The sequence below is a fragment of the Taudactylus pleione genome, unplaced genomic scaffold, assembly GCF_031769625.1.
Source record: "Taudactylus pleione unplaced genomic scaffold, aTauple2 ptg000760l, whole genome shotgun sequence".
NCBI classification, from domain to species: Eukaryota; Metazoa; Chordata; class Amphibia; order Anura; family Myobatrachidae; genus Taudactylus; species Taudactylus pleione.
In genome coordinates, this window is record NW_028285162.1 from 2925001 (window position 1) to 3056359 (window position 131359).

At 44.1% G+C, this 131359-nt stretch overlaps 1 protein-coding gene across 1 annotated transcript; it reads left to right on the top strand.

Moving 5' to 3' along the window:
• Nucleotides 1–38558: 38558 nt before the first annotated feature.
• On the top strand, nucleotides 38559–92111 carry PDCD2 (programmed cell death 2). The gene is made up of 6 exons (XM_088457408.1): nucleotides 38559–38913; nucleotides 40428–40673; nucleotides 43318–43485; nucleotides 53706–53827; nucleotides 80185–80298; nucleotides 91222–92111. Exons 1-6 carry the CDS (start codon nucleotides 38589–38591, stop codon nucleotides 91381–91383), a joined length of 1137 nt encoding a protein of 378 aa, XP_088313534.1. The 5' UTR covers nucleotides 38559–38588; the 3' UTR covers nucleotides 91384–92111.
• Nucleotides 92112–131359: the final 39248 nt, after the last annotated feature.

Below are 131359 nucleotides of genomic sequence, written 5' to 3' on the forward strand. Positions count from 1 at the left end.
GTTATTCTGGGTTGCCATCTCATGAAGGGTCTTTACCAACAGACAGAGACTACCTACATCTCAGGCATAGACACTTCCTGAGCAACAGAGCTATGTTCTCTGGAGGGAAGCCAAATAGGTGGGAGCCCCTGTTCCAACATCTGAAGCTCTTATCTCTCCACATCATCTATGATAGAAGAAAAAAAATGTCATTGGGGACATCTAGCTCCTCTTTCTGTACCCTGCTTACCCTTTATGGACAGGAAGTCCAGGATGGATGGTTTGGAAGAAGAAGGCCTAGCAACAGATGGGGATGGTCATTATCAAGACCTGGTCCCCCGAGTGGGTGTAGTCTGGGAGGTATTGGTTGGCATGCAGGCAGCGGAATAACAAAGGCCTCCATGTTGTCTGTGCTTACTATTCCGTATTTCAGTTTGCGATTCAGGTAGGAATAAAGTCGGCTACAGAACACAGTGACAGAATCACTGGATGTCTTAGTGCATTCAGGCCAAATACGATCCATGAATTCCCAGACAGAATCCGGACAGATGAATCCTTTGCTTGTAATAATCTTTGGTAATTCCTGGCAAAGGTGGGTGTTATAGCCAGACACTTTGAAGGCTGTAACTTTGAACTGCTTTATAGAAAACATATGAATGAAACCTTTCCACACTGCAGAACATGATGGAGAAATCCCTTGAAGTTCAGCACCTAGAGGATCTTTTTTTCATGTTCTCTGAGGCCTCTCAGAAAGATTCTCCACACTGTAGTCTTCCATTGTGAATTTTTAATGGTGATTTCAATGCTGTCCATTGGCTGAGATCCATCTCATCTGAGGGTTGGGTTTTCCCCATGTAAATGAGACAATTCACATCCAGAAGGTGACTCTTATGTTTAGCTGTGGTGTCAGTCTCTTTTTTGGCAGAATTAGGCTTCAGTTTTTTACAAATATAGGATTTAGTTTTTTAGAGCATATAACTTTTTAACCTGTTAGGATAACATTTCTGTTATGTTTAAGATTAAAAAAAAAACTTTTTGTAACCCAATAGCTTAACAAAAAAAGTTTTCATTGCAATATTCATGCAGCCCCTTGACAGACAGCATCACAGCACCCCTGCGCAGCTATGCCGATGACAGGTGTGGCTGACACGCACACAAAAAAAATTGTTTATTTATTATTTTGGGCAGCAGCCCCTCGACAGACAGGAGTACAGCACCCCTGTGCAGCTACGCTGATGACAGTGACAGCCAGGTGTAAAATTGATAATAACTTAATTAAAAAACAATTCATTCGGTGCAGCCCCAGGCTTTTAAATTGATCATAAATTAATTTAAAATAAATCATTGGTTCCTTAACCAACCATATCATTAATTTAAAATGTCAGGCAGCGACTTCCGGTGGGCGGGGCACCCAGAGTAGCCACATTTTACATGGGCTCCAGACTTTGATCATCAAATTTGCTTTGTAACTGGTTCTTATCCCTCAGACTTACCCTACATTATGGGATACAGCTGCCTCAACATCTTGGTGGGGTTTTGGATCTGCACACTGGAGACCCTTTATCTACCCCGGAGTCAAGCTTGTAACGGTCCAGGCGTTTATGACTGCCCCATGCTCTTAGGGTGTGAAAACTGGGAGAGAGCTTCTCTTGTTGTAAATCTGCCCTTTCCCTAATGGACTAATCTTGGAGAGGTCTGCCATTGAGACTCCCTTGTTCTATTAGCGCTGCTGGACTTATCTCCTGAGATGTTGATCCTTTTTGGAGTGTCCTTTGTAACCAGCAAGCGTCAGATGTGGCTTTGGTGTGACTGCTGAGTTGAGTCTTGCCTGGGGTTCCCTGCCTTTCACCGAGCCATCTGGAAGTTATCTCTGAAGGTGCTCCCATGGAATACCCACAGCGATGCTGATCTCCTGCTCTGAGAGTGGTCTCCGGGAGCTGAGGGGAGACTGGGTCCCTTCCTGTGGATGGTCCTGCTATCCATTTTATACATACCTGTTCCTCTGTGCCAGCCTTTGAAGTAACCACTCGCTACACTTTCCAACACACTGTTTGTCTGCATCATCTTCATCGCTGCTTTGGTCGAGACATCTCTTCTGTGGCTGCTTTGGCTGGGTCTGCTGCTGCACAAGACTGCTGCACTACATATGTCTGGACTGGGCATAAGCTGCTTCAATTATCGCTGAGACAGTCTGCGGTAGCTGAGGTTCCAGGACCACAGTGAGGAAATCGAGTAATTCCCCTAGCAAGAACTTTGCTTATCTTATTACTGTTATTTGTTTATATCATTATTATATATTGTTGCCTTTTTTTTTACTGATATTCTGCTCTTTTACAATTTACTGCATGAGTCTGTTTAGTTTAATTTACAGGTAAGGCTTCATATTGCCATCTAGTGGAGAAACCTTTACTTGCAGTCTGTAGAATATTGAGTGTTCTATAATACTGTATTTGGTATTTTGTGAGATCTATTTTTCCACCTCACTCCACTACCTTCCTATTTTGACAACAATGGAGGGCAAATATTCCATATCAGACACTAAAGTCTTTGCTACTCAATTGGCAATGGAGTTATCGAAGATCCTGATTCCCTACCTAGATGACCAGTTTAATCGCTTGTTGTCTCTTTTAGACCCTGACTCAGTCCCTTTGAATGCCCAAGAACCAAGCCCAATTATACAAACTCAGTTGCAGAGTGACTCTGAGATTAATGTACCAGCACAAATTAGTCTTAACTTTGAGTCTGTTATTTCCTTACCCACACATCTCTCTGAAGATGCCATCACTATTTCTATCCCTACAACTTCCCAATATTTTGCACATTTTAGTTTTGAGAGGAGCCCTGCTTCCCATTCTTTTGCATTTTCAGACTTAGATTGTGCGCTGGGAACATCACCAATGTATGATGCACACTCTTTGTCCCAGGGGAATGGAGACAGTGGATATAATCCAAACTTTACTGCTCTCTGCTCTCTAATGTTTAATTAACCTGACAAGCTGTTGCATTTGTTTATTAGGAAGAAAACTGTTCAAAAGCCACAATTATTTGCTTGGAATCTAAGATTACCCCCTGCTGTCTATATACCAACGCTGTTTCAAGGCCCCCTAGGTGATGTTACATAAATGACATGTTATTTACTCATGCCTTTTTGTCCTCTTAATATTACACCGCTCACCTATACTAGCTAGTCTGACAATTGATTACTAATATTTTTACTGGTATTAGCTTTTTTCATGTTTGTCCCCTACTCCCCGTTTCCTGTGTTGTTGTTTTTTTAAACTCTGTCTAGTTTGTCCTTGTGAACTATCAGTCCTATTCTCACATCAGTTATTCTGTATGCACAACTACAGCTACTTTTGATGGGTAAAGCTTAGCAATAATGGACTCTGCCCATATTACTTTTATTTTATTTTTATCAGTGATTGTTATACCCCTATATTTCCCTTTTAGGGTCATATTATAGTTAAATCCAAGTCATATTCCAGACGGGGGCTGCACTAAAGTGGTGGCTCACGTCTCCCCCATTAACGGTTTGGAAAATTGGGAAACTGAGGCGTTTGAAGTATTGCATCACAATATGTCTCTATGCTAACCATTTGTTAAATCTTTGTTTTCCCTCTTGTTACTTATGTGGGTATCTATTATTGTATGTTGCACGTTATGCATCTTTCTTGTGTCAAACTGTTTGAGAGATTGCACCATTATTATAACTGATGTACACCTTTCTACATGTTGTTTGCATTATTTTTTATCAAACTTGATGATTATTCTGATGTATGCTTCAATAAAAAAATAAAAAAATGTAAAAAAAAATAAAATGTCAGGCAGCAATGCCCCAACCAGCACATAATGAAAAGGAAAAAGGTGCATGATGTTGTATACGAAACAGGACAGTTTAACAAACCAATCATTTCAGCGACAAGGACTGCCAATTGTGGCTGAAATGATTGGTTTGTTTTTACCCCCCATAAAACAAGCTGATCCCATAACACAAACTGGCTTTACATTACAAGTTGTCCTCGTCATCCCGACCAGTATGTATATCCTCTCCTTCACACAATATTAATTTGTCCCCGCTGGAATCCACCATAGGCGCCTCTGTAATTTTTTGATGTAATTCTTGGTAGAGGTCTTCCTCGTGGAATTTGTAATTTAGTTTAATGAACATTATCTTTTCCACATTTTGAAGAAGTAACCTCCTACGCCAATCACTGACAAGGTTGCCAGCTGCACTGAAAACTCTTTCAGAGTACACACTGGAGGGTGAGCAACTTAAGTAACGCAAAGCCAGTTTGTGTATGGGCCTCCAAATTGCCTCTTTTTCCTGCCAGTACTGAAAGGGACTGTCTAACATGCCTATCACACATAGGACCTCATTCAGAGTGGGTCGAAGTGGCCGCTCAGTCGTACGGGAAAAGGGGCCGGATATGCAAATGATTCCCTCGCAAGTTGCGTCCTTAAGTTCGGATCGGTAGCTGGCCGACCAAGGGGAGGAAGCGGCCGGAAGACAAAAAAATACGCCCCCTTCTCGTACGCATTACATGTCACCTCCGGGCATATAAGGATTAATCGAGACCATCGGGAACCATCGGAACAGCTTAAGGTTGACCATACCCTCTCTTAAGCTCTACGATCATGTCAGTGTAAAAACCTCCAATGTCACATGTGCCATGATGCTACTTTGTTAATTATGCACTCCCATAAACCGTATGCACTCCCATAAAATGCCGTTCGCATAATTAGGCACGCCTGCGTTCGGATCTCCACTCCCCCATTTTCAAGCACCTTCCCCTGTTACCACCCACAAACGCCTCAATATGTCACTCAAACTACCGACCTGGCTGTGTTCACGGAGAGAGAAATTTCTGATCATAGCGGCTAGTTTGCGCACACGCATTGCGAACTTTCCACATGCGCAGTATAGCGAACATCGGTGGCGTATGACCGTGCAGCCACTTCGACCGGCTCTGAATGAGGTCCATAGTCACTGTAGAACACATGTCACTAGTAGGCAGTTCTCTCAGGCCCAACCAGATGTAATTTTTTGGTGAACGATCTGCATGACCAGCAGGCATTCCGTAAGGAAAATTGAGTTTTATCCTGGCAGCTGTTGAAACTGAAGGAGGAGATGATGGCGTTTCTCATGCAGCTGCAGCTGACAATTTTTTGACCAACAGCTCTTTGCATAGTTTTGGATTTTGGTCTGTTGGAAAAAAAACTCACAAGGTAGGACTTAAACCTAGGATCCAAAATGGTGGCCAAAATATATTTTTCAGATTTCAACAGATTGATGACTCTTGGATCCTGGTGAAGTGAATTAAGGGCTTGATCCACCAGTCCGACATGCTTTGCGCAATCGCTCCATTTCAGCTCCTCCTTCAGTTTCTGCAGCTGTTTTTGCAAAAGTTTGATGAGGGGAATGACCTGACTCAAGCTGGCAGTGTCTGAACTAACTTCACGTGTGGCAAGTTCAAAGGGTTTGAGAACCTTGCACAATATGGAAATTATTCTCCACTGCGCTTGAGTAAGGTGCATTTCCCCTCCACGGCCTATGTCATAGTCCGTTTTACAGGCCTGGATGGCCTTTTGCTGTTCCTCCATCCACTGAAGCATATAGAGGGTAGAATTCCACCGAGTTACTACCTCTTGCTTCAGCTGATGGAAGGGCAAATTTAACAGTACCTGCTGGTTATGCAATCTTCAACAGGTGGTCGCCGAATGTCTAAAATGTCCAGATATTTTGCGGGTCACCGAGAGCATCTCCTGCATGACCGTGTCACATTTTAAAAAACATTGCACCACCAAATGAATTGTGTGAGCAAAACATGGGACGTGTTGGAATTCGCCCACATGTAATGCTCTAACAATATTGGTGGCATTGTCCGAAATCACAAATCCCGAGGAGAGTCCAAGTGGGGTAAGCCATTTAGCAAAGATTTCCCTGAGTTTTTCTAAGAGGTTCTCAGCAGTATGCCTCTTAGTGAAACCAGTTATACAAAGAGTAGCCTGTCTCTGTATCAGTGTCTTTTGGGAGATGTTGCTGCTGCTGTTGTAGGCAATACACCTACCCAGTGGGCTGTCACAGTCATGTAATCCTTAGTTTGCCCTGTCCCACTTGTCCACATATCAGCGGTCAAGTGGACAGTGGCTACATTGGCATTTCTGAGGACATTAATAAGGTTTTTTTACCATATCGATGGCGTGACTTCAGCCCTGGGGCATGGGCCTTGCACTGCTGGCGGCAGCTACAACATGTGGTTATTGGCCTTGCTCTCCTGTCATGTGACAGCCCTCCATATTTCTACAGTTTTGAAGCAGTATCACAATCACCAATAGTGTAGCCAAGGTGCTGTTACAAAATTCATACACGTGCAGTCGTGCGCACACACAAAAATATTAGAAAAAAAGACAAATGATGATTTTTATTATTTGTCAGCTCCAGAAGAACTTGGGTCCAGAGCACCGATTGATCACGACTGGAGTCGGGCAGCACTAGGTTGCAACTTGCGTTGCTGGCTGGATCTTGTGTGCTACTGCGGTTAAGCCTAACATGCATGCATACACAGAAGAAAAAAATATAAGACACTTTTATTGGTTTTTTTTGGAGCACAACTGGAGTCGGGCAGCACAAGGTTGCAACTTACGTTGCTGGCTGGATCTTGTGTGGTACTGCAGTTAAGCTTAACACGCACGAGAACACACAGAAGAAAAATATAAAAGACACTTTGATTTTTTTTTTTTTTTTTTAGCATGACTGGAGTTGGGCTGGAACTTGTGCGGTACTGCGGTTAAGCCTAACACGCATGCGCACACACAGAAGAAAAATATAAAAGACACTTTGATTTTTTTTGGGAGTCCAGAAGTTGGGCCCAGAGTTGGACACAGCACAAGCCCAGGACACAGCAGACAGCCTAGATGGATCAGCAGACAGCACAGTGACAGTGATAGCACTGTGACCAGAGAGCAGAATGGTTCAGCAGTCACCAGCCCAGGACACAGCAGACAGCCTAGATGGATCAGCAGACAGCACAGTGACAGTGATAGCACCATGACCAGAGACCAGAATAGATCAGCAGTCACCAGCCCAGGTCACAGCAGACATCCCAGATGGATCAGCAGACAGCACAGTGACAGTGATAGCACCATGACCAGAGACCAGAATAGATCAGCAGTCACCAGCCCAGGACACAGCAGACAGCCCAGATGGATCAGCAGACAGCACAGTGACAGTGACAGCACCGTGACCAGAGACCAGAATGGATCAGCACCAGCCCAGGACACAGCAGATAGCACTAGCACCTCTCCCAGCCCTACAATACCCACCCTCCCTGTTCAGTCCTCACAGCCGGAGTGAAATGGCGTCCGTCACGTGGTCCCTTATATACTACATTGATCATAGAGACGAAAGCTCACGAACCGCGAGATTTCAGACTCTATCGTTTTGCCTCGATTTCGAGAACCGAGTCAGGCAGGAAACTCCGAGCCTGCTTGGATCTGACTCGGTTATGCTAAATTCAGGTGGGTTTGGATCTCTGGGAACCGAACCCGTTCATCTCTAATTATTATCCTAATACATTTTACAATACAAACAAAGAGTGATTTACAAATATGGTACTGTGATATAAGGGCCTGTTCAGGTTGGTTCGCAAAGCTGCGTTTGCACGCAGCCGGCCGATGTTTGCATTCTGCGCATGCATATGTATTGCAGTGCACGTGCGCAAACCGACCGCTGTGATTGGGAATTGATCGCAGTAAGCACGCAGTCCCATGACACAGTGATTGACAGGAAGTGACCGTTTGGGGGTGGAGATGGGGGTGGTCGGGTGAATGCAGCCGTGCCTGTGCATTTGAACGCCGTTACAAGGGCATGCATAATTAAACCCCTGCGATTGTATACGAAGCCAGAGATCTAGCTGGCGACAGGAAGTTCAGCAGTTTGTGCAGCAGGTCATGGTCCACCACAACTGTGCGTATGGGTTTTATGTTACTCGATGTTACCGATGTTTTCACTGACTTGTAGATGCATGTCATGGGAAGTGGGTGGCTTTTTACAGTGGTGGGTGTCTTAGTACAGTGCTGCGGTTGCCGTGCGATTACATTCATTAGCATATTTTCACAGCGAGCAATTGCGTGCGAACGCTGCCTTGCGAAACCAACCTGAATCAGGTCCTAAATTCTGTTAATTTCTGTATGCAATTTTATGTGCCTCTTTCTGCATGTTTGCATCCATTTCTACAGGCACTCATAAGTTAGCACAACCAGATGGTGGTGACTGCACAGGAGTAAATATTGCTGCTGATGATGATCAGGCTGTATCTTGATGAATGCAGGATAGCCACAATACAGTGATCAAGCTGAACTAAAAAATTTGTGGGTCCCAGGGACCCCTTACTTTGGAAATATGGGGTCCTAATCCACTGTTTCTGGGTTCCATCACATATTATGGGGGTGAGGGCAGACAGCAGATGTGACAGTGCTGGGGGCAAGGAGGAGACTAGAGACAGGCAGTGCTAGAGGTAGGGAGAGGACAAGGGTAGATCGCAGCTGGCACAGTACTGGGGTGGCAAGGAGGGGGTTAGGGGCAAGCAGAACTGGGAGTAGGAAGGGGGGCAAGGGTAAATAGCAGCTAGGGTAGTACATGGGGGGCAAGGAGTGTGTTAGGGGCAGTGCTGGGGGTAGGGAGGGGGTCAGGATAGCAGCTGTGACAGCACTGGGGGTAGGGAGGGGGCAAGTGAAGATAGCAGCTTGGGCAGGGAGGGGGCATGGATATGGCATAACCAGGGCAGGGCAGGTGGGGCACATGCCCTGGGCACCAATTTGAACCCTGTTATCTGACACGCCCATTTTTTAAGTGAACACGCCCAAGGCGAAGGCACGCTCATGGGGGGCTCCATTTTTAAATTTGCCCTGGGCTCCAAATAACCTAGTTACGCCTCTGGGGCATGGCTAGATAGAAGCTGGGGCAGTACTGGGGGCATGAAAGAGGTTAGAGGCAGGCAGTACTGGGGGTAGGGAGGGGGTAAGGATAGATAGCAGCCAGGGCAGTACTGTGGGGCAATGAGTTGTTAGGGACAGGCAATACTCGGGGCAGTGCTGGTGGTAGGGAGAAGGTCAGGATAGCAGCTGGGGCAGTACTGGGGGTAGGGACGGGGTAAGGGTAGCTAGCACTTTACCTCCTATGCTTATTCTGGGAGCCCTTGGCCTGGTTACTGTTGTCCCCATGCAGAATGGATGCATGACAGTGCAGACTCTGGAAAGAGGAAGCGGCGAGGGCGATTGGCTGGGGAGACACCACTGCACGGCGATTTGCTGGGGAGATACCACCGCATGGCGTTTGACGTGGTGATTGACTATTGCGGCACACAGCGCCAGCGCATCCTGCAGGACCTGATCAGTTTTAAAAACTGGGTCCCCAGCTTCCGGTAGCGCGTAAAAACGCACTATAAAGCATATTTTGCAGATACTGACAATCAGAAAGTAGTCATTTACCACATTGCGGCAGATTCACTTAACTGTGGCTGCAGCTCTGCTCAGTGCTGTTCAATTACTGGGCCTGATTCATTATGGATCGCAACTACAGCAGTGTACGCAGATCGGCCGATGATGCATACATGTGTATGCATCGCACTGCAGTTGTGTGGGCTGGCATTGCGATTGCACTGCAGTCACCTAAGCAGATACAAAGCCATATCCGATCAAGGGATGGGACATCAGCGTTTGGGGGTGGTGACGGGGGAGTGGTAGGTTAAACACAGGCATGCCTTTCCATTTGAACGCGTTGCATGGGCATACATAAATTAGATGCAACGGCATATGCAGCTTGTGTACTCACTGTTAGCAATTTCTGAGTAAGAACAGGACCCGATGTTCCAGATGTATGCACAGGACTGCACTTTATCTCTCTCCCAGATTCGCTGGGTCTGTGGGCGTTTTTAATTTTTTTTATTTTTTTTTCTCCGGCCGCTTGCAAAGCTGTGGGAGACCACCCACAGCTTGTGCGAGCGGCCAGGAGACCATCGCGATTATCGCGACCATCGGCCTTGCGACAAGACCCTGCAGTAGGGTCTAGGTTGCCGCAAGGCCGAGTGGACTCCCTTCTGTAATAGAGCAGGAAGTCCACTACTGACATCACTAGTGATGTCAGTATGAAAGGGGGATTTAAAGTCTTTGGCGCTGAAATGGATCACAGTATAATATAAATGGATCACAGTATAATATATTATTTGTATAAAATATCGAATGATAGATATATTAGAAACTACAAATTACTTTTTTTGTCTTGTTAGTTTATAAGTTACTTGTCAATTTATATTTGTAATGAGCAGCAGTTATATTGATGGTGGCAAACTAATATACATACAAAACAAAAAGAACTAATAACCGCGCTCTATTGTGGTTAAATCAGCAGTATCATGTAAAGATTAGGTAAATATTTAATACAGATAAAAATAAACATATAAATAAGTACACATTATATACACTTTAAAACTTAAATGAATATAAAGAAAAAATTGGTAATATAATATATTAATAGAAATCACATCTAATTATATAATATCAGCTGGTTGTTAAATATTTATATACTTTAAATCCATATATCTTACATTGTCTTGACCACTTAGCTGCGTCCGGCTGAATGAATTGTTTTTATCAGGTAGTTCACCAAATGTTGTTGTATAGTGACAATTCTCAAGCAAAGATTATTAGCCAGTAATCACCTTGCTTGCAGTTTGTAAAAATGTATCAAGCAAAAATAAATGTCTCTTTCAGTGTTACTCTTTGTTATTATATCTGTGTGCACAACACAAATATAGGGCCTGATTCAGACCCGGTCGCAAGCGCTGTGGACGGAGTCGGCTCCCTCGTGCGCATGCGCGAGACCCGGATAGCGACGGGCACTCCGTCACTCCAGGTCTCGCAACAAAGGGGGCGAGCTGTCGATGTTGAGTGACAGCTCGCCCCCTTTGGTGGGCGGGCCGGGGGAGTGGCTGCCCAAACGGAGGCGTCCACATGTGAACGCCTCCGTTTGGGGGCGGCCCCACTGACATCACGAGTGATGTCAGTGGGAGAGATTTCAGCTCTGTTAGAGCTGAAATCTCTCTGGGGCTTGCGGCAACGAGACCCTATCACAAATGTCTCGTCGCAAGCCCGATGGTCGAGATGGTCACCCACAGCTATGCGAGCGGCCAGGAGGCCATTGTAAAAAAAAAATAGCCCGGCTCTGATTCAGAGCGAGCGCTGTCAGAGCGAGCGCTCTGAATCAGGGACATAGTTTTGTCCTCTCTTGCAAGGATATTTTATCACTCACCCAGTCCTGAGATATCAGATTTGAGGAGGTAAGTAGGGGTGAAAAATAAGTTTAGAATTGGTGGCAGCGCTGTGAGCAGGGCTCATTAGCTGCGAGGTTCCACTAGCAATTGCCGCTCTCCCTCATATGCAAACACCAGTCTAGGCGCTGGTGTGTGGGGCTCACTGGCCACGGGATCCTGTTAACAGACACCGCTCTCCTCCATACAAGGATGCCGATCTCAGCGCAGGTAAGCTGAAGTGGAGACGGATTTGAAGTTGCTGAAAGTGCTGTATTCAAGGCTCATTAGCCACAGGATCTTTGCTGACAAGCGCCGCTCTCTCGTCTCCTTTGTGTATAAACACTGTTCTCAGTGTGTAAATCCCGGTATGGGAGGGTGGTGAGTTTGTATCCGACAACAGCTCCGGAACAGAGATTATCTATAGTGTGCAGCGCTCACCATAAAGGAAATTCTGGAGACAATTTATCCAAGGCTATACCTGGTAGTGGTGTATATTCAGCTGAGTATTGGATAGTGAATATCTTAATCTCTCTAACGCGTTTCTTCCCCGGCTGGGGATTTCTGCAACCACTCCCCCGTCACCACCCCCAAATGCTCACAGCCTGTCACTCACAATTGGCAGATCTGCGTACGCTGTTGCAATTGCGATACAGGCCCTAAGTCCAAGTTTTTACTATACATTTTAATATACAGTAGTCTTCAAATATCTGCATTGAGGGTTACAAATAATAAATTAATCTCCTAAAAACAACCTTAAGTAAAGCAATGAACCAAAAAAATATCATCCAAAATATATCATCCATAAGTACAGTAAATGTAGCTTTAAAATGCACTTCAAATAAGCAAAATTAAACATGTCCCGCAAAACAACTTTCATAACAATCCTTAAAATATTAGTACTTTAATTTATTGTCCACATAATTTTATCCAAACACAAAGATCCCCTGATTCTGCAGCCATATTGTCATGACCAGAGTTTCTCGGCATGGTGGTCGACGGGTATTACCCGTGATGTCACTATGGCGGGGGGCATCTGGCGTTGGCGCTGGTGTTTGGCGAGGGGAATTGTCTGTGCGTGGTTCTGTGCGGGCATGTTGTCACTTTGAGCTGGTGAGGCCTGGTGGTGCTCCGTTCCGCTCCGGCATTGGCGCCGCCATCTTGCCTCCGGTCATGTGACCTAATCGCCCAATCCTGGTTTGTCACATGCTTTCTCTGGCCAGTCACGGCACAGCACTTGGTATTTAGGGAGATTCAGAGCCTCACTTCATTGCCAGTGCAACGTGTTTCTCAGTTTAGCTGAAAGAGAGTTGCCTGTGCTCATCACCTGTTTTCCTGTGATACGCTACCTGCCTGCCTGCTTGTCTGCTCCAACCCCGCTGGACTACCCTGCATCCTCCATTACCTTCCCCTTGCCTGGGTACCTGTTTCAGCTGTACCCTGCACCCTGCCTCCTCTCATATATCCTCTGGACAATTCACCTCAGCCAGCAATTCACCTCTTCTACCTGCAAATCACTTCAACCTGCAAATTCATTGCAGCTTCACAAGACCCGGATTACTGGACTGCTCCTATCTGCCACTACCTGGACTTTTACTCATTGCTTCACCTCAGTTCCCATTTGCACTTTAGTGCCATCCCTGGACTTTATTTTCTCCCATTGTTCATGTCTGCCAAACCACTCATTAAAAGTTCCATGTTTTGTTTTAAATCTTCTTCTGTGTCAGCTCCTGTCACCACCCTGGGCCCACAACAAAACCAGAACCTCACACATAGTATCAACAAGATTTTGTTTAGTTACTTGAACGACAACTTGTGTGTTTGTCGGGGACGGGATGGGGACTACTACTGGGTGCACTGCACCGGGCTATCAGCCTAGGCCAGGGGTGCCCTGGAGAGGGGGACCCCTTTATTGGAGGGGTCCCCAACTCCCTAGGGATCCCTGGCCTGGGCTGGTTAGTGGTCAGGGCTGATGCTGTGGCTGGGGGGCCCGGCTGTGGCATCAGTCCCCCGCTAGAAAGGGTCCAGAGCTGGTTTTAAATATAGGGGTAACCTCACGCCATTTTTTTTCTCCCTATATTTAAAACCAGCTCTGTCCCTGCTGCCTGGTGCTGCTTCTTAAATTATTGTGGAACCCTACACATTTTGTTCCCTGTAATTTTAAGAACCAGGACTGGCTGGCAAGTCCGGGGCTGGTTAGTCTTTTGGGATGGGACCTCACGTCATTTTTTTTTAAAACATTAACCCGTTTTTTACAGGTACAACACAAGCAGCTTACACATATCTCACTGATATGTGAAGGTTGCTTGCTAGGGACAGTTGTGCAGAGAGAAATCACTGCAATCTCAGGTAACATAACTCACTCAAGCTTGCTTACAAATCACCCGTGAATTTCAACCTACATCACCATCGGCAAACTCGTTTAACCTCAAATCGCCGGTATATTTTGATAAAAAAATAAATAAAAAAATCACCCGAGTTCCGGCGATTTATACCGAGATGAATCAATTTGCAAATCGGGACAATCCCGATTCTTAGTAAATTACCCTTAATACTCATGTTGGCACCTACTTTCTCAAAACATTTTAGCATGTTGTGGAATAATTCATGATAGTTGTCTGCCTTGTGATTGCCAAAATTTTTTGACTGACAGACACATATCTCAGCCATGCTTCAGATTTGGTTTCAGTCATAGATGTGTCAAAATTTTGATCCTTCTCCAGTTTCCATACTTTGGGCCATCAAAAATTCCTGCTTTTAATTTTTCAATACAATGAGACAAATATACGTAAAACAATCGCCTGGCTTGTGCAATGCTTTTACAAATTGTTTAATTAAACCCAGTTTGATATGGAGAGGTGGCAGTATGATTTTTTCCCTGTCAATTAAGGGCTCATGAATGATTTGGCTTCTTCTACAGTTATAACTTTTCTCAGAGGCCACACGGTTTGTTGCCAGTGCCTTAGTTTTGCACGACTATCCCATAAGCATATGTGACAAGGATACTTGGTATATCCACTTTGCTGCCCAAGAACAAAGTTTACCATTTTTAAATTGACACAAACAGACCACTGATGCTGAGAATAAGCAATTTTTTCTAAGACTAACTTGATATTTCCAAACTGTACTTTAAGTTTTGTTGAATGACCAATAGGAATCAATGCAAATTTATTCCCATTGTGCAGTAATACGCATTTTAAGATCCTTTTAGAACTATCCAAAAAGAGCTGCCAGTCTTCTTCTCGATATTCTGGTAAACCAATCACCTGGAGAAGTTCCAGAATATTGTTTCAATACACAAGATTGTTATCTTGGCTAAAGAACGGCAGTATGGCTTGCTCTCTATTTCGATACGACGTTATAGTAAAATTCGGCTCAAGACACTGCTTTTCTTGAAGTCTGGATGCTAAAAGCTCAGCTCCTTTTTTCGATAAATTCAAGTCACGAATTAAATAGTTCAGTTCCTTTTGAGAAAATTTGTTTGGAGTAGAGGAACTTTCTTAAAACTCAATTTCATCTGTGTTCTCACTAGCACTGGAAGAAATTAACATTTCCACATCATCATATTCAACTTCGCACAAAGAACTGAATGATGGTACAGGTAAATCTTCGCTATGTGGTATCGGTTGTTTTGCAGAATTCATACTTATAATACATACAATACTGGGTATTGCAATTTGCATTTCTTAAATCGATTCATACCCTTCACATTTACAGCACAAAAATAGCAGTTATTCAAGTGATCTTTTGGCTCACACCACATCACAGGTATGCCGAAATTAAGTCCTTTTCGATCACCTTTAGTCCAGTTGTGGAGTGATTCCACGCAGGTTTTACAAACTTGTCTTGCTGGCTTATGTAACATCCAAAATAAGCCTGATATGCTTGTATTAAGAATAGTTATATTTTTTCTTTCTTTTGCAACACTATATTTGCCACAAATATAGTGTTACATCAGGGTTGCTAGTACACCGTATCGAAGAAAAACTCAAGTTTACGGCAAAAACGGTTTGTTTCACACATTCAGTGCTAACTCCAAACAAAAGCCGAGGACGTACTGAACAAAACAAGCCCAAACGGCGGGAAATTGGTTGTGGTGGGACAAAGAGAGGGTCGAACAAAGGAACAGGAGGTGTGCTAACTGCGTCACTCTGTCCTCTCCATTACCCCTCTCTGTATGCTGGGAGGAGGTGTGGCTGTGGTCTGAGGATGTCCCAGCAGGCTCAGCAGTGCACTGCCACGCTTCCTCCCAGCATTAGTGAGGAGATTTGAATGTGTTACAGTCAGGTGCATAAATATTGGGACATTGACAGAATCTTCATATTTTGGCCTCTATTCACCACCACAATGGCTTCGAAATGAAACACACAAGATGTGCTTTAACTGCAGACTTTCAGATTTAATTTGAGGGTAATTACATCCAAATCAGGTGAACGGTGTAGGAATTACATCGGTTTCTATATGTGCCTCCCATTTTTTATCACATATAAAACAAATTCTTGCTATTGTTGAAAGAGGGTAGTTGTTAAAAAAGCAAAACTAATCTGATTCTGTTAAGTAAAGCAGGCCTAGACTAGTAAGGTACATCAAATTGAGAAAATAATTTAATTTTATAAGTTTTCATTAATTTGAAAACTGGAGCCAATTCAGCTATAGTGAAGATCTAATGTGAAAACAGGACCTGCAAGTACTCTCAAAGCGATCTTAAATCCTTGGCAAGAAAAAATATATATATATTTGTTACCCAGTGTTATATATTTGATAGGGGCCTCATATATTGTTTTTTAATTGACGGAGACCACATACATTACTTATTATTTGATAGGGGCCTCGTCTATTATTTTTCAATTGATGGAGACCACATACAGTCAGGTGCATAAATATTGGGACATTGACAGAATTTTTATATTTTGGCCTCTATTCACCACCACAATGGCTTTGAAATGAAACAACCAAGATGTGCTTTAACTGCAGACTTTCAGATTTAATTTGAGGGTAATTACATCCAAATCAGGTGAACGGTGAATGCCTCCCACTTTTTAAGGGGCCAAAAGTAATGGGACAAACTAAACAATACTAAATCTAAGGGCCTGATTCAGAGCTGAACGCTCTGACCAGAGCGCTCGCTCTGAATCAGGGCCCTCCTACCTTTTTTTGGAGCGTCCTCATGGACGCTCGCATAGCTGAACTCACAGCTATAGCGAGCATCCATGATGATGGTCGCGATGGTCTTGACCATCGCGACCATCGGGCTTGCGACAGAGACCCTGCAGTAGGGTCTCGCTGCCGCAAGCCCTGGAGTGATTTTGGCTCTATCAGAGCCAAAATCACTCCCACTGACATCACTAGTGATGTCAGTGGGGCCGGCTTGAGACGGTAGGCGTTCCCATGGGAACGCCTCTGTCTGGCAGGCACACCCCCAGCACGCCTACCAAAGGGGGCGTGCTGTCAATCAACATCGACAGCACGTCCCCTTTGGTGCGAGACCCGGAGCAATGGAGAGCCCGTCGCTCTCCGGGTCTCATGCATGCGCACGACGGAGCTCCCTCCGTCGTGCGCATGCACAGTGGGGGACATCGACCCGCTTGCGAGCGTACTGCCGCTCACGAGCGGGTCTGAATGACCCCCTAACTTTCACTTTTTAATATTTTGTTGCAAATCCTTTGCAAGCAATTACAGCTTGAAGTCTGGAACGCATAGACATCACCAGACGCTGGGTTTCATCCCTGGTGATGCTCTGCCAGGACTCTACTGCAAATGTCTTCAGTTCCTGCTTGTTCTTGGGGCATTTTCCCTTCAGTTTTGTCTTCAAGTGAAATGCATGCTCAATCGGATATAGGTCAGCGGATTAACTTGGCCATTGCAGAACATTCCACTTTTTAGCCTTAAAAAACTCTTTGGTTGCTTTTGCAGTATGCTTCGGGTCATTGTCCATCTGCACTGTGAAGCGCCGTCCAATGAGTTCTGAAGCATTTGACTTAATATGAGCATATAATATTGCCCAAAACACGTCAGAATTCATTCTGCTGCTTTTGTCAGCAGTCACATCAATAAATACACGCCATGACATTACCACCACCATGCTTCACTGATGAGGTTGTATGTTTTGGATCATGAGCAGTTCCTTCTCCATACTCTTCTCTTCCCATCACTCTGGTACAAGTTGGTCTTTGTCTCATCTGTCCATAGGATGTTGTTCCAGAACTGTAATGGCTTTTTTAGATGTTGTTTGGCAAACTCTAATCTGGTCTTCCTGTTTTTGTGGCTCACCAATGGTTTACATGTTGTGGTGAACCCTCTATATTCACTCTTGTGAAGTCTTCTCTTGATTGTTGACTTTGACACATATACACCTACCTCCTGGAGAGTGTTCTTGATTTGGCCAACTGTTGTGAAAGGGTTTTCTTCACCAGGGAAATAATTCTTCTGTCATCCACCACAGTTGTTTTCCGTGGTCTTCCGGGTCTTTTGGTGTTGCTGAGCTCTCCGGTGCATTCTTTCTTTTTAAGAATGTTCCAAAAAGTTGATTTGGCCACATCTAATGTTTTTGCTATCTATCTGATGGGCTTGTTTTGATTTTTCAGCCTAACGATGGCTTGCTTCACTGATAATGACAGCTCTTTGGATCTCATATTGAGAGTCGGCAGCAACTGATTCCAAATGCAAATGTCACACCTAGAATCAACTCCAGACCTTTTACCTGCTTAATTGATAATGAAATATTGAGGGAATAGCCCACACCTGTCCATGAAATAGCTTTTGAGTTGAAAAGTGGGAGGCACATATAGAAACCGTTGTAATTCCTACACCGTTCACCTGATTTGTATGTAATTACCCTCAAATTAAATCTGAAAGTCTGCAGTTAAAGCACCTCTTGTTTGTTTCATTTCAAAGCCATTGTGGTGGTGAATAGAGGCAAAAATATGAAAATTCTGTCAATGTCCCAATATTTATGCACCTGACTGTATATTATTTGCTTGTGATCCCATATATCAGTGGTCAGGGAACAGGGGTAAATTACCCCACATGGGGTAAAAATGAAATTCCCGGGGGTAATGGACAGACAGCCAGGCATGCATATGAATCATTCTATAATATAGAATGATTCATATGCATGCCTGGCTGTGCCGCAGGGAGGCTCTAAGCCGGACGCCCGCTGAGATGTTATTACCAGCGGGCGCCCAACTCCTCCCCTGCAGCGCCGCGTTAGCTGAAGACTGGAGTTCTCTTCTGAACTCCAGCTTCCATGCGCACTATGTGAGACGTCTCTCCCATAGTACCGAGGAGCAGCCAGGCGGACAGGATGGCGGCGGATGCAGGAACGAGGATTAAGGTGTCTTTTTTTTTTATGTACAAGCGGCACTACAGGGCATTATATGGGGGCACTACTAAAGGGGCATTATATGGGAGCACTACTACAGGGGCATTATATGGGGACACTACTGTATGATTTCCTTCCTTTCAAATCAAGTGGGTAACGTCGTCATATCTAAATATATTTTGGGGTAAAAGGTAAAAAAGTTCCCTGACCCCTGCCATATGTCATTTATACATTGAAAGGGACACAGATTTTAATTATACTTTCAAAAAGATAATGAGCTTTTTTTTGGACTCGGATTGCAAATGCTGCAAATAACAATACATATTAAATTTCTTGTACTAAATTAACACATACTTACCTACTCTCCTGGAAGTTGCAGGAGATGAGTTTTTAGGTCGTTTCCCGGACCCTGGCAGAGTGGATAGATCTCCCGCAACCTGGCAACTTCCTAGTGAGGCTCAGCTGTTCTTGTTTTTTTTTTTTTAAAAACAATTTTTTATTGGTATACAAAACAGAAATAACAGTGAAAACAAAGTTACATTCGTATAGCAGAATAGCAAAATATAGTCGCTACAATACAAATGAAAACAGCAGCAACATAATATAATACACATATGGACTGAAACATTGATAGTAACTGCTAAAATTAACAATACAGATGTACAACCAATAAAATGGTAGCCTCAAAAACAAATTTCAAATACCAAAAAATGTTTTGTTTTATTGAACAAAGAAAGGAGCAAAAAAAAAAAAGTAAAAGTAAAACGTAGGATAGAGACTATAAAAAAATAAAAAGAGAGTCCTTTCCTAGGATAATGTATCTTCTGCAATCCCTTCCTCTCCTGCTGTCTTTAGAGGATACTAAAAAGATAAATACAGAGTTCGTCAATTTTATTTGGAATAAGGGACGTCGTAGAATAGGTCTTGTTCGCTTACAACAATTGAAATCAAATGGAGGAATAAACTTCCCTAATGTCACGCAATATAACCACGCGGCCATTTTACGTCACCTCCGTGATTGGCTACATGGCACAGACATATATACTAACTCTGATTTGGAGGGGGGCTTCCTTCCTGAGTGTAATTTGATATCTTTCTTACACATGTCAGACCATGATATCCCTCTTAATTTGAAGAAAAACCCTCTTTTATGGAGTACACGTAAATTGTGGTGTATATTGAGACACAAATCAAATTTACACACTAATAGATCAATTTTTAGCTCTTTTGAGCTCAACCCTGAGTTTCAACGGGGTCAGGCTGGCCAACCCTTTACATCATGGGCATCAAATGGAATTAGATCAGTGGGATGTCTTTTGGACTATAATATGAAACGGCCTCTCACATTCAAACAGGTGGTGGGGAAATATAGTTTTCTATCATCCTTCCCATTTGCATACTATCAAGCCCAACATTATGTTGGTGAAATCATTAAAATTTTCTCTGCACAAGATTGGTCCAACACTTTAGACCCCTTTTTGGCTAATCCCCCGCCCATATCTAAGGCCATTTCTACTCATTACAATTTTCTTAGAGTAAAGCTTGATTATGAGTGTATACAAACAGGACTATCTCGTTGGCTGTGCCATTTTCCAGAACTGACAATAAACGACTTACTTAAAGCATTAGAAAAATCCTGTCATCTCATACCAGTTAGTTCCTATAAAGAACTATTTTTAAATATATTCCATAGGACATATATAAGCCCTCACAGAGGTTTCTTGATGGGATCCTCCCCTTCGCACAAATGTTATAGATGCCAGGAAGAAAATGCAGATATATTTCACTGTCTTTGGGCATGCCCCTTAGTGAGAATCTTTTGGTTGGGTGTAAGAAATTTTGCAATTGAACACCTAGTGAACCATTTACCCTTTAATGCAGAGTGGGCCATATTGGGTATATTACCAGCAAATCAAAGGGTATCTAGGGGAGGACGGAAACTTCTTTTGGCAATTAGTGCTGCAGCACGGAAAACTATTCTTCAGATGTGGACCCAGAGGGGTACCCCTCCTTTATCTCTGTTTCATGAGAAGTTGTTCTATCTTTTCAGGATGGATTGGATAGAGGCATCCTTGGAGAGAGAGACCAGGGTTGGTAGGTTTTTTGAGATGTGGGAGAGTTATTCGACAACTTTGCCACTGAATACAAGACAGTTGCTCCACAAATGTTTTTCTCCCACATCGTGGTTTGAACTTAGAATGGTGGATAATGATCCACCGATATTGCTCTAGAGGGGAGGGGCCACTATCCGCGTGACGGCAAGATTCAATTATTGAGATCTGATAGTTAATTTTTTTTTTCTTCTTTTAGTTTCTATAATATTAGATATATATGTAATGGTATATTGTTGTAACTTGTATGATATCAAAACTATGTTATGTGTTGTATAGTGATATCTGTTATACATAACTATACAAAATCACATTAAATTGTTATTTTTGTGCTAAAGAGTCATAATAAAAATATTTTAGAAAAAAAAAAAAATAAATAAAAAGAGAGGGAAAAAGGAAAGATAGGAAAGGTCAAGGAGAGGCATTATCGTAAATAGTCATATTTATAGAAATTATTATTTGAGCGATAGTTCAAGTAATATTGCGCAGTAATGACCATGAAGTATTTTCTTTTTTGTATCTTATAATTTTATTTGAAAAATCAGAACCAGTAATACAGAAATAGCAAAGATCAATCACTGATAAAAATTAGATAACAAATTAGATCATAAAAAATCTAATCAGACAAAAGAAAACATACTTAACTAGAAAACATAACATGCAATAGCTTGTCAACATTAATAACAAATTTTACTAGGGTGAAAGTGAAAAATAAAATTAAAAAAGGAAAATTAATCAAAGGATATTGATACATAAGAGCTTATGGGTAGTTATGGCAGGTCTTCGAAAAACCCGATGGAGAGAGTAATTGTAAAAAGAAATAGGAATGGAAATAAAAAGAAAATATGCTGTATATAATAGAGAGAGTAATAAGCTGGGGAGCTGGGGAAAATAAAAAAAATATATATAAAAAGGAGAAAAGAAGAAGAGAGTTGGGAAGGGACAGTGGATTAAACAGAGAGCAGGTGATTAGGAAAGGCCAGGAGGAGATACACTCTGAGACCCATACCATGGAGACCATACTGCAATAAATGTATCCACCTTGTTGTTCTGGAGACTTATTATGTACTCCATTTTGGCCACATGACAGATACGGCTGAGAAGCTGCTGGTGGGTTGGAGGATATAATTGCTTCCAAGACCTGTCAATTTGATATTTAGCAGCACAGGAGATATGTGGGCCATTTTATTCTCGTGTTTGGATAATTGGGGGGGGTGAGGTTCTGGTTTTGTTGTGGGCCCGAGGTGGTGATAGGAGGAGACACTGAAGCAGGTTTAAATGAAAAGGTGGAACTTTTAATGAGTGGTTTGATAGACATGAATATGACAAAAACTAAAGTCCAGACATAGCACTAAGTGCACTTGGGAGCTGTGGTGAAGTAATGGGAAAAAGTCCAGTTAGTGACAGGCAATAAAAAATGTCCAGGGAGTGACTGGTTAAATAGAAAATGTTCAGGTAGTGGCAGACAATGGAAACTGTCCAGGTAGTGACTGGTTAATAGGCAAATGTCCAGTTGATGACAGGCTGGAGAAATCAGGTGTGGTAGCTGAAAAGAAGAATGCAGACTGAGGAAGAATTATCCAGCAGAGTGTCAGTGGAGGCAAGGTGCAGGGTGAACAGCAGACTCAGGTACTCAGGCAAGGGGAAGGTAATGGAGGATGCAGGGTAGTCCAGCGGGGTTGGAGCAGATAAGCAGGCAGGCAGGTAGCGTATCACGGAAGCACCACCAGGCCTCACCAGCCGAGTGACAATATGCCCACACAGAACCACGCACAGCCAATGCCCCTCGCCGAACACCAGCGCCACCGCCAGATGCCCCCACCACAGTGACCTCACAGGTATTACCTGTCGACCACTATGCCGAGAAACCCTGGACGTGACAGTACCCCCCCCCTTATGGGTGGCCTCAGGACACTCGCCAGGTCTTTCGGGATGAGTGGAGTAGAATTTCTTGACGAGTGCGGGAGCATGGATGTCTCGAGCATCGGTCCAACAGCGCTCTTCCGGACCGTAACCCCTCCAATCCAGGATATACTGCAATCATCCTCTGTGGATGTGAGAATCCAGGACCTGAGAGACCTCGAACTCCATGCCTCTTTCAGTCTGGATGCGAGGGGGAACTGGAAGGACCTTGCGGAATCTGTTCCATATTAGGGGTTTTAGGAGGGAGATATGGAATGAGTTTGGAATTTTTAGATAAGCAGGCAGCTGAAGGAGAGAAGCCACAGGGTTGATTATTTCTGTGATGGAAAAGGGTCCGATGAATCGGGGAGCAAACTTCATCGAAGGTACTCTGAGACGGATGTTCCGGGTGGACAACCAGACTTGGTCTCCAACTTTTATGCAAGGTACCTTCCTACGTCTCCTATCTGCCTGAAGTTTGTAACAGGAGGACGCCTTCTCCAAATCAGAACGTACTTGAGCCCAATTAGATGCAAATCTCTGTACAGTATCCTCCACGGCTGGCACATCAAAGGCAGGCAGGCTCAGGAATACGAGGGTGAAAACCGTAGATGATTTGAAATGGGGTTTGATTTGTCAAGGAATGATACTAAGGATTATGTGCAAATTCTGCCTATGGTAACAAATCAGACCAATTGTCTTGGGATGATGTCATGAAGATCCTTAGGAAGGTCTCAAGATCTTGATTGACCCTCTCTGTGGATCTATTGCTTTGAGGGTGATAGGCCGTGGAAAAGTTTAACTTTACTTGTAGAACAGAGCATAAGGCTCTCCAGAACTTTGCCACAAATTGAATGCCACAATCAGAAACTATTTCGGTAGGAAGTCCATGGAGGTGAAATATGTGCTGGACGAACAGATGAGCCAAGTCAGGAGGAGTAGGCAGTTTGTTTAGAGGTATATAATGAACCACCTTCGAAAATCGATCTACCACAACCCAGATGGTGGTTTAACCCTGAGAGCTAGGTAAATCCGTTACGAAGTCCATGGAGAGATGTGTCCATGGACGTGATGGAATAGGGAGGGGTAACAATTCACCAGCTGGGGCTTGACGCAAAGTCTTATGCTGAGCACATGAGGTACAAGAGGAAATAAACTCCAATACATCAGTTTTCATGGACGGCCACCAATAACTTCTCTTTAAAAGTTCCAGAGTCTTCCGAGTACTTGAGTGACCTGCAAAACGAGAGGAGTGAGCCCAGGTGAGGAGCTGCTTCCTTAACTCCAGGGCCACAAAAGTTTTTCCAGTAGGGGGCTGTATCTGTACGGTGGCAAACACACTTGACTCCAGGACAGGGGCACTATGCAGGGTCTCCGAATTGTCACTACAGAGGAGAGATCTAGACAGAGCATCTGCTTTCTGATTTAGAGCTCCAGATCAGAAGGTCAGGGTGAATTGAAAGCGAGCAAAGAAAATTGCCAATCGGGCCAGATGAGGGCTCACACACTGGATGTTTTTGAGGAAGAGGAGGTTCCAATGGTCAGTGAAGACAGTAAAGGGAAATTTAGCCCCTTCCAGTAGGCATCTCCACTCCTTCAGTGCCAACTTCACTGCCAACAGTTCTTGTTCACCTATAGCATAGTTCCTTTTGGCAGGAGAGAACAGCTCCTACTGCTTCAGATGAGGCATCAACCTCTAACAAGAAAGGTCTATTCAGGTCTGGTTGTCTTAAGACTGGAGCTGAGATAAAGGCTTGTTTCAAAAGCTGGAAGGCTGTCTGCCTCGGGTGACTATAGGGCAGGATTAGCGCCTTTACGGGTCAGGGCCGTAATGGGAGCCATCAGTGACGAGAATCCCTTGATAAAGCGTCTATAATAGTTGGCAAATCCGAGTAGTCTCTGGATGGCTTTCAAGGTTTGAGGTCGGGAATAATCCAGGATTGCCTGTACTTTTTTGGGATCCATTTCTAGGCTGAAGCCAGAGATGACGTAACCAATAAATGGCACACTGGATACACTAAAGACACACTTTTCCAGTTTACAGTAGAGGTGGTTCCTCCTCAGACGAGACAGCACTTCCTTCACATGGTGATGATGTTCCGCTAGAGAAGACGAGAAAATCAATATGTCGTCCAGATAGACAATGACTGACACATATAATAGATCCCGGAAAATTTCATTAGCGAAGCCCTGAAAGACAGTGGTGGCATTGCGCAAGCCGAAAGGCATCACAAGGTATTCAAAATGTCCATCCCTAGTATTAAAAGCGGTCTTCCACTTGTCACCTGAGCGAATACGAATGAGATTGTAGGACCCTCTCAGATCTAACTTGGAGAATATGATGGACCCCTTGACCCTGTCAAATAACTCCATGATTAGTGGAAGCGGATATCGATTTTTGACCATTATATCATTCAGGGCTCAGTAGTCTATACAAGGTCTTAAGCCACCATCCTTTTTGGCAATGAAAAAGAACCCAGCTTCGGCAGGAGAGGTGGAGGGGCGAATAAATCCTTTTTCCAAATTCTCCTGGATGTACTCAGACATTGCTTTGGTCTCTGGTAAGGACAGAGGATAGGTGCGACCATGAGGTGGCATCTTATCAGGCAGCAGGTCAATTGGACAATCCCATTTGCTGTGAGGAGGTAAGACATTCGCTTGTTGTTTGGAGAAGACATCAGTGAACATTTGATACGCCTTAGCAATTGCTGGAGATATTAAAGAAGCTGTTTTCCTTACAGGTCATATCTTGGGAAGACAGGATTTCTGACAGTCTGTCCCCCATGAAAGAATTTGCATAGAACACCAGTCTATCCTAGGATTGTGCAGGTATAACCAGGGTAGTCCTAAAATAATGTCTTGGGACGCCTCAGGTATCACTAAAAACTTCAAAGACTCAGAATGGAGTGCTCCAATACGGACTAGCACTGGTAGAGTTTCCTTGCTGACAACTCCATTAGCCAGAGGCCGACCATCCATGGCAGTCAAGGAAATCGCATGAGTGAGGGATGAACAAGAAATTTGTAGTTTGTCAACTAAGAAGGAGGTTATGAAAATCCGGCTGCTCCAGAATCTAATAGAGCAGAAACAAAGGCAGGTTTAGGCTTTAGATCTATAGATAAGGTTATTACAAAATCTTTATTATTTGAGGACGGACTCATTACTCCTAATTTGATGTCCCCAGTGTCAGTTAGGAATGAGCGTTTCCCGATTTGCGGGAACAGGAGGCCACCAGTTGTCCCGAATCTCCACAATATAGACAAAGGTTTTTTAACATTCTTCTCTGATGTTCCTCTTTGGAGAGATGGGTATGGTTCACCTGCATAGGCTCTTCATCCATAGGAGTAGGGGATGGACGGGTAGGTAAGGGAAGGGTAAATTACCTTTGCCTGTCAGACCTGTGCTTTTCAGCCTGATGTTCTCTGAAGCGTAGGTCGATTTTATTACAGAGTGAAATCAGTTTTTGCAGTGGGAAAGTTATCAGGCTGTAAGGTGATATGTATATTGCACTGACCCGGCAGATTTAGGGTTGCTGTCAAATTTGCTGGGCATAGGAAGATGTAAGCGAGATGTTCTGTTACCAGTAAATTTGATGTAAACGCTCTAGGATAAGGTACCAATGAGTGTATACCTTATAAGAATTTTCCTTAATAGAAACACTAATAGAGCATTTCGATATGTTGAGGCGTATTGCCTCCCATGTGTCTTCGCCCAGTACCTAATTCCGTTTCCCAACAATGTTCATGAGTCTCCAGGAGTGATAAATTTGGGATATGATGCCCTTGTCTAGGTACCTATAAATACTAGTGTTTCATTGCTGTTGGGTTTTGTAAAGAATCTGGAGAAGAAAGAGATGAAGTGATAAAATGACGAATCTGGAGATAATGATTAAAACAGGACTGCAATAGAGAGTGTTTCTCCTGTAGTTCCGAGAAAGATTGTGGAGCAAATCCACCCAGAATATGGTGAAAATGGGTGATGCCAGCTGCTGTCCAAGTAGAGACCATGCGGGGAGAGTGACCAGGGGGAAAGGAGCGGTGAAACCATATAGACCACCGTCTGCAGTACTCTTGAAGAGGATATCTCTGCGAATACAAGGTCTTCTATTGTTCCAAATAAATTTACCATAAAGTGTTTGTAAGGAAAAAAGAACACTGGGGGAGCTGACACTGGAAGAGTCTGGAATAAGGAGTTTGGGAAGCACATACATTTTAATTACATTAATGTGACCAATGCGACCAATCCAGGAGATAAACAAGGTCCGCCAAGAGAGGTCTTGTTCTATAGCTCTGAACAGGGGGGCATAATTTGCTTTGTAGAGACTATGGTAAGATTTCATAAGATAGATACCTAAGTATATGATGGATTCTGTGCGCCAAGTAAAATTGAAGTTAAGACGGAGGAGGTCTAAGGACGGTTTTGGGATATGAAGGGGTAAAGCTTCTGATTTTTCTTTATTAATTTTATAACCAGAGAGTTGCCCGTAGAGGGAAAGCTCTTGAAAAAGATTTGGGGGAGAAAGCAATGGGTTGGTGAGCGTAAGAAGGACATCATCAGCATAAAGAGAGATTTTGTAGGAAGCATCACCAACAGAGTCGCCCGAGATGCCCGGACTCACTTGAATCCTGCAGGCCAGGAGTTCAATAATTAGAGCAAAGATTAGCAGGGAGAGAGGACACCCTTGCCTGGTGCCATTAGAGATGGGGAAGGTTTCTGAAGGTCCCCTGCAAGGACTGTAGTAGATTATAATAGAAGACCTAAATGGCCTGAATAAATTTGCCTTCAAAGCCACAATTCAGGAGAGTAGTACTCATGAAAGGCCAAGAGATCCAATCAAAGGCCTTCTCAGCATTGAGGGAAAGAAGAAGGGAGGGGAGCCTAATAGAATTTACATGGTGAATAAGGTCTATTGTTTATCTGGTATTATCGAGTGTTTGGCAGGAAGGAACAAAGCCAACCTGATCGGGTTGGATCAGAAAGGGGAGGATGGGGTTTGGCCTATTTGCCAAAATTTGGGCAAAAAGTTTGAGGTCAGTATTTAAAAGGGAAATTGGCCGGTTGTTAGTTACCAAGTGAGGATCCTTACCCGGTTTCGGAATTACCATTATTTTGTCTCGAGTGGTGTCCGGGGGGGAAAGCTGCCCTTAAGGATTTGATTAAAAGAGCTACTAAGATGGGGAATAAGTGAGCTCTGAAAGGTTTTATAATAAGAGAAAGGAAGACCGTCTGGACCAGGTGCCTTAGAAGGTTTCTGTAGTTTAAGAGCATTAGAGACCTCTTCCTCAGTTATAGGGAGGTTAAGTTAAGTGGAGGAGTTGATCCTGGGAAGGGCACAGGATGACAGGTAATTGAAATGGGGGGGATTGAGGGGGGACATGATCCTTTAGATTATAGAGATAAGAATAATAATCTTTAAAGATAGAGTTGATTTTGGAGGGATTGTAACGAAGAGAGCCAGAGTGATCCTTAAGCAAAGGTATTGCTATATTAGCATTACAAGTCTTCAAATGTTTGCCGAGAAGAGTGTCTGCTTTGTTGCTCTTTTCGTAAAAGCTCTGGTTTAGTCATCTGAGGGATTTTTTTAATTTTGTTTTAAAAAGAATGGAGTTAAGTGCGGATTTTGCAGAGGTGAGTTGCTTGTAAAGGGTTTCAGTGGGTGTACATTTATAGAGGAATTCTAAAAGGTGGACCCATGAGGGAGCAAAGATTTTTATGTTCTTTGTTTCTGCGTGAAGCAAAACTAATGATATGTCCTTGAAGGACGAACTTATGAGCTACCCAAACAAGAGGAAAGCAACCAGAGTCGGAGTCATTAAGAGAGAATTAATCTTTTAAGACTTCTTTAATTTTAGTCTGAAATTGAGGAAGTTTCAAAGGGTCTCATTAAGCCGCCAAGAAGGTCTGTTGATCGGAGTGTCTATAAGGTCAAAGGAGGAGGTCACAATGGAATGGTCAGACCAGATATTAGGAATAATATTCATATCTATGAGGTGCCTGGAAATAGGAAGACTACATAGGATGAAATCAATCCTGGAGTATGTGTGGTGAGGGTTAGAATAGAAAATGTAATCCCTACAAGTGGGATTTAGAGAGCACCATGTATTGAAAAGACCAGCAGTTTTCATATGTTTGTTGAGAGTTCTGGAAATAGGACATATAGAATGATGGTTACGGGGGTAGAATTGTCTAGAGTCCGGTCTAGAATGGAGTTTAAATCACCAAACAGGTGACCTATATGACATTTGTGCAAAATCTTAAAAAAAGAGATATAGAAACTGTGTTGGCCTGCATTAAAGGCATATGCTCTGGCAATAGTGACCTCTGTGTGCCCGAGCCTACCAGTTACGATTAATATATCGACCATCTGCGTCAGTATATACAGAACTTGAGTAAAGGGTAATTTGTTATTAATGAGTATGGCTACTCTGTTGTGTTTAGTTGTGCTGGAGGAGTAGAACATAGTGGAGTATCGTAGGGTGACCAGGTGCGCGAAAATGGGTTTCCTGCAAAGGGACTATATTGGCTTTCATTGATTGAATAGTACAGAATAAATGCGACCGTTTTTGAGGAGTATTAAGGCCTTGGACATTCATTGAAGCTATTGTGAGAGGCGTGACAGGAGAAAGCTGGACGGATTGAGGGGCAGTAATGAGATAGAAATATAAAACCCAGCTAACAGGGAGGAAAAATAAAAAAGAAAGAAGAGAAGAAGGGGGAAAAAAGGGGAAGAAATGGGGGCTGGGTACAAAAACCCTACCTACAAAAAAAGGAAGGAAATGTACACAGAAATTAGGAGTTAGTAGTCTGGAGAGGTGTAAGTTACAAAGCTTAAGGAACCTCTAAGAAAAATAAAAAAAAATAATGAAGTTAACAGCAAAACAGATTAAGAGATGGATTAAGTATCTCAGTAGAGTGAAAGAAAAGGTGAGAGTATGGAGTTGTATGGGAGCAAAAGCATCCCCTGATTGCGGGGGTGGGCTAAGAAAGTTATGTAAAGGAAAGATAAAATTAAAAATGAAAGATTAGGTGTTAGGTGAAAAGAATTAAAAGGTGAAAATGGAGGAAAGGGGAACGGGAGAATATATTGAATCAGAAATAATATATTAAATATAAGAGTTACAGTCATAGAATTCTAGTCAAGAAAAGAGTACAATTTAAGGTGGTATGCAAAGGACTGACTCCTAGACATCTTAAAAAATATACAATCCAAAGTGTGGCTGAAAAGAAAAAAGGAAGGGGAGAGGGAGAAAGTAAAAATGGTGTGAGGGTTTAGATTTACAATTGAGGGTAATAGGGAGAAGAAAAAAGCATTATTATTATATTTTGGTACTACAGGTCTTACAGAAAACCAAGATGACAAGTAACATCATAACGACAATTAGCAATATTGCAAATGTAATAAGTGGAAATTAAATAAGAAGCAGCAGTGTCTAAATGATAATATCGTTAACGTCTAAAACTAAGAGAATATACACTCTGCAAATCAAATGTGTAGAGGAGGGACAAGAGGGGGAGAGGGAAGGTAGGGGGTGAAAGGTAGACAGGTGGAACAACAATAATCAGTTTATGACTGTAAATAAATGAGCAAATATTAAACTTGGAGTATACTATTACGATCCTTTAGGAATTGCTAGGGCCGAGATGGAGGTATTGGAGATACGAGGCACATCGAAGAACAGTCACAAACAGAATATTAAAATCATGGCAGTGTACACCTTGCTAGGTGAATCAAGCCCTATATGTAGTTGAAAGCAGCCGCTGTCAGAATGCAGGTGATGTGACCATACATGGGAGGCTGATTGCTGGGTTACTGTGCAGGAGTTCCTGTGTAGTAGCCATGGCCTATGTCAAGTATGGCTGGCTCAAACTAAATATGAGAACATGGGCTGTAGCCTGGACCTGTAGGCAGGAATCTGGGGATAAGTAAAGATGTAATAGTATTTTATTACATAAGCATCCTGAATGCAGAATAACATTTCTGTTCCTCTATGCTCTTCTTTACTCAGCCCCTGGGGGCTGCACATTTTTCTACCAGCTACAGTAAGTTGATTTTGATCGCACCTCCATAGGCTGGCTCTAGAATCAGCCTTCTGTGGGTTAACGCAATTAATTGAATTTGAAGCCATTCATTTCAATTATAGTAAAAATGTGTATATGAACACACAATACAGATATATACTGAGTAGAGAGGGCTCCTACGTTTTCATGGCAGGGGCTGTCTGTGCAGCAGCCTGTTCAGTGGCCCGGTTGGATCCTGTTCTCTCTTTGCTTATCGGGCAGGGCCTGCATCTGCTGCAGCCTCTAGAAGCTGGATAGGGCTCACGGCAAGGCAGGAACGTGACTTCCCATTGGAAGTGATCTCTCTGCTAATCACAGTCCAGACTGGCAGTCCCAGGGAAAGAAAACACCTCCCATGGGACTGCCTCTTTGCCGGAGATTTCTATGGAATAAAAGTCAAAGTGCTAATTAGTGAGAGAGAGAGAGAGACAGAGAGATTATTATTCTATAATTTTTCTCACTGGTGTAATTGTGTAATACTCCCTGTGGGCAGGGAAACATCATTCCCTAATCCCAGAAGTCTCCCCTCAAGGGCTCGCTTCTCTCGCCATGCTTCAGGTATGCTGGCTCTCCACAGGTTTGTATTCCCCTTCTATGCCCACGTGGGTAGCAACAATGGTAGCTGACTGGGCCTACTGTAGCGGTTAGTGGCGGTTCTAGGGGCAGGCTAACAGGGCCGTCGCCCAGAGTGCCGGACCCTAGAGGGTACCACTGAGTCCCCAGGAGGAAGAGAAAAAAAAAATCCTAGAAAAAAAAAAGCGCCGGTATCCCCCCCACACTATCCGCCACAGGGGGGCACCCGGTCCCCTCCCTGCACCGGCAGCCGAAAGACGGAGCTCACTCCTGAGCTCCAGCTTCCGGCAGAGAGCACTATGGGACGGATGTCGTGACGTGATGACGTCCCTCCCATAGCTCCATGGTGGAGCCGCGGTCAGACCGGACGGCAGCGGACGGAGGAGCGAGGCTTAAGGTAAGTATTGTGTTTGCTTTTTAATTACATTTTTTTTTCAGAAGCACCAGCACTGGGGGCATGGCAATAGGAGGGATTTCTATAGGGGGATTACTACTGGGGGCATGGCTATAGGGGGGAATTACTACTAGGGGCACGACTATAGGGGGCATGACTAATGGGGGCATTACTACAGGAGGCACTACAATAGGGGGCATTACTACAGTGGCCACTACTAATGGGGGCATTAATATAGGGGGCATTACTACTGGAGGTACTACTATAGGGGGTCATTACTATAGTGGACACTACTATAGGGGGCATTACTACAGTGGACACTACTAACGGGGGCATTACTACTGGAGGCACTACTATAGGGGTCATTACTACAGTGGACACTACTAATGGGGGCATTACAGGTGTGAGCATTACTACTTTGGGCACTACTATAGGAGGCATTCTTACTGTGGGCACTACTATAGGGGACATTACTGGTGGCACTACTAATGTGGGCATTACAACTGTGGGCACTACTATAGGGGACATTACCAATGGGGGCACTACTATAGGGGACATTACCAATGGGGGCACTACTACTGGGGGCCTTAACACTGTGGGCATTACCACTATGGGCACTACTAATGAGGGCACTGTATGGGGGGCACCACTTGTTGGGCCATTGTGTAAGGGGCACCACTGCTGTGGGCATTGTATAAGGGGCACTACTACTGTGGGCATTGTATTAGGGGCACTACTACTGTGGGCCTTGTGTTTAAGGGGCACTAATTTGGGCATTGTGTAAAAGGGGCACCACTGTGTGTCATAACATGAATAAGGGACTACTGTGTGGCGTAACTTGAATTGAGGATAATGTATTAAAAAGGGAATTACTGTGTGTGGCACAATATATTATACAGGGCATTACTGGGTGTGTACCAAATCGATATTCCAAAAGAATTGGAAAAACAGAATGTCCTCTATAGGCGCACAAATACAATTAGACAATAAAATATAACCTTTATTGGTATGTATTAAAACCTTATCCTGTGAAATATGGTTAAAATAATATAGAATGAAGAAATAATGAACAAAGAAAGAAAGTGAAATTAAAATACTAAGACACTTGACTCACTGAATGCTGCTTATTATGCAATTAAATCAATTATTGAGTATCCATGTCTCTTATTTCTAGTAATTGATCGGTCACAAGTCTTATTTATGCATAAAAATTAAATATATATTGAATGCAATGTTCTAAATGTCTTAATGAGGACAAATAGTTAATCCTATGAACCCAAAACCTCCTTATTAAACAATATAAAAAGTGGCAGTAACAATGTCTCTAAATTATTGCAATCTTTATTATGCCTGGAGACAATTGCTGCTGTCCTTACCCAATATGTTCTGCACCTTCATATACACTCTAAAACGCACCGTGTTGCATATATTAATTGGGTATAAGTTACTTATGTAGATTTAATCGTTATGCTAACACAATTTACTCCCATAGGTCGGGTTCATACAATAGGTGAATTCCCTATCTCAATACGAGGGATAATAGCAACAGTATTCCTATATGTTGCAGTTTGGTAACTAAAGATAATTGTTGCTATTTCTGCATAATATATACTACACCTTCTTATACATAATAATACGCACTGTATTAATATCTAGTTATTGTGTATGCAGTTAAACTGTTGTTTTAACTTGGTTCACTCCCATATATTATTATAGTACAGTGCACACCATAGTGTATATTTATGATATGATTCAAATACGACTAACACGTGTGCGATTATGATATTAACACATATCACTCCCATATATCCAGATAATAACTGGCCATTTTAATATGGTAAGCTCCTTATTTAATAATATATTAATAGGCAGTTTTAGGATCTGGAGTGATCGTCTTGGAATACTTAACTGAATATCTGAAAATATGGGGTGAATTACACAAGATACAGTAGGTCAAAGCAAATGCTGACCATACTGTATACCATATAATTCACTGGTACTCACTGTTAGGAGCTAGCTCGTAACCGATGTACATATAACAGGCATTAATCTCCAACTAGTCACAGTGCATATAGCGGCCCATTTGTGATTGTAAAACGGCGTGCAATCACGCGTCACCCCTAAACATTTGGTGGATTCAGTGGATATATAGTAGCATTCAAATATACTGTAGCAGGCACTGATCTCCGACTAGTCAACAAATTGAATAATACGATGGAGATGCCTGATGGTAACTATAAAGCAGCGTGTAATCTCAGGTGAACTGACATTAAATGAGTAATACGGGGAGGTGCCTGGTGGTAACTATAGAGCAGCGTGTAATCTCAAGTGAACCACAACACATTCGGTGGGTATAGTCACAGCAGATATAGCGGCAAAGTGCCCAGTTGTAATTATAGAGCGGCGTGCAATCACACGTCACCCACAAACATTCAGTGGATTCAGTGGATATATAGTAGCATTCACATATACTGTAGCAGGCACTAATCTCCGACTAGTCACAAAATTAATAATACGGGGAGGTGCCTGATGGTAACTATAGAGCAGCGTGTAATCTCAGATGAACAGAACATTAAATGAGTAATTCGGGGAGGTACCCGGTGATAACTATAGAGCAGCGTGTAATCTCAAGTAAACCACAACACATTCGGTGTGTATAGAATTCAAGTACCGATCATAATTCCTACTTGTATTTCATATTAATTATAGCGCAGGATCAGTCGTCAGTGTCTGAGAACACCGACGTACGTTTCACAATAAGTTCTTTCAAGGCAAAACAGAGTGTGCTGTTTGCCCGGGTTAAGTAGATTTTAGCATCCAATCAATTCAAATCTCAAGGTCAACTGTCACAGGCTTCCAACAGAAAAATCTCCATTGTGAGGAGTCCGGACATAATTACTCAAACTGGAATTATTATTATAATCATAATTACCCTATTTACTTAATATATAAAAATAATTAAATCTTATACGTATAAATAATTAAAGTACGTGTGCATGTCTAGAATAGGCCCTGGTAGCGTTCATGTGGTTGTGATGTCAGAGGTCCTCTCTTCAACTTGGATCTAACAACAACCATGGTGGTGATAACTTGGCTCTAGTGAATGTTCACTACTACTGCCTTAAGTTAAAATTTGGCCATCGCAACAGTAAAATAGTCTGTTATTATCTGACATCAGAACTTTGCTGGCGTCAGTGTGGACATAAAAGCTCCTGCTTTCACATATGGTGGGACTGTCCACTGATTTCTACGTTTTGTGATGAAGTCTCATCACTGATAGGCAGTATCCTCAGCTCTACAACTATTAAAGATCCATTACATGTCTTGTTATGTAAACAATTTCCCTATACTACTAAACCCTATAACAGACTAAGGGCCTGATTCAGCAAGGATCGCAGTAGCAAAGACGCACGCAATCGGTCGATTAATTTGCATTGCGCATGTGTATGCATCGCAGTGCGCATGTGTGAACTAGCAATTGCGATGGGAAATGCATTTGCAGAGGTTACGCAGACCCAGAGCACATTGAGTGACAAGAAGTGCCATTTGTGGGTGGTGACAGGGGGAGGTCGGGCGAACGCAGGCATGCCAGTGTGTTGCAACGCCGTTGCAGGGGTGTGCATAAATTATCCGCTGCAATAACATACGCAGCATGAGGGCTCATAGCGTGTACTGAAGTTAGTAATTCCTGAGTGAGGTCTGACCTGCCTTAACTGTGCGTATGGGTCAGATGTTACTGATTATTTCCCTATATTGCCCAAGTATATGGATGTGTGTAAGGGGAAGTGGGCGTCCTTATGTTAGGCTATGATCGCAATGCGATTGCAAACACTTGCATTTCACAGCTAATATTAGCAACTGCGGTGCGGGCGTTCTAGCAGAATAGCGATCCTTGCTAAATCAGGCCCTATGTGTCATGTGTTTAACGCTGCTAAACTCTGAATTGCCACTAATTGGAGAAAAACGAATTTGCCCACTATTCCTGCACTAATCAATAGAATTTGGTATATGGCTTCCATGGAATAAATCACTGCCCTCTTCCATAACAAATTGCCAAAATTTGGACACCTTGGTATTCTAGGATCCTTCCAGATTTGGTTTGACCCTCATTTTGAATTAATAGAACTGTTTATGTATTTATTTTTTCTTTGCTCTGTTAAACCTAGTTTTATTATTCTTTTCTGATACCCTATTGACTCTTGGGGGTAAATTTATTAAGATTCGAGATAGGTCGAGATAACCATCTCGGGTAATTATTCATTATTTTCCTGCTTGCAAATTTACTAAAGGCAAAAGTCGGGTGCATTAGAGAGAGATTTCTCTCATCTCACTCGCAAAACTCGGGTGAGATAGCAATCTCGAATCAAATCACCATCGGGCCAAATCGGAAGTACTTTTCACCTAAAACATACATCTCTCATCTGAAGCGTGTTGTTACAGTGTGTCCGTGGCCCTTATTGCATTTCTGCGGAGAACATTGTGGTACAAAAGGTGAGTATTTGATCTTTTTTCAGATACGTCCATAGGATACTTTACGTTGAGAAGGGGACATGAACATCTGGCAGCAGGTGAGTATGTGGGAGTGTGTATGGATGTAATAAATCTTTATTTTCACAGTGTGTCTCTTGTGTTTTATACACATTTCTGTACAGGTGAACTACACGTGCCAGTGAGCCCTTAATGCCCCGCATGCTTTCACTTGTGGTTCTCCAAGTACCAGCATAAGGGGAAGGCTTGCTGGGACCTGTAGTTCCACTGTAAAGACAATGTTGATAATTCTATTTTCAACACTACATACACTATCAACCCACTACCCACACTCAGGGGCTGGCGGGGATAGACCCGGGCTATTAGCCTAGGCCAGGGGTGCCCTGGAGAGGCGGACCCCTTTATTGGAGGGCTAGAGGTCAGGGCTGATGCTGCAGCTGGGGGGCCCAGTGAAAGGGCTCCCCTGGCTGTGGCATCAGTCCCCCGCTAGAAAGGGTCCGGAGCTGGTTTTAAATATATGGGGAACCTCACACCAATTTTTTTGCCCTAAAATCACCCGAGAAAAATCGATCTACATCACCATCGGCAAACTCGTTTAGCCTCAAATCGCCTGTTGGTAAATTTGAGAGATAAAAAGAGATTAAATCACCCGAGTTCAGGCAAATTACACCGAGATTAATCACTTTGGGTACAATCCCGATTCTTAGTAAACTTACCCCTTACTGTTTTGTATCCCTTTCCTTTCCCATCCATTTTTTCTTATTCTATATTCACTTCTGTATTTGCTAGTTGTTGCTGGTTTTTACACCCTAACTTTTGAAAACAAAAATCATGAAAACAATGTACAGTAGTTTGATGTTCCTTTATTATTTTTTTTATAGCTGTATGTCACTTTTTTTCTTATATACCTGCTTATCTAGCTTTAATAAATAAAGAAATGAAATAAAAAATAGTCTGTGATTATGAGCGCAAAGAATGCGGTAATGGCGCTGGAGCCCTGTAAGGGGGAGGGGGGCGAGGCCGCGGCGCGAAAGCTGTGGGGACGGGCAAACTGACCAGGGGAACAGTGCGGCCAGGCTAGGGGGAGCCGCCTGGGGGCAATATAAGGGTAGGCAGGAAGGGGGGGGGGGACAGGTAGTCACAGACAGAAGTTCCCCACCCACCCAGCCCGGAGCTGAATTTGCGGGGTGCACACTTGTATTACTGATGTTGTGTACTGGCTTTTTGTATGTTAAATTCCAGGGTTGTTGGTGTGCCATTTATTTAAAAAAAAATTTAATTAAATTAAATAAAGAGAAAAATGATAAATAAAATAATTGAAAAAAAAATGTTTTGCAGTAGAAAGTATAGCCTCAAGGCTGAGACGGGGGCGGACAGGGGGGGGGGGGGGTAGCCATTTTAGCGTTATCACAGTCAATGTAAGGTTGTGAGGTGGGAGGAAATGGTGAGCAAGGTATGTAGGGGGATTTCAGAGGGCCAGTTATATTTGCCTGTAAATAGGCCGCACACCTGACGCCAGCTTGAGGTGGCTGGGTCATGATAGCTGGTCCCCAGGTTTAGATAGGGTGTGTGGCTTGCTGTGACCTTTAACTGTGGGGACGAGCACGTCCCCCGTGCAAACAGAGAGAAGGGGGTGCAGCTTGTTGCGGCTTACAAGGTTGGGCTGAACATGTCCCGCATGTGGTTGAAAAGGGATGCGGCTTGTTGCGGCTTACAAGGTTGGGCCGGACACCCACCCCACGCACATATGTACGTGCATTTTAACAAATGGTGCAAATGCCTTGCTTACCAGTACTCTCCATGCCCAGCGATCTCTGTTGTGTGTTTTAAGTGTGCTGCGGTTTAATAAAACTGTTACCGTTTGCCCAAACAAATGCTTGGACTCAGTTATTGCATAGTGCATGGAAAAAGTGGGGCCGCCGGATAGTTGGCCTCTCCCCCTTATTGGACTCGGAACGACCTAATGTTATACTGGGTACACACTGACAGATACATTGGCCGATCAATTGATTGGCCAATATATCTACTGCACGTCAGCCAGTGTGTACCCGCGATATGTCGGTGAACGTCGTCGTTCATCGACATATTGCATTGGCTCTGCTGCACAGCCGATGGACAGACATATCTGTCCATCGGCATATCTGTCCATCCACAGCGGCAGCTGTCAGGAGGGGATGGCGGGACATGCGAGGCCGCCGGGATCCTAGGGCACAAGCAGTTGATGATGGCCATTCAGTGTGTATGTACGACCATCATCTGCAGCTATACCTGCAGATCAGGCGATCTGCAGATATATCTGTCAGGTCTATACCCACCTTTACTTACACGCGCAGAAAAGAATACATCTAATTAAAGTTCCTCCATCAAATGCCAACAGTAAATATGGCCGCCAACAAGCACTCTGATTAACGCGCATGCATCAGCGTGATCGCGCTTACCATGGGCTGGAAGCCCGAATGTCACACACGTGTTGTCCGCCCGTGACGTCGCATACAATGGCCGCTAACGTAACTGTAGTAGAGCTGGGGTTCCTGCAGGAGAGTGAGCCGTGGCGGCTGCTTAGCCCGCAGTTCCCCAGTAAGGCAGGTGGCCGGCCAGCTTGGCTGGGTGAGGTGGGTGTGCCTGGTCCAGAGGTGCTGCAGTGCGGTGTGTGCGGGAAGCCTCTCGCCTTCCTGCTACAGGTATACGCGCCGTGCACCGGGAGCTTCCACAGGACTGTCTTCATCTTCTGCTGCCGCGATCCCAAATGTCACCAGGTGGCAGAAAATCGCTGCTTTAAAGGTATCGCTACACGAGGCTGGCACTGCCAGGTGCATCACCCTAGCTAGCACACGTGTATATGCCTCGCAGAGTTGCTCTGGTGATCACATCACTGACCAATTATTAAAGAAAGATTATGGTTACAGCCAAATGTAGGAATTATTTTAAACTTAAAGAAAGTGAAATAAAATAATAAAAAAATAAATTAATAATTAGAATGTAAATTGGGACCGTGGGCTCAGCAAGTTATTTCTCTTCCATAACCATAAATATCCCTGACTCTAGTGGTCACTGACGTCAAAGTTTTTTTTTTTTTTTTTTTCAAAGAAACAATTTGAAATGTAAAAGTTTTTCTTTTGTATTTTGGTGGGGAAGCTTGTACCAACATCTCTCCTAAGTCTTTTTTTCTTTATGGTACTTCCTCATCTTTGCGGCCCTCTGCTGGAGCCTGTGGTTACGCTACTTACGTATCTTTACTAGTCAGTGAAGATACGTAAGTAGCGTAAACATGAAGAAATACCATTCGGCCCCTTGTGGGCTCGCTTTGCTCGCCACGCTGCGGGCATGGTGGCTCGCTTCGCTCGCCACATGGATATATTCCCCCTCCATGCCCACTCGGATGGTAGGGAATGACGTTGGACACTGGCTGATCTTTACGCTACTTATGTATCTTCAGATACGATCAGCCAGAGTCCAACTTCATTCCCTACCATCCAAGTGGGCATGGAGGGGGAATATATCCACTTGGCGAGCGAAGCGAGCCACCATGCCTGCAGCGTGGCGAGCGAAGCGAGCCTGCAAGGGGCTGAATGGTATTGGCTGATCTTTACGCTACTTACGTATCTTAACTTTCGTCATATTGCTGAAATTCTTTTTTTTTTTTTTTATTATTATGGAGCTACAAATTCCAGAATGCTTTGCTATAGTTGTAGCAAGCCATAACAGCAAAACTGTGCAAGGCATGTTGGGATGTGTAGTTCCACAGCATTTGGAGTGCCACAGGTTTTCTTCCCCTGTTATAGATTGTACTTGATAAATGCTTGCTTGAAGCTGTTTGGTTGTTAAGGGCAACTTCTTCACTCTCTAGAAGGCTTAATACATTTCCATGTCATTCAACATGAAATGTGGTATGAAATGATACAGGGAAGATGACCAGGACATTAGGTGGATTTTAGTATTCATTCCCTATAGGTTAGGACTATGCTTGAGCAATACAAGTCTGTTGTCATTTAGAAATCCAGTTAACCTCTTTCCTGTGTGTGATGTTTTTAAGAACGTACACTGAATTATGAGATATATAATCTCTCTCTTTATCAGAGACACTTAGGCGGCACTCCGGAGACTCTCAGAACTGGTGTAAACAAATGTTTATTCAACGCTTGGGGTTCTGTGACCCCTTCTTCAGGAACACACATGTTCCTGAAGAAGGGGTCACAGAACCCGAAAACGTTGAATAAACACAGTTGTTTACACCAGTTCTGAGTGTCTCCGGAGTGCCGTTTTTATACACACTTATTGTGAGCATTTATTCTCAGTTTTTAGAAATCAGCTTCCTCGGAAAAATGACACTTATTCTTATGGCCCACCACCGGATTCGCCCCCATGTGAAGGAGAAAGCTCTACAAGATTTCAATTGAAATGTGGCCTTCGTCTCTGTAGAGTTTGTGGCTGTCTGGGGCCAAAATCATGCTCAAAGTGTCATAAAGTGAATTTCTGTAGCAAATTGCATCAGGTGATGGACTGGAAGCTACAACATAAGCAGTTATGCAGTGAAGAATTTGGTAAGAATAATATTTATACTTGTTAAAGGTCTCCATTTATTTCCTTTTCCTCCCCTGCCATAGTAACCATTAGACAGTAACCTTACTTACCGTGTAACTGCTGGCTTGCACTGATTGCTACCGTATTTCTAATCTCAGGGGGTCCTGTACGTAAAATGTTTTATTTACAGTATCTAATGAAATTCAGTTTCCATCATCCCTGTGTTTCCTTGCCAGCTCTAGCTAAATATGTTAATATATTGAGATCTGATTAGAATAAAATACAATACTGTGTGACCGATGTTCCTTGCGTGAAACTTAAAGAATAGTTCCCACTAAAATAGAAAATATAGTTTTAGGAAGAATATCCTAAGTTACCTCACTCCTGAATGGAAGGTTACTTTCCTAGGATCTGTCGTTCAGGTCCTCTGGAAAGTTCCTCCATGTTCTGCATGCTTCTGCCACATAGCCCACAATCAAAATGTTCTGATCAAAGACCAAGTCAGGTGGAGCTAAGGGGGTCATTCAGACCCGCTCATGAGCGTCAGGTCGCTCGCAAGCGGGTCGATGTTCCCCACTGCGCATGCGCACGACGGAGGGAGCTCCGGCGTGCACATGCGCGAGACCCGGGGAGTGACGGGCTTTCGATCACTCCGGGTCTCGCACCAAAGGGGGCGTGCTGTCGATGTTGATTGACAGCACGCCCCCTTTGGTGGGCGTGCCGGGGGCGTGCCTGCCAGACGGAGGCGTTCCCATGGGAACGCCTACCGTCTGAAGCCGGCCCCACTGACATCACTGACATCACTAGTGATGTCAGTGGGAGTGATTTTGGCTCTGATAGAGCCAAAATCACTCCAGGGCTTGTGGCAGGGAGACCCTACCGCAGGGTCTCCGTCGCAAGTCCGATGGTCAAGACCATCGCGACCATCTTTTTGGCCGCTAGCATATGCTGTGGGTGGTCACCCACAGCTATACGAGCGTCCAGAAGGGCCGCTCCATTTTCATGGAGGAGGGCCCTGATTCAGAGCGAGCGCTCTGGTCAGAGCGTTCAGCTCTGAATCAGGCCCTAAGTGCGTTTGGCAGACATTACTGGACCTCTTATTTTCAAGCTGCGTGTGGACTATATACAACATAGGAGCACATGATGCAGTGGTGGCAGGCACAGCTTGTTGGGAGACCAGCCTGAGCAGCTACCCTAACCTTTAGGGACCAAGTTTTACTTTGGTTATTACGCCTGAATGCTCAGTTTTGGGCAACCTTATCCCTACAGTATGCGTGTTATTTAAACCCTGGAAAAAGGTAAAATATTCTCTACTTAAATTTAAACATGAAAACTGTTCTGCCAGAGGAAGGTAATGAATTAACAGAGCGCCCCTCACTGCTTCCTAATATCCAATGTAAAGCTGCTGCTGTTTCAAGCTTTCATTGCTTGCCTTCCCTGCCTAATTTAAATACATATACAGTACAGTAGAGAGGAAAACCAGCGGCTGAACAGCCGCCGTTTCAAATCCCGACTCCCAAAGCCTGATAGATGAAAATCCCAACGGTGGGTGGTAAGTACCCAAACTCTCCCATGGTGGTGCCTAACCCTAACCTCCCTGTGGTGGTGCCTCACCCCCCACTTCCCGCACCCTAAACCTATCCGCCCTGGGCTTGGGGGGGGGGGTACTTTGCCTAACCCTACTTCTCCCTTGGAGTGCCTATACCTGTTCTCCTTATGGGATATCTGCATTATGAAAAAGAAGGGAAAGTAATTTTAGCCTGCTAAGAGAGGTTGGCCAATGGGTCAATAGTTTCTCTACGAGGTAAAGGTGAATAGCAGGAAAGTAACGGTTTAGTCTTACCACCTAGTAAACTTATTTCAATGTGAAAGTGTCAAAGTAGGGGATGTGTTAGCCAAATGGATGTAAGAAAGTTTTTGCCACTACAATATTATGCAAACTGCGGGTCATGTCCACCATAAGCTGTGGGTGGAAACCTGACCATATGCTGTCCAGACCTTCCTTGCAGTGTTATTTGCCAGTACAATTTTCAGTAATGCTTTTCGAATGTTTCAAGACGGCAAGTATTTGATCAACTGAGGCTTAGCAGCTTTTTTGAAGCAGTTATACATTATTTCCTACAATTAAATGTCATATATTTCACTGAATATTTGCAGACAGAGTTTAAGTATTTAAAAATTTGCATATTTTCTATGCATGTATACAATTTTAAAGGGCATTTTATAGTAATGGATAATTCAACATTTTAGGGGGAGTACGTTTTGTTGGAGAAGGGACTACAGGATCAATTTCACGGGCGCTTCATCCAGCATTTGGTTTTAAATGCTCTTGCATTACTGTGACAGGCACAGTAACGGAGATCCCTCCCCGTCTTTAAGAGGCAGAGCATGGTTTGGACTGCAGGAACATTGTAGGGAGGGTAGAGGGAGAGTGCAGTCTGTTTCTCAGCACAATTATATCTGTGTTCAGCCAACAAGTGGGCAATACCTGCAAGATTTTTAAAAAATATCTGCTTCTAGCCAGATTACACTGACTCCACCTGGCTACTTCTTAATGTCACCCTGGTGGCAATATTTTCTGGAGAGAACACTGAACTAGAATAGGAAAAGTGTAAGTTCATGAAATATTGCAGCAATCTAATTATCATTTGGCTTAATTTTCAGATGTGAACCATGTTGAAGTCCCAGATCACAATTTTCTGTTTCCAGAATATGAACTTGTCACAGAACCTGAGGATCTGGTTTCTAATACATATCTGGATGACGAAGATAACATAGTGGCAGGGATGGATGTGGAAATATTGCCATCCGAAGTGACATTGCCAAATATTGGTAAAATACCAGTGAGGGAGACTTCTTTTGTTCTATATTTGCTTTGTTTGGTGTTGAACTACTTTTGTGGCTCTTTTCTGCAATTAAGAAAGCATTAAACATACATGGATAGGTGGGCAAAAGGCATTACTGAAAATCCTTCTACAGCTAACCGTGTAGGAAAGGAGGTGTTGTCCATGGCATTTCATTAGATTGTAACTGGTAATTTTTTTTTTTTACTACAATTGTTATTCCCCTCTAGGTGAGTGTAGTCAGATCAGAAATAAAGGACGTAAGGCGATGTGTTTATACCATAAAGTTGACCATCTGTTTAAATGCTACTGTGCAGTACTAAAACAGCATGTGTATATACACAATGAGTATATATGGGACGCTTTCCACTTATAATAGAAACACAGTAACAGAATAACTGTTTTTTTCTGTTGAAAATAGAACTACTGTATATACTCGAGTATAAGCTCGAGTGAAGTGTAGCGCGGTCAGCGCTACACAGCACAAACGCCGGAGCCGGCAGCTGTGTGCTTGCTGTAATCAGCAGCCGCTGAGAGTCTGTCAGACTCTCAGCGGCTGCTGCTGCTCCCACTGCGGGAGCCATCTTCCGGCTCCCGCAGTGGGTAATGGGAGAGACGTCATGAGTAATGACGTCTCTCCCATGCAAAGCCGCCGGAGGACCTGTTAGCGGTGGGACCAGGAGTGGGAGTTTCAGGTAAGTGATATTTTTTTAAAATTCTTATTAGGTCTCGGACTACTGGGGGCACTAACAGGGGGGCGATTACTACAGGGGGCACTACCAGGGGGCGATTACTACAGGGGGCACTAAAAGGGGGGATTACCACTGGGGGCACTACCAGGGGGGGATTACTACAGGGGGCACTAAAAGGGGGGATTACCACTGGGGGTACTACCAGGGGGGGATTACTACAGGGGGTGCTAAAAGGGGGAATACCACTGGGGGTACTACCGGGGGGATTACTATAGGGGGCACTAAAAGGGATTACCACTGGGGGTACTACCAGGGGGGGATTACTACAGGGGGCACTAAAAGGGGGGGATTACCACTGGGGGTACTACCAGGGGGGGATTACCACTGGGGGTACTACCAGGGGGCATTACTACTGGAGGCACTGAAAGGGGGGATTACTACTGGGAGCACTACCAGGGGGGATTACTACTGGGGGCACTACCAACTGCTGCCATTTCCCACCCTAACTTATACTCGAGTCAATAAGTTTTCCCAGTTTTTTGTGGTAAAAGTAGGTACCTCGGCTTATATTCGGGTCGACTTATACTCGAGTATATACGGTACCTTTAACTAGTGTTAATGTCAACATGTAGACATTTAGAATGTTGACATGTTTCAACTGTTGGTAGGTAACATGTTGACACATGTGGATAGGGTTAGGTTACAATTAGGGCTAGTTTTAAACTAAAATAGTACTGTAGACACTCACTGACATTCTAATAATGTTGATGTTAGGACAGTGCCGACATTGTTGAAGTTGGCATGTTATCTGTTGATATTGTTAACATGAATGTCCACATTCCGAACATATCAACATTATTATCTCAACATATCATACCCAATCCTTCAACTTGGTAAAGTACGTTAGTTGAAAGTAATTTATTTTGTGTTTTTCTCTTACAACCTCTTGTGGTACACTTAGGCTGGGGTATTGGGGATTCATATGAGTTTGGCACCTTAAGAAATCTGTTCAAAGTCTTCAACTTCTCCCCTTCTATATTCCCTCCCTGTATGGAAATATTTTTTTTCCCGATTGCCCACAGGAGCAAGTTACTCTTCAGGAAAGTGAACTCTCGTCTCTTGACTGGGAGAGTGGAGCCCATAGTTACAATCTGTGTAAGCAGGGCACTTGAACACAGGACTGGCTTCAGGACAGGGTGGCTGGGCATGTTTTGTACTGGGCCTTTGATAGACATGGTAATTTCAGATTGCCTGGCATCTCCTGTTTGCTGGGCTTCCTAACGGATGGATGCCTAGCAGAGTTCATACAGGTAAAGGCACATGCAGCTTTAGGAGCATCTGTAATAATAAATACTGAGTAAAAAGCAGTTTGTGAAACTAGCAGTGGCTTTGGGGAGCTGTCACCCACCCAAATGAGAATTGTAACACAAATAAACAATTATCAACGCTCAGTAACACACTTAGATATTTTTAATGATCATAAAAAAATTAACCTCTGAACACTGGCTGACAAAATTGTCTCTGCATAGAAACACATTACAACCAGCTGCTGCTGGGTACACTTCTGCTCTCTCCCATTAGATCTTTCATGTTGGGACTTTCTTTTCTCTTTCACTGTGTGCCGATCATCACATGGAGCTCCACCTGCTTTGTAGACCACTCTTTGGACCCCTATTTTATGTAATTGAATAACTTCCATTGTTGTGTTTATTTTTTTTCTATCAGTCTAACTTAAGATATGGCATCTTTGCTTTTTCACACTTCTTCTGAGTATATCTCAAAATTACCCAATGTGCACTTTGTGTGACGGAGATTAGAGTGCCCACCGCGTTTAAGAGTGCTTCCACAAGTCTGGCAGAACCAGGTTCAACTAAATATTTGGTCCAGTCTATGGGCCATATTCAATTAGCCGCGATAAGTCAGAATCCGCAAAAAAGTATTCGCGGGTGATTTCATTTCGCCAGGCGGAAACTTTTCGTCCTATTCAATTGCAAAGACTTTTCGCGTTCCTCGGAAAGTCAATGCAGTGTATTAGGCGGACAAGTTTAATCTATGAATAGCAGGCGGAAAAAAGTGCAGAATTTCGGTTTTGGGGTGCAAAGGTGGGGAAACCCCCCCTGCACCCTTGGGACAGGTCCCCAAAGGTTAACCAAGTCAAAAAAATCCAAAAAACTGAGGAACACCCCAAAAAATGACTGAAAAAGGGGGCAAAATGAAACAAAGTTGGGGTACAAACTTAAAAATGAGCGAAATAAGCTTATGGGGGGGTCTGCAAGTATTGGGGAGGTGTGTGGTTTTTTTTTTTATTATTATTATTGAAGGTAAGTTTTTCACGTTTTTTTTAAACTTCTCTTTTGCGAATTTTAACCATGCTTGCACCCATTTTCATGTACCCCAAATTTGCTGGGACTAATTATTCTCTCAAAAAAAACCTGCTAAATGCTATTCCTCACCACTTCTGCAAATATGCTAATTAGCAGCTATTGACAGCATTTAAGTACCCCAGATAGCTTCAGTAGGGCTATTCGGGGGCAACTACATTTATCCCCAATGTTAGTGCATCTTTTGGGGGTGGGGTCAGGCTGATTTCCTCAAATCTGACAGCATTTTTCACATGTTTGCGTTTTGCCAGGTCCTGTTTTCTCGTCCTTTGGAATTGAATAGCGCGAAAAGCACAAAGTGAATACTCCACAAACACGATGTAGGCGAAAAGTAAATTTTGCCAACTGCGGCAAAAGTATCGCGGCTAATTGAATACGGGCGTAAGTATACGTTCTGTACCAAATGGTAAAAAAAACCCAGGTTTTAGAACATCAGCGCTAGAACCCGTGCCACTTGGACTCTATGAAAAATCACATCCCTTATGAAGCAGTCAATGGTTAATCATAGTCCATCCTGTCCTCCAGGAGCTGTATGTGAAATTCAATTCTTGTGTGTTCTCCTTCTCACTGTATGTATTTCAGCCTCCCAATGTTTTTACAATGGATAATATGGGGGATAAAACACATGAAGAGTAATAATACCGTTTAATACAAGAATACATAAAATACAAATGTGCAAAAACATTCTCTATGTTCCATAATTAAACATGTGGCATGTATTCCCCAAGATTCTTATAATTAAAGGCTATTACCAGCAGAGCTTTCAGAACTGGATGGTGTCAGTTCTGCAAAAGCATGGGAGGAGTCCTTAGGAGTGCAGGTTACACCCCTCTGGATCTACACAGTCTTTCTGCTGGAAGCAATCCTCCGAACCATCGGGAAAAAAACACATTTAGTTCGACCCTTACTAGGGTCTATTTCAAGACAGAATGAGTGAATAAATTGGAAATCTCCCTTCCTCCTTAAATACAGCTGATAGCCAATCAGCAATGTCCCTACTTCAACCTAACTACATAGGAGGAAGTGTAGGATTAGGTAGTAGTCTATAGTTAGGTTGAAGTAGGGACATAGCTGATTGGCTGTCAGCGGTATTTAAGGAGGAAGGGAGATATCCAATTCACTCATTCTGCCTTGAAAAAGACCCTCATAAGGGTCGAAACACGTCGGGCAGGTGTGGTTTTTTTCCCCTGATGGTTCGGAGGATTGCAACAGGTGGTGGGGATCACCTTTTACAGGGTGTTTTTTCTATTAGCAGCTGATTTTGTGTGCGCATGGTAAACCTCACATTATACACCATTTTCTAAGTACAAGTTCACCTCAGTGGTTATGGAGTGCCATACATTCTGACTTAAGGTCTGGGAAACAGACGCTAGGTACACGATATACAATTATCTGGCCGATCTGCCAATTATCTGGTGTCTGATCTGTTTTTTGCTGTAGTTTGTAAGCATGTTTTGGCCAAGCGGTCTAAAAACAGTCAAACACTCTGTTTTGATTATCTGATCATTCAAACTTTCCAAAAGATGTTGGCAAAAAGGTCCCAATATTGTGTTATTGTGTGTGGGGGCTTTCTCAATTATCAGGCCATACTGTATTTCCTGTGATGTTTACTGAAAAGTCTCTCTAGTGTGTCGCTAGCTTTAGAAGAGACTCAAGGCCCCTACATTTTTCAGGTAATATCTTGGTCCACAGCTGAATAAGAGTGTTTGCCATGCCAAGGGGTCAGAATTATATTCTAATTATATCCTTTAATGCTCCAAAGCATTATGGTTCCACTTTTCATTATGCAGAGAAGACCATCTTAGTAAATTTTCCCCCAGGGGTTCAATATCCAGAGGATCATACTCCTTTACTCATGGAGGACAAAATAGAGGAAAACAGATTTGTCCAGCTATGGACAATTTTCCCATACGGTAACTCTTGTGGTTGGATCATTCTTGGTTGTCTCTGTTGAGTGTTGTTTTTCAGGGCCTTTGGACTCTGGAAAGTGATATTAAAAGGACATTAAAATTCAGTAAAGACAATGTCAAAATGTTTTGTTAAAATACTTTGGGCCTCATTTACTAACGAATTTTATCACCAAAACGAGTGATAAATTTCACTAAGTATGATAAATGGTGCTCCAGCCAATCAGCTCCCAACTGTCAACTGTTCGAAAAATGACAGTTGGCAGCTGATTGGCTGGAGCACCATTTATCATACACAGTGAAATGTATCCCTCGTTTTGGTGATAAAATTCGTTAGTAAATGGGGGCCTTAAGGTGCCCACAGACATAGTGATCTGCACACGATCAGCCGATATGTACGATTTTCCTTGAAACTCTCCCCGGCAGCTCTGCACACGATCTGCACATGATTTGGTGTCCAATTTTCGTATGATCTCTCCTGCATCCAGACTTTTTACAGTGCATCGCTTCCTAGATTGTCAGATCTGCTCTACTGCACGGCAGATCTGACGATGCGATGTGCGACCAGCGGGGACGTGCATCGCGATCGTGAGTGGGGACTCACGATTTGGCCATATTTTACACGATCTGTCGTTCCAATGTGTCGGAATCTGCCAGATTTAGTAAAATATCGCTGTGTGTGTGGGCATCTTAAATTAGCAATTAGTTATAATGGCATCTACAGATGTTTCCTCATACGGTAGTGTTGTAGTCACAACAAACAACTCCTCTTGGCACGCCAGGTCCTGTGTAACTCTGCTTGCGCCGAGCATCTTATTTGCCTCTTATTCACACAAAAATATATCTAAGTCTCAAAGCGACTAAGATGCACCAGGAGACTGCACTGATTAATTTGATATGTGACACTTGCATATCTGTTGGCGAGCGATTGTGAATCTGTATATGATGAGCTACGATGCCGTGGGTTTTTCCTACGCTAAGTTTTGTTGTGCCTAATTTACAGATTCTGTTGCACACAGATATACATATGATGTAGGGATGTGCAGGCTCGGATAGGTTCGAGTTTGCACGTTGAGTTCGGATTTTTCCCTCCAAAAAAACGGAACTCAGAAAGAGGCTAAACGTCATCTTACATGGACGAACATCATCATTCCTGGACTTTTGTCCAGGAATGATGATGTTCGTCCATGTAAGATGACGTTTAGCCTCTTTCTGAGTTCCGTTTTTTTGGAGGGAAAAATCCGAACTCAACGTGCAAACTCGAACCTATCCGAGCCTGCACATCCCTAATATAATGCATTTCAAATTAATCCGTGCTGTTTCCTGGTGCGTCTTAGACGTATGTTCGGGAAAAAAGGCGCAAAAAAGACATGGGTGGCTCGTCTCGTGCCGCATGGTGTATTGAGGCTAGGTGTATGAGGGCACATCTGTAGGTTAAATCACAAAGCGGACTCTGATTTTGAGAAGACATTTAGTGGACGTACATTGGTCCCATGGAATTATCTAATTTGCCTGTGTCCAAGAATAGAAGTTCATGCTGAAGAAAAGCAGAAGTATTACATTGACAAGTTTTCCAGGCGGTTTTCAGCATCTGGATTTAGTGAGACTAGCTTTAACAGCATGGCAATTTTAATATTGATAACACCTGGTGAGAGAAGTGAGAGTTTCCAGACACTACTTTTAGTTTTTCCCATTTGCTTCTATTTATTACAGCAGCGTCTAGAAAGTGGATTGAGGCTTAGGTCATTGAAGGAACAGAGCACTCGTTACGGATGCATGTGCAGTCTCCATACATTCCTCCTATAGTTCCTTTGGATTCTACCTTTGGGCCTGATTCAGAGCCACATGTAATGCCGATGTTCACATACAGTGCTTTGCAAAAGTATTCATCCCCCTTTGCATTTTTCATGTTTTGTTGCCTCGAGTCACAACCTGGAATTAAAATGGATTGTTTGAAGATGTGCATCATTTCATTCACAGAACATGCCTACAACTGTGAAGTTGTGGGGTTTTTTATATTGTGAATCAAACAGCATTTAGGACAGCATAACAGAAAACTTCAGTGTGCATAACTATTCATCCCCCTGAAGTCAGTACTTTGTCGAGCCACATTTTGCGGCAATTACAGCTGCAAGTCGCTTTGGATAAGTCTCTTGCCACATCTTGCCCCTGGGATTTTTGCCCATTCCTCAAGGCAAAACTGCTCCAGCTCCTTCATGTTGAATGGTTTCCGCTTGTGAACCGCAATCTTCAAGTCTGACCACAGATTCTCAATTGGTTTGAGATCTGGGCTTTGACTAGGCCATTCCAACACAGTTAAATGTTTCCCCTTAAACCACTCGAGTGTTGTTTTAGCAGTATGTTTCGGGTCATTGTCCTGCTGGAAGGTGAACCTCTGTCCCAGTCTCAAATCATAGGCAGACTGAAACAGGTTTTTCTCAAGAATATCACTGTATTTAGCACCATCCATTTTTCACTCAACTCGAATCGGTTTCCCAGTCCCTGCTGCTGAAAAACATCCCCACAGCATGATGCTGCCATCACCATGTTTCACTGTAGGGATGGTGTTCTTGGGGTGATGGGATGTGTTGGGTTTGCGCCAGACATAGCGTTTTCCTTGGTGGCCGAAAAATAAAGTTTTAGTCTCATCTGACCAGACCACCTTCTTCCATACATTTGGGGAGTCGCCCACATGCATTTTGTCAAACTCAAATTGCGTCTTATTTTTATCACTAAGTAATGGCTTTTTTTCTCCATAAAGCCCAGCTATATGGAGTAAACGGCTTATTGTGGTCACATGCACAGATACACCAGTCTCTGCTGTGGAACTCTGCAGCTCCTTCACAGGGTAACCTTTGGTCTCTGTACTGCCTCTCTGATGCCCTCCTTGCCCGGTATGTGAGTTTTGTTGGGCGGCCCTCTCTTGGCAGGTTTGTTGTGGTACCATGTTCTTTCCATTTGATGATGATGGATTGCGGATCATCAAAAATTTGGATATTTTTTTTTTTATAACCCAATCCAGAATTGTACTTCTCAACAACTTTGTCCTTGACCTTGTTTGGAGAGCTCCTTGGTCTTCATGGTGTGTTGCCTCTTGCTTAGTGGTGTTGCAGCCCCTGGTGCCTTTCAGAAAAGGTGTGTTTATACGGACAGATCATGTAACCCTTAGATTTCACACAGGTGGACTTCATTTCACTAAGTATGTGACTGAAGGTAATTGGTTGCACCAGAACTTTTGACGGGCTTCACAGCAAAGGGGGTGATTACATATGCACATGCCCATTTTCTGAATTTTATTTATAAAGATATATATATATATATATATATAATTATAATTTCAATTTCTCATTTCACCAAATTAGACTATTTTGTGCAGATCCATCACATAAAATTCAGATTAAAATAAATAAATAAATTACAGATTGTAATGTAACAAAAAAGGTAAAAAGCCATCGGGGTGAATACTTTTGCAAGGCACTGTAGTTGAGCAATTATTTGCAAAAACTTCTGAAAAACCCATATGACGCATGTGTTAGAGTCTGTGCACAACAGTGCTGTTGTGATTGAATCAGATGGTATCAAAAAAGGGCAGTCCTGGGAGGTGGCTACTAGAGCACCCAAAAATGGTGTGTTAAATAGACGCTGATGCGTGCGTTTCTACGTGTGACTCTGAACCGGGCCCTTGCTTAGTAAATAAATCTCCCGGAGTCAATTGGGTTTGATAATTAAGGGAAAACCGCTCTCTCACAGCTGTGTTGGAAGTGGAACTCTGCCTTACAGATCTGCATTTTGTATGGCAATAACGTTCTTAAGAGACAGCCTAAGGTGATTCACAAATTTAATTTAAACCAGAACATTGCGATCCTGTCAGTGTACTGAGAATATACTACAGAGGAATCATGATCTCCTAATTTGTTGGGCGATGTTGGAGCCTTATCTACATAGGACTCTTCACTTTAAGAAACCTGATCTTTTGGTCTTTTACGATGCCTCCAAGAAAGGTTGGCCTGTGTAAAATTCAATGGTTTGTGAGGTGGCTCACCTCTGTCAAATTATTATCTGCCTCTCTCTTAGGGGTAAATTTAATAAAGTGGAGATGTTGCCCATAGCAACCAATAAGATTCTAGCTATTATCTACTAGAAGGTACTAGTTAAATGTTGAGTAGAATCTGGTTGCTATGGGCAACATATCCACTTCTAAAACCTCACTTTTAGTAAATATATCCCTCAATCCTCGGTGCACAAGTTTCTATAATTTACAAGTTTTTGCATTTAAATTTTATTTTTATATTTTTTTTGGAAAGTGGTACTGGGCCTACCCTTAAAGCCATCTTTGGGAACTCCTCTAGCATCATTATCCAAAGAGGTTGTAACAGAATATAGGATTTTTAGACTTCTACTTATACCTATCTCATCAATAGGACATTTTCTTTGGATGTTTATAAATATCCATTGATTGCTTAGTTACAATTGTACTACCATTGTTGGATCGGTTAATGACCTGTTAGCAGTCCATCATTATACTTGGATCTGATTATCCTTGTTCACTGCACACAGCATTCAAACTGATTGCTCTGTGTTTCGTATGCTGGGTACGCACTATGCGATGTCGTTCAATCAGCCCAGTAATGACCTATCACATAGTACATCTGTACGTGTGAACAAAGTCATTCAGACATCGGCCCTGCAACATGGCCAATGGCGATATACAGGTAGCTGCACATCCAGCTGTGTACAGGCGACCCGCTGACTGCCTGTACAGTTGCTGCAGGGACTTGCCGACGCTGAGCTCTCAACTGGGTGGGCAAATTTAAATGTTAATTTGTAAAACAGTGTAATCTTCTTATACTGATTGTATTGTTATCTGTGATAACTGCCATATTGAAAACATTAATATGATGTCCCAGTGATATCTTACTGGCTGCATAGTATCTATTAGAATTGCAACACCTCATGATAGTATTGGTTTCACATTGGCCATTAAATTAACAAGAAAGTGCTGGGACTCTGTATTTAATATGATGAAATTATAGCTTTATTTTTCATTAGTGTGGTGAGTTTATATCTTCGTTTTTCAGATGGCAAAATAAAAAGTAAGATTAACAATCAAGACGCACTTTACATTTTTACTTTCTGAAGCTTCAGCTCATAATATGCATGAAATTGCCATTCCTCGTTTTCATCTAGCGTGTAGCGTGATGTCCACTTTACAGAGTACTCTTGTTTCAGAATCGTCCATTGATGACCTGTCGTTAAATGAGAGTGAATTGGCAGCTATGGCAAAGCACGAGACCGAAGAAGAAACGTTTTTTAATAAATTCAAGAAACTTATTTCAACTGAACCTGAACAGGTAAAACATTTTTTATCATTACATTACACCACTAAAGCATGATTTGGAAATATTTATATTCCAGTACAGTAGTTTCTCCTTCATCTACTAGGGAACACTGGAGCTTTAGATGGTGGCAGAGTGGAGCCTGGCACTTTAAATTTAGAAGTCTGACTGGCTCCTCCCCCTCTATGCCCCAGTTTTAGAGCTGTGCCAGAGGGAGTTGGATGCACTCGGGTTGTCTGTACAGCTTTATTATTTCTTTTTTTTATTTGATTTACAAGATTCATTGCGAGCCACCCGGATGATACCACCATGGCTTGCTGCTGGGGCCATGCAGGCCGTCAGATCTGGGGATCGCCATCAGCTTACTGTGGCTTGTGTCTGGGTCCCCACGCCCCCACCAAAATCCGGGTTGGCATGGCAGAAGTGATTATAAAATACCGCAGATGGTGCAGAATATATTTCTCCTTCATCCACCGGGGGACACTTGAGTGCAAGACACTGGAGTATAGATGAGTGGAGCTGGCACTTTAAATTTATAAGTGTGAATGACTCCTCCCCCTCTATCCCCCAGAAGCTTCAGTTTTAGATTTGTCCATGAGAGAGTTGGTCACTTGGGGCTGAGCTCAGCCCAAACTTAGTATTTTACTTTCTACTTCAGGGTCCATAGGGTATCCACAAAATACCTTGGGGTATAGGTGATGGCGTCAGGCATCGGGCACCATAGAGATAAGTTTTCAGCCTCCCAGGATGCACTAGGGTCCCCCTCCTATACCCCGCCCCCGCGCCAAGGCATCCCAGTTTAGTTTGGTGCCCGACCGGAGTCAGATGCACCTGCTAGAGGGGGGCTTAGAAGAGCCCCTGAAGTTTTCTTCATTGCAGCTGTGGATGCACATCTGGAAGTACAGCATGGACAGTCAATACTGACGTCCATGCTGTCTTCCCTACACTTCGCCGGTACCAGAACGCCGGTACCGATCCGGGGATGCTGGTAAGCATCTGGGGTCACAGCTAGCGGTGACCCCAGATGTTTTGGGCCATGGCTGGATCTAAGGGAGGCAACAGGTAAGCAGCAGGGGTCCCGCAGTGGGACCCTGCTGAACATGGTCCAAAGTCCCCAGGCAGGGGGCTCCCTGGGGACTGGCTGCAGCGTGGAGCCAGGTATTAACCTGCGCTTCCACTACCCCTCTGCTACAGCGGCAGAGCGGTATCGCTGCGGCGTCCCAGGGGTTAAATGCATGCCAGGGGAGCGCGCCTTCCCTGTCTCACAGCCGGCGCGTCCCCCGCTGCACACAGCACTCTCTGCACACGCCGACTGGCCCTGTGGCAGCGCTCCTCCCCCAGGCCAGCCTCCTCTATGCTCCTCGGTGGCCATCTTCAGTAACGCATGGTGAACGCTGCTGGAAGCCTAAGATCGGAGGCATCGTGGTCTGGGTCCCCCCCGCATACCTCTCCTCCGCTTGGTCAGGTCTGTGTATGCAGCGCTGTGTCCTACCAGACTCTGTCTGTGTAGTTGAGTATCAGCACTGATAGTGCAGGATTTATTTTTATGTGCATTGTATGTGAGACTGTGCTAGCGCTGCTGCCTGTACTTTTAATTTCTTACTGTCAGCCTTATCACTGTCCCTGTTCTTTCTGCTAAAGCCCGTGCGGTGCGGCGCTTGCAGGGTGGTCTCTCGCTATACTAACAAGTATTGGTGAGATGGGTCACATACTTACCATCATGTCTGAGAGTGACTTTCCTCTCCAGCTTCAGTGTACTACGTGTAAAGTACCTATAGCGGAGGGGGAGGGTAGCGCGGAGGGGCTATGCCGGCAGTGTTATTTATTGGCGCGGCCAATTACTGTCACAGCACCGGTACAGGAGCCGCCCTGGGCTTGTTTCGCCAAAGCGCTTACTACCCTGGTGGGTCAGTTAGCTCCGCAGCCTGCGTTGCGTTCTCACAGATGGGATTGTCCCAGCAATCAGTGGTGTCGTCACCCATGCAGGGTTTCCCGAGGCAATTGATGGTACCCCACAGTCTCCCTATTTCCCCTCCCCAGTCTCTCAGGAGCCTGCGTGGGTTAATTCCCTGACTAGTTCTGTACAGCACTTGTCTGATGTGTTACAAGGGGAGTGTGTGTTGCGGCCACATAAGCGGCCGGTGGCGTCTGTCTGCTCCTTATGAGGATGACAACGTGACGTATGATGATGGGGAGATTCTGGATCTTTCGGACCAGGAACCTCTCCGTACTAAGGAGGCGGACGCTAGGGCCAAGGTGTATATTCCTGGACTTATTCGGGCAGTCCGCACAGCTTTGGTGATTGAGGACGAAGATACTCCGGTGTCCAAATCTAAATATGCCTTTTTTAAGGATATTAAGGGTGACGCCACAGTGTTTCCTCTTTCGGGTCAATTGGTGGACCATTTAGACGAGGCGTGGAAACAGCCTGGCAAACGGTACCAGCCGCAGAGGCGTTTGGCGGTGGCTTATCCGTTTGCGGATAATTATTTTTCTAAGTGGGAATCCCCTTCACAGGTGGATTCTCATGTGACACGCCTAGTCCGTAGTGCCACATTACCCATGCCATCCATGTCTTCCCTAAAGGATGCTACGGACCGCAAGGTGGAAGTCATGCCTAAAGTCCGTTTATTCCCTTCTGGGGGGGGGGGGGGGGCAGCTAGGCCGGCTATGGCCATTTGTTGGGTTGCCAGAGCTATGGAGCACTGGGCTGACACTTTGGAGGCGTCCTTCGATTCCGACTGTTCAGCTGAACAGACTGAGTTGATCGGCAATCTCCGGGATTCGGCCACTTATATCAACGAAGCAGCCTTGGATATCAGTACCCTGGCGTCTCGGATTTCTTCGGCAGCTGTAGCTGCTCGTCGCACCTTTATGGTTGCGATCTTGGTGGGCGGACGCTGATTCCAAAAAGGGCTTGGAAGCGTTGCCTTTTAACGGAGAAGTTCTATTTGGTCCGGACCTGGACAAAATTGTAGCCACACTGGCGGCAGCCAAATCGGCATGTCCGGTTCAGGTACGTCGTCCTTTCGGCCTTATAGGGCCCAGGGTAGGCCTAAAGCACAGTCCTTTCCCCGACAGGCTGGCCCCAAAAAATCGGCCAAGCCCCGGAAGCAGGCCTGGAGTACCAGGCGTCCGGCCCCTAAGCCAGATGACAAGCCTGTGGCCTGACGGTCCGGGCCTCCCTTTGGGGGATCCCAAAGTGGGAGGCCGCCTGCTGCAGTTCGCCCGGTGTTGGGTTCTCGAGGTGGTTTCTCACGGGTACGCCCTCTCCTTCCGGCACAGACCCCCATCTCGATTCTTCACCACGGGTCTGCCATCAGACCGGAACAAAGCCTTGGAACTGCGGAAGGTCTTGCACACTATGCTCCAAGCTGGAGTTATAGTGCCTGTTCCATTCTCCCAGAGGGGCCAGGGTTTCTATTCCAGTCTCTTTTTGGTGCAGAAACCCAATGGGTCGTATCGTCCGATACTCAACCTCAAAGCTCTCAAGTCTTTGCGGGTGCCGAAGTTTCGGATGGAGACCCTACAGTCCATCATTCTGGCGCTTGAACCTGGGGACTACATGGTGTCGTTGGACATACAGGACGCTTACCTTCATGTCCCTATTCTTTTACGCCATCAACAGTTCCTCAGGTTTGCAATCCGCAGCGACCACTTTCAGTTCCGGGCGTTACCTTTTGGCCTGGCGACAGCACCACGTGTTTTCACCAAGGTGATGGCGGTCATGGCGGCTTCCCGGAGTCCGCATGTTACCGTACTTGGACGACCTTCTCTTGGTGGCAGGATCTCCAGAGCTCCTTCTACGCCACTTGGACCTGACCATTGCGGTACTGCAACGGCACGGCTGGTTAGTAAACTGGCAGAAGTCCACCCTGATCACGTCTCAGCGGATTCTGCACCTCGGAGCCTTATTGGACTCCGGACAGCAAAGGATCTTTGTGACGGGGGAAAAGATCTCTACCTTGCAGTTGAGGGTGCGCAGTTGTCTGCAGTGCCGCCGGGTGTTTCTGCACTCGGCGATGAGGTTACTGTACTCTATGGTGTCGGTATTCGACATGGTGGAATATGCCCAGTTTCACTCCAAACCTCTGTAGCACCTGATCCTGTCCAAATGGAATGGACTGCCTCAGACCCTAAAATCCCAGACGATGGTGCTCACTCCGGAGGTTCGCCTGTCCCTAGCCTGGTGGTTGCAGACGACCCATCTCAACAAGGGTCGTCCGTTCTGGGTGGCGAATTGGACGCCAGTCTTCGGGGCTGGGGAGCAGTCTCGGGTCCACACTTGTTCCAGGGCAGGTGGACTCAGGCAGAAACAGAGCTTCCAATAAACATTTTGGAGCTCCGCGCGGTGTTCAATGCTCTCCAGCAGGCACATCGGGTTCTCCAAGGTCGCCCAGTGCAGGTCCAGTCGGACAACGCTACCACCGTGGCCTTCATAAATCGGCAGGGAGGAACCCGAAGTCGGACGGCTCTCGTAGAGGTGTCCCGAATCCTGGTATGGGCGGAGCGCAATCTCCCGGCCATATCAGCAGTATTCATCTCGGAAGTGCTAAACTGAGAGGCGGACTTTCTCAGTCGACAGGACGTTCATACGGGGGAATGGTCCCTGCACCCGGACGTTTTTCAACTGCTGGTGGACAGGTGGGGTCTTCCAGAGATCGACCTCATGGCGTCCCGGCACAACAACAAGTTGCCGATGTACGGGTCTCGCACAAGAGACGAAAAGGCGTCTCTGGTGGATGCTCTGTCCGTCCGGTGGACGTTCCGGTTCGCTTATCTGTTTCCTCCGTTTTCCATTCTTCCGCGGCTAATCCGGAAATTCAAACAGGAAGGAGGGACGGGACGCTTCTGTTGATAGCTCCCGCATGGCCCAGACGGCACTGGTTCTCAGTCCTTCAGGGTCTGTCCGTGGACAGTCCTCTGCGGTTGCCGCTACGACCGGACCTTCTGTCACAGGGTCCCTGTCTTCACCCGGACCTGACTCGGCTGTCTTTGACGGCGTGGCTGTTGAGACGGCCATGTTAAGGTCCAGGGGGTTTTCCAGCTCTATAGTGCGAACCATGCTAAGAGCTCGGAAACAGTCTTCCGCGAGAATATACCATCGTGTGTGGCATACGTTCTTCCAGTGGTGTCGACCAAGAGGTTATGCACCTCGGGAATTTCGTCTGTCTAGAGTGCTAGCCTTCCTACAAGCGGGACTGGACCATGGGCTTCGCCTTGCTTCTTTGAAGGTGCAGGTTTCTGCCCTGTCTGTCTGGTTCCATCGTAGGATTGCTACAATCCCTGATGTGCGCACCTTTATGCAAGGTGTTCTGCTAATTCAGCCGCCTTTTGTTCCACCTGTGGCGCCTTGGGACTTGGCTGTGGTCCTGAGGGCTCTCCAGGGACCGCTGTTTGAACCACTGGGCTCAGTGGATCTTAAATGGCTAACAGCTAAGACTGTTTTCCTTCTGGCCACAGCTTCGGCCAGTCGTATTTCTGATTTAGGGCTCTCTCTTGTGGACGCCCTTTCTTGATTTTTCATGGGAACAGGGCAGTGCTGCGCACTCGTCCTGAATTTCTTCCCAAAGTTGTTTCCCAGTTTCATATTAACGAAGAAATCGTTGTGCCGGCTTTTAACTTACCTCGCCTTTCAGTGGGTGAGGCCACTTTGGATGTTGTGCGGACCTTAAGGACTTTTATGTTGACCGCACTTCTTCATTTAGGAAGTCGGATGCCTTGTTTGTCCTCTATGGCTTCCGTAAAAAGGGTTGGCCTGCTTCACAGCAAACTTTGGCAGCTTGGATCCGTATGGCGATTTCAGAAGCTTATCTTCATGAAGGCCTGCCGGTTCCACCTTCTGTGAGGGCTCATTACACTAGGTCTGTGGGTCCTTCGTGGGCAGCTCGACGTGGTGCTTCTGCAGTCCAGATCTGCAAGGCGGCCACGTGGTCTTCTGTCCATACTTTTGTGAGGTATTACGCGTTTGACACCTTTGCCTCTCAGGATGCTTCCTTCGGGCGGCGGATTCTCCTTTCAGCACAGGAGCGTCCCCACCCTTAAAGGATACTGCTTTGGGACATCCCCAAGGTATCCTGTGGATACCGTATGGACCCTGAAGTAGAAAATATGAGATATGGTAAGAACTTACCTTTGTTATCTCTATTTCTACGAAGTCCATAGGGTTCCACAGGACTCCCGCCCTGTCGCACCTGTGCTGCAGATGGGCTTTGCTCTGGTCACCGGTTTTTCTGTCTCCCTCTGGTGAGAATGTGATTCTTGTGTGTGTCCTGATCTTTTTTCTCTCTCTTCCTTCTCCTCCTCCGGCCTATGGCTTGGTACGTAACTGAGATGCCTTGGCTCGGGGGCGGGGTATAGGAGGGGGACCCTAGTGCATCCTGGGAGGCTGAAAACTTATCTCTATGGTGCCCAATGCCTGACGTCATCACCTATACCCCAAGGTATCCTGTGGAACCCTATGGACTTCGTAGAAGTAGAGATAACAAAGGTAAGTTCTTACCATATCTCATATTTTTTATTATTAATTTTAATTTATTTATAGCTTCCCCCAAGCTTAAAGCAGATGCAGATGGCTGCATCTGTCAGCCTGCTACATGAATGCATCAGGAGACCCGCCACCACTATTATAGAGTGAGTGTCCTGGTCCCAGGCACCCTGACACTGGTTTAGGGAAGGGACATGCCGCAGCCTAATATAGAGGCTCTGTCAATGTCACCTTGACCACCGCAGACTTGATGCTGGCAGCAGGTAAGTACGGCCTCTTCCTCTGAGTAGCAAGGGACTAAGATGAATAATACCTGCGGTACCTCAACCTCCTCTCCCTCAGCTCTTCCCAAACTCTCTAAGGGAGACTTGAAAGTGTTGCTATTGCTGAGCTTGCAGACTGTACGGAGCCTCCTGTGCAGTGTGTGTGTGAGAGGCTTTTCCGGGGCAGCGTTTTACAGCGGGGGAGAGAGAAGCTGATGGCAGCGCTGCTCGTAACAGCGCTCAGCTAACCATCAGCGGCGCTTATACAGTGCAGTTTTACTGGCCGGCAGCCAGGGAAGCCATTGTAAATGGCGCGGGACGCCGATACCAGCGGAGGAAGAATGGGGCGGAGCTTCCATAGCATGCCTCGGCAGTGTACAGACACCGAGGCAGCCTTTAGGGGTTAATGCCGGGGCTCTGTTCGCGGCGCTAAGGGGGCGGGGCTTAGGTCCGGCAGCTATTTCCTCTCCGGGGAGTAGGAGCAGGCGCTGCCTTTTTCATAGCTTCTCCCTCAGTTAGCGCACACTACAGCACCCTTTGAGTCACATCACTCCTTATAGCATGCATGCCCTCCCACTATGTAGGCGCTCATTGCTTGCTGTAATTACCTTTTTTTTTATTTGGAGCCAGGTCTATTCAGCATTATTAGGAGTCCTGCTGACTCTGCACCCACTATGTATAGAAATTAGTGCTACAGCTTCACTGCAATTCTGTCACAGGGTCTCCTTCCTGTGACAGGTGGCTAATTGTCTATATATGTATACCTATACAGTGCGTCCGGAAAGTATTCACAACGCTTCACTTTTTCCACATTTTGTTATGTTACAGCCATATTTCAAAATGGAATAAATTAATTTTTGCCCTCAAAATTTTACACACTATACCCCATAATGACAGCGTGTAAAAAAATAAATAAAAAAATTTAGATTTTTGCAAATTTAATAAAAAACAAAACAAAACAAAAAAAACACTAGAGCTGGCCACACACTAGACCAGTCATTCCCAACCTCTGTCCTCAAGGCACACTAACAGTCCTGGTTTTAGTGATAGTCATGCTGCAGCACAGATGGTTAAATCAAATTAACTGGGATACTAATTAAGTCACCTGTGCTTAAGTATGGCTATCCTTAAAAACAGGACTGTTAGTGTGCCTTGAGGACCGTGGTTGGGAACCCCTGCACTAGACCAACTTACAGCCAACTAGTTTTTTGGAATGAAAATCTGGTAAGGTATGAAGGCATATGACAATCAGCAATTTACTCCCAAACCCTGGAAAATGGACAAAAACTGTTGTTTGAACAAATTGTTTAGATCAAACATTTAACAAACTTTTCTGACCGACCATTTTCATCTGTTTTCTGGCATTTAGGAGAAAATTGCTAATCATCATTTACTCCCATACGTTACCAGATTTTCATTCCAACCAGACAACTTGTTGGATGGTTGGATGAAAGTTGGTCTAGTGTGTGGCCAGCTTTAGAAATCACATGTACATAAGTATTCACGACCTTTGCCATGAAGCTCAAAATTGAACTCAGGTGCATCCTGTTTCCACTGATCATCCTTCAGATGTTCCTACAGCTTAATTGGAGTCCACCTGTGGTAAAATCAGTTGATTGGTCATGATTTTGAAAGGCATACACCTGTCTATATAAGGTCCAACACTTGACAGTGCATGTCAGAGCACAAACCAAGCATGTAGTCCAAGGAATTGTCTGTAGACCTCCGAGACAGGATTGTCTTGAGGCACAAATCTAGGGAAGGGTACAGAAATATATCTGCTGCTTTGAAGGTCCCAATGAGCACAGAGTCCTCAATCATCCGTAAATGGAAGAAGTTCGGAACCACCAGGACTCCTCCTAGAGTTGGCCGGCCGTCTAAACTGAGCGTCGGGGGGAGAAAGGCCCTAGTCAGGGAGGTGACCAAGAACCCGATGTTCACTCTGTCAGAGCTACAGCATTCCTCTGTGGAGAGAGAAGAACCTTCCAGAAGGACAACCATCTCTGCAGCAATTCACCAATCAGGCCTGTATGGTAGAGTGGCCAGACGGAAACCACATCTTAGTAAAAAGCACATGGCACCCCGCCTGGAGTTTTCCAAAATGCACCTGAAGGACTCTCAGACAATGAGAGACAAAGATGGAACTCTCTGGTGTGAATGTCAGGTGTTATGTTTGGAGCAAACCAGGCACCGCTCATCACCAGGCCAATACCATCCCTACAACAAAGCATGGTGGTGGCAGCATCATGCTGTGGGGATGTTTTTCAGCGGCAGGAACTAAGAGACTAGTCAGGATAGAGCAAAAGATGAATGCAGCAATGTACAGACACATCCTGGATGAAAACCTGATCCAGAGAGATCTTGACCTCAGACTGGGGCGACTGTTCATCTTTCAGCAGGACAATGACCTAAGCACACAGCCAAGATATCAAAGGAGTGGCTTCAGGAAAACTCTGTGAATGTCCTTGAGTGGCCCAGCAAGAGTCCAGACTTGAATCCAATTGAACATCTCTGGAGAGATCTGAAAATGGCTGTGCACTGCCGCTTCCCATCCAACCTGATGGAGCTTGAGAGGTGCTGCAAAGAGTAATGGGCGAAACTGCCCAAAGATGGGTGTGCCAAGCTTGTGGCATCATATTCAAAAAGACTTGATTCTGTAATTGCTGCCAAAGGAGCATCAACAAGTATTGAGCAAAGGTTGTGAATACTTGCATCCATGTGATTTTAGTTTTGTTTATATTTTTTTATTCAATTAGCAAAAATTGCTAAAAAATTTTTTACACGTTGTCATTATGGGGTATTGTGTGTATAATTTTGATGACAAAAATGAATTTATTCCATTTTGAAATAAGGCTGTAACATAACAAAATGTGGAAAAAGTGAAACGTTGCCAATACTTTCCAGATGCAGTGTATATTATAGTCTGTAGCCTGTTTTAATTATCTGCTGCTACCCATGGATAACCCTGCTCACTCTGCTGTAGCAGTCTACCTGCTTACTTAGTTAGACCATCATGGCCCGAACTGTGTAGAGTTTGTATTTTTCAGATGCAGAAGTCTTTATAGAAATTGGCTCTGCCTCATCTCTGTTATACTGTAGTTAGTATAGTATATGCTAAGATAGCTCAGTCTATATTTCGGTAGTTCCTATATGGAGATGGAGTCTGTGGTTCAGTCCCACAGCTAACTTGTTTACAACGTTATATAGCAGAAAAGTACTTATTTTCTGCCTGTTAATAAACTGTTATATTGTGACAACTTAATCTGACAATTGACTATCTCAAGTTTCTGCAGGAGTCAGTTTGATTAGATCACAGGTTCTCAAACACGGTCCTCAGGACCCCAAACAGTGCATGTTTTCCATGTCTCCTCACAGAATCACAAGTGAATTAATTAGCTCCACCTGTTGATCTTTAAAATGTGTCAGTGAGTAATGAACACACCTGCTGGGTGACCTGCAAAACGTGACCTGTGTGGGGTCCTGAGGACCGAGTTTGAGAACCATTGGATTAGATAATTAATCAGTACTCACTAATGTTATTGAAGAGGCAACGCAGTTGGTGAGGTGGTTGGCGGTGCTGCCTTGCAGCACTGAGGTTGTGGATTCAGTTCTCACTGTGACCCCCCCTGTACACATCAAGGGACCCGCTCCCACTATGCCGCAGCCTAATACAGAGGCTGTGTCCATGTCACTTTGCCCTCCGTATGCTCTGCAGATTGTTGCGTAATCTTATCGGTTTGGCCTTGAATGTCTGTGTCTAATATGCTTGTATAAGTTACAACATAATACAGCATGTTCATGCATATGATGGGGTGGGTTCTCGTACCACCTCTGTATGTGATGTGTTTGTGTATATATGTGTGTGTATATATGTGTGTGTGTGTGTATGTATATATATATATATATATATATATATATATATATATATATATATATATATATATATATATATATATAAATAATCTCTAAGTAATTGTTCTTGGCTTATCAGTTAAATATCTGATATGCTTTCTATCACAGGCATTGTGGCCCTTTGACCAGCTCACAGTAAACACGAACAGATCCCCGATCAATAAGTAGGCATTGCTGGGGTTGTCATTCACAAGCAGGAGCAAATGACTCTGCGGTTAAGGTGTCTGACTTCAATACAACAAACCATGGGTTCATCCCAGCTATGACACTGTTTTCGGGTTAACAATAATAATAACTCAGCTTTACAATCTACGGTAACCTGACAACCTCAACAGGTCCCATTTGGGGTGGTCCTCAAGGCTCCCCAACAGTTCAGGTTTTAGAGAGATCCATGGTTGAGCACAGTTGACTTAATTAGTACCTCAGTCAATTTGATTTAACCACCTGTGCTCAACCATGGATATCTCTAAAACCTGAACTGTTGGGGTAATACAGTAATATCAAGTTTGGGAACCTCTGCACTAGAGGTAATTTTTACCAAGCTTTCGCTTGGCAGATATTTAAAAAATAAAAAAATCATAGATGTATCTATTCTTTCATCCTCGTTTGGTTGGGATCCCTAGTACCCAAGTTTTTCAGGTCATTCCAGACATTTGATTGTCTGAAATATTGGTATAACAATGCTTTGCTTCTAGTGAGTAAATACATCATTAGGTTTCTACTATGATTGGCCTACCTCTCCTAACACACAGCATATGTCAGGGACCATTCTCCTGTATATCATTTTTGTTTATATCCATCCCAATACTAAACAATATGGTCTGGTTTCTCCCCTGAACCAGTTCCTTAGACTGAGTTGTTCTTCTCCACCCACGTGAGTAATTCTAGTTTTGCGCTGTTATCATTCTGGGAGTCATAGACTGCGGTTTCTTGGTGTGACCACAAATGTCTCCATTGACAACTCTGCTAGTTTTTTTTTTACACAGGGCCAGGCCTTTACTGACGCAGCTCCAGTCTAAAGCCCAGGTTGTAAACGTATGGTATCAGACGTCCTACAGAAACTGCTGGTACTCTATCTGCGGGTCAGTGAAAGTCCACAAAGAGACCAGGTGTTCCCTGGTCGCTCACCTATAAAGGGCTTCCTCCAAATAGCCCCGTGGGTCAGAGGTTAAGGTGACTGCTTACCAGAGCCGCCACCTTGGGTTCGATTCCCATTAAGGCAAGGGGCAATAAGCAAGGTGATTTAATAATCCATATTCTTTTCTAGGCAGGCGCTTTGGTCTCATATGCAATTATAAGAATGACAAGCTCACTGTGCATCTGCACGTTCTGACATAATGTCTGTACTGGCAGCCATCTGTCCTTATAGGGTACTTCCTATATTCACTGTTTCCTTCTATGTGGACCGCTGCTAGACGTACCTGAGTGAAAGCCTTACCTCTGCTTCGCACTGGCCTAGTATACATAAACTTCTAAATTAGTTTATTTGTTTTTGTCTAAGGCTGGTGCTCTGTCTAGGTCAGATAGACCTGGTCTGCCAATCCTTATTGTACTAATTGCTTTCTGAAATGCACATATGTCCATGGTTTTCACTAATCCGTTTCCCTACGGCTAGAGCGATACGTCTTGGCTAACATACTCTAGAGCACAGGTTCTCAAACTCGGTCCTCAGGATCCCAAAGAGTGCATGTTTTGCAGGTATCCTCACAGAATCACTAGAAACAATTAGCTCCACCTGTGGATCTTTTAAATGTGTAGAGTAGTGACTACACCTGTGCCCAGCTAGGTAACCTGGAAAATATGAACTGTGTGGGGTCTTGAGGACCGAGTTTGAGACCACTGCTCTAGAGGTTATGGGTTGTTCTGGCGAATCATTTTATAGTCGATGGTTGCATCACGATGCAACGCTACTGGAACTCAGTTAAAATTTTTCAAGTTTTTCTGTACGCTTTCCTTCTCCAAGGTCGGTTTATTCGAATCCAGTCGGACTACGCCACTGCCGTCGGGTACATAATTTTCCAATGGAGGACGAGCAATCGCAGGGCCTTGCGTGAGGCGAGGCAGGGAGCATTATATGGTCGACAGAATTCCCAGTTGTTGGCAATCTAGAGGTATCTTCCAGGAGTGGAAGCCTAGGAGGACCTTCATCGTGGAGACTGAGACCCTCTGCTGGGGGTGGGTGTGGGGTGTGGTTCCGTTCCCAACCACTTCTCAGCAGGCGGGGCAGGTCATCATATGGAATCCATGAGGGGAGGGGGGGGGGAGGAAGCCATTCACACTTCTGAGTTTAAAGTGCCAGGCTCCACTCTACCACTGTCTATACCCCCAGCGTCTTAAGCTCCAGTGTCCCCTGTGGACTTGGAGAAATGTATTTGACTGTAAGTACCAAAATCCTGTTTTTCCAGAGCGGGTGAATATAAACAATAGAAAAACTGGACACATCTCAAAGACAATTGCAAACTTCTCTATTTGTGACTTGCACAAACCTTGTATCAAACCTTTCTAAATGTATCAAACCTTTCTAAAGAGAGCAAATGCCCATAGCAAACCAATCCGCTTTTAGCTATCATTTATCTAGTACATTCTGTAACATGATAGCTAGGAAATGATTGAACATAACATTGCTGAAAATGAGTGGTCCCTATCCAACACTTTGATGTTCAACATGGGCTATGTACCAGGAGGAGAATCTTACAGGGAACAGCTTTATATTATCTTTTGGATTATGTGCAAGCATTTAAACAAGCCCTAAAGTGTATATGGATTATGGCATGAGCCTCCATTGTGATAAAAAGCCATTCTTATGCTGCTGCAGTGTGAGACAGTATGATATAGTAGATAGACAGTGGATTATATTTCACCCCTGGAGGGGGAGGATGAAAAATATAAATGTGATTTATCTGCATTGTGGAAAATACATCTTTAGGACTATTCCCAACATGCAGAAACATGGGTTACTGGAAGGGATGGAAAGGTGCTGGCACTTATACAAACTATAACTTTAAGACGGATGTTCTTCCCCTCTGCAATCCCTGATCTTCAGGGTTTAAATGCCCATGAGAGCTGGGCTCCCTTCTTTACTTAGATTTTGTTTTATTTGTACTTTTTCTGTTTATTTTTTGTGAGGGATTTTTGCTGAAACTAGCAGCACACATCAGGCAGCTGAGTGGTGCAAGAAGGGAGTTTTCAGCCTATACACTGCATGGCTGCCGGGCTTGCTATAGATTGCACTCTAGACCTGATTCAGAGCCGCACGCTCTGACAGAGCGCTCGCTCTGAATCAGGGCCGTCCCTCTAAATTTAAGAGCGGCCTCCTGGCCGCTCGCATAGCTGTGGGTGACCACTCACAACTAGAGCGAGCGGCCAAAATGATGGTCGCGATGGTCAAGACCATCGCGACCATCGGGCTTGCGACGAGACCCTTGCGTTAGGGTCTCGTTGCCGCAAGCCCTGGAGTGCTTTTGACTCTGTCAGAGCCAAAAGCACTCCTACTGATATCACTTGTGATGTCATGGGAACGCCTCCGTCTGGGCAGCCACGACCCCGACACGCCTACCAAAGGGGGCATGCTGTCACTCACCATCGACAGCATGCCCCCTTTGGTGCGAGACCCGGAGCGACGGCTTGGCCGTCGTTATTCGGGTCTCGCGCATGCGCACGACGGAGCCGCCTCTGTCGTGCGCATGTGCACTTGGCCAACATCGATCGCTTGCGAGCACTCAGCGCTCGCGAGTGGGTCTGAATTAGGCCCTCTGTTCACTGTCCCAGTTCTCCTGTTTGTGTCCCTTCCTGGACCCGCAGCCGGCTGATGCTGCGGCCCTTTTAGAGGGTGTCGGTGACTGTGCCGACCAAGTATGGCAGACTGCATTTTGCTGGGTTTTTCCCATGGCTAACCTCTTCGAGGAGGAGCTTGCTTGTGGACAGGCAGCCTGGGAAGCGAAGTTCACAGTGGTGTTTGTGCCAGGAGTGGGGGGAGAGAGCCCTGGGGGAGGAGAGGAGCTGGCTGCATTGTTCTGGTTTCCCTGCTGTATGTTATGCAGAGCAATACCAGTATCTGTGGTGTTGCAATGTTTTCTGCATACCAGCAACTGTCTGTGTTGTTGCAGTGTACTCTGCATAACAGCACCTGCCTGTATTATTGTACCTGTCTGTGTTATTGCACGGACATCCCACATTCTCTGGGACTCGTTCCCGACAGAGTGTTTATAATCAGTCTTGTCTGGTGTGGTTTTTCTGCGCTCTTAACCTTCCATAAACCAGGTGGAAAAAAAAATCAACATGGCGAACCATGTGGGGTATCTCATACCCTATGCTTTACTTCACCATTAGTACAGGTTGAATCTCCCATATCCAAATATTCTGAAATACGGAATATTCCGAAATGCGGAACTTTTTTAGCATGACTGAGAAAATTAAACCTTTTGATTTTTGATGGTTCAATGTACACAAACTTTGTCTAAGGCACAAATTATTGAAAATATTGTATAAAATTACATTTAGGCTGTGTGTATAGGAAACATAAAATGTATTTCATGTATGTAGACAAAATTTGTTTGAGCCACAAAATTATTGAAAATATTATATAAAATTACCTGCGGGCTGTGTGTATAAGGTGTATATAACACATAAATGCATTCTGTGTGTATGTTTGGGTCCTATTCCCAAGATATTTCATGATGGTATACATTTATTCCAAAATACGAAATATTCCGTTATCCAAAATACCTCTGGTCCCAAGCATTTTGGATATCGGAGACTCAACCTGTATACTAATTAATTCCGACTGTCATAAAATTTGATTCTTGTCCCTTTAAGCAATAAAAATAAAACAAAAATAATAGAAAGGGAATAAACTCTTTAAGAATCTTCTTTTAAAACAAGAAAACAAAAATAAAACTTAAGTTTAGTTCGTAAAAAAAAAAAAAAGTCTTCTAGTAACCACTTTTTGCAAAAGATCTTTGGAACACGTTTGAATCTCAATTGTTAGTAAAAATTAAACTTATGAACAATAAGAAATAATCAAAATAAACTTGGTCAACTCAGTCTTTAATGAGATCACTCTTGGCCGACATCAAGGCAGGTGCTGAACCAGGTGGGGTATGAGATCCCCACACGCTCTTTACGCAAATATACTTGCTGCGCTAGTGGTCATCGCACTAAACCGCTGACATCTCCACAAACTGGCAACATCTCAACTCCAGCTACATGAAACAGCAACTTGCGCGCAGTATTTTTTACAAACTTATAGGGGTTTAAATCTTGCTGGGGCATGTCACAACCCCACCTAGTTCTCCAGAGGTTAATAAGGCAGGATTTAGTTTGTGTCACAACTGTATACAGTGATCCTTTCTTCCACTCTGAGTTCACTCACGTGCAGAGGATATAAATAATCTGACTGAATTGAGCCACTGCTATTCCTCCTTAGTGAGTGTGTAGCCATTTTGCTTTGGTCACAGTTCTGTACCTTTTACTGAGGGATTTTTAAAAGATGATGTAGTCTCTTAGGATGTCACGGGCTGTCTCTCTAATTGTGCTTTTACCTTTCTCCTATGTAGGCATGTGTTATCCTCTACCCGCGGGTAATCTGATGGCCAGTGTTATCCTAAAGAACTTGTTGAACGGCATTCTCTGCCTGCTGTACTCTGTCAGTACAAGTGGGGAAATTATTCAAGTGATCATGGTGGATTCCGCCATGCTTCCTTAGAGAGTTGTCTTTAACATTGCCACAGAAGTCCCAAGTAAATACATTTTCATGGATACCATTTAGATGTCCTTCTGTTTGGACAGTCTCTATCACCTATTGGGCATGTTTTTATTTGTAACTTTCACTCCATTGCTGGAAGTCCATGTTTCAAATTCTCAAATGAAAGGACAAGCATGGGTGAGGCTTTCTTTAATTTTTTTGGGGCCTACCTGGGTGTGACTGTAGGTGTCTTATGTGGAGGAACCTGGTGGAACAGGACCCTGGGTTCAGGTGCCCCGAGGTTTGGCCCGCTTTTTTCCTGACAGGTCAGCGATTCCTGCTTCAGCATTGCTTCATAGGGTTCTACTCAGCCCACTGTTTGTCTTGGGGCAGGAAGACTAGCCGTCCCCAGAGCTGTACTTCAGTTCGGCTTTTCTCTGTGCCCCTGAGATGGTGTTTCAAGGCTTATAGTACCTATGCAGTTTCTGCAGCTGGGGCCAGCACTGCAGTTGGGTTTGCCTTGGACATGCCATGGATCATTTTCAAAGTGGCCTATTTTACTGTGGACTGGTTTGATCCATGTCCACATCTTTTGTGCTGTAGCCCAAACTGTTCACTATTGTCTTCCTTAGGGGATCATTGTTCCTGGGCTATGCATACTTTAGCACTTTTCCCTAGGCCTAGGCAGACTTATCTTGGTTGTCATATCTGAACCTTGGTTTGGGAGTTTCCTCCTAAGTTGGGTGGGGGGGGGGCTAGGTTAGGGTTCTGTATGGTAATCCCTGTGGTGGTCTTGAGTTTTCAGTGGCAGTCGGGATGCCACAATACTTCTGCTGTTGTGGTCTACCTCCTGCATAGTGGATCCGATTTGGCTGTGGCAGGGCGACTGCATCTCAGTCGTCCCTGTTTGCAGGAATCTAAGGATTGTAATTGTGTTCTTTAGGGACTCTAACCTGTTTGCTGCTGCTCTGTTCATTGTGGATTTTTCCAGGAGACCCATGGGTTTTGACATGAGGGCCCTGGGACGTCTCTTGCATCAAGGCTTCTGGGTGGCCTTTCAGCAGGGCTGCTCAACAGAGAGTTAGGGTCTATCACTGTTGGAATGGCAGTTTCTTCATTGGGCCATGTCAGTGCCGTTCATTCTGGGCTTCCTCTGCATACTTGTTCCCTTTTGTGACCTTGCTTTTTTGTGGCACACCCTGTTGGCTCCACTCTTCTTACAATGGTTGGATTTCTGGGGGTTTTCATCAGCTACAGGGATGGTAGCTGTCCTTCTGGTGTCCTTTCTCCTAGTTCAGTCTACGGGCTGCTATTTGTTGAGACTGGTAGCGCTAGCCTTTGTTTAGCTGGTCATCCAGGACGGCTGGTTGTCCCTGATTTTGTTCTGGAGCCCACAATGTGGTCTGGCAGGCCCGTTTTGTATTCGTTCATCACTTTCTCTGCCACTCTCTAGGTTGCCTTAGTACAGAGCCAGATCCAAGTGTGGTGTGTGTTTCTGGAGTGGGAGTCTCTGCTACTTTTTAAGATTTGCTTCCAACTTTGGGTGTATTGGTGGTCTAGATGGCACTTTTGACCAGGTACTCTCTTTTATTAGAGTTTGGATTTTTCTCTTTTCCCTTTTTGGAGGGAGTCCATGTCCTCTGACTGCAATATGTTGTCCAATAGGAGCCGCTGACATTTGTCGACTGAGAGGAATGGGAGATTTGATTAGTCTGTTTGCTTTCCCACTATCCGGCTAATAGTACTGGAGGCGGCACACTATCTGTTTCTTCCGTTGCCGGATCCCGTTGCAGTCATTGTGCTTGCTGGAAACTCAAGGAGCCACTCTGTCTCCAAGCTATTTGGCTGCTGAAATCCGAGACAATACCGGTCTCCTCTATTGCCAGGTCCCCCTGCAGTCAGTGTGCAACATGGAGAACTTCAAGAGCCGCTCTGTTGCCTACCCTTATGCTGGGTGACTTCAGCAGTCGAGGTCCAGACACTGACACCATCTGCCACCACATTCCTCTTTGCATGCAGAGGATACTCTAGCCAGGCGGTGAGTTTTCAGTAGTGACACTAATACCAGTCCCAGGTGGGAAACCTTGTAACACTTTGAGACATTGCGATAAACACTGTTCTGAGGCATCTCTACCAGGCATATATTGTACTGATTTTTACTATTGAGAACAGTTATCCAATCAATTTTTAAAGCATCTGGAATATACTGTATCAGTGGCAAATATATATATATTTTTTCCTAATACCAGAACTGATTTTAGTATTCCTCTCATGATATCCTACAGTATGTATAACAACTGTGGAATTCTCTACTAAGACCACAAACCTATTATTAATTTTACTAATTATAGAGTGTTTTGTTATTGTGGCATAAGACAGCAGAATATAATTTAATTTATTTTATTTAGTCACTGTGGACCTATGTTTTATGTATTGAAAAAAGCTCTAAAAAAGTGTCTTAGTGTCATTTCTCCCTGTGTGTGTTATTGTTATTTGTGATAAATTGTTTGTTATAAGAGAAGCCTTTTCTGTGGACTATATCTATGAATGGATTGTATTTTGCTTATGGTGATCCTCACAGGTGCAATCTAATATAGTTTGCATATTGGTTCTTCCTTTTTGTATGACCAACTGGCAAGTGGTCTTTGAGATTGCTGCAGGTGAGATCTTACCTTTAATAAATTTATTCTGTTATAAGCACCTGTACTAAGGGTATTTTCTAATACCCTTATTGTGTGTCAATAGGAGCCAGTTGTCCAATAGAGGATCCTTGACGGCTCAGTGTGTGTGTATCATCAGCTTATGCTGTACATGGTCTGGGTCCAAGTCACATTAGATTGCATGCGTGTGCAGCTTTTGGGACTCCCTGATTTCTCATTCTCAGGGAGCATATTCTGACCTGTCGGTTTATGTTCCTTGCTCTTAGCAGTGGACTGCTTGCAACCCATTTCTTTTATTTCTTTGTAGAGATGGTAGTTTGGGCTTGTTCAAGGTACTGTTTGCTTTGCCATTGCGTTAGATGCGGAGTGCTGAATCTGGGGGGAGGGGGGTGGGTTTCTAGCTTCTCAGATTGGTTAACTCCTTTTTAGAGCTTTTTCAGTCAAGGGACTGCACTGTTTTCTTAGGCATTTTGTGTGGTGGTTACTGGTTTGGTTCATTGATCTTGATTCACCGACGGGGGATTTCTGGGCTCTCAACCGTATTTCTTCTATGGTTGTGTCGAGTGCCTTTTCCTGCTGGGTTTTTGGTGGTAGTGCAAGCTTTGTGGCTGATCCTTCATTCATAATTTGTCTATGCATATGTGTCTGGCATCCATATTTTCTTTCGTGTCTGGGATCAGACTGGTTTGTTTTCCGCTTCTATTAGGCTCCCTCTATGCAATGCGTATTTTTTTTTTTCTTTTTTGCTTGGGAGCAGCTGTGCAGGTAGCGGACTCTGTCCATATGATCACCACCTTTTCTTGGTTTCCGGTGTTCTCATCCAAGGATGCTAGCTTCAGCTGGACTATTGTTGCGTTTAGGTTGACTGAGCTAATCCTCCCCTCAGGACGACTTTTGAGCATCCTATGGTGAGCAATGTCCCCCAGATTGGATGAATGAAAAAATTAGATTTTTGTACTTATCACTTAAATCCGTATTTCTGAATCCATCTGGGGGACACTGCATTCCCAACATTCTTGTTTTTTGACTGTTTTGCTATTTACATTCATTCTGTTGTTGGTTTAGGGCTTCTTTTAAAGTTGAACTAAAGGGGGTTGCAGAGGGGAGGAGCTTTTGTCTTTAAGTGATTGTATTATGTGCCAGCTCCTTTCAGCCTCTTCCAGGGAATCGGTATGAAATATTCCCGGCAGCACCTGGCCGACAACAGCAGAGTTCCCGGCAGCGGAAGCCCAACAGCACTGGAAATCCCAATCGTGGAAAGGTAAGTACTAACTAACCTAACCTAACCCTCCTTAGGGATGCCTAACCCTAACCTCCCCCCCAAGTGCCTAACCCTAACCTCCCCTTCCCCGCTGCCTCAACCTAAGTCCGCCGGGGGGAGGCCTAACTCTAAGTCCCCCCCGGGGGTGCCTAACCCTAACTCCCCCATGTCTGCTTGCGGCGCCCAGTATCCCTTCAATCGGGATGCCGGGCGCCAGTCTCCCGGCGTCGGGGAAATGTCAGGCGTCTACATCTACACGCCCGGCATTTCATCCCTCGCCGGGATATGACAGTCGGGAAGCCAGCTGCCGGTATTAAGGCAGCCGGCTTCCCGATTGTATACCTCTTCCAGCAGCTCATGGTGAGCAGCGTCCTCCAGATAGATTCGGAGAAAAGGGTTTATCGGTAAGTACTAAAAATTCAATTTTCATATGTGTAGCCTGGGTGGCTATGCTTAAGTCTCATGTCGGGAGAGGGGTTATACTATAAAGTACTCGGGGTATTTAAATGATCATTAAACCCCCAGATTTATAGTTTCATATGTAAGACATGAAGGTTATATGGCTGATTTATAGAGTTGGTATCAAGTCAGAAAAAGCAAGTAACTTTGCACCTGGAATAAACCATGTTGCAATTCAAGCTGTGCAAATAATTATTATTATTTTTTATTTTTTTTATTTATGTATGCAGGTTAAATATTGGTTGCAGGGCAAATTTTATTTTTACACTGCAATATAGATTTGAGTGTAGTCAAGTCTATATATCTCTGTACATTTTACATCTGCCGCACCTGCAGTGCAATATGGTTTTGCCAAGGTGCAAAGAAACGTGCTTGTTTTTGTCTTAATTCCAACTCTGAATCAGCCCTTATATGCACTGCTCGTCTTGTATTTCTACTGCATCTCTGATAAAATGGAAATCAGGATTAAGCAGATGCTCCTTCTTTATAGTCAACTATACGAACATTTTACATATTTAAGGCACTGGCTAATAGGATTTGATACAGCCAGAGATGTTTGAATAAGACTATTGTATATCAGTACTATGCTTGCTGTGGCATTACTGGTTTATTTATGAATCTGAAAAGCTGCAGGTTGTATGCATGCATTACTATTCACTTAAAAACTAGCCAGCCCTCCTAGTCTGTCCCGAAGAATACAAAAGGCAGCACCATGGACAGCTATATGGGGTGTGCGAGTTAGTACACAGGTTTTAGAAGTCAACAGTTTTCACTGTAGCATTTATAACAATAAAAATAAGCACTTACCACTCTGTGTAAGGGGTCCCTGTCTTGCTCTTGTGTTTAACCCCTTTGATGGGGAGGATGACTGGGGCTCGTCATCCGCGTATACTATTAAAACTGTGAATTGCTAGTCCCACCTGTCATCTACAAAGTTCACAGCAAGTTACCTTCTCCTTAACAGCACTAATCAACGGTGGAGAGTACCGAGCATCAGCAGGGCCGCCCTGGAGAAGTGACATCTTTCAAACGATGTGCCCCCACATCGGTGCCATCACCAGGCAATACCACTGCACTACAAAAAAAATCATGAAGTCCAGAAATGGGGGAAGATCCCCCCCCCAACCTGCCATCCTTAAAATTAGGGGTACTCATTTTAGAAAGAGGTGAGTCCCCTCTTTCAAATGATATGTACCCTAAGTACTTATGATCACTGGACAATGTTACCTTGCGCTATAGAAAACTTATATTTCTTTTTCCTGCACTAGGGGGCACGGGGATGACATTTGTATAGCCTGGAGAGGAGAGTCTGGGCACTAAATAGTTAATGATATTACCCACAAGCCCATGCTCCTCTCCTCTATTCCCCGACCCCAGCTTAGAGGCCATCAGCTTGAGTTTGGTACTGGCAGGAGCTGGGCACCATTTTCATTGGGGACTGTGTTAGATGGTTACCCCCGCATTTTAGCCCCTCCCCGAACCCTGGGGTGCGCTTTTCCTTCACTGCCAGTAAGCCCCAGGCAGATCCTCCCCTCCCCCTCCTAGATGCTGGTCGACTGTTTTACCACAATGCCTGCCTCAGCGTTGGAGATGGAAGCAGGACTCCAGTCTCCCCTCATAGCTTGCTCCCAGCAACTAGATTATTTGCTCCTTCCTGCTACTTTAGGCTGGTTTGTTGAGCTCCTTAGCCCACATTCTGCATACAGTGGTCTGTGTGTTACCTTTGTCCCTGTACCTGCTAGTATATGACACTACCTAAAGACCCCTTTTTACTTTACACCTCACTTATTATTTTGGAGTGTAGAGATTTCTGCGACTCTCAGGATGTCCAGAAATAAGACTACTAAGGTAGGCACTACAGTATCGCGCACTTGTAAAAAGTTTGTCGTTTTTCCTCAGGATCCGGAGTACGACTGCCTGTGTGTTAGTTGCTTTGGGGCCCTACAACAGCTGAATTTGCCCATGGATTCTAGCCAAGAACTGGCATGGGTGTCAAAGATAATTCGGGTAATGTCACAGTTTGTAGACTGCGTGACAGTTCCAGTGCCACCTGTCACTGTGCCACAGCTTCCAATGGCAGAGCCACCCTGGATGCAGACTTTTGCTCAGTCCAGGGGTTGGCTCAGCTGTCCATGTCTTTTCAGCAAATGCTTGATATGGATAGGGCTCCTAGACGTTGGCCTGCTCCACGCGAAAGCTCCACTTTATCACGGCGGTTTGGAATCAGAGGGTGAGGCTAGTGCTACTATTACCTCAGATGTGGAGACGTCTTCTGTCCCAGAGGAGGCTGTCTTCCCAGTAGAGGCTCCCATCAATACAGTAAATTATTTTCTACTAGTGGAGGAACTTCCTAGATCCAAGGCACCTGTTTTTAAGAGACAGAAAAAGACAGTGGCGGAATTTCCGTCTTCAGCAAAGCTAGAAGACCTCCTGGCGGAGGCGTGGAACCTAGTAGACACTTTCAGGTTTCCAAGCCTATTGCTACTTTCTTCTTCAGGGTCCAAAGGATCTACCTTGGGGTATGTAGTTGGAGTGATCCATTGCACCAAACTGCTTACAGCTTTGAAGCTCCCAGCATGCACAGGTCCTCCTCCCTATATACCCCGCCCCCAGCCACAGGCATTTAGTTTTTTGGTTTGGTGCGTAGCAAGTATCGTCTGTCGCCGGGGACGGGTAGTAGACGCACTAGGAGCGTCTACTACTGTGAAGCCAGCGTACCCGTGCTGTCAAAATCCCCTGGCCGCTCCTCCCCCAACCCAGACGAAACTTCCTGTTGCGGATTTCCGCGTCTGGTTTGTTACCACCTCATGTGTGAGACGCTCACAGTCCACCTTGGGTGCGCTGCTGAAAGCTGTTGGTTTCAGAGGTTAGGTCTGTCTCCCTGTATACCTCTACCTTGGGTCAGGTATATAGCACTCTATCCTACCAATACCCCTGAGGGGACTGGTCAGTTGATTCAGAGTCTATTTGCATTAGCATTTGATTATATTTATGCATTGTTTGTGACTGTGATACTAGCTGCTGTATTTATACTGCCTTTTTGTTTTCAAAACTGTCGGTGTATATCCCGTACATCATAGGGATATATATCTAAGAGGTATCTCGGGCTGGTGCCCATTTACTATCATTCAAGTACAAATGGAGGATATCTTGATCGGACTAGTGGGTAACAGACATAATAGAAAAGGGTTACTGTCAGTCTTGCGGTTACACCACTGGAAAAGATTTTTTGCAAAAAAGATGGCCAAACGACAGACAAAAATTTCTCAAGTTAGGTCAGGCAATAAAGGTTCTTCAAGATTCAAAGGTAATCCTCCCAGTACCAAAATATCAAAGAAAAATTGGGTTTTAGTCCAATTTGTTTTTAAACCAGATGACCATTTTAAAATTGAAGTATTTAAACACAAAACTGAGGATAGACAAACTCAGAATGGAGTCCATAAGGTCAGCCATGAATGGAAAAGGAGATGAGGAGGATGGGACTAAAGATGATTCCTTATTTAGATTATATAGTGTTCAAAGCAGATTCAGAGTTTACATTTCAGGCGAACCTTTTAAGGGCACTATAAATCTTACAGCGACACAGCTGGGTTATCAATTGCAAAAAATCCAAGTTGGTTCCCAGTCTTCAGATGGAATTTTGGGCCTCAGGTTCAATACAGAATTGGCGAGTTTTTCTACCAGAATAAAACCTCAGAGATATTCAAAATCTAGTTAAAAAGATTTTAGAGCTCAGAAACTCATCAGTTCTCTGTTCTATGAAACTACTAGGGAAGATCGTTTTTTACATTCAAAGCAATCCAGTTTGCAAGCTTGCATTTCAGGATGTTTCAGTTTAACATTCTAAGCAGTTGGTCAGGGTCCAATCATCAACTATCAAATCAATTACCATTCCCCCAGAGACAAGAAAACCTAGACCAATGCACCTTGGGAGGGCATACACCATACTCTGCTGTGGATACATTTTGTGGATAGAAAGGAGAGACAGTCAGTTGTGATATAAATGTATGTTTTATGATGATAAAATAAACATTTCCCAAGTCACAATCTTGCTCCACGGGAGGTTTCTGTCCTCCCTCAGCTCGCCTTAAGACACCTGCGTTACGGTTTGACAGGTAAGAAACATTACTAGTGACCCCTTGCTTGGCCATTACTTGCTGACAATTGCCATCAGTGATGTCACCAACTTCCCCACAGTCGCATGTGATAGAAGAGCTAGCCATCCACCGTGCAAACTAGGGGCCTGATTCAGAGATGGACGCAATTCCGATTTTTACGCAGATCGAGCGATTGTTTGCCATTGCGTATGCGTGAAAGCCGCACTGTGCATGTGTAGGGATTGGTTTGCATTTATGGTTGCATAGAGGACCCATTTGTAAAGTATTGACAGTCAGTATTTAGGGGAGGTAACTGGGGATGACTAGGCAAACGCAGGTGTATCTGATCGTTTGAACGCCGTTTTATGGGCCTGCATAAATTAGGCATTGCGATCTTTTTGCAGCATGAGAGCTCTGTGTGTCAGGAAAGCTGCCGAGTCTGTGGCTGGTCAGACTTTCCGCATATGAAGCATGGCTGCCTGCTGTGCGTCGATGGTACTGATGTTTACACTGTTGTACGGATATGAGAAGGCAACAGTGGGCTTCCCTATGCTTGACTGTGCTTTGGAAAGCATTAACATATTTTAGCAACTGCCAACCATGAGACATGCAGTTGCGTTTGCATTACCGTCCGTCTCTGAATCAAGCCCAAAATGAGGAATCAGCTGTTAGTGAAATTCAGTGGTACACTACTGTGATTTACAGTTCTGCCGTTGGTGACAATTGGCTGTTAGTGAAATTCAGTGGTACACTACTGTGATGCATAGTTCTGCCGTGGGTGACTATTGCCTGTTAGTGAAATTTAGTGGTACACTACTGTGATTTATAGTTCTGCCGTGGGTGACTATTGGCTGGTAGTGAAATGTAGTGCTACACTATTGTAGTTTATAGCTCTGCCATGGGTGACTATTGGCTGGTAGTGAAATGTAGTGGTACACTACTGTGATGCATAGTTCTGCCGTGGGTGACTATTGCCTGTTAGTGAAATGTAGTGGTACACTACTGTGATTTATAGTTCTGCCGTGGGTGACTATTGGCTGGTAGTGAAATGTAGTGCTACACTATTGTAGTTTATAGCTCTGCCGTGGGTGACTATTGCCTGTTAGTGAAATGCAGTGGTACACTAGTGTGATTTATAGTTCTGCCGTGGGTGACTATTGGCTGGTAGTGAAATGTAATGCTACACTATTGTGATGCATAGTTGGCAGTATCTCACAACTTAAAATGTAACTACAACTTTAGTTACAGCTGCATGAATTCCTGCTACTGTAGCAACAGAATGGGTCAAGTTTTTAAGTGGTTGGAATGGAAGTTATATTTTATTGGCTGTTTGGATTGATTTTTGTTTAATTGGCATTCATTTCTTTGTTTGTTTGGTTTTTTTTTTTTTTCTGCGATCAGTTTTTTTTAATTATTTTTATATTGATCAACATAGTTAATCTGTTATATTCACACTCATCTGCGCTTTGTTTCGATACATGTTTCAAAATGTGCCTGTGATATTATGTAGCGAACAGACGGTTGGTTATGTAATATATGTTTTTCTTTAGGTATTGAGATATTGCCGAGGTGGGGATCCTTTGTGGATTTCACTCCAAAATGTCCCAGAAAAAGATGATATCCCTAACTGTACCTGTGGAGTCAAAAGGCTATTTGAATTCCAGGTAATAAAGCAAAACTCACCTTGTGTTTGGATATTTGTATATATTACACAGCTCTTTTATAGAAAATATTTCAGTCATTCACATCAGTGGAGCTTATAAGCTATATTCCCTACCATATATACAGACTAGGGTTAATTATTCTGTCAGAAGCTAATTAATATACGTATGTTTTTGGAGTGTTAGAGGAAATCCACTGTCGAAGTCGAATAATTGCATGCGACCGCAATTCAGCTGTTATCGGATGATTTGGTCGTCTGCTGTCTGATTTATGTTGGTACAATCCATGACGCACCATTGCGTGCGCACGCACCCAGTGTGCGCACGTATCCACACATTCGCACAACACTAAATAGCAAATAATATACAACACTCACACTGACAAACACAATATTCATGCAGGGTTTAGTTAGTAATGAGAAACAGCTTCTGTATACATGTCTGAGAAAAGTAATTGAAAAAAAAAATACACCAGTATACTTTGAGCGTTTTACATATAAATTGAGAAGCCCGCAATACAGACAAGTATGGCTGTGGCAATTGAAATATAACCCAGACACTGATATGCACAATTGAATTTGTCTGAATGAGAAGTTAGAAACAATGGTTGGAGGTTTGCTTAAGAAGTACTGACAAGTGTATTCTAAATAGGCAGAGGAAAACCTTTGAATTAGCCATCAGACGAAGTGGCAATGGCAGTCAGCTGGGGGTCTCCACCCTGCTTGAAAGTGAACCTCACTGCTTGTAACACCTTGCACTGTAGTTTTAAAATATGTTAGAAAGGCATAATATATATATTAAATCCATCATAAATACACTGAATTGCATAACACACACACATAGACATACATGCATACACACATTAAATAAAACATATAAATATATCAAAACACAAACGCACCACACATATTAGCGAAACTATGCAATATTCTTACACTTACACATTGCACACTTACATAAAAAGGTTACCTAGCATTAAAGTTAATATTCAAGGTTTATTCATTATTAATTATGTAATGAAGCGACTGTATTTAAGGTCTCAGGTTTAGTACATGATAAGCAGACCGTGTTTGGTGCTATTGTAAACCACTGTTTATTTGCAGACTTCCGGTTCCATCGGCAAGGAGATCGCAGCAGGCATTCGCAAGATATGAATTATAGGTTAGAATGTATCTCTGTATGTAGTGTCTATTGATTAGTTAAAACGGACACAAAGAAGATATTGGAGGTTGAACTATTACAATAGAAACTGACCTATGAACTGCATTGTAACAGGAGAACCAGGAAGAAGAACCAATGGGATTATGCCAACTTGTTCTATTGTATTGCCTAGCTCTGCAAGGGTTTATATGCAAGCTCCCTGAACCTGCTAGTCAGTCCTTTCTGTTGACGGAGGCTTTACCTTTGATGCCGGAAATCTGGATCCAGAACGCCTGCGTAATGTATTGATTGTACCTTGTTTATGTATAATCTTTTGCACTAATTGTATTTAGATCACATCGTGTAACTATCTGCTTTTTGGTGAATAATATCTTTTGGTGCTTCAGAACCACAATCCAAGTCTGGAAAACAATTATTTCTTGTGCGACCTATAATGCTATTTAGCGACATTTAGAGTGTATAGATAGGTAGGAATCAATAGATGGGGGCTCATAGTGAAATCACGCTACCATTCACACGGTAACACGGTTATCGATCTCGGCAAAAGGGTGGAGGCGCCATATGCAGAAAAGAACGCATTGTGCCTTCGAATACCTGCCACTTTGTTGCTGAGAGACCGCTATCCGTTATTGTGTGAGTTCAAGGAGCGCTGATTAGAATCCAGGGACAAGGGAGAAAAAACTTTGTTTTCCTTCATTGATAAAATTTAATGTTAAAAGGGGAAGTCGCACAATAGTGTAAGGGTAATAATACGTTTTGTGTAGAGGTCGCATTATTGTGTATGTGACTAGTCGCACAATATTGTATATGTATTTCCTGGATTGCTGCCGTGTGTTTAAACTAAGCCGTTGAGATTGCATTGTGATATTGATAGCGCGATAGCATTGTTTTAAAGATTTTAATCGGTGCTGCCATATCTGGGAAAACTTATTTTTCTGTGCAGGAAAAGGTGTGCAACAGTGAACGTGTGTTGGTAGGGGTAACATGTTCCCTAGCTAGGGGTATCATAGGACCCTTAGGGGCTAGGCGCCTGGTGTCTGCTTAGTGGCTCGGTAGTAGATACCGAAGTCTATACACACAGCAGGTGTAGTTGTTGTTTTGTGTTAGGCATCGGCTCTCAGTGTGATCGCAGCATCCAGTGATCAATTAGGGTTATTGGGCATTGTGATTGAACCACACAGTTGTGGTATATTGTGATTGTGAACTGGGTAGTGGTGGACGAAATCACTGAAAAGGGTAAGTGTTATTGGAATGCTTAAATTCTAGCAGTGCAAAGTACTCAAAAAGGGCTTAGGTGCGTGGAAGCAGCCTGGTTGTTCTTCCATAGTTGTGTGGGCGCAACCTGTTAATATCGTACACAGGTAAGTGGAAGTAGCCTTGGCATTCTTTCACCGATTTAAATCTCTATTGAAAAGTTTAGTGTAATTTTCCCAAGATGGGAGCCAAGTAAACCGTAGAGATGTTAGCTGATGGCTGATGTACTGCTCTTGGAAGCGCCGATTGGTTCGGCACGACATATTATGCATACTAAGTACGGTGCGTATGCAACTATGTACTGTGATGTAGTGTTCCCTCTAACTCCGGCGGCAGGCAGGGTGCCGGAGCTAGAGAGGGCAATCTTGTGCCCGCGCCAAAGGTGCGCCCGAGAAGGGGGAGTGGTTATGAAAAGGGGGCGTGTCTATAAGACGCGTCCCCTTTTCGTCCTACTTGGGGGCGTGCCCGGCGCTTACGGACATGCCGGGCAGCCCTCAAGCGCTGCAGAAAGGGAGAATAGATTCCGGGCGCATGCGCCCGGCGTCTATTGCCCGGTGGTGACCGGATCACCGCATGTTTGTCCACCCGCTGCGTCCTGCGGGTGAGAACGGCTCCCGTAGGCTGTTAGGGCAGGGTGCTTTTTGCCCTCCTCCTGGAGGGCAGGGTGCTTTTTGCCCTCCAGAAGGAGGGCAGGGTGCTTTTTGCCCTCCAGAAGGAGGGCAGGGCGCCGCGCCCCACTAAAACAGCCTCGCGGGAACGCTAGTGATGTATGGTTTAAAATGACAAGAATGAGTGTGAAACAGTTTCCCAGAATTGGCAGCTTTGATAAGGAGGTATTGAACAATGTCCGAGATAGCATCTGTATGGTGCACTCTCGAAAGAAAAAGATAAAGTATAACGATTGTTTAAAGTGGTAGCACGAGTGGGATACGTGGCTTAGGGGTGTGCATGCGACACAAACCAGCATTGCGTGCACGATGCAGGACAGTGCGCACACAGTGCTAAGCAACGTTGTGTGCGCACCGCGAAATAGCACACACAGCAAGATAGCGTAACGGAAGGTAATGTCAGTAGTTCACGCGCATCACCTCCGACCTATGCGGATGGAGGGTAAAGGTAGTCAATCTCAAAAATCATTGCTAAAAAATTCGTAATAAGTAACTTCTACCCTGATTTAAGTCACCCACAGGAAAATGTAATTATAGATGATGATGAATCCACCGTAAATTCAGCCATTGCCCAAGATGTTAATCTGCAACCAGCAGGGGCAGCAGTGGAGAGTGTGGCAGGAGGGGGAATATTATTAGCACTTAAAGAGTAAGTCCACCAATAAATAAAAAAAAAAAGTTTTAAGTCACCTCTAGGACATTGGAATTATAATAAGCGTATGTAAGCCTCAAGTCGTTGTACATGTTGGTAAAATCAAGTGTCCTTGTTTACAGTAAACTTTGAGATTAAGAACTGAAGCACACTAATCCCTGTAGTATATCTGCACTGAAACTATACAGGGCATGTTTTTAAAGCAATGGATCTGATATGTAGATGATTTATTGTTGTGGTCTGATTTTGTTTGTCATGTTTAATGATACTAAACTGTCGTACTTCATTTCTCATAAACAGGGCACAAGATTGCAAAGGACAAGCTACGGCCATGCCAGATGTGGGTCAAATACTTGGGACTTTGTCTAAACCCAGGGGCTACAACATTACTGTTAACAGCTGTTCCAATAACAGGGCAAACAAAGCTGCAAAAAGGGGCAGCAGGTTTAAGAATAGGATTACGGTTGATCAAAGGGTGGTTTTTCAAACTGGTGATATGCAGAAATTAATTGAGATGCAAAATTTGTGTTCCATTCAGGAAAAGGCAGTCTGGAGATCAAAGGGATGTGAGCCAGAGTCCTCTGGACTCTGGAGAGATGGACAAGGTAAGCCAGTGGCTCCCAAGGCATATTACCAAGCTTGTCTGAGGCGGTCTGACATTGGGAAAACAATACTGTAAGAGTCATCACACATCCCTCCGACAGATGGACCTTTTCAGGTAATACAAATTGATTTAATCCAGTTACCACCCTGCAGGAATCTTAAGTATGTATTAGTTTGTGCAGATGTGTTTTCTAATTGGATAAGAGGCGTATCCAGCTGCCACTAATACTGCTGTATTCACTGACAAAAAGGCTGTACAGGAGTTTGTATGCAGATATCCCTAGAATTATTGAAAGTGATAGGGGTACTCATTTCACAGGTGATGTCTTCCAGAACATGTGTAGGTTGATGAGTAATAATAGTAGACTGCATACCCCCTACCGAAAGCAAGCCAGTGCCAAGGTGGAGAGGATGAACGGGACTATTAAAAATAAATAAGTAAAATCATGGCGGAAACTGGACTGGGTTGGCCAAAAGCACTACCACTTGTCCTTCATAGTATCAGGACAACTCCTAGACCCCCTCTCAATCTGTCCCCCTTTGAAATACTGTTTGGTAGACAAACTCATTTGATTATAAGTCCGCAGGAGGATTTGAAAAGTAACAATGAGGTAACTGTAAAGTATCTTATAACAATGAGTAAGCAATTGAAAATATTGTCACCTGATATGCCTGAGACAAACTGTCATGATGTTGAACCTGGAGAGTATGTAATGATCCGTAATTTCTTGCGTTCAGGTTGTTTGACCGGTGGAAAGGACCGTATCAGGTGCTGCTGACAAGTACGACATCTGAGAAAGTAGCCGAGAGAGATACCTGGGTCCATTCCAGCCACTGCAGAAAGGTTAATCACACGGAGGAGATACAAGGCGGAATCAAGGCAGATAACGTGGACCTGTCGATTGCGAGCCTGTTCCGGAAGAGTTGGTGACTGCAGTGGAACACCTGAGCTAGAGAAATATACAGACCACTATTGCAGCAATGGAGTGGCAGGCTGTGATTATGGGAGGGGGTCTTCCTGGGTTTATCTAATTTTAATTTGTCTGGAGATGTCTCATTTCTGTGGCTGAGACATAGGATGGAGAGGGGAGCTGATGGTGATATCAATGGAGTGCAGTTGGGAGAAGGGGCAATACAGTCACAAGGGCGGTACCTGACCAAACCCAGTACAGTAATTGTTAAGAGATCTGTTATTCTGGAAACTCGGAGACAGTGTGAGGGTCTATCGTCTGAGGATTATTGTATGTGTGAATTTTGTGGATCCGTATTCGATGAGAGATGCATCCAACAGTACCAACCTAAGTATAGCCAGTATTGGGGTTGGTATCCTTTAGAGGATTATCATACTATGGTGGGCAAAGTTTTAAACCAGACTGACTGTTGGGTGTGTTCTCATGTGCCTCAGGGACAGCATAATGTAGGGTTAGTGCCATTCCCATTAAATGTCTCTGAGGTCTTAGAACTGCAAAGAGGGGATGCACTGGATGTAAAATTCTTAAGTCCAAACCACCTCATTTTAAACTCCACCAGTACCAAGTAGATAAATCACTTTTATGTTTGAACATCACCAACTCCAATAAACCAGGAAGTTGGGAGGTGACTAGGAATAACCAGACGATGACCTTCTCACTAAGATCTGATTATGAGCCTATAAATTTTGAACTGTTACACAATTAGGTTAAATGGGAGACACTTCCAGTATCGGTATACATTAAGTAACATCAAAGAAATGGTTGGCAGAGTACCAGAAGGGTACTGTGCCAGGGTTATACAACCAGAAACTTGTGTTAGCCAGATGGGAGAACCTGAGATAGGATAATTTGTTAAGGAAATGTGTTGGATGATCATGTTGCATTCTATTCCTTTATGTTCTCCCCGATCATGTATATTTTATATGTGGTAGAAAAGCGTATAAGTGGCTCTCTGAGTTCCGAAGGTTTGTGTTATCTGGGAAGAGTACTCCCAGAGGTTATGACCCTTGGTGAAATGCTTGGTATTCATAAGAACACACCATCACCATATCTTCACACACAGTATGAACATAGAGACAAAAGAAATATGATACCTGGTGATGTACATAAAGCCACACAGTTAATTGGTGAAACAACTGGCTTTCAAGTTTGTCTCATTGGATCCCACCAGGATCGCTCGGGGTGCACTAAATTTCAGATATATTCAAGATCTTGCTAAATTAAGAGATAATATCACCGAGATATATGATGACACGTTTAAGTATACAGGTAGGGAGTTTCAAGCTTATAAGAAAGAACTTGTGCAACATAGACTAGTGTTAAATTATTTAACAGCTGTCACTGGAGGGTATTGTGTAACTTTGGCCACCCAATTTGGTGTAAAGTGTTGCACCTACATCACAAACGATTCTGGCGACCCCAAGGAGGTGATAGACCGGAAGATGGATGAAATTTTGCAGTTAAAATGGGAATTTCGGAAGAACCATAATGCTTCAGTGGCTGAAGTAGAGGAATGGGTTTCTTGGTTGAACCCAGTGAAATGGTTCTCCGGTCTAGGAGAGTGGGTCCAGGAAATAGTTGCTAGCATAGGTAAACTCCTGATCCTCATACTGGTTGTCATCTTAGTAATTGGCTTATGTGTCAGGTGTGTTCCTACTGTGATGAAGTGTGGAAAAGGTACTTCTAAAACTAACGGAGAATGAAATCATGATGGTGGTTCGTAGCAATAATATGGATACGAAGGTAAATGACACACTATATTACAATCCTGAACTAGAGTGTACAATCAGGTGATTGCTTAGGATTGGTCATGTATGATAAAATATTGCAAGTGTTCCTTTAAACATACTAGTTGAAGTAGTCTCCATTTTCCCCACTCCACTCTTATAGGTTCAATGAGATCCCACATCCTGCCCATGGTCCCGTATAGATCCGCTGAGTGCGTATAAGGGTTGTTTTACCCCTTCCCGAGGCGCATTACTAACGGTTCAATGACCTAACTGTGTCATACCGTATAGGACATTAGATAATTTTATTATGCATGACTAACTAGGATAAAATTGTGATAGCGTCTTGTTTGCTATCAAAGTGTGCACTGTCGAATAATTGCATGTGACCGCAATTCAACTGTTATCGCACGTTTTGGTCGTCCGCTGTCCGATTTATGTTGGTATAATCCATGACGCACCATTGTGTGCGCACTCACCCAGTGTTCGCACAACACTAAATAGCGAATAATATACAACACTCACACTGACAAACACAATATTCATGCAGGGTTTAGTTAATAATATACAACACTCTCACACTGACAAACACAATGTTCATGCAGGGTTTAGTTAATAATATACAACACTCACACTGACAAACACAATGTTCATGCAGGGTTTACTTAGTAATGAGAAACCGCTTCTGTATACATGTCTGAGAAAAGTAATTAAAAAAAAAAAAAAAAATACACCAGTATACTGTGAGAGTTTTACATATAAATTGAGAAGCCCTGCATACAGACAAGTATGGCTGTGGCAATTGAAATATAACCCAGACACTGATATGCACAATTGAATTTGTCTGAATGAGAAGTTAGAAATAATGGTCGGAGGTTTGCTTAAGAAGTACTGACAAGTGTATTCTAAATAGGCAGAGGAAAACCTTTGAATTAGCTATCAGATGAAGTGGCAACGGCAGTTAGCTGGGGGTCTCCACCCTGCTTGAAAGTGAACCTCACTGCTTGTAACACCTTGCACTGTAGTTTTAAAATATGTTAAAAAGGCATAATATATATATTAAATCCATCATAAATACACTGAATTGCATAACACACACGCATAGACATACATGCATACACACATTAAATAAAAAATAAATATCCAAACACAAACGCACCACACATATTAGCGAAACTGCACAATATTCTTACACTTACACACTTACTTAAAAAGGTTCCCTAGCATTAAAGTTAATATTCAAGGTTTATTCATTATTAATTATGTAATGAAGCAACTGTATTTAAAATCTCAGGTTTAGTACATGATAAGCAGATCGTGTTTGGTGCTATTGTAAACCACTGTTTATTTGCAGACTTCCGGTTCCATCGGCAAGGAGATCGCAGCAGGCATTCGCAAGATATGAATTATAGGTTAGAATGTATCTCTGTAGTGTCTATTGATTAGTTAAAACAGACACAAAGAAGCTGTTGGAGGTTGAACTATTACAAAACAAACTGACCTATGAACTGCATTGTAACAGGAGAACCAGGAAGAAGAACCAATGGGATTATGCCAACTTGTTCTATTGTATTGCCTATCTCTGCAAGGGTTTATATGCAAGCTCCCTGAACCTGCTAGTCAGTCATCATATTTTTTCTGTTGACAGAGGCTTCACCTTTGATGCCGGAAATCTGGATCCAGAGCGCTTGCATAATGTATTAACTGTACCATGTTTATGTATAATCTTTTGCACTAATTGTATTTAGATCACAGTGTGTAACTATCTCCTTTTTGGTGAATAATATTTTTTTGTGCTTCGGAACCACAATCCAAGTCTGGAAAGCAATAATTTCTTGTGCGACCTATAATGCTATTTAGCGACATTTATAGTGTATAGTTTGGTAGGAATCAATATCACACAAGCATGGGGTGAATATACAAACCCCACACCGATAATGCCTTGGACAGGAATTGAACTCCTGACCTGAGTGCTGATGCAGTAATGCTAACCACTACACCACCTGTCATTCAGAAATACCGTCTAGGTTTTAGGTCTCATTTACACCTATCCAGCGTTTTGCACTTTTCACTTGTTGGCCTATTTTAAATGCGCTTTTTATACATTTGCTAAATAACTCCAATGTTCTAAACTTTTATGCAAGTGGTTACAGTTTTAGAACAGTGCATGACAGATTGTCAGGCAATACAATTACTTGCACTAACAGTAAAAAAAAAAAGTTGCATTCATTTTCAAGAGTGTTTACCCATTTTCACAGCTCATGCCTTTAATGTTGCAAGAACTATCACTTGCCTGGAGAACGGCCCAGCTTGTTCAAATGTAAACTGGGCATATGTCAAATGTAACACTTTGCTCTTACTTCTGTCCACATTATAGAACCTATTACAGGGCTGGATTTCACTTGGAAAGTGGTATCTAGATGGATTCATCAAGCAAAATAGATGCTTTCCAAAATAATTATCATATATAGATATTATGCTCTACATAAGACCAAAGAGTAACCTTTAAAGAAGTGTACTTGCCGAAAAAGTAACAGTAACATTATCACTATGTACACTGTAACCCGCAGCCTACTGTCTCTATATTTGGTACTATTTTTAAATGTGTATTTGCTATGGATAACAAATGGGAATTTCAAAAACACTAATGCACTTTTATTCCATAAGATACTCTGTTTTGTCCCATAAAGTGGAGGAGGGAAATTGCCTCTTGTTTATGGGTAGAATCAGACATAAAATACTGCCACGTTTATTCCAAATGAGGCAGCATAAAATTCAATGGCCACAAAATAGAAACTGACATACCACTTTCATGCGAGCAGCAGTCTTTGGTTATAGCGTTCATGTACGTAACTTTGCATGTGATCATCACCTTACCTGATACTTAAACAGGAATAATGTAGTTGTTTGTGCGTCTATAAGTGACTGCCAATAGACCTCCGTTATATCTGAGCCAGTGTTTATAAGTTGTTTGTAACAACTTTGTTCATGGAGCAGAACTTGTCTAGCCTATAGTCTGACTCCAATTGGATGCTACTGTGCTGCTAACCACCTTCCTCTTACATGAAAGTATTATATACTGATAATTGAGCACATTTCGGTGCTAATGCTAGGACATTGAAAATTGCAGCAAACATTTCCATTCAAATTTCATATTATCCAAGCGTGTTTGGATAATAGGTGATGTGATAATAATGATCTTATGCACACTACTCATGATAATCTACATAATGCACAATACATTAGGTGAGAGCTGCTTTGTTCATTGTTTTAAGATGGATAATGTGCCAGGGTCTATCTAATGCGGTAAGAAGACCCATGGCGAGCATCGCACCTGGATATGGAATCTGGTGTTAAAAAAAAAAAAAACTTATTGTAAAATAACCACTCTCATAACCTTTTCCCTGACAGATGTATATTTGTGGAATGGTAAAACTGTTTATAGGCGCTCGTATTCCTATACAATGTGTGGACCTTATTTATAAAGTGCACACATTGTGCTGTGTAAGCACTTTAGCATATCTGTGCTGAGATGGGTCCGTCCTGCGTGCCTCAAGGTACACAAGCACTCTCTGCTTTCAGCAGGTGCTGATGTAAATGTACTGCGGGAAAAGCTGGAGTGCTGCTCTGTACAGAAGTATAAACGTTGTATGAGAACTCCAACCACCCACACTCTAGATCTTTTCCCAAAGAGGCCAGAATGCTTATTTGACCTAATCTCAAAACAGCTTTAATTTCACACGTGTTATTGGCAGCACAACTATTATTGGTTTTCCTTAAAATGTCCAGATTATTGGCTGCTCATTTGTGTAATACGAGTTATTTCCCTGAAGCCTAGCTTATTTGTTCCTTTGAGCAACTGCTGCTTACTATGATTTTGTTTGTTCCAGGTAATGCCGCAGTTATTAAACCATTTAAAAGTGGACAGCCTTCAAGAAAGCATTGATTGGGGTATTCTGGCGGTATATACATGCTCTGCTAATTGCAGTGCAGAAAAACAGTATGCCGAGGAGTTCCTGTGGAAACAAGATGTGCCAGCAGATGCAATATAATATGTACTAATTTGCAACATCTTTATTATACGTTAATATATCATCCAAAAGAAAATTGCTGTATTACATTTTTTAATGGTTTGACAAAGTTTATGTTGATTGCACTTTATTTAACAGTTATGCGTTGAAAAAGGCCAGCCCTCATCTCAGCGAGCCCCACTGTATAGCTTCTGTTGGTATTAGTCACCACTATACTCGCAGTACTGTGGGTGCTGAGGAATAACTGACTGAAGCCTAATAGTTTGTGGTCTGCATTTGTGCTTTTCACTCTCTTTATAAAAATAGAAAAACTGAGACATTTTTACTAGAGAAAATAATAATGAGACACTAGATTCCATTATATAATATACTTCCATATTTATCTTAACATGTTTAATAAAGAGAGAACTGCACCCATACAGTGTTCTCATTAGCAAGATAAGTATTCATGAAATATGCAGAAGGTTATTTGTTTGCAGTTGTGAGGAATAGTATACATTGTCTGTGCCCGGTTAGCTTATCTTGTCACTTGGTGGACCTGTCACCAACACACATTTGAAGCATCCTAATTATGGGGTGAAGTAATGTTTGTGAGAAACTGGACCATGATGAAATAAGTGATGCCTCCATTTTGTTATTTGTCCCTAGTAAATTGATAGCATGCATACTAGTTCAGGCACATTCAATTTAACATTGCTAAGAATTTTGTCACCTTGTTAAAACTAAAATAAAAGTTCTGTTTTAGCATACTGTGTATTTTCCTATTTTCATTTCTATAGCTATTTATTACCAGTAATTTATATAGCGCACACATATTCTGCAGCACTTTACAGAGAATATTTTGACCATTCACATCAGTCCCTACCCCAGCGGAGCTTACGCTCTATATTCCCTATCACATGCTCAACACACACACACTAGTTTTTGGGAGCTCTAGTCTTGATGGGAGCATATTAACCTACCAGTATATTTTTGGAGTGTGGGAGGAAACCGGAGTACCCAGTAGTAACCCACGCAAGCACAGGAAGAATATACAAACTCCACACAGGGCTGTAGTGGGAACCGTACCCAAGACCTACGTGCTGTGAGGCAGTAATGGTAACCATTACACCGTCAGCTATATCAAAACTTTGTCTAGAACCTTGCCATCATAACTATGCATGTTAAAAATAGCATTTTTGCATACTAATCCTGTGATCCGTTACAAACACCCCCCCACCCCACCCCCTCTGCATTGTTTTGTTTGTTTTATTTTACTTGCTGCTCACATGTGTGTGCACCTCCACTGTAGTTAGGTCACTGATTCGCAAAGTGGTTGGTACAACATCCTTGGATGTTAGATTGATATTTTAAATAATGTTAAATTAATTGTTACTGCTTTGTGATATCTTCAATGATTTGGGGGGCACTGGGACTGAGTTTATGGAACAAAGGGGGAAGTGACCTGAAAAAGGTTTAGCAAGGGTTATGTGGTAATGCAAAATTGTTGATATACTTTGTAATAAAACGGCAGAAACAGCCATATTACTACCTGGTGAAGAAATGAAGAGACAACACTCTAAAATATCATATACCTGAGGTAATGGATTAATATTGGATGGCTTATAAGTAGAAAGCATACTATAAATATAATGGAACATAGTCCCAGCTCAAATTATATTCTTAGTTTGTGATGATAATTTCGGCATTGGATATAGATTGGTGGATCCGTACATCCATTGATCCATATGATCTGGTACAACTACACCTGCTAATCACTAAACAAACTGAATATACTTGTAATATGAGGGACTATGTACCATTAGGAAGACTTTATTTCTCTGGCAGCAAGGCTGGGGGACACTAGACCACAGGATTGCAGGTTGGGGCTGGACTTGGCATGTAAACAGAACTGCAGTTTTAAACAAAGTCTCCCCCCCCCCCCCCCCCGAAAAAAAAAAAACCCTATAGTGCCAGTCTACTGTAGGTGCCTCAGTAATAGGGCATGTTTAAAGTCCATATTGTAGCTTAGGCCAGGTACACAATATGAGATGATGTAGTGCGATTTGGCCAGATCGGACGACATATCGGACACATCGTCTTATGTGTACCCTCAATGTCACTGACTATACTCGCTCCTGCGCGTCATCAGTGACATCGCCCGTCGGACCTGCGACATCATTAGCGAGGGCCATCGCTGCCGGCATTGGCAAGTATTTATGCACTTACCGATGCCAGGTCCCCTAGTTTAGGAGGCCGGTACACCACACTAGACATCATCTAGTGTGTACCGGCCTTTAGTTTTAGTTGTAGACTTTTAAACAGTTGCACAGTATGAGTGCAGGGTGCTATCTTTAGATTCCGATTTGCAGCTGTGGTGAGGGAGGTGCGGGGACATCCCACAGCACTAGTCTCTGTGAGACCACCTAAACCCGGGGACAGTGGAGCTCATTCAGAGCAGCACGCAAGTGGCCCGAAGTTTGCGCACTGCGCATCCGGCGTGCCTCGCTGAACGACTGAAGTTCAGTTGCTTCGGGGCTCGCAACAAGACGGGGCGGCTGTCGGTGAGTGACAGCTCGCCACGCCTTAGGAACGACTGGCGTTTGTTGGGCGGGCAAACTGACATCACTACTGAGCAGGTAGTCCACTCGGCCTTGCGGCAGCCTTACACCCTACTGCAGTGTCTCGTCGCAAGAGCGATGGTCGCGATTATCGTGATGGTCTGGCTGCTCGCACAAGGTGTGGGAGGTCTACCACAGCTTTGCGAGCGGCAGGAGGGAAAAAAAAGCCGCCCACAGACCCAGCGAGCGGCCAGCGGGTCTGAATTAGGGCCAGAGTGTGCTCTCACCCTTTTAGAGTGTGCTGGATGGCAGCTGTGTAGGCTGTTAAAGAGGGCAGCTGCTGAATTTCTGATCTCAGGACCTGCAGGTTGGGCTCAGCGGCTCTAGCATTCCTACTCTCAACTCTCTGCAGCTGTTGACCTCTCAGGACGGCTTTCTTTTTCAGGGTCCCTAGGGCTCCACAGGGAGAGATTGGGGTGTAGGTGGGACCTGGAGGACCGGACACCAACAGCAAATTTTTCAATCCCAGGATGCGCAGGTCCTTACCCCTATACCCCACCCACAGCCTGAGGGCATTTCAGCGGTCGCACCCCCTGCACCCTCCATCTGCCGGGCACCCGCTGAGTGTGTTACCAGCGGGCGCCCGGCTCCTATTCAAACCCCCGGCGGAATGATGTCACTCCCATAGTGCCGAGGAGCGGACGCCGGGGACGGAGCTCAGGAGTGAGCTCCGTCTTCCGGGTCCCGCAGAGCACTATAGGAGTGACGTAATGACGTCACTCCCATAGTGCCGAGGAGTGGACGCCGGGGTATGGACAGCAGCAGCACTGGAGCGTAGATAAAGGTAAGTGTTTGTGTTTTTTTCTTTTGTGTGTGTGCGCGCGGAGGGGGGGAGCAACTATAGGAGGCTAACTACTAGAAGGGGCACTACAGGGGGCTAACTACTAGAAGGGGCACTACAGGGGGCCCTGCATAATGGGCACTACTACAGGGGGCATTGCATAAGGGGCACTACTACAGGGCATTGCATAATGGGCACTACTACAGGGGGCATTGCATAAGGGGCACTAGTATAGGGGGCATTGCATTTTGGGGCACAACTACAGGGGGCACTGTATAAGGGGCACTAATTTGATACACAGTTTACAGGTTATAAACTGTTCCCAATAATCTGGTTCTACACGGACATAAAAACTGCAACCTGTCTTGAGCTGAGGTGACGGACTGGCAGGAGCAGAAAGGAGGGTTGGTGAAGTAGATCTGTCAGGGTGGGATGTAATGGGCATTACTGTTTGGCATAATGGGTATTTGGCATTACTGTGTGCACAATGTGCTATTAGGGGCATTACTGTGTGGCATAATGTGTAAGGGGCATTACTGTGTGGCATAATGTGTTGTATGTGGCATTACAGTGTGGCATAATGTGAAATAGGGGCATTACAGCGTGGCATAAATTTGTTATAAGCGCTTTACTGTATGTCATTATGTGTTATATGTGGCATTATTGTGTGGGATGTGTAAGGGGCATTGCTTTGTGGCATAATGTGTTGTAAGGGGCACTCCGGTGTGGCATAATGTGTTGTAAGGGGCATTCCGGTGTGGCACACTGTTATAAGTGGCATTACTTAGTGTGTCATAATGTGTAATGCACGTTGCTGTATCATGTAACCACACACCTTAAACGTAGTCTTTGGGTGTGTTTGATCTTTTGGTGGGGGGGAGGCGCCTGAAACTTTTTTGGCATGGGGGAGCAAAATTTATAGTTACGCCACTGCCAGCCACTGTGGTCTGTAGTCAATTTTAGTGCCCATTGCAGACATGTTTTTTTCTGCATTAGTATGTGACTTGTGCTAGCGCTAATCTCTACTTTCTATACTGTTAGTTATATCTCTCCCTTATTTTTCTACTATACCCTGACATACTAAGGTATTCGGGTTTCCTTGTACCTCACATCTGTTATATAACTGTGAGGACTATCACATACTATATGCCGCGGTTACACACTACACTGTGCCATATATTGCGTGGTTGCATAGTATATCATACTGTGTATTCTATTATTCTTGTGGCTATGGCTGGCAGAGGAAAGAATAACGAGCAGTCTGATGATGCTCCTCCTACTCTGGTGTCTTGTAAGTCCATCTCTGCAGGCTTAGCCATAGAGGACCTCATTCAGGATGGTGTCTGTATTGTTACACAGGCCCATCAGCCCCGGTGTCTCTCCCTCGGGACCCACCCTGGGCTGCCTTTTCACAAATGTGGACCAAGTAGCGTTCCCCGTGGTAGCTCTCCCTATGGGATGGCCACTGCAGGTACTCCCTGCAAATACTTTGCCTCCCCCATGGGTAGACGTACTGTCTATCTCCTGTACAGAGTTTGGCTAATGCCTCTACGGTTTTTCAGAAAATTCTGCAAAAAGTTTAAACCTTTACCTACTAAGAGGGGTATTCAATATGATACGTTAACTTCCCTGGCGAAGTTAACGTTTCATATCGGTGTTTTTTTCTGCGTAAAGGTATGGTGCGCGCTCCCGCTTATCCCCGTATTCAAAATAAAATTAACGAAAACGGGAAACTCCGAAGTTGGATTTGCGTAAAGTTACGAATTTTTCCTAAAAATAATTGTAAGACCCCCCTAAAGTTGTAAAATCATGGGGGAACACTATGGGTACCCCCGGTTTAGCCTTTAATTGAAAGTCGGGGATTTAAATTGCCGCAGCAGGTGTTTTTTTCCCGACATTGAAGAAGTGATGCAGAAGAGCACTTAGGTTATTTTTTTCATTTTTTTAAGTGGTCCCATCAAATTTGGGGTACATGAAAATGGGTACTAGCATATTTTGGTGTCCATAAAGTAATTTTTTTTTAAATTCTGCATTTGTGCACCTGCCGCTATAATTCTATTCTAGAAAACACCTGCCGCATACATGCAGAATAGCCCTGAACCTATTTCCCTATTGTTTAACAATTTTTTCCCATTTTTTTTTTGCATCCCATTTTTTAAATAAATTTTTTGGGGTGTCCCTATTTTTTTAAAAACTTTTTTTGACACAGTTCTTTTTTAAATGTCAATCTTGGGTGCAGGCTATTTTTTTTAAGCCTGCACCCCTAAACCCCAATTCTGCACTTTTTTTCGACACCTATTCAATGGTGAAAAGTTATCACCGTTTTTTATCAAAGACTTTCAAAACTGCGATAAGTCTTTGAAATTGAATACGGTGTAAAACTAAAACCAGTGATATTAACGCAAAAAAATTAAAAAGTGCGATAACGCAAAAAACGATGTTATCGCACCCATATTGAATACCCCTATAAGCCTGCTAAACGTACTATATCATCTTCCCAATCCACACAGTTATCTGATTCTGAGATATCATCTGGGGAGGCAGAAGACGCAGATCTCTCTCACTCTGACTACGTCTCAGGAGAAGAGGAGCCACTCTCTAAACTAAATATACCTGCTCTTGTGAGAGTTGTTTAAAACTATTTTACAAATACTGTAGAATAGGATGAAGCCGCTCCTAACAAAAAACATGCACTTTTTAAGCGACAAAAGGTGGTTTTACCAGAGTTCCCTTAACTGACCAGCTATCTGATCACATAAGTGAAGCTTGGAATATGCCCGGTAAAAGGTTTCAAATTCCAAAACGGTTCAGTTTCCTTTACCCACTTCCAGCTACAGATTGTACTAAATGGGAAGTTCCCTCAACAGTGGATTCTCATGTAACTCGTCTGGTTAAAAATGCCACCTTACACATTCATACTGCAACCTCCTTGAAGGAGACTACAGGTAGACGTATAGAAGCTTGTCATAAATCTATATGCTCTCTTACAGGAGCTATTACTCATCCTGCTAGGGCTACTGCCAGGGGGGCAAAAGCCTTTAAGAGTTGGGCAGAGGCCCTAGAAGAGACTTTTCCCCCTGATGCTTCGAGGGAATAGCTGTCCTATATATCTTACATTACAGATGCAGCCTCCTACTTAGGTGAAGCAGCTATGGATATGGCTCTCCTGGCCTCCAGGATATCTGCCACTTTGGTAGTGGCCTGATGTATCATTTGGCTCCGTTCCTGGAAAGCCGATTCAGAATCAAAACAGGTTCTAGAGTCTCTGCCTTATGCAGGAGACGTCCTATTTGGTCCAGAATTAGATAAAATTGTGACCACTTTGGCGGCTAACGATGGTGTTCCTGCCCTCTGCATATAATACAATGCCACAGACGTCATCCTTTCGGTCCTTTCACCCTCAAGGCAAAGCCAAGGGTCAGTCCTTCCCACGGCAACAGACCTCAGCCAAGGCCTTCAATCCTAGGGCCAAACAAGCCTGGGCTACTAGACATCCACCTGCCAAGTCTGAGGACAAGCCTGCAGCCTGATGGGGCGGGCCTCTCACCTGGGGGCTCCCAGGGTGGGAGGCCAACTTCTTCAATTTGACCAAGTTTGGCATCAAACCACGTCAGATGCCTTGATAAGAGAAGTGGCCTCCCACGGCTACGCCCTCTCCTTCCTGAGGTGACCCCCCCCCCCGGAAAGGACCTCCATCGGAGTCAACCAGGGCCCTGCTGCTCCAAAAAGCCATTCAGTCTTTACTGAATTCAGGAGTAATAATTCTGGTCCCCTCCTCACAACGGGGCAATGGCTATTATTCTACCCTTTTCTTAGTTCAGAGACCCAATGGTTCTCAGTGTCCTATCCTCAACCTAAAGTCTATTGTCAGAACAATTTTATCAGGGTGCCCGGTTTTGTATGGAAACCCTCCATTCTATTACCCTAGCTATGGAGCCTGGAGACTTTATGGTATCCCTAGACATTCAGGAAGCTTACCTACATGTACCTATAGCGCCTTTCATCAACAATCTCCAGTTTGCTACACTGAAGCAACATTACCAATTTCAGGCTCTGCCTTTTGGCCTCTCAACGGCTCCTCGGGTCTTTACCAAGATCATGGCAGTTATGGTGGCCTCTCTTTGTCGTCAATGGACTGCTCCCATACCTGGACAATGTCTTGCTGTTGGCCAGCACCCCAGTTTCTCTTCACCGCCATCTGAAGGTAACCATTGCCTTTCTACAAATGTACGGTTGGCTGATCAACTAGAATAAGTATTCCCTGGCACCCTCTCAAAGGATGGTACATTTGGGAGACCACCTGGACTCTCTCATTCAGAGAATCATCCTAACATTGGACAAGATTTCAGCACTGCAGCACAGGCTACACAGACTGCTCCACAATCACAGAGTGTCAATTCACTCTGCAATGCAGGCCATGGATCAATGGTGTCCACCTTAGACATGGTGGAATTCGCCCAGTTTCACTCAAGCACTCAAGGCCACTACAACACCTGATCCTCTCCAGGTGGAACGGGCTACCCCATCTGCTCTGATCCCAGATCAAAAGGGTCATCCCTTTTGGATCCCGAACTTGGCTCTCCTCACCACGGACACATGCCTCCGAGGGTGGGGCACAGTAACCGGCCAGCACTCCTTCCAGGGTTGATGGTCCCCAGTTGAGGCAGTGCTACCAATCAATATCCTGAAACTTTGAGCCATCTCCAGAGCTCTCACTCTGGTTCAGAACAATCTGCAAATCAGGCCAGTACAAGTACAGTCCGACAATGCCACGGCTGTGGCCTACCTCAATCACCAAGGGGGCATTCGAAGTCAGTCTTCAATTACTTAAGTGTCCCGCATTCTCATATGGGACAATCACCATCTCCCAGCCATCTCCGCAGTGTTCATCCCAGGGATTCTCAATTGGGAAGTGGATTTCCTCAGCCGTCACGACGTACTTTCAGGAGAATGGTCTCTACATCCAGAAGTCTCTCAGCTTCTGGTGGACAAATGGGGTCTTCCAGAAGAGGATCTCATGGCCTCAAGACACAACCACAAACTTCCATTTTATAGAGCCACGACAAAGTACCTTGACGCTGCCTTCATCGATGCCTTGTCGGTAAAATGGAACTTCCAGTTGGCATATCTCTTCTCTCCAATATCCCTTCTTCCTTAAGTGCTTCGGAAGTTTAGACAGGAGGGGGGCACAGTCCTGTTAATAGCTCCAGCTTGGCCCAGACGTCAGTGGTACGCCGATCTTCAAAGGCTCTCCATAGACGTTCCTCTTCAACTTCCTCTACAAATAGACCTGTAGTCTCAGGGTCCATGTTTACGTTCAGACCTGGCCCATCTGTCTTTAATAGAGTAGTTCGAGACATCCCTCTTAACGACTAAGGGTTTCTCCAGCTCTGTGGTCCAGACCATGCTCAGAGCACGTAAACTGGCCTCAGCCATGATTTACCACAGAATATGGCATACATATTTCCAAAGGTGTGCTCCAAGAAACTATGACCCTCAAGTCTTTAAAGTTTCTTGTATTCTTGCCTTTCTTCAGGCTGGACTAGACCTAGCGCATCTCAAAGTGCAGGTCTCTGCTTTGTCTATCTGGTTTCAGTGCAGAATTCCTCCTATACCGGATGTTCACACCTTCATGCTACGTATACAACTTCACTTTGTCCCTCCTGTGGCTTCATGGAATTTGTCAGTGGTGCGCAAAGCACTTAAGGAACCTCCATTCGAACCCCTGGAATCGAATCGGTGGATGTCAAATGGCTCACTGCGAAGACTGTTTCTTCTGGCTATAGCATCTGCCCGTAGGGTATCGAATTTAGGGGTGCTTTCCTGTCGCTCCCCCCTTTTAATATTTCATCAGGACAGGGCTGTTTTTCAAACACGCTCAGGCTTCCTTTCCAAGGCGGTTTCTTGCTTCCACCTGAATGAGGAAATTGTGGTTCCGGTCTTTAATTCACCAGACCTCTCAGCAGGTGAGGCCTCTTCGGATGTGGTCTGTACTACTTCCGTCAGGAAATCGAACTCCCTCTTTGTCCTATATGGATTCCATAAGAAGGGTTGGCCAGCTGCCAAACAGACTCTGGCCAGATGGATTCGCATAACTATCTCACAGGCTTACATGCAGACTGGCCTTCCTATAGTCTCTGCTCATTCTACTTGCTCTGTGGGTCTCTTGTGGGCAGTCCAGCATGGTGCCTGAGCTGAACAGCTATGCAAGGTGGCCACCTGGTGTTCTGTCCACATATGTCTTTGATACATTTGCCTCTCATGATGCCTCCTTCGGGCGTAGGGTTCTCTTATCAACTCGGGTGCATTCCCGTACTTGAACAACTGCTTCGAGACATCCCCAATGTCTCCCTGTGGAGCCCTATGGACCCTGAAGAAGAAAAGAGTTATGGTAAAACTTACCTTTGTTAACTCTTTCTTCAAAGTCCTTTGGGACCCTGATGCACCTGGCTTCTATGGGCTTCTCTTGTTGATCACTTGTTTCCTTCTCTGTGTGAGAGTCTGATTCCTCAGTGTACCAGTATTCCTTCTCTCCTGTCCTGCTCCTGCCTTGGGCTCGTTAACAAAACTGAAGTGCCCTCAGGCTGTGGGCGAGGTATAGGGGGAAGTACCGGAGCATCCTGGGATTGAAAAGCTTTGCTGTTGGTGTTCAGTCCTCCAGGTCCCACCTACACCCCAATGTTTCCCTGAGGACCCTATGGACTTTGAAGAAAGAGAGTTAAAGAAGGTAAGTTTTACCATAACTCTCCTTTTTTCTAATTGCCTATTGTTGTCTCTGCTATGGGAATTGTGCATTTGCCCAGTGACCTGTCTTATTATTTCCTGTATCTTGGAATTGGTTTATCTCTGTCCACTATATCCAGTCCCATATATATCCACAAATTATCCGCATAAATTCCAGAAATTGTCTGTAGTAGAAAATTAGTCCTTAAATGTCCTCAAATATCTGTAGGTAGGCTGTTCATATAAATCCCAGAACTAATGTAACTTTTTGTCTTTGGTACCCAAGGTCTGTTGGATGGGTGTTCTTATTAAGTTTCAGCCCTCTTCACCTTTCCTCTCCACCTCAAATGTAATATTATGCACAGTATCAGGAATGTATAAGGGCACTATTGATGCAGTTTAGGTAAGTGAAAATATACTTTCCCGGATAGTGTGATGTTCTTCCTGTTGGTCCTCTGTCCTGGTGCTTCAGGTAGTAGTGTGTGGGGTTTAAAGACTATATCACAATATATAGTGGTGTCTCACCATACGAACCGAATGTACACCAGGGTTTAGTACAACACATTTATTGGTACAATAGATTAGTAATTAGCTCACTGAGTCCCAAATTACTGGATAAAAAAGTGGTCCATAAAAAGTCTCTATTCAGAGTATATAGAGCTATTGCTTACTGTTAATAAAGTCCAGCACATAAATGTTCCATGATGCAAGTAGATAAGGGGCATGTTCCAACTGAAAACTGCATCATGGAGGCATGGGTAGTTCGAACCATGGAGACGGGCTGACAAACTCTGCGCGGAACTTCAGTGATTCGTCCTGGGATCCTCTACTGGACTTGGCAGAATAGCTTTGCAGTGTAGCTCAACGTGTGTGTGAGTCTGTGCAGGATGGTGCTCAGATGGCTTCCAGGGCTTCAGCTACGGGTGTCTTGGCTCGGAGGGCCCTTTGGCTCCGTGCTTGGGATCTGGATTCAGAATCAAAATGTTCCTTGGAATCTCTTCTGTTTGGTGGGGGTGTTCTCTTTGGGCCAGAACTGGATACTATTATTGCCCAGGCTACCATTGCGATAAGCACCTTTCTTCTGGTGGCTACTCCTAAACAGCAGTTCCAAGCTTTTTGATCTACCTTTTGGAGTGGAGCATCCACTAAAAGTCAGTCTGCCAGAGGCCGTTTTTCCCCCAGTAGGGGTATGTTCCTAGGGGCAGATTTTATGGTGCTAATTGGTGCTCGGGGTCCAAGGCTCCTGAGAAGCCTAGCACTTGACAGGGTCTCTCTCCACCCAGTCTGGTCACCTGTTCAAGGGTGGCTGCTCTAGTTCAGAGGATTGGGTGGATTCGTCTTCAGACACCTGGGTTCTGGGCATTGTTTCCAGGGGTTACATCATCAACCTCAGGGGTCCGCCACTACAGCCGTTTTTCACCACCTCTCTTCCTCAGGATGCAGAGAAGAGGGTGGCATTGACCCAGTCTATCAAGTCTCTCCTCTTGGATGGTGTTATTGCTCCAGTTCCACCGCTAGAATGGAAACTGGTTTTATTCCAACTTGTGTGGCTCATTCTGGCCAATCTTGAACCTTCCCGCCTTGAGCACCAGGTTATTGGTGGATCATTTTTGGATGGACTCTCTCAGGTCAGTGACCCAAAGTATGGAAGGCAACAAGTTTTTGACTTCCCTAGATGGGATGCGTATCATCACTTTTCATTCTGGGCAATCTGTGCAGGTCCTTCAGCTTCACAGTTAAAGAAACATCTGGAACATGGTTCAGGTACTGCAGGGATCACGGCTGATCACCTAATCCAGAGGTTCCCAAACACATCCTCAAGGCTCCCCAACAGTTCAGGTTTTAGAGAGATCCATAGTTGAGCACAGGTGACTTAATTAGTGCCTCTGTCAATTTGATTTAACCACCTCTAAAACCTGAACTGTTGGGGAGCCTTGAGGACAGTGTTTGGGAACCTCTGACCTAATTCTTTGTCAGTGCCTACAGTTCCTGTAAGTGATCTTCGAAACCTCTCTTCAGCGAGTTTTCTTGCCTGATTCTAAAGCACGGGGTTGATGACCTCTATGATGGTGAAGGGACCGATGAAGCGTGGGGTAAATTTCATAGATGGGACTTGAAGACGAAGATTCCGGGTAGGCAACCAGACTTGGTCTCCAACTTGCATGCGTGGTACCTTCCTATGCTTTTTATCGGCCTGAATTTTATAACGTGAGGATGCCTTCACCAAGTCAGCATGTACTTGAGTCCAAATGGCAGCATAATCCAGCACCATGTCTTCTACGGCTGGGACATCAAAGACAGGCAGACTTTGGAATTCAGGAACACGGGGGTGAAGACCATAAACAATCTGAAATGGAGTTTGATTAGTTGAAGAGTGGTAGGAGGCATTATGTGCGAACTCGGCCCATGGTAGCAATGCAGCCCAATTATCTTGAGATGATGTCATAAAAATCCTCAGGCAGGTCTCTAGGTCTTGATTAACCCTCTCAGTGGAGCCATTGCTTTGCGGGTGGTAAGCCATGGAAAAATTAAATTTCACCTGAAGTACAGAACATAAGGCCCTCCAAAACTTTGCAGTAAACTGAACACCACGGTCAGAGACTATCTCAACAGGAAGGCCATGGAGACGGAATATGTGTTAAACAAATAGGTGAGCCAAGTCAGGAGCAGTAGGCAGTTTCTTTAGGGGTATGTAATGGACCATCTTTGAGAATCAGTCTACTACAACACAGATGGTAGTGAACCCTTGAGAGTTTGGCAGATCTGTGACGAAGTCCATGGAGAGATGCGTCCATGGACGTGATGGGGTGGGTAGTGGCAACAATTCACCAGCAGGAGCCTGTCAAGAAGATTTATGCTGGGCACAAGAGGAGCATGGAGAAATGAATTCTAATACAGCCAATTTCATGGATGGCCACTAATAGTTTCTCTTTAAAAACTCCAATGTCTTCCAGGTGCCAGAGTGCCCTGCGAAGCGAGAGGAATGTGCCCAAGTGAGAAGCTGCTTCCTTAACTTCGGGGCCACAAAAGATTTCCCAGTAGGAGGCTGGACATGTAAAGTGGCGAACATCTTGATTCCAAGACAGGGGTATTGTGTTGATTCTCCAATTTGTTGTCACAGAGGAGAGATCTAGATAGGGAATCCTCCTTTTGATTAAGTGACCCAGACCGGAAGGTCAGGGTGAATTGGAACCTGGCAAAAAATATTGCCCATCGGGCCAGACGAAGACTTACACATTGAAGGTTCTTGAGGAACAGAAGGTTTCTATGGTCAGTAAACACAGTGAAGGGAAATTTTGCTTCTTCCAGCAGGTATCTCCATTCTTTTAATGCCAACTTCACTGCCAGGAGTTCTTGTTCGACAATGGCGTAATTTCTTTCGGCAGGCGAGAATTTTTTGGAGAAAAACCCACAGGGATGAACTCGATTGTCCTCATAACGCTGGGATAGGACTGCTCCCACAGCTTCTGATGACGCGTCCACTTCCACTAAAAAAAGGCCTATCCAGATCTGGCTGTCGTAGGACTGGAGCAGAAATAAAGGCTTGTTTTAGGAGCTGAAAAGCAGACTCTTCCTCAGGTGACCATAGGGCAGGATTGGCACCTTTACGGGTCAAGGCTGAAATGGGAGCCAGTAATGATGAGAATCCCTTGATGAAGCGTCTATAGTAGTTGGCGAACCCCCGTAATCTCTGGATGGCTTTCAAAGTCTGAGGTTGTCCAATCCAAAATCGCCTGTACCTTCTTGGAATCCATTTCCAGACTGGAACCAGAGATGACATAGCCAAGGAAAGGCACACTGGGTACACTGAAGACACATTTCTCCAACTTGCAGTAGAGGTGGTTCTTTCTCAGACGAGTTAAAACTTCCTTCACATGTTCGTGATGTTTCACTACAGAAGACGAAAGCCACTAGTCAATCTCTCACTTGGTGGCTAGTTTCTGATCATCTCCAGGGATGATCCTTCGTGCTGTAACTTTACATCTTTGGCTCCAAGGCCTTTGGTCATCAAGGAGGCATGAAGAGCACCGCAGCAATAGTGGAGGCAGCCTGAATCCTTTCTTGGGCAGAGACTTTTGTTCCAACACTCTCAGCGGTGTTCATACCGGGAGTGGAATATTGGGAAGCGGACCAATTCTACTGGAGGAGTGGTCTCAATCCGGATGTCTTCCAACAGTTGGGCCTTTCACAGGTGGATCTCATGGCCTTTTGATGCAACTTCAAAGTTCCCCAGTTTTATGCGAGATGCAGGGACCTGCTGGCTTACGCAGTGGATGCCATGACTGTTCTGTGAGATTTTCATCCAGCATATCTCTTTCCGCTGACCCCAATGTTGCCTCGAGTACAAAATCCCATCAAAGATCAATTGGTGTCTGTATTCCTAGTGGCTCCAGACTGGCCATGCAAGTCGTGGTATGTAGACATCCTTCAAATGATGGTAGGTCCTGGTTGGCGTCTTCCACTTCGACCAGACCTGCTGCAGCAAGGTCTGTTTCTAAGCAAGGCCCATCCTTGGTTGGCTATAATGGCCTGAGTTTTGAGTTCAAGCTTTTCAATGGCTAAAGGTTACTCTCTCAGTGGTCCGTACTATGGTGTGAGCTCAAAAATCGGTTTTGTCATACAATTACCACAGGGTATCTACATTTTATGGTGTGATCAGTGAGGGGTCCATAATCCTAGTTTTGCCTCTCTCATTTCTTAGCCTTCATTCAAAGGGGGTTTGGAGGCTGGGCTCAAAGTTTGTTTTTTGAAAATTTAAATTTCAGCCCTGTCTATTTTTTTTTCCAGACGTGATTAGTCCTCCTTCTGGAAGTTCAAACATTTTTACAGGGTGTGGTGCATACTCAACTACTGTTCTGTCTGCCGGTATCGCCGTGGGATCTTAATCTGGTTCTATCTGCTTTCAAACAGGCTTTGGTTGAGCCATTGGATTCAGCGGAGGTTCAGTACGTTATTTGGAAGCTGGCATTCCTCATGGAAGCCTCAGCTCAGCGGGTTTCTGTCTTGCAAGCCGCCTTTTCTCATATTCCATGACGATAAAGGGGTTCCTACGTACCAGCTGAAAGTTGTTTTGGCTTTTCACTTAAAAAACCTTGAAATTGTCTTTCCTGTATTTTCCTTTTTCAGCAACTTCCCGGTACCGGGATGATCTAGCACTGCTCGATGTCCAAACTCTGTGGATTTACTTGGACAAGACTTCGGTCTACCGCACAGACTCTCTGCTTATTCTTTATGATGCACATAAGCGTGGTTTGCATGCTACAAAGCAGACCAATGCACTTTGGATCTGCTCGGTTATCACTCCAGCTTATTTTAGTGCGGAGCAACCAGCACGGGTCCGGGTGTAAGCGCATTCTACAAGGGCGGTGGCGACTTCCTGGGCAGCGCAACATGGGACTTCGGTGGAACAGGTCTGTCATGCAGCTACCTGGTCCTCTATCCACACGTTTGCTCGTCTATACTATTTTCATGATTTTGCCTCTGGCGACGCTCACGTTGGGTCTACAGTTCTCCGGTCAGGCAGCCTGAGAGATCCCCTTGGGTGGCTGTTGAACATCCCATGGTCTAGTTTCTCTGGCCTTGCTGCCAGAGAAAAGAGGATTTTTGGTCACTTACCGTTGAATTCTTTCTCTTAAACAGGCTGGAGGACAATGTGTTCCGTCCCTCACGCTCCGTCGGGTGAGGTTTTGGTTCTTAGCCAGTTTTTTTCCTACTGGTTTGTTTTTTCGTTCTAACTGTTTCACTGGGTCACTGCTGCTCCTTCCCAGACTCTTTTAATGTAGTACTGGCATTATGTGGTTACTGGGCGTAGGAGCTTTGTTTAAAGCTACAGTATAGTTTAAGTGCCAACTCAAGCCCCAACCTGCAATACTATGGGCCAGTGTCCCCTAGCCTGCTTCAGAGAAAAGGATTCAATGGTAAGTGACCAAAAATCTTTTTCATATGAATTTATTGAATATGTGTGACAATATTGTCCTTTTTTAAAATAAGTGTGTGTTTTCTACTTATAAGCCATCCACTATTAATCCAATTTATTACCTATGGTATATGATAGTTTCGAGCCCTGTCTTTTCATTTCTAATTCCTATCAGCCTATGCTTGGGTGCTAACAACCCCCTCAGACAGCACATAAGGGTCTTCATAATTATTACTTGTTGTACATATTACTACTTGGCTCCTAGTTATAGATGCACATGGCTAATAAAAGGTGTAGCCACGTAGAAACATTGCAAGCACTCCATACATATTTAAATATACTTTTCTCTTACTCTGCTTTACTTGCAATGGATTTCATTGGTGAGGGTGTTATTTTGGGAAGAGGTGGAGGCGCTGCTGCATGGGATGGCCACATGCCTGGTAATGGTGCACTTATGCTTTGCAACATTGCACACACTTCTGTCCCCATGGGGACTTTTTTAACACTGCTTTGAGGTATGGCATTTCTTCAAAGAGATTTCTTTTTTCAACAAGTAAATTACACAGATTTTACATGTTTACACAAGAAAAGTTTGATTGCAGCCTTTCAGTTGCATACTATCTCTCAGTGCGGCCCTTGGGCATTAAAAAAGATTTTCACCTCTGTTTTAGAAGGAGAAAAGGTACTGCTGAGACAATAGGAGCTAGTGAGACTTGGAGTGGACAGGTGACTGGCACTGGTAGAGGGACTAGTATCAGGTGGTCATACAGCCTATAGTGAAGAAGTGAGTTTTTGATTTTTTTTTTTACTCCCTGAACACCAGCTAGACCGAAAATATAACAAGCTGTGTTCCAAGTCTGTATGTACACCATTTGTAAAAAGTAGGATGAGTACTGGGAACACATCCTTCATAGTGTGCTCCAGTGCAGCTGAAGATGTGAAACCAGTAAATCAATTGTTAGTGCTGATATACATTAAGAACTAAAGTACAGTGCTGCTTGTTAATAAAGTCTGAAGTTGCAGTCCCATACACCTTTGATGAGGCACAGTGAGCATTCCAGATGATCTCAGGGGTAAAGTTTGTGGGCAGCAGAATTAACAATTGGGTCAATCCAATTAGGTGCTGATAGATTGAAAGCAATCGTCTGTAATTAATCACCAGCCTAAGTTCATTAGTGTATGTCAGAGCCTTGCATTACTGAGATCTCAGGAGAGGCAAATCAAGACACATCCATCAGTTGTGTATTCAAAGATTGCTCTGCCTATATTTGCGTGTAGACAATATAAAACACAGCATTCATACAAATGCAACATATCAGAATATTCACATTACATTATTATCTTATACAGGGAGAGAACTGTTAGGTGGGATAAAGGAGGTGAGCACAAATAGGAATATAGAATACACATTCAATTCATGCTTCTCTTAGAAGTAGAACACATCTGCTGAAGTAAAGGTTCTTGTGACAAGATGGAGTCTTATGTGGATAGCTTAACAACAGATTTATAATTTTCCCATCTTTTCTTCATAACTTTACTCTATTCTATCTACCTAAGAGGAACACGATCTTGCTATACTAAATATAGGTACATTTATGCACAAGTCCCATCTACAGGATTATGCATTGATCCATTCTCCAAAAAGCAAGTCCACGGTCCTCAGTCTCTAATTGTCTCTTATTCAGTCCATCTTGTCATGAATATTCAGGGAAAAGATGATAGTTTTGCATTGTCCACATGTTTGCTTGTCATCCTCAATGAGGCTGGTTCCACAAATGGTACAACTTGGAATGTTGTCTTAGGCACAGATGTTATCATAGACTTGAGTTATCATCAAGGCCTTTAGAGTATTTTCCTTGGAGAAACAACAGTCAAGTGTAAGTAACTTCTTAATCAGAAAACTAGCAAATTTTATAGCAATCTATGGGGCATATCCAATTAGCCGAGGAGTTTACCCCGCAGTTAAGTATCGCGCTTGTCGGAATTCAATTAGCGGGGAATGCACGCGTGGATATCCCCGAGACCCCGTGCACGAGTCCCCCGCTGTCGGGCTTTACCTCGCACCTCATGTAGGTGCAAGGTAAAAATCTGCGTGAAGCCGCCTTAACCTGCCTCGCGCAAGAGGCAATAACGCACTATTTCCGCGTTTCTCACGGAAACAGTGTGTTCCCGCGCGAAAGAGCTGATTGAATAGCTTAACCCCACGCTGCGGAACTTTCAAGACTCAATTACTCGTGGGAGAAGTCCCGCGGGTAATTGGATATGCCCCTAAATGATTACAAACAAAGCTAAACCTTTATCAATAATTGAAAAAATTCCTGATATCCATCTACTAAATTCATTAGATCATTTAGCTGGGTTTAATTAGGAAAACCATTCATTATCATCAAGATCATACTCTGGATTACCATATGTTTTCCTACACTGGTCTTTCAGTTCCTTGATTTTCTTCACGTGTCCATGTATCAGGTCAGAAAAGTTATCAGCTCTATACATTACAGCAGGTTAGTCTCACTATAAGACATATCTTATCAAGCAGCTGTAAGGTACTCAAGGATCAGTCTAAACTGTCCCATAACCTTTACTTTAAATTGCAGTTCATTAGAGATCATCTTAAGTACATCAAATATTTCATTTGTAACATTATCAAATAATTTGGCTAAAGCTTCCATATGGTGAACATACTATACACTGAGTCTAGATATTGCTACTGCTTCATCTCTTGATATAAAACTATATGCAGTTACTAAACTTAATACTTGTGATAACTCATAAGTTTAATTTTAGCTTTAAAACTTTAACAAAGCAAAGTAAAATATACATTTCCACAAATCTTTGTCAGGTTTGGGGCCTAGGAACATGTATCTAATCACAATATCAAATTACTCCAACTCCCCTTGGAAGAAGACTTTGCAATCGGAGACATATATTCAGGTGCCCTTCCCATGAAGTTTCATTGAAATAAATGTATTCATTAGGATTTGGAATAAACTTTCAAATCTGGACACCATAGCCTTCCTGGTATATTTCCAAATTATCATCCAATCTCCTGGTAGTAAACAATGGATACCTGAAATCAAGATAAAGGACTGGAATAGAAGAAAACACCTAACTTATGTATTTTAGTTAATTGTGTTTGTAAGATTGATACATAGCACACCATATTTGCAGTTGACCTTAATTATAATTTTCTTAACAAACTGGAGAAAATTATTTTCTTAATTACCTTGGCCATTGTCTTTGCATCTGCCCTCCAATATGCCTACCCTCTGGGCTAGTGACTGATGAGGCTCATACAAGAGGACATCACATTCTGAACATTTGGGCAGTGGTATTAAATCAATTTGTATCCTTTGTAAGGAACACTGAGTCTGAGGAGTACTTTTCAAAGAGGTTGGGACAGTCTTACCCGGATTGTCTAATGCACATATTAGACACCTTGTTTCAAAGGCCTGTGCTGTCTGTGCAAAACCCAGAGCTATCCAATTACGGTTGGTGATAGCCACCATTGTATCCTTCCCCAAGTGCACCTCACCATGTATCATTTGGGCCATAACTGGGTAGAGTGTTTTTGGTAGACCTAAACATTGACCTTCCCACCACTCACCATTTATCTTTAGCTCCTAGCTTTGCTTTTCTCAGCCTCTGGAGCTTGTACCTTAAGCTTTCTGAGGGTACTTAAGTCAATCTTGGGGGCGGGATCTACCACATAAGTGGGTTGTCCTTGGGAGCAGTGACTTATGGCAGCAACACGTGCAGCCTGGTCTACCAGTCTATTGTCTTCAGCTTCAGGTGTAGTCTCTCAAGTGTACTCTCATTTTTATCACTACCAGCCTTTGGGATAAGTGGAATGCAGTGGACAGTGCTCTGACATAGCCAACATATCTTTTGTATGGAACTCCATCTTCAATAGAAACATTTGAAAAGTTAAATAAGGACGATTCCTGCTTCATTAGTTCAATACAATCATGATCAGGAATATAAAAAGTTTTTATATTTTCAGTGTCCTCCTTGACACTGTCACTATTTACTAGTCATATTATTGTTTAATATTTTCTTATTTTTTTTTTAAGATCCTGCACTGGGAAAAGGTGCATTTTTAGGGAGTTCAACTTCACAAAACTTTTTTTTTTTTATCTCTTTCAACATCAGAAACTATCTGCAATTTTAATCCAAACTGTATGCAAGAAAAATCCACTGTTACAGAGGAAAGTATAAGTTTTAGGAGCTTTCCCAAGCGAAGCTGACTTTGTGCTGAACAGGAGGATACACAGACAGTACTGGGATTTTTACATTACACTTGAATTAACTTAGCCCTTCTGCTCAACGGGAGGTTTCTGTCTTCCCTGAGCTCGCCTCTCCCATCTTTTGAAACCTGCAAAAGTAATGATGATGCAGGGTTTCAACATTGTACCTTTAAGAGTGACATTACTTGTACAACAAAGCTATTTCGTAAGCTTAACAACAGATAAATGCATTCTTTAAGCTTTAGATTTTATAGCTTCATGTGATACTATAAAGGAGCATACACACGGTCAGATTTGTCAGATTTGTCAGACTTGTCAGATTTGTCAGATGAACGATTGAACGATTTGAACGATTTTACCAAAGTTTTGAACGATTTGAACGATTGAACGATTTTTGACTGCATTAAAATGAATGGAATCGTCCAAGTCTGACTGCAAACACATCAGATGTCAGAAATCGTTATCTTACCATCGGGAACGCGCATCGTTGATCGTCCATCGTTCAGGCATGTCAGATATGAACGATTTTCCTTCAGATATGAACGACTGAACGATTTTTAAATCGTTATCGTTCATATCTGAAGGAAAAATCTGATCGTGTGTATGCACCATTAGAGTTAAGGGGTGTCCTAACACTATGTCAGCACTTAACAGTGTCTAGGTGACAAGAGTTTCCATGTGATTGTTCAATGACCCCCTAAGCATGTGAGTTACACTCATGACGAAACAGTATAAACGGCTTACTATAATCAGGTAAAACCAATGCTGATGCATTCATAACAACTTGTTTTACAACAAAATAAATTTCATTTAATTCATATGTTAATGCAAGGGGAACCTATTGTATCAATCCCTTGTTTGCATTATACGAAAGTTACAATTTATTTACATGAAGTATTCATTCCCTACAATATGTAAATAAGTCCAAAAAGGCTTTAAGCTGTTTGGACATTGCTTTCTGAACTAAACTGATATACGATGTCCTAAAAAAATCAACTTTTTGTCTGTATCAATTGCAATTTATCTTTAAATACTTTATAATTTTATTTTACTTGTGCAGAATACTCAGTAATACTATTGTTTCATGCAAATAATTTTGCTCTGAATCAACACTAGGTCGTTCACATATCGTATAACGATTATGATTGCACTGGCAAACAGCCAATCCTTTCAACATTAGAATTTGCAGCACACCCGTGTGGCAGTTTAGACTAAACATACTGCTTCTTTTGTTAGGGACTAAAGGCAGTAAAACACTATGAGGTGGGTGGTATGCCATTCAACAAGGTGTGCAGATTAGGTACCGTTAGTGTATTAAACCTGTAACCTATTAATTTCTCTTTAATCATGAATTATCTTAAAGGAGGGCGATCCATCTACATTTGGGGTGTTCTGTTTAATAAGGAATAAAGGCAAGTTTCAACTGGAACGGCATTTCCTAAATACCCCTACTTTCATGTAACCTACCTGTTTGGTTACTTGATCTGATTTGAAAGGGTATTGTTTAACTGGCCACACATGTTAGCTTTAAGTTTGATTTAAATGGGAAGTAGCCTTATATCTATTTTACCCTGTGCCCATAACATAACAGGAACTTTAACAAACATCTCATTTCAGTTTAGACTTTCAATGTTGACAACATTAATGAGATCTCTTGATGTGTGTTAATTGTAACAAAGGCTATTCTTCTAAAAAGTCTTAGAAGGCTAAAATCGCTTCCCCATCTTTGTATTCTATTGTGGCATTTTAATGCTGACAATAGATCTACCCCTAGCAGATTAAGTGGGCAGTCATCAGAGACAATTACAACATTATTTACAATAATCTGCAATGGATTTGTCATTTGTAATTACTGTATTTGACCATCCAGGCCCGTGGCCGACACTACAGAGGAGGTCAAATGTTCTGGTGAGATTAATTTGAACTGAATAACATTTTTAGTAGCCCCAGATAGATACAATATATTGCAGTACTCTATGACTGGTCATATTGAGAGGTAGATAATTCTGAAGGCTATCTTCCTATGATTGTTTATGTTATTAATGTTACCTTCACACACACTGTTACATTGTTACAACACTTGTTGTAAGCACTTCAATGCTACAATCCAATTCACTCATTATGGGTAACATATATGTAAATAACAATAACCTTATAATTCCTTGTACAGGATTAAGGTGGAGGTGGACAGAATTACCTACACTGTCCCTGTAATACCATAACCATAAAACACTCATACATAGCAAAAAAAATAAAAACACTTTTTGCAACAAAATAAAGGCTCATATTAAAAGTAAAAACAATTGTGCTTTGCTTGCTGGCCTGTGGAATGTTATTCCTCTCTTTACAGAGAAAAAATATCAGTAAGACAAAACTTAGCATACGCAGAGATTTTTTTTCTGAGGCTTTTGTGAACAATTATGTCATACTTTCAAATATTTTAATATCTTACTAACCTCACACTTAAATGTCATTGAATATACACCTTAATTTATATATCTTTTACGTTCAAATTATTAGATATTTTCATTCTGAAGGTCCTTTGTTTTGCAAGTTCATTATTTTCTGCATAAACTTCTGAACACTCACGCTCAAACTTCTGAACACTCACGCTCAAACTTCTGAACACTCACGCTCAAACTTCTGAACACTCACGCTCAAACTTCTGAACACTCACGCTCAAACTTCTGAACACTCACGCCCCCTCCCTTCAGAATGTCTTAAAGGGAGATTGTCAGATCTCAGACACACAATAGCAAAACGTCAGCATCTGATTCAAAATCAATTTCTTTTAAAACTGAATATACACCTTAATTTATATATCTTTTACGTTCAAATTATTAGATATTTTCATTCTGAAGGTCCTTTGTTTTGCAAGTTCATTATTTTCTGCATAAACTTCTGAACACTCACGCTCAAACTTCTGAACACTCACGCTCAAACTTCTGAACACTCACGCTCAAACTTCTGAACACTCACGCTCAAACTTCTGAACACTCACGCTCAAACTTCTGAACACTCACGCCCCCTCCCTTCAGAATGTCTTAAAGGGAGATTGTCAGATCTCAGACACACAATAGCAAAACGTCAGCATCTGATTCAAAATCAATTTCTTTTAAAACTCAACCATTACATTGTATGGGCATCCCCAAACACGAAGAATTAAACTGTAAAATTTCATCACATTTCTGAAATCTACCTTTTGCAATTTTTACATGCACTTATCTTTATATTTAAAATCATAAACAATTTAGCACTCTTCACAATTTAATTGAGGATGTTCACATCTCTATGTATTTTTCTTTTAATTTTTGGTATCTTTTCTGGGTTCAGTATACTGTATGATACCTTCAGTTTACAAACTCTACAATTTACAGCACCACAATTCCAAATCATCACAGGCTTTACAGTCTATATTGGGCATACAGTAGCTACTTATTTTTAGCAACATTCTTTACTGAACAATTTAGACCTACTGTCCTTACAGATGTTTATTTAAAGTAATCCTTAAGGTACATACAATTAATTACTTATTCCCTTTCTTGTGAATCTTTCTTTAACAATATCTGGTTTATCACTTTTATCTAATTTAAAAGTTTGTCTTCAAGTTTGTTACTCTTTATGCAGGGGCCATATGACTTACGTATCTGTTGTAATTTTAATCGGAGCAAGTGTGCCATTTCCATTCCTTCTGTTGCTCCAGGACCTAACACTGTATGTATAATATCCATAGGGGTCTGACAGTTGGACAGATGTTTACTGTTCACAATACCCATTTCTGTGGGTTCTACAAAACCCTGTCTGTGGGTCTACCAACCTCTATTCTGGGGGCCTATCAAACCCTATTGTGTACCTGGTAGGTTTTACCAAAACTCTACTCAGTACGTGGGAGGTTTACCAAAACTCTACTCTGTACTCGGTACATCTATTTAGAGGAACAAACCAGACAGATTCTTTTGTACCATCTCTGTTACTAAAGTGGGTCTCCTTAGTAGTCGTGGGCACACTATAACCGTACCTTTGGGATATAAATTGATTGGCAAAGTTGTTATAAACAAATCCCAATACTATAGTCTGGAGATAATCTCCATCAATATGGCAACCTACCAACAAACAAAAGGTATGTCTATTCACTCTGGAAGTATAAAGATCACAAGATGTATCAAGGGACAATACTTATGCTAATCAGGGAAACAAATTATCAGACTGTTAAACACAATATCACATTTGTTCATATTCAAATCTATAAGGATTATAATCTGTATACATTTTTAAAGATTCATTGGACATGTCATTTCATAAAATAAAACCAAAAACTTAAAAACAAAAACAAGAATCTGAGATACACAGATTTCCGTACCTTAATCCCTAGACAGACACGGGTTTCCCAAAAAAGTGCAGACCAAGTTAAGTAGAAAACTACTGATCCCGGGATGAAAGTTAGAATCCACTGTTCTGGTCACTCCCGATATGTCCGCACACGGATCAGTGCAGGAAAACTCGGTGGAAGCTCCAAGCGATAGATCGAAAGCAATCTTCTGTAATTAATCACCAGCCTAAGTTCGTTAGTGTATGTCAGACCCTTGCATTACTGAGATCTCAGGAGAGGCAAATCAAGACACATCCATCGGTCGTGTGTTCAAAGATTGCTCTGCCTATATTTGCGTGTAGACAATAATATAAAACACAGCGTTCCTACAATATTCACATTACATTATTATCTTATACATGAGGGAGAGAACTGTTAGGTGGAATAAAGGAGGTAAACACACACAGAAATATAGAATACACATTCTATTCATGCTTATCTTAGAAGTAGAACACATCTGCTGAAGTCAAGGTTCTTTAGCTCAAAGCTCTGCAGAAATCATTCTTTGTAATATTACACATTTAAAGCTATGAATATTTAAAGGCACACACCATCTTGTGACAAGATGGAGTCTTATGTGGATAGCTTAACAACAGATTTATCAGTGGCAACATTGACTTGTGGTGAGGTCAAGGGCTGGAAAGGCACACATGGAGATGGATCTGAGTGCTGGGAGCCTGTCTCACCCCCTACTCACTGTAACTCTCCCCTCACTACACTAAGCATCAGTGTCCATTGATTCTCCTACCTTCATCAGTGTGTATTCTCTTGCTGCTGCTGACTGAGATCCGATCTCTAAACACTGCAGTGCACTTCCTGGTCACATCCATCAGTGCTCAAAACTCACCCCCCATACTCAGAGACATGCTCTCTTTCTGTGCAGCTTACTGCCTGTGGTGTGGCCCTTCCCCCAGGGTCTGACTTACTATACAGAAGTGAGGCTGAGCTGTTGCTGCCTCATTTCCCTGCAGTCCCAGGGATCTCCACAAAGCTGGTGAGTGTTAACTATAAAAAAATGATTACAATAAACAAGATGTTTATAAGATCTAAATATCTTCTTTGGATATAAAAATTATTAGAATAATACAATCTCAGGAGTACGACAGGGGAAGCTCTGCCTACACTGACTGCACGTCCCTGGGTTTGAGGTGCGAGTTGCTGTTTTCTCTTCGCATTTGCATAGCAAATTAATTTTGCAATCCAATTAACAGATCGCACTGAACCAGTCAAAGTGAATTAGCACCGCACTTCACCTCCCTGAGGGTGATAGATGGAAAGGAAAATCTTTATTTTAAGGTTTAAATGTCAGGCCACTGTGCTAAACCCTGTGGACACCCCCCTAATGACTAATTAGGCAATTGGGAGTCTCCAATTAGCTTAGTCAAATAATTAAATTTCTTCTTCGAGGTCCATAGGGGATCCACAGGGATACCATGGGGTGAGTGTGGTTGGAGTGATCCAGGCACCAAACAGTTAAGCTTTAGCTCCCAGGATGCCTCGGTCCTCCTCCACATATACCCCGCCCCCAGCCACAGGCAGACAGTTTTTTCATTTGATGCTGGACAGAATCAGTCACACCATTTATAACAGGGAGACTGCTTTAGCAGTCCCAAGATATAATTTTTTTTATAAAGACCCGCTGGAAGACGCTGTAGAGGGGCGACTGGTGCATTCGCTTCCCCACCAGGGTGGATAAAAGCCGATGTCTGGGACCAGGTGAGGCCAGCGGCACCCGGTGGTTGATGCGGCAAAGGTGAGGTAGGCTCTCCCCCAGCCCAGACCGTGATCCCTCACAAGAGTTTTCCCACTTCTGGGCTGCTCCTCCTACTCACCCTCCTCCCTATATGAGATGCTAAGCAGCCATTAATCAATGTTTTTCTGAAGTTACAGGTCTCAGGAAAGTCGGGTCCAGTCTCCCTGTATACCTCTCTCTGGGGCCAGGTTATACAGCAAACAAATCCTACCGGCCCTTGGAGGCTTGAATAGTTGATTTAGTTCCCATTATTAGTATATTTATATGCACTGTATGTGACTTGTGCTAGCTCTGTTGTGTGATATACGGTCTTGAACTTTCTGACTGTCAGTAATAACTATCCCTGCTGCTCTTTTCTCAAACCCTCAACTACCAGGTGTGTAAAGAGGCATTTGTACTTCACATTTACTTGTACTGGTGAAGGGTATCACATTGCATTATTAACTAGACACTTATTGTGTGATACTTATTGGCTATTTCTATGTATTCCAAAGGCAATGATAAATGGGAGGCTGAGGCCCCTGTGCTGGTTACATGTAAATCCTGTTTTGCTGGCTTGCCCTCTCAAGATTTCATGCAGGAGGGTCTATGTGCTAATTGTTATAAATTTGCTCACCAGGACTTCTGGTGGGCGGGGCACCTAGAGTGGCCGCATTTTACATGGGCTCCAGATCTTGACTATTAAACTAGCGCTGTAACTCTGAGTTAAAGGTATCTGCCCCACTTTGTAACCATGCCTTCATACCTTTCTGACTTAAATTCAGGCTGAGGATACCGGCGCTAATTTTACCCTACCACCCTCCCAACATTTAGTATTTTGCAGACGTGAGGGTAGCTCTGCTTCTTTCTCTTTTACAAATCAAGACCTACATCATGAGATGGGTAATGTTTCAATGGATTCTGCATACTCCCCAGTGGGTCATTGTACTTGTATATTAGTAAGAAAACTGCTCCAAGGCTACAACTATTCACTTCATTTTTATATCAGTGCTCTCTGCCTTACAATGCATATTTGCCCCCATATTCTGTTTTGATACTCAGCCCTCTTGTCGCCCCAAGCCCCCCATTATACATTTCATTATTGTTTCTGAGCACTGTTGGATTTGTGACATGAATACTACGTACACACTTTGTTCACCAGCAGACAGGCCAATAACACAATCTCTGCAAGATTCCTACAACGATCCCATGATTTAAATGTATTGCTCAAAGGACCTCAGTCAGACCCGCTCACAAATGGGTTGATGGTGGGGCACTGCGCAAGCCCCGGAGCGAGAAATTCTCTCGGTCTGGGGCTCGCTACAAACGGGGCGGCTGTCGATGTTGATCGGCACCTCGTCCCGTTTTGTAGGCTGGGAGGGGGAGTGGCCGGACAAACGGAGACCGTTTGTAGGCGGCCCTACTGCCATCAGCAGTGTCAGTAGGTAGCTTCCTGCTCTGTTAGAAGAAGCTAGAAGCTACCTGGGGCTTGCGGGAGATGAGACCCAACCCCAAGGGTCTCGACGATCACCTGGTCACTCGCTAAAGCTGTGGATGACTTAGCGAGTGGCCAGGAGGCCGGCTTTTAAAGAAGCGGCCGCCCTCATTCAGAGCGGCTCTGAATGAGGTCCTACGTTCCATAGGTTATTTCTGTTGCATTTCACATTTAAATAATCTAATGTGATCTGGTGCTTAAATATTTCATAATTGTTATTGTTTAACTGAGACTATTTTTCTTTTTTGTACAATGTAGAATTATTCTGGCATTGTTATTCTTTAAACATAGAATATAATAGCAAGTACTATTCAGATTATTGGTCTAGGATTCTCTTGGTACCACTTTCATTACTTTTATGCAGTGTTTATTTTTGCATAAATTACTGTTTTCTTCTACTGCAACAGACCATAGCCTAAATACTTGCTTTATATATATTTATATTGACCAGTTGAACGGCGAGACTAATATTGTCTCATACTAGTTGTTTTCATATATATATTTTATATTTAGTGTAAGGTTTCAAGGGATAAAGACTGCTGCCCAACAGTTTCTTCCTACTTTCTTTTTTGGTTGAAAAAACTAGAAAGAGTAGTGTTGAAGCTGAGCATTATGTGCAATCATTATTTTGTACCTTTCTCTAGTGAATTTGATTATTGTGTCTAGCATTGTTTTTGTTTTGTTTTTTTCTTCTTATCTATACTTTTTGTATGACTTGTAACAATATTGTAACATTGTAATCAATATGCACATGTCAACTCGTTACATATGTAGTATATACTATTTGTAATATCTGTAACTGATGCTTATGCTTCAATAAAAAGCAGTATATGAGCCACCCTGGGCGTTCTCCTTATCCCAGTTTATGATGCAGTTAGTGGATCATTTCATGCTACCTCCTACCATAGGGTACCTACAGTTGTTACAACCTACAATGTCTGTACCCCTTATGCATTCTCCTTGGATGGATGTTTATGCCCATCAGAATATGGCTCAAATGTCTGCCGTCTCTCAGCAAAAGTTACTGGCGGGCAGACCACTAGGCACCAAAGCACATAGGACTGTATTAGCTTCTCAGTCCACTCAGCTTTCAGATTCTGACGCATCATCTGAGGAGGCAGATGACGCACAAGGTTCTCTCTCCACGTCACACTAGGTTGAGGAGCACCGTCAATCAACAGTGGATGTTCCTGCTTTAGTGAGGGCGGTTAAATCAATGCTACATATAGAAGATGATGACCAGCCCCTAAACCTACAACCCCAATGTTTAAACGTCAGAAGGCGGTTGAGTGAAATTCCCTCAATCAGAACAGCTCACTGAGATCCTGGGGGAAGCCTGGGGTACTCCTGCCAAGCGGTTCCAGGTCCCGAAAAGACTAGCGTACTTTTACCCTCTCCCTACTAAGGAGTGTACTAAATGGGAAGTCCCTGCCGCTGTTGATTTGTATGTGGTGCGCTTAATCAGAAACTGTACACTGCCTTTACCACGGATAGAAGACACGGATAGAAAGCTAGAAACTTGTTTAAAGTCTGCTCACTTTTTGTCGCTATTACTAGGCCAGCTATGGCTGCGGCCTGCGTGTCTAAGGCTATCGAAGGATGGGCAGGGGCACTGAAAGAAAGCCTGCCATCAGACGCTACCAGGGAACAACTGGTCTATATCAAGATTTTGACACTATTCTTGCGTGTGCGCAGCTTGCTCCACAATCAGAGGGTATCTATTCACTCAGCAATGCAGGTCCTGGCGTCCATGGTGTCCACCTTTGATATGGTGGAATACGCCCAGTTCCACTCTAGGCCTCTGCAACAACTGATTCTCTCCCGGTGGAACAGACCGTATCAGACTCCTCTCAGAGGTTCGGCTTTTCCTCTCATGATGGCTACAGATGTCCCATCTGGACAAGGGTCGCCCCTTCTGGATTGGGAACTTCTCACAACAGATGCCAGCCTTCGCGGATGGGGCACGTTAGTCGATCATCATTCCTTTCAGGGAGGGTGAACAGCTGAGGAAAATCACCTGCCCATAAACATTCCGGAGCTTTGAGCAGTGTACAGATCACTCACTCAGGCACAGGATCTTCTCCATGGCAGGCCGGGTACAGATCCAGTCTGACAACGCAACTTCAGTAGCGTACCTCAACCATCACGTAGGCACACGAAGTCATGCAGCCATGTGGGAAGTGGCAAACATTCTGGTCTGGGCCGAAGGTCAGCTTCCAGCAATCTCTGCAGTGTTCATTCCAGGAGTCCTCAACTGGGAAGCAGAATTCCTAAGCCATCATGACATACACGCCGGTGAATGGGTTCTCCACCCGCATGTCTTTCTACTCCAAGTGGACAAATGGGGCCTGCCAGATGTGCTCGCGTAACAACCATAAGGTCGCCAGGTACGGGTCCAAGACCAGAGACCCCTCAGCCACCTTCATGAATGATCTGGCAGAGAGGTGGGACATCAATCTTGCATACCTCTTTCCTCCAATCTACCTCCTCCCGTGGGTCCTTCGAAAGTTCAAGCAAGAAGGCGGCACAATGATACTGATAGCCCCACCCTGATCCAGGCAACATTGGTTCACCGACTTACGGAGTCTCTCCATAGACACTCTGTTTCCACTTCCTCTACAGCAGAATTTACTAGCACAGGGTCATTGCCTGCACCCCCGGACCTACCTAATCTGTCTTTGATGGCATGGCTCTTGAGTCTTCCCTCTTAAGAGCCAAGGGTTTCTCTAACTCTGTGGTCCAGAGAATGCTCAGGGCACATAAGCCTGCCTCAGCCCACATCTATTAGAGCTTGGCACGCTTACTTTCAATGGTGCTCCCCCATAGGCTGAGATCCTACAGTTTTTGGGGTCTCCTGAGTGCTTGCCTTTCTCCAGGCTGGGTTAGACCTTGGTCTCCCTTAGAGTTCAGGTTTCTGCTGTCAATCTGGTTCCAGCAAAGGATTGCTCCCCTGCCTGATGTCAGAACGTTCTTTCAGGGTGTCCTCTGCATTCAACCTCCTTTTGTCCCTCCGGTGGCTCCATGGGATTTGTCCTTTGTTCTCAGAGCTCTACAAGCTCCTCCATTTGAACCGCTGGACTCAAGTGGCTGACAGCGAAGACTCTTTCCTCCTTGCTATCTCCTCTGCCCGCAGGGTATCTGATTTAGCAGCACTCTCCTGTAACTCCCCATTTTTGATCTTTCATCCTGACAGAGCTGTCCTGTCCAAGGCTGGGTATCTCCCTAAAGTGGTATCACGGTTCCATTTGAATTAAGAGATTGAAGTTCCAGCCTTCCAGTCCTCGGATCTTTCTGCTGGTGAAACTTCTTTGGATGTAGTTCGTGCTCTTCGGATCTACGTGGACCGTAAAAATTCCTTGAGGAAATCAGATTCTCTTTTTGTGTTGTATGGCTTTCACAAGCGTGGCTGGCCAGCTAACAGACTCTGGCTCGATGGCTTCGCATGACAATCTCAAATGCTGAATGGTGGTGAAAACAGGACATGAAAACACAGTAGGGATGAAAGGCCCGATTCAATTTGGAGAGGTTACAATTTGGAAAAGTGCATAATTGAAAAAAGTGGAGCGAATGTGGCTTAGAGTGGAGACTGGGACCATTGCAAAGGGTGCATGTGTGTGTTGGTAGTATAACCTGTAATAAAGGGAGGGGTTTTCAGAGAGCATTTACAGATTTGAATGCTGTGGGAGAGTATGATCAGCTGCTATAGAGAATTCCATAAGTGGGTAGCAGCAATGGAGAAGAATTGAAGAAAGGAATTAGAGGTGCAAGTCAGGTGTAAAACAAATAAGGAGAATATTTTAAGATGAGATTTAAGATGTACATAGGGGTATTGTGTTGAAGGCAAGGGTACATCATTTTTATTGAATTCCAGCAAATTAATCTATTTGTTTTCTTCAGAAGCATAACTAAACAAAGATAACCTAGGTGTATATTTGTGGACTATGTTTTTATTGTGAAAGACACATGGGATATACAAAACAAGGAACCAAAACAATTAGCATTTCACAAAAAGGTGTCAGAAAAATAGAAAAGGAAAGGCAACAATAAGCTGTGGCAATTCACCATAAAAAAAAAAAAAAAAAAGAGAAGACTAAACCCATCAGACCTCATTTAGTCAGAGCAGCAAATAATATGAGATATGGTAAAAACTTACCCTTGTTATCTCTATTTCTACGAAGTCCATAGGGTTCCACAGGATACCTTGGGGTATAGGTGATGACATCAGTCTTCAGGCACCACAGAGATAAAGTATACCCCGCCCCCGGGCCAAGGCATCTCAGTTACGTCACAAGCCATAGGCCGGAGGAGGAGAAGAATGAGAGAGAAGAAAAAAATCTGGACACTCACAAGAATCACATTCTCACCATAGGGAGACGGAAAAACCGGTGTCCAGAATAAAGCCCATCTGCAGTACAGGTGCGACAGGGCGGGAGTCCTGTGGAACCCTATGGACTTCGTAGAAATAGAGATAACAAGGGTAAGTTCTTACCATATCTCATATTTTCTACTTCAGGGTCCATAGGGTATCCACAGGATACCTTGGGGATGTCCCAAAGCAGTATCCTTTAAGGGTGGGGACGCTCCTGTGCTGAGAGGAGAATCCGCCGCCCGAAGGAAGCATCCTGAGAGGCAAAGGTGTCAAAAGCGTAATACCTCACAAAGGTATGGACAGAAGACTACGTAGCAGCCTTGCAGATCTGAACTGCAGAGGCACCACGTCTATCTGCCCACGAAGGACCCACAGACCTAGTGGAATGAGCCCTCACCAAGGAGGGAACTGGAAGACCTTCATGAAGATAAGCTTCTGAAATTGCCATACGAATTCAGCCTGCCAAAGTCTACTTTGAAGCAGGCCAACCCTTTTTACAGAAGCCATAGAGGACAAACAAGGCGTCCGACTTCCTAAAAAAAGAAGTGCGGTCAACATAAATTCTCAATGCCCGCACAACATCCCAAGTGGCGTCACCCACTGAAAGTCCAGGTGAATTGAAAGCCGGCACAACAATTTCTTCATTGATGTGAAAACTGGATACCACTTCGGGAAGGAATCCCGGACGAGTGCGAAACACCGGCCTATTCCTATGAAAAATCCGAAAAGGGGGTCTACAAGAGAGAACCCCTAAATCCGAAACCCTTCTGGCCGAGGCAATGGCCAGAAGGAATATGGTTTTAGCTGTAAGCCATTTAAAGTCCCGAGTCCAGTGGTTCAAACGGCGGTCCCTGGAGAACTCCCAGGACCACAGCCCAATTCCAAGGCGCCACCGGTGGAACAAAAGGTGGCGGAATGCGAAGAACACCTCGCATAAAGGTGTGCACATCAGAGAGCGCAGCAATCCTACGATGAAACCAGACTGACAGGGCAGACACCTGCACTTTCAGAGAAGCCAGGCGAAGTCCATGATCCAGTCCAGCCTGTAGGAAAGCCAACACCCTAAACAGGCGGAACTCCCTAAGGGAATACCCTCTAGGTCTACACCACCGGAAGAAAGTATGCCACACACGATGATAGATTCTTGCCGAGGAAGGTTTACGAGCTCTTAGTATGGTTTGCACCACGGAGCTAGAAAAACCCTCTGGACCTTAGCATGACCGTTTCAACATCCACACCGAGTCAAGTCCAGGTGAAGACAAGGACCCTGTGACAGCAGATTCGGTCGTAATGGTAACCTGAGGAACGTCTACTGACAGACTCTGGAGGTCGGAGAACCAGTGCCATCTGGGCCACTCGGGAGCTATGAACAGTAGCGTACCTCCTTCTTGATTTGAATTTCCGTATTACCCGCGGAAGAAGGGAAAACGGAGGGAAAAGGTAGGCAAACTGGAACGTCTACTGGACTGACAGGGCATACACCAGAGACGCCTTTTCGTCTCTGAGAAAATCCGCTTCCCAGTTGAGGACTCCCGGGATGAACACTGCCGATAATGCTGGGAGATTGCGCTCCGCCCAGACCAGAATACGGAACACTTCTGCGAGTGCTGCTCGACTTTGGGTTCCTCCTTGCTGGTTTAAATAGGCCACCGTGGTGGCGTTGTCCGACGGAACCTGCACAGGGTGACCCTGGAGAACCGGCTGTGCCAGCTGGAGAGCTCTTGACACCGCATGGAGCTCCAAAATGTTTATTGGAAGCTCCGCTTCCGCCCGAGTCCACCTGCCCTGAAACAAGTGTGGACCCGTGACAGCTCCCCAGCCCCGGAGACTGGCGTCCGTTGTTAACAGGACCCAGTTCGCCACCCAGAACGGGCGACCCTTGTTGAGGTGGGTCGTCTGCAAACACCAGGTTAGAGACAGGCGAACGTCCGGAGAGAGCCCCATCGTCTGGGACTTGAGACACTTAGGCAATCCATTCCATCTGGACCGGATCAATAGCAGCAGAGGTCTGGAGTGAAATTGGGCGTACTCCACCATGTCGAATACCGACACCATTGAGCCCAATAACCTCATTGCCGAGTGTATCGACACTGCAGACAACTGCGCACCCTCAACTACAAAGCAAGGATCTTTTCCTCCGTCACAAAGATCCACTGCTGCCTGGAGTCCAATAAGGCCCCGAGGTGCAGGATCCTCTGAGATGGGGTGAGAGTGGACCTCTGCCAGTTTGTCAACCAGCCGTGACGTTGCAGTACCGCAATAGTCAGATCCAGATGGTGTAAAAGAAGCTCTGGAGACCCCACTATCAACAGGAGGTAGTCCAGATATGGCAACAGTCGGACTCCCTGCGTCCGCAGGAGAGCCGCCATGACCTTGGTGAATACCCGTGGAGCAGTCACCAGGCCAAAAGGCAGTGCCCGGAACTGGAAATGTTCGTTAAGCGTCCTGGATGTCCAATGACACCATGTAGTCCCCAGGTTCCAGTGCCAGAATAATGGACCGCAGGGTCTCCATCCGAAACAGAGGCACCCTCAAGGACTTGTTGAGGGCCTAACATGCACTGAAACTCCAGCCTGGAGCATAGTGTGCAAAACCTTCCGCAGTTCCGAGGCTTTGCTCCGGTCTAGCGGAAGGCCTGTGGTAAAGAACCGGGATGGAGGCCTGTGCCGAAAGGAGAGGGCATACCCGTGAGAGACCACCTCCTGAACCCAAGTGTCTGTTGTAGTCCTCGACCAGCACTGGGCGAACTGAAGCAGGCGCCCCCCACTTTGGGGTCCCCCAAAGGGAGGCCTGGACCGTCAGGCCGCAGGTTTGTTATCTGACCTAGGAGCCGGACGTCTGGTACTCCAGACCTGTTTCTTGGGTTTGGACAATTTCTTGGTCCCAGCCTGCCGTGGAAACGACTGTACTTTAGGCCTCCCTTGGGCCCTGTGAGGTCGAAAGGACGACTCACCAGCACTAGAAGGAATCGTAGCAGACGTAAGACATGCAGATTTTGCTGCTGCCAACGTAGCTACTATTTTGTACAGATCTGGACCAAATAGTAACTGTCCAGACCTGCTAATCCCTTTTTTGAATCCGCGTCCGCTTTCCAAGAACGCAACCATAAGGTGCGACGAGCAGCCACGGCTGCAGAGGAGATCCTAGAGGTGAGCATACAAATATCTAAGGCCGCTTCATTAATGTAAGTGGCCGAGTCTCGGAGATTGCCCACCAACTCGGTCTGTTCAGCCGAACAGTCAAGAGTCCAAAGACGCCTCCAAATTATCCGCCCAGCGCTCCATAGCTCTGGCTACCCAACACACGGCCAGAGCCGGTCTGGATGCTTCCCTGCAAGGGAATAAATGGATTTGAGGCAGATCTCCACCTTGCGGTCAGTGACATCCTTCAAGGATGACATCGAAGGCATAGGCAACGTGGCACTTTTGACTAGGCGTGTGACATGTGAATCCACTTGCGTAGGGGATTCCCACTTAGAAAAATAATTGACCGCAAACGGATAAGCCACGGCTAAGCGCCTCTGGGGCTGAAACCGTTTACATGGATTTTTCCACGCCTCCTCTAAATGATCCACTAATTGATCAGAAAGAGGGAACACCGTAGCCTCACCCTTAATATCCTTAAAAAGGCATATATGAATGTGGCCACCAAAGGATCAATAACCTCAATAACTAAAGCCGAGCGGACCGCTCGAATAAGACCAGGGATATACACCTTGGACTTAGCGTCCGGCTCTTTGGTTCTTGGTCAAATAGATCCAGAATCTCCCCATCATCTGACGTCTCATAGTCATCCCCATAAGGAGCAGATAAAGACGCCACCGGCCGTTTATGAGGCCGCAACACAGACTCCCCTTGTAAAACATCGGACAAATGCTGAACCGATGTAGTTAGAGTATTAACCCACGCAGGCTCCGGAGGAACCTGGGAAGGGACAGGGAGACTGTGGGGTACCATCAATTGTCTCGGGAACTCCCGCATGGGTGACGACACCACTGACTGCTGGGACAAACCCGTCTGGGTAAACGCAGGTGGCGGAGCTAGCTGGCCCACAAGGGTTGTAAGGGCCTTAGCGTAACAAGCCCTGGGAGGTTCCTGTACCGGGACCATAATCGGCCGTGACAGTGCCAGGCACTGGGGACATAACCCCTCCGCGTTACCCTCCCCCTCCGCTATTGGTACCTTACATTTAGTACACATGAGCTGGAGAGGAAAGTCAGTCTCAGACATGATAAGTGTGTGACACTCACACCTATACGTATTGGCATAGTGTGAATAACGCCCTGCACACCACGCACCGCAAGGGCTTTGAGCAGAGCAAGATCAGGGACAGTAATAAGGCTGACAGTAGAAAGTGAAAGTACAGACAGCAGGCTAGCAGATTAGTCACATACAATGCAGAAGAAACAAATCCCTGCACTATTAGCGCTGGTTCTCAACTACTCAGACCCTCAGGCTGGTAGGACTCAGTGCTGCATACACTGACCTGTGACAAACAGAGGAGAGGTATGCTGGGGGACCCAGACCGCAATGCCACCACTCACAGGCTTCCAGCAGCGTTCACCATGCTTCAAAGATGGCCACTGAGGAGCAGAGGATGAAGGAGGCCGGCCTGGGCGAGTAGCGCTGACAGACTATGGCCAATCAGACAGAGCAGAGAGGCTGTGTGCAGCAGGGGAGGCGCCGGCTGTGAGACAGGGAAAGCGCGCTCCCCTGGCATGCATTTAACCCCTAGGACGCCGCAGCGCATGCCGCACAGCAGCGGCCCGCTGTCCCAGGGGGTAGTGGAAGCGTAGGTTGGTCGCCTGGCTCCAAGCTGCAGCCAGTCCCCAGGGAGCCCCCTGCCTGGGGACTCAGGACCATGTGATCAGCGGGGACCCACCGCGGGACCCCGCTGCTTACCTGCTATCCGGCCGTGGTCCAAGACATCTGGGGGCACCGCTAGCCGTGACCCCAGATGTCTACCAGCATCCCCGGATCAGTACCGGCGGGGTGTAGGGGAGACGGCATGGACGTCAGTACTGACTGTCCATGTTGTACTCCCAGATGTGCAGCCAGCGCTGCCTTTAAAAGAAACTTCAGGGGCTCTTCATAGCCCCCCTCTGCACAGTGCCTCCGACTCCGGCCAGGCACCGACGAAACTGGGATGCCTTGGCCCGGGGGCGGGGTATAGGAGAGGGACCCAGATGCATCCTGGGAGGCTGAAAACTTTAACTCTGTGGTGCCTGAAGACTGACGTCATCACCTATACCCCAAGGTATCCTGTGGATACCCTATGGACCCTGAAGTAGAAAGACAGTATTTGAGAGAAAAATATGGGGTGGGGGTAAAATAAGAGGAAGGGAAGGTGGAGACATGATGAGACCTCACCTGGGCTAATGGGCCTGAGCAGCATCATAGCAGGCTGGTAAAGCAGCACAGGGACCAAAGAACATACACATAAAGAATACATAAAAGTAGCCTGAAAGCATAAATCTTAATTTAGTGGGAGGCATCGGTAAAACTTTTGAACTCCTTTAACAGCAACCACAGGCCCCAGAGAATTACTCATGTTTATCAGCACTGGTCAACAGAATGCCAGCAATGGCAATATAATGATCAAGTCTAGAGAACCATTCCCTAATTGTGGGTGGGGGAAGTGGTTCTCCCATGAACTGGAATGACTGCTTTAGAAGAACTATTGATATGTTTAATGTGTGACTTTTGATAGCAGTATTCAAGAGCCAGGAGGGATCGATAGGCTTGTCACTACACAAGAACTTCTTAGTGAAGTTCAGAACCAAATCCCCCCAAAAAAGACAGAGCCAGGCAATCCCACCAAATACAGTCAGGCGCATAAATATTGGGACATTGACAGAATTTTCATATTGTGGCCACTATTCACCGCCACAATGACTTTGAAATGAAACAAACAAGATGTGCTTCAACTGCAGACTTTCAGATTTAATTTGAGGGTAATTACATCCAAATCAGGTGAACGGTGTAGGAATTACAACGGTTTTTATATGTGCCTCCCACCTTTTAAGGGGCCAAAAGTAATGGGACTATCAACTCAAAAGCTATTTCATGGACAAGTGTGGGTTATTCCCTCGTTATTTCATTATCAGTTAAGCAGGTAAAAGGTCTGGAGTTGATTCTAGGTGTGACATTTGCATTTTTTATCAGTTGCTATCGACTCTCAATATGAGATCCAAAGAGCTGTCACTATCAGTGAAGCAAGCCATCATTAGGCTGAAAAATCAAAACAAACCCATCAGAGAGATAGCAAAAACATTAGGTGTGGCCAAATCAACTGTTTGGAACATTCTTAAAGAAAGAACACACCGGAGAGCTCAGTAACACCAAAAGACCCGGAAGACCACGGAAAACAACTGTGGTGGATGACAGAAGAATTATTTCCCTGGTGAAGAAAAAACCCTTCACAACAGTTGGCCAAATCAAGAACACTCTCCAGGAGGTAGGTGTATGTTGTGAAGTCTTCTCTTGATTGTTGACTTTGACACAGAGTACATCTTGTGGTGAACCCTCTATATTCAAACCATTGGTAAGCCACAAAAACAGGAATTAGAGTTTACCAAACAACATCTAAAAAAGCCATTACGGTTCTGGAACAACATCCTTTGGACAGATGAGACAAAGATCAACTTGTACCAGAGTGATGGGAAGAGAAGAGTATGGAGAAGGAAAGGAACTGCTCATGATCAAAACATACCACCTCATCAGTGAAGCATGGTGGTAGTAGTGTCATGGCGTGGGCATGTATGGCTGCCAATGGAACTGGTTCCCTTGTATTTATTGATGATGTGACTGCTGACAAAAGCAGCAGAATTAATTCTGAAGTGTTTCGGGCAATATTATATGCTCATATTCAGTCAAATGCTTCAGAACTCATTGGACGGCGCTTCACAGTGCAGATGGACAATGACCCGAAGCATACTGCAAAATCAACCAAAGAGTTTAAGGCTAAAAAGTGGAATGTTATGCAATGGCCAAGTCAATCCCCTGACCGGAATCCGATTGAGAATGCATTTCACTTGATGAAGACAAAACTGAAGGGAAAATGCCCCAAGAACAAGCAGGAACTGAAGACATTTGCAGTAGAGGCCTGGCAGAGCATCACCAGGGATGAAACCCAGCGTCTGGTGATGTCTATGCGTTCCAGACTTCAGGCTGTAATTGCCTGCAAAGGATTTGCAACAAAGTATTAAAAGTGAAAGTTAGATTTAGGATTGTTTAGTTTGTCCCATTACTTTTGGCCCCTTACAAAGTGGGAGGCACATATAGAAACAGTTGTAATTCCTACACCTGATTTGGATGTAATTACCCTCAAAGTATATCTGAAAGTCTGCAGTTAAATCACATCTGTTTGTTTCATTTCAAAGCCATTGTGGTGGTGAATAGAGGCCAAAATATGAAAATTCTGTCAATGTCCCAATATTTATGCACCCGACTGTATGTAAGGGGGAACCTATAGCGTTGGTACATCGCCAACAGGAGCTAGATACCGCGGGGAACATACATGCAAGAGCACCTGTCACCGGCACCTAATCTCTCACTGCTACCACCAAAGAGACTGATGGACAGACTGTGAAGAGACTTTCAATTTTGAAAATAGTTTGACCTGTAACTCCCTCAAGTGAAACTGCATATACTGGACCAGGTCAAAGGTCAAGACCATCTTTACTAGAACAGATCTAATCTAATTGTGAACCAACTAGAACTTCACAAAAACCTGTAAGGATCTTGACCTCCAGAAGAAATCACC

What these genes read in the sequence shown, in the direction of transcription:
- PDCD2 (XM_088457408.1), top strand. Translation starts at nt 38,589, where the DNA reads ATGTCACACACGTGTTGTCCGCCCGTGACGTCGCATACAATGGCCGCT. An exon ending in AGAAAATCGCTGCTTTAAAG is followed by an intron (nt 38,914 to 40,427) that starts GTATCGCTACAC and finishes ATTTATTCTCAG; the next exon opens with TTTTTAGAAATCAGCTTCCT. An exon ending in GTTATGCAGTGAAGAATTTG is followed by an intron (nt 40,674 to 43,317) that starts GTAAGAATAATA and finishes CTTAATTTTCAG; the next exon opens with ATGTGAACCATGTTGAAGTC.